General features: G+C 34.7%; 2 protein-coding genes across 4 annotated transcripts in view; both read left to right on the forward strand.

The window, feature by feature from the left end:
* Positions 1-26,384, forward strand: part of LOC136031516 (uncharacterized) — a 335,648-nt gene extending 309,264 nt beyond the window's left edge. For all 3 annotated transcript variants that reach the window (XM_065711185.1, XM_065711186.1, XM_065711184.1), the window contains exons 8-9: positions 8,215-8,334; positions 24,106-26,384. In XM_065711185.1, the coding sequence (XP_065567257.1) occupies positions 8,215-8,334; positions 24,106-24,325 (340 nt within the window). In that variant the 3' untranslated portion in view covers positions 24,326-26,384. The remainder of the gene's footprint in view (positions 1-8,214; positions 8,335-24,105) is intronic.
* A 17,447-nt stretch (positions 26,385-43,831) lies between these two features.
* LOC136031517 (importin-11-like) lies at positions 43,832-120,858 on the forward strand. Its single transcript, XM_065711187.1, has 20 exons — positions 43,832-43,899; positions 52,704-52,793; positions 54,557-54,657; positions 56,927-57,040; positions 60,574-60,805; positions 63,978-64,146; positions 71,424-71,687; positions 75,193-75,348; positions 77,179-77,219; positions 82,727-82,909; positions 85,272-85,371; positions 89,203-89,435; positions 99,037-99,201; positions 105,165-105,357; positions 109,036-109,273; positions 113,358-113,454; positions 115,078-115,235; positions 117,408-117,500; positions 118,316-118,469; positions 120,575-120,858. The coding sequence occupies exons 1-20, from the start codon at positions 43,873-43,875 to the stop codon at positions 120,731-120,733; spliced, it is 2,967 nt and encodes a 988-aa protein (XP_065567259.1). The 5' UTR covers positions 43,832-43,872; the 3' UTR covers positions 120,734-120,858.
* The last annotated feature ends 1,038 nt before the right edge of the window (positions 120,859-121,896 follow it).

Genomic DNA, 121,896 nt, shown 5'->3' on the forward strand with positions numbered 1-121,896 from the left:
CTCTGATAAAATTTAATTCTGCTTTGCCATGAGACTCCCTGCAAATGTTTCGGATACGACCCTATGAGACAAGGTACAACACTTCTTTCAAATTATGGGAGGGTGTGAGATTTGAAATAAAGGCTTCTGCCGTTTGTTTTGTTTCGTTCTTTTTTCAAATAACGAAGCGTAAGGAGCGACCCGGCTCAATAGTAACCAAAACTCTAAAAAATGGAATTTTGGTACCAATAGCTACATCAAAAGAATTGCATTTTAATGCTGATTTTAAATATATAAGTTTCATCAAGTTTAGTCTTACCCATCAAAAGTTACGAGCCTGAGAAAATTTGCGTTATTTTAGAAAATAGGGGAAAACACCCCCTAAAAGTCATAGAATCTTAACGAAAATCACACCATCAGATTCAACGTATCAGAGAACCCTGTTGTAGAAGTTTCAAGCTCCTATCTACAAAAATGTGGAATTTTGTATTTTTTGCCAGAAGGCAGATCACGGATGCGTGTTTATTTGTTTGTTTTTTTTTTCCCAGGGGTGATCGCATCGAACCAATTGTCCTAGAATATTGCGAGAGGGCTCATTCTAGCGGAAATGAAAAGTTCTAGTGCCCTTTTTAAGTGACCAAAAAATTGGAGGGCACCTTGGCCCCCTCCCACGCTCATTTTTTCCCAAAGTCTCCCAAGGAAAGGAACTTTTCTTGGAGAAATATGTCATGGGGGAAGAAAAATTCCCTTTACGCTAAATTCTTTTACTGTTTTAAAATGTAGAGTTAAGAGAAAGAGTCAAACTTTAGCGTAAAGAGCGGGGCGTTGAGAAGGAAAAGCCCCTTTCATATACGGAGTAATTTCTGTTCGTTTTAAGTTTTAATGTCGCTCCTTACTTTCATTTAAAAAACTTGTTTTTTGTTTTATTTAATTGTAAACAGTAAGATCTAATATATTACTATCACGAATAATCAATAAATCTAGAAAAAGCGGTAATTTACATGTAGTTTTATTTTCTAGAGTAAACTACAAATTTCTATCATATGATTAAGGTGATTTAACAAAGCCCCTAAGTTGATTTTCCCCATAGTTTCAAAGTGATATTACATCATCCATGTAACATCCTTAATAGATATGTTTCAAAGAATGTGAATCCGAAGCCCAATTTTCAAGGTATTCCACATAAATGTTCGCCAGTAAAACTGATAGACGTTTACCTATGGACAGACCCTTTATTTTACTTCGACGTTATTTATCTTACAGTTATCAGGTGAACCTGCGGTGACAAAACTTAAACTATTAATTAGACCTACCCCCTTGTAAGAGCTGTAGACCTGCCTCTTTTATGCTTGATTGTCCTTTAGTCATGGCTACTCAGTGATATACGTGGATGCTTGTTCTTGTCACCAGTAGATGAACCAGAAATCGTTCAGAGTTTATATATATATATATATATATATATATATATATATATATATATATATATATATATATATATATATATATATATATATATATATATATATATATATATATATATATATATATATATATGCGCGTGTGTGTGTATGTGTTTTATATAAACTTGTAACATATAAACAAAAAAAAAGACATGTAACATATAAAATATATGTAATATACCTAAAAACACGCTATATATAAAAGATGCGTCTTGCACTGGGAACAAAAGACTGCTTTCTGATGATACCTTGATATTAGGAAAATATATGAATGTGCATATAAATATACTCAATACTAGCTTTTTTACACACTGAAATTAAATGAAAGAGAATAGTCCGTGTGAGCGCAGTGTGAAATAAGTGTAATCAAGTGTGAGCGCAAAAAGAAATAAAAGCTATTAGCTTCACCGATAGTGTAGTATTAGCGAGGTTTGCTATTAAAACATAAAACAAGCATAATTAAAATCATATGTATGTCAGACTCATTATATGACTTATCAGAGCCCCCCATCCTCTTGTAATGACACGCAATCTATTTAGTACTGATTTTAAATAGAGATTGAAATCCTTAAATAATTAGGAGAAAATAAATGAAGGATTTTTGGACTAACTTACATTAATTCTTTTCATGGACACATTAATCGCTGGTTTTCCCGGAATGACTTAGTGACTTATAGATCCTTTGTTTCCTGTCATTGTCTACAAGTGAAACAATTGCTGAAGTAATTAATTATTTGTGACAAGTATTTCTGAGACTTGTACAACGATAGATATTGGCTTCGAACATCATATAACATGATGATGACAAATTCGAACGTCATAAGACTTTGAAGACTTAATCAAACAGTTCGTGGTAACGAACTTTAGTAAGGAGCAATCTGGCTCAATAGTAACCGAAACTTAAAAAAAACGGAATTTTGATACTAATAGATATATCAAATGAATTGGATTTTTATGATAATTTTAAAAATATAAATTTAATCAAATTTAGTCTTACCCATCAAAAGTTACGAGCTTGAGAAAATTTGCCTTATTTTGGAAAATAGGAGGAAACATCCCCTAAAAGACATAGAATCTTAGCTAAAATCACACCATCGCATTCAAGGTATCGGAGAACCCTAATGTAGAATTTTTAAACTCCTATCTACAAAAATGTGGAATTCCGTATTTTTTGCCAGAAGATCGACCACGTGTCCGTGTTTGTTTTCCTTTTTTTCCCAGGGGTGATCGTATCGACCCAGTGGTGCTAGAACTAAAAGTTCTAGTGTCCTTTTCAAGTGACCGAAAAAATTGGAGGGTACCTAGACCACCTCCCACGCTTAATTTTTTCCCAAACTCAACGGGTCAAAATTTTGAGATAGTCATTTTGTTAAGTATAGTCCAAAAACCTAATAACAATGTCTTTGGGGACGACTTACTCCCTCATAGTCCAATGGGAAGGGGCTGCAAGCTACAAAATTTGACCAGTGTTTACGTTTGGTAATGGTTATTGGGAAGTGTACAGACGTTTTCAGAGGGATTTTTTGGCTAGGAGGAGGGGGGTTGAGGGGATTAGGATAAGCGGGAGGATCTTTCCATGGATGACTTTGCCATGGGAGAAGATAATTTCCATGAAAAGGGGGAAGGATATTCTAGCACTATGAAAAATTAAAAATGGAAAAGTTTTTTCAACTGAATGTAAGGAGCAGCATTGAAACTTAAAACGAATAGATATTATTACGCATATGTGGGGTCCATCTTCTCCTAAATACCTCTCCCTTTATGCTAAAGTATTTCTTGTAATTTCAACTATTTATTCTACGGCCTTTGTGACTCACGGGTCCTTCTTAAAGAATTTTGACAAAATTCGAGCTTTAGTGTAAAGAGCGAGATATTAACGACAGGGCAAATGCCCACTTATACGTAATAAAGATATACAAATATAGAAGTTCGTTGCGTAAGTTAATTCGTAAGTTTTGTATATTTTCTAATATTAAAAACGTTTTTTGAAAATTAAAAGTTCTAGTTGCCTTTTAAGTAACCAAAAGACTGGACGGCAACTAGGCCTCCTCCCCCACCCCTTCTTTTCTCAAAATCTTCTGATCAAAGCTAAGAGAAAGCTGTTTAGCCAAAAAAATTAATATACAAATTTCGTTTTAATTATTCATTTTGCGGACATCCAAAACAAAAAACAATGTATTAATTCAAAAACGTTCAGAAATAAAACGAGAAAAAAAAAACAAGGTTCTTAACTGAAAGTAAGGAGCGACATTAAAACTTCAAATGAACTAAAATTACTCCGTATATTAAAGGGGCTTTTCCCTCCTCAACGCCCCGCTCTGATTCATATGTGTTCCAACCACACGGCATTTGAAGGGAGGTATTCACTATTTATTACGTACACTTTCCTGCCCACTAATGGTTGGTTTTTTGCCGAGAAATCTTTATTCAATCCGGTCATCAAGAGCTTATAAATTGTACTATTCTTCTTCTCCTACACTTCTGATAGTCTCTACTAAGAGGGATTGCGAAACAGTTACAGCTTCAGATTGTAGACAACAGGAGCTGTGAATTCCTGCGCTGTGTAGGCTGATAAATTGAAGATGGCAGCAGTTGTACCACCCTGTACCGTAATAAGCTTAAAGATTCGTTTCATCGTCACTTTGTTAAAAATATAGATTAATAAACATGATAAGTAATTTGAGTGACTTTACCAAAGTATACTTTGTGCGCATAGAGATCTTGCTTGCCGCCAACTCACAACATTGGCACAATACCAATTTTCGCTAGTAGGGCCTTCTTTAAAAAATAATACGAACCGCTATACCTATATACCTTTTAATACAAAGTTAGAGCTTCTTGCTTTAGACTTTGATGAATTAATAGAAATAACCAATTATATGTTTTTATTTCTTTTTTGCTATTTAGAGTAAATCGTAAAAACAATAAAAATGTATGCAATATTCGTTGAAACATTTTATAACGAGACATAAATATAATCAGTTTTATTTATTAAATTTCTTACAACTAGGCAAACGAATTCTTACCTCCATGTATCTTTTGTAACAGTCTTTCATAACTAAGTCCGTTTAAAGAAACTTGATTATTTTCAACTTATTACCTTGCAATTGTACCTTTAATACTAATCATAGTTATGTCTTGGATGTTCGGATAGGAGAAAAAGAGTTTTTTACAAAGAAAATTCTAATGGTGCGCACACACGCCTTAGAAGCTTTCACACTAGGCTCACTAGCATAACGTATCACTCTACGTTATACTGTGTAATCTTACGGAGCAAATTTGGTCCGTAGCGCAGGGAGTCTCGAGCTACATACAATTTTGTATTACGTTAGCTTATGTTACGCTATAAAAAAAAATCAGCATAGTAGCAACAAAATGAATTTTCTAGATGACCAATTGATAACTTTTGAATATAAACTGATACACTTTTCCTAAGAAGCCTTTCACGCTTTATCAGAGCTTGAGTCTCTATCTCCATTCTGCATTTTTAATTTTTGAATCGTTTGCCTGTGCTGATTTTAGACGATGATTGTGATGGTTTTATAGATTTGTTTGGTGGCTTAGTGTGAAAGGAATCGTTTAAGTTTGAAATATTGTGCCTAACGTAACGTAATTTAAACGCTTAGCGTAAAAAAATATGTAAGCAGTCTGAAATCGGAAGAACTCACAATAATAATGCAATTCTTTTTTCCCCCTACAATATTCTAATGCTTCAATTGCTTTGGGAGATATGCCACCTCTCCTCCTTAAATAGAAGCTATCTCCAGATTACTTTCTAAGTCCGTTCCCTAAACTTAAGTGAATTTTCATACGCATAAATAGGAAGTAATTGTTTTTAATACATATAATATATATATTTTTTTGGTGTTTTTGGTTTATATGGTTTTTACTAATAATCCTAAAACCTTAAGGATCCATTATTTCATGCTTTGTGGAAGTTAAATTAGATTAACTTCTTCCTGAAGTTATTCAAAGCAATTGAAGCGTGAAAACTAACTTATTTACTACCAACTATGAAAACCTGTGCATGTTTTTAATACTAATTAAAAGTACATCCCCTATCTGCAGATTTTCTTACAACTCAGAAGAGATGTAATTTTGCTGAGAGGGGATGATGCTCCTAAGGGACTGACAAGGTTGAAATGTCCTCTTGGCAGTAATAAAAGCCTTTCTACCGATGTTAAACTACAACGTGCTTAGACTTCATTAAGTTTTTCATTGTGTAGCGAAGGACACTTGTTTAACATTTATTGGCTGTGAAGTACTTGTTCCAGAATGAACAGTAAAGGAAATGCAGTACTTCTGTTATATATTCTACAACATATGGTAGTACCTTCCCTTAATCTCAGAAATGGGTTTAACTGAAATTACTGAATCATTTTACTGAATTTTTGCTCCTATTTTTAACGAAAGATGTCATTTGAAACGCTGTACTCTGGAAAGTTAATAAAATATGTTTAACTTTTATAAATAATTTCTGAAACTACTCTGAGAAGTCATTCATTTTCTTCGTTACAGTTTTTTATTTTGTTTATTTTTATGACTAGTTTGGTGGATACGTATAATATAATATAGAGGGGGACCACCCCCCTTCTATGACGGGAAGGGGTACTTCACTCTTCCAGAGTTTTCACTTACATTTATGTGAATAGGCTTGCAAAAAAGAAAAGTATAAAAAACAACGATCTTACATAAGTGCATTATAATGCTGCAAATCTAAATTATATTTCAGAAAACCTGCGTTCTGGTAGCAAATTGATCTGTTTTTTCCCTAGATGAGGATCAAAACTAAGCAAAAAAATATTATTTAGCTATGCCTGGAGACTGAGTCTATAAAAACAATGTAAGGGGTAAAAACTTCCGCTCCGACGGGAGCAGTATTGAATGCCGTGAACAAAAAATCTTATATAATTGTTTTTTTTATCACTTTGTACCGATGCTAGACTAAATATGATTATTTTAGACATTTTCAAAATATACATTTTTCAGTTCTAAGCGATGATTTGCTTACTTCATTCAGTTTTATCATAAAGTGGTGACATCTGTCGAATTTTATCATAATAATGTGCTTTTACTATAAAGCTTATTGGGCCTGAAGCATCTATTCCAGAATCAGCAGTAAATGGGAACCAACATGTCTATTATATGTTTTCTAGTATGTAGTGGTATGTTTATTGCTAAAAGGGTATATAAAAAAAAAGAAAACCTAACTGTCAGAATGGTTCAGATGGAAGTATTTAACGGCTTCCATCGAATTACAATGTATTTTTGACACATAATAGTACTTTCCCATTGTAAAAAAATTCAGTTTGGTTTTCAGCCCATGTCTTATATGTAGCTTCCAAATATTCAACCGATATATAAATTATTGGAATTTTGAGGTTTCTATGTAATTGTTTCCTGAAAATCTAGAAGAGATTCCTAAGTTTGACCACGAGCTCCTGAAGAGATAACTCCATGTTATGCAAGAATTCAGCCTTACATAATCCTTTAAAAAATTTAGTTTTGGAGATAGGGCAATTTTTTCCAATTGGATAAATTTAGTCGGTCAGGACGGAATTTTTTTAAGCTGTAGTTTAAAAAAAAATATAAAGGCAGTTGGTTCATTCCAAAACCTAATTAGGTACTCTGTAGGACTGAGGAATCACTTCACAAATTCATGCAATTAGTTTAATTTTCAATCCGGCTGAATAGTTTCAACTTAAAATCTTCTTCATAACAACTCTTTAAGGGTGGTCTTCATTTTAAGCTCACATTTCCTCAGACTTATAACCTGTAAAAAAAGCTGGGCCAATTCTGTCCACGTAAACATTGTTATAAGAGTTGTTATCAAAGTCAATTGAATTGTTAACAAAAGAGCCTGTTGTACGACAGGTGTTAAAAAAATGTATTTAAAATGTGTATTTAAAAAATACACAATAATAATGTATTTAATAATGTATGTATTAATAATTAATAATGTAACATTAATTAGCATTAATTAATTAACTTTATTTAATTAATTAACATTTAATTAATTAACGTTAATTAATTCAATTAGTTAACCTTAATTAATAATTAACATTAAATAATGTATTTAAAATGTGTTAAAAGATGTGTTAAAAAATGTATGCGATTTTTTTTAAGATTGAAGAAAAATATTCTTTTCTGATCTTCAAAAAATAAATTTTTGCCCTTCTCCTAAGCGTAAAATCTAAATTCTCTTCCCCCTCCCAAATACGAAAGTAAAACAGTTCAAAATAGGGATGAAACCTTTTAATTGACAGTGAACAGATATAAAATTATTTCACTGGATATTTAGAACACATATACAGTGTTCATCATCAGCAGTAAAACTCAATTTATAATAATAAAACTCAATTTAATAATAATGAATCTATTATTATTAATGAGTTTTACTGCTGATGATGAACACTGTATATGTGTTCGAAATATCCAGTTAAATAATTTTATATCTGTTCACTGTCAATTAAAAGGTTTCATCCCTATTCTGAACTGTTTTACTTTCGTCATGGAAAGGCAGTGTGGTCTTCGAAGTTATCTACCTCCCAAATACAGTACTTTCACTGAAACTTTCAAGTCGATTCAAATATTTTCAAGTGTTCCCTTTATGATGATAGGAAAGCATAAAAATACTTTAGCGAAATGTTTGCTTTAGTTACCTGTTTTGTAGATTCGCATGATGGGTTAGGTGTTACAGACACTTACCAATTATATAAAGTAAAACATATTCTAAGTGCTTATTTCTAAGTTAATCAAAATCTGTATTTTTTAGTTGGTTTCATGGCTCTATTACACGAGTGGAGGCAGAGAATATATTAAGGAATAAGCCCTCTGGAAGCTACCTGGTACGAAACTCTGAATCATCGAGAAATGAATTCAGTTTATCTTTAAAGTAAGCATTTGGTTTATGATAATTTATTTTACACAATTTAAATACTCTGAGGATAAATATCTACTTTAACCTAAAAATCTGTGTCATTTTTACATGATATAAATCCCGGGGGGAGGGGGGAGGAGGACGAAGTGGAAGCCGATTTTTTCTAGTCAAGTGAAAAATGAAAATTGAGCCATATAGTAATATTAAAGCAAAAATAGGCGGAAGAAAACTTATCTGTTTTTGTGGATACTTGAATTATATAGGCCTATCTTAGTTTTGACAAGATTTTTGAAGATGCTAAGTTTCAGCTTGGGGGGGGGTTACTAGGGTCTTGGGGGCAGTTTCCTCCCTGCCCCGTAGCCAATTACGCCCCTGATGACGGTCAACCATCTGCCAAACAAAATTGAGACATTTTAGTCGGTGGTTTGGTAAACCATGCGTTTTTACTTTGACAGTCGTTCCCCCAAAAATGCCTCTCCTCATGGCTTTGCAGCAGGATTAGCACTCACTGAAGAAACAGTAGTCAATTTTCATTCTTTTTTTTTTCGGAGATCGGAAACATCAAGTTGAAATTGAAGGGGGATGATAGCCCTACTCTTTCTTTTGGTAATTTATGTTCGTTTAGTTTAAGTTTAGTTATTAATGAATGAATTAATTAAAATGAATTAAGATTATTCATTTTAATTTCCGTTATTAGAAAAGAAGACATATATTTTAGCATTAGTCTATTCATTCATAGCAGTATCTGCCATCCTCGTGTTCGATCTGATTATCAATTTTAATTAATTTCCGTTTCGGTTTCATTTCTTTTTTCTTGGTAATTTCCATTCATTTTGAATTTAATTTATTCATTGATAGTAATTTCTCTTAGTTTCAAATTGAACCATTATATGACTTTATTTCTGCTTGTTTTAGGTTTTAATACGGCTCTTTACGTTTCTTTGAAAGACTCTATCTAGATAATAACTTTAAAAGAAGGGAAAAGAGAAAAGAAAAAAAAATCCGATATTAAAATATTCCAAACATTTATTTATTAGGAAGGACTACTTCATTTACTTGCACAAACATGTCTTTGAATGGGAGGTAATCCTTACATGATGGTCTAGCACCAAAGGTAAAAAGTACATAAAATCCCTAAAATATGGAGGGGGCCAAGATTAACGTGCCCTTTTTTAAATTGTGTAATTGATTATTAATTGTGTTATTAATGTTTATAATATTATTAATCTCCGCTTTGTATTAATTGATTAGTTGTAAATTTAATGCTTAAAAATCGGATATATAACCCTCATTTATTCCGCTGGATTTCACGTGACTGCTTATTTAAAATGTTTATTATTTTAACATTCCTTAGTCCTAGGAAGTTACCGTTTTTCATTTCATTTCACATTAATTATATATTTAGACATACAGCTCCTGAAAGTTATTTTGTTTTTATTCGGGACTATTCCCTAGGTGAAGTTACTTTGAGTCCTGGGAAATTACTGTTTTTATGGCAATAAAATAGACCTTTAATACAACCCTGGAGCTAACTTTATGGTATCTTTTTGGTATCGGTAATTTCCTGGCTTTCCCAAGAGCTTTGGGAACGATTTGTAAAAGAACTATATCTAATATAGTCCGTCTTATTGAGGTCGCAACAAATTAGGGGGGCAGCAGTTATTTTTCTCCTAGTAGTTTTTCCCTACCCTCCATAGGTGTTCCTCTTTTGTCAGTATATTTGGGTTTAACACATATGCCACTGTCAGGTTCTTTAAATGTTATTTTTTTTTTGTATGCCCATTTTTTACATAAACAAAAAAACGACCTATTCATCTAGTAAAGAAATAAAAAACAGGTTTTTTCAACTAAAAGTAAGAAGAAAAATTAAACCGCAATACAAACAAAAATTATTCTGTATATGAGGGGGGGGCTGCCTCTTCCTCAATCCTAGCACTTTTCTCTAAAGTCTTAAAGCTCTTTAAAAGTACTTCTCATTATAATCAAGGACCCTTGTCTTTGAGTAGTATTTCCTAAGGAATCAGGACAAATAGTCACTTTAGTGGAAAGAGCGAAGACTGAAGAAGAGGCAGTCTCCCCCCCCCTCATATACAGAATAATTTCTGTTTGTTTTTATTTTTTAATGTTGCTCCTTACTTGTATGTTTTTCAAACCATGCTGGGAAATCCCCCCACCAACAGTAAAATTCCACCGAAAATTTTCTTCCCCACGAAAAATTCTCTTGGTGGAAAATTCCCCCTTTCCTATAGAAAATCACCCCGAAAATCTTTCGTGACTTACAGCCGTTTCTTCAAGTGCTAATGACGGTTATGTTATCAACAAAACCATAGTTAATGGACCTTTCGACTATGCCGAATCAAATGGCTATCTTTTGATTGGATGCCTTTGAGGGAAAAAATGGGTGTCGGAAGCGGAGGCTAGGTCCCCTCATATCTTTTTGGTAACTTGAGAAGGGCAAAAAACTTTTTATTTCCGTTTGAATAAGCTGTCTCCTTATCTTATATGACAGTTGGTTTTATACGACCACCCCCAGGAAAAACAAGCAAACAAAAAACAAATAAACACGTATCCGTGATCTTTCTTCTGCCTAAAAATACAAAACTCCACATTTTTGTAGACAGGAGCTTAAAACTTCTACAAGAGGGTTCTCTGATACGCTGAATCTGATGGCATAATTTTCCTCAAGGTTGGATGACTTTGGGGGGTTTTCCCCACTTTTCGAAAATCAGGCAAATTTCATCACTCTTTTAGCTTTTGATGGGTAACATTAAATTTTATTGAACTTTATATATTTGGAATTAGCATAAAAAGCAAATTCTTTTGATGTATCTGTTGATATTGAGTTTCCGTTTTAAGGGCTTTGGTTACTATTGGGCCGAGTCGCTCATTACTTGTAGTTCGTTACCACGAACTGTCTGATATTGGCAACCTTTGTTTTTCAAAGATTTTGGTGCATTTTCTGAAAAGCTTTCTAATTTAACTTATATTGGTTAAAATTTTTCAAATAAAATGTAATAATAATATTTTAGTAAAGTAAAAGTAACCATCTGGGACACCTACACAATATGGCATTACCCATTAGAGTTGGACTTGTGCTTAATTTTCTGTTAATATTCCCAAGTTTATAGAATAATAAAAGAAAGAAGGGAAAATAGCTGGATGCCCAAAAAATGACGTATTTAGAAATTAAGAAGAGAAATTAGGGAATTGGAAATTTAGTGGCTTAGATTTATAAATTTAGAAATTAAGACTGGTGAAGATAAGACAATTCTAAAACCCATTTTGTAAAATGTTTCATTATTACAAGCTTATTTAAAGACATTATAGAAACTTGTGTAAGCATTTTAGATAAGTCTGGAGAACTGCTTGACATACTAGAAACTTATTTTGAAAGTATCAGTCCTAAGTGATATTACAAAGTACCTTACTAAACTATTCTCTAATTTCATACAAAAATACTTAATATAAAGACGAAACTGAACTATTCTGTGGCTAAAATAATAACAATAAAAAAAAAGTCCATCAGTGAAAATGGGCAAAAGTAAAAAAAAAAAAACGCCCTAAGATGGTTTGGTTTCAGTGTTAATCTAGAAAACTGGCAATTGTGACAGTAATAATCTTTATAAAATAATTTTTAACTTAGGAAATTCAGTAGTTGTGTATTATACGCCACTCAAGTGCTTCATATAATTAAAACCTCTTTCTTTGACAATCAATCCTAATGAAATATCACAAAACACGATGGAAATAAAATACTTTATTAACAAAATTATGGAAACTACAGGAAAACGTATAGAATGCAGGCCACCCGGAACGTATTGATGTTATTAAGATTCGCGTATACAGGATCTCTGCCTTCTGACCTCACATCTGCACGCCATATAGACTCCGCTACATATGATTTCAGGTGGTGACGGGATGTACCTCGGTACATCCTGCAAATGGTATTAATAAAATACTTTATTAACAAAATTGTGGAGACTACAGAAAAACTTATAGAATGCAGGCCACCCAGAACGTATTGTTGTCATTAAGAATCACGTTTACAGGATCTCTGCCTTCTGACCTCACTTCTGCACGCCATATACACTCCGCTACACATGATTTCAGATGGTGGCGGGATGTACCTCGATGCCGTATATTTCTCCAATTTGCGGAACCCTACTGTGTCACATTCTTTCTGCTTGTTCAGAACCGGTTCTTTAAGTTCTACTTATATGAAGCACATAAGTGGCATATAATACACGAATACCGAAAATTGCAATTGATTTAATAGTTTTCATTGTATAGAATTTTTCAAGCGATATATAAAAAATCTTCAGTAAAATGCGTGTCTATTCCTGTTTAATTTACGATTAGTAGATGGTCCTAGACTGTCGAGTCATTGTTAATTACTTTACGACAGTTTTATTACTTTTTTATTGCTTACCTTTTCATCTTAATTGGTTTGAGGATTCACAATCTTAGGTGCAAATCTTTCGTTCTTCTTTCATTCAACCAATCCTTACTGGACATCAACCAACGTTTTGTTGGTATTTAGAATCTTTTTCTATTTGTTTTCATCGACTGTAAAATCGTCAGAGATGGAGGATTCAGAAGGATGATACAGTTTATCTTCAAGAAGACTGACATTACAGATATCACTCTTTACTGTATCTTCGAGAATGATAATTCTACTGGGCTCCAAACACTAGCTTAAAGAGATTGGTTGCAATGTTTACCTCGAAAAAAACTGGCAAAGATTAAAAGTCTATCAAAGGGGTGATGTATGGGGCTATATCTGAAAAGCATGAGGCTATCTTGGGCTATATTGAGCATTTTATTGGAACTATTATTGAGCTTTTGTGCTTGTCTTTAGTGCGATATTGTAACAATTGAGTAACTCTACGTGTCCATGGGGGAGATAAATCAGTTGATTCAGGGGCGTTTATTTACCAAACTATTTGGTACTTTTAACTTGTTCTAAATCTAGTATTTAAAATGTATTTTTATGGGGTAGCATTTGTTATTTTCTAGTGGAAATAACGTTCTGAGCCGGGTCCAAAGCCCCAAGTCAAAAACCAGAAGGAAATTTCAGGCCTGAAGACACTTCTTAAAGATTTTGAGATAACTTTACGGAAAATTCATCTGATATCCCTGGGTAGCCAAGTTAGGGATTCCTAGGGTAGTATTTGTTATTTTTGGTTCACTATTGCAACAACATGCAAGAAACAAAATGTACAAACAGAAACTCACCAAAAGACTCCGTTTTTAGGGGTGCAACGAGAGAAACAATAACATTCAGTAAAAATTAACTATTATACAAAAATAGAAGTGGAAAATCCTGTGGATATTTGCAATTTATGAAAACCTTTCCGAAAGAGGGAAAAGATCTGACTCTGAGCAGAGCTCTTTCTTGCTCTGGTGACATCTAAAGAAGAGAAGAAAACTAGTTTGTAACAGTGTTAAACGAATGAATATCTCACAAACAATCGGCTTTTTGCTGTGGCATGCAATCCCAGATATTGCACGCAATTAGATTCGAAAGCAAATAAAATTTGACAGTCAATTTCAAAACAATGTAGGAAATAAAAAAGACCTAGAGAGAATGGGGAGTGTCAAAAAAACTGAATCAAGCTATTAAAGAAATTCAATATTTGAAAACATGCTTGGGCTTTTTCCCGAAACAGTTTGAAGAGTCGTTGGGTTAATGAAATTGCTTCCTGGAAAAAAAATTTCCTCATTTCTTTATCGATATTTTTCAAGTAAGTGCGAGCGATGAAACTGTAGAATACCGTTAGTCTGTCATTTGAATTTCTGAACTCTGAAGTTTAAACTTTATTTTTGGAAACACGCTAGGGCCTCTAGGCCATTTTTAACTTTTCACAAAGGAAGTTTTAGCTATTTTTCTTGAAGTAAAACGTTTCCTGGTATATTTATGGCATTTGGTATCTACCAAGTGACATATAGCGATTGCAAATTCTGTCGGTCTGTCTATCTGTCGGTCTGTCCCGGTTTTGCTAGTTTAGGCACTTCCTGATAAGCTAGGACAATGAAATTTGGCAGGCATATCAGGAACCAGACAAGATTAACTTAGAAATTGTCTTTTCCCCAATTTGACCATCTGGAAGGAGTGGGGGGACGGTTAAATCGGAACAATTAGAAAAAATGAGGTATTTTTAACTTACGAAAGAGTGATCGGATATTAATGAAATTTGATTTTTGGAAGGATATCATGTCTCAGAGCTCTTATTTTAAATCTTGACCGGATCTGGTGACATCGGGGAAGTTTGGAGGGGGCCTAAAATCTTTGAAAACGCTTATAGTGGAGGGATCGGAATGAAACTTGGTGGGGAAAATATTCACAAGTCCTAGATACGTGATTGACATAACCGGAATGGATCCGCTCTCTTTGGGGGAGTTGGGAGGAGAGAAGGGTTAATTCTAAAAAAAATTGGAAAAAATGAGGTGTTTTTAACTTACGAAGGAGTGATCGGATCCTAATGAAATTTCATATTTAGAAGGACCTCGTAATAATTAAGATCTCTTATTTTTAATTCCGACCGGATCCAGCGTCATTGTGGGGGGGGGGGGAAATGTTGGAAAACGCTTAAAGCGGAGAGATCAGGATGAAACTTAGTGGGAAGAATGAGCACAAGTCCAAGATACGTGATTGACACAAATGGGCCGAATCCGTTCTCTTCGTTTGAGTTAGGGGGGGGGGGATTCGGAAAAATTAGAAAAATGAGGTATTTGTAACTTACGAACTTTTGATCAGATCTTAATGAAATTTGATATTTAGAAGCATGTTGTGCTTTAGAAATCTCATTTTAAATCCCACTAAATCCGGTGACATTGTGGGAAGTTGGAGGGGGAACTGGAAATCTTGGGAAACGCTTAGAGTGGAGAGATCGGGATGAAATTTGATGGGGAGAATAAGCACAAGTTATAGATACGTGATTGACATAATTGGAACGGATCGGTTCTCTTTAGGGGAGCTGGGGTTTATTAATTTGGAAAAATTAGAAAAATCGAGGTATTTTTACCTTAAGAACGGGTGTCTTAATAAAATTTGATATTTAGAAGGAACCTATGTCTCAGAGTTCTTATTTCAAATCCCGACCAGATCTGTTGACATTGGAGGTAGTTGGAGGGGGAAATCGGAAATCTTGGAAAACGCCTATAAATGTCGTAGATACGTGATTGACGTAGCCAGTTTGGATACGCCCTCTTTGGGGGAGTTAAGGGTTGGGGTTCAGTGCTTTGGCGAGTTTGGTGCTACTGGACGTGCTAGGACGATGAAAATTGGTAGGTGTGTAAGGGAGCTGCACAAATTGACTTGATAAGGTCTTTTTCCTCGTTTTGACCATCTGGGGGGCTGAAGGGAGAGGAAAAATTAATAAAATTGATTTATTTTTAATTTACGAGTGGGTGGTTAGATCTTAATGAATTTTGATATTTAGAAGGACCTCGTGACTCAGAGCTCTTATTTTAAATCCTGACCGGCATTAAGCCTCTAATTTTCCTTTTAAATCAATTTATTGATTCTTAGAATTTTGCCAGAGCTCATACAATATGAGCTCTTGGCTCTTGGCTCTTCCGACCTCGTCGCAAGTGCCATATGAGCTCTTAGCTCTTGTTTTCTTAAGTTGTTCAATATCCAAAAATCTTAAGATATTTTCCGTAACCATGTTTCAGATTAGCTATTTTAAGTTCTCAATAATACCGTCTGCTTTTCATTTGGTCTTAACCAGTTGCAAGATAAGGACGGCTTACAGTTTGAAATAATGTCAGTCAGTCGGGTAACCAAAATAATCCGTTGGCAATTTCTCTGGATAACATCTAGCAAATTCTTCTTTTTCGAGCACCCACGCTTCAGAACCATACTTAATTCTATATTGTAAAGAGGGAGGGTGTAAAAAGAAATTTTCTTTCTTATGAGATCTTTCCACTCCACTCGGGGACGGCTTGTTTTTCTTCGGGGCCCAGATGGACGGTCAAAAAGGAATACCCTATCTAAAATCTCTAAAATATTATCTGAATAATGTAATCAAGTCACTTTATAAGAATAAAATATAAATTGCTGCCTTATTTGGAAATAAAATATGGGAGCCTTAACTTATATTGCATGGTGGATTCAAGCTGTGAAAATGCTAAAACTGCAGTCGTTCTTGCCGCTTTGACAGGTAATAGGTGTTTTATAAGTCCGTTTTGTTGTTTGGCAGGATGTTATGAGTCTTTGTGGAATGCTGGCAGTGAAGACTATCGACTAGAATGAATAGGGCACATGAAGACTATCAATTTACTTTGGGGGGGGGGTATAAAAAAGATTTTAGAGTGCGACATGTAAGGCAGAACACTGGGTTGGTTTCTAGTGGAGGAATTTGGTATCTTGTGGAAGAACATCTAAAAACTTCGAACCAAAATGGAAGCAGGCTTTTACTAAACATCTACTACCTGACAAGCGGCTTTGGTTACCAAAAGATTTTGAAGAATGGAGAAAACAGTACTGATTCCGTGAGAAGGAAGTTCGTAACCTGTGGAAGATGGAAGATGGCAGAAATTTGAGCTCAAGATGGAGGTCAACTGTTGGGGTATTTCGCATTTCAGTGCTCGTGTGGATTGAAGCTAATATATTCTCCCGCGTCTTTACAAAAATAATCGTTTTTAAGCTAGAAAAAGAATGAAGAAAGGGAAAGTTTTTTTTTTCTCCATTTCAATGGCAGTTTTTCCAAGGTGTGATTTGTAAAGTGTCGATGTGATTCGCAAATTGTCGGTGGGATTCGTACGCACGCATAAAATATATTCAAAACAAAGTGTTTTATTTTTACAAAACGTCCACTAGATCAATCTTTGAAAGTGATGACTTGTAATCAACGTCCTCTAATAAAAGCTGAATTTGTTGAGGAATCCGGTTGAGAAGCCCTGTGTTAAAGCAAATTTAGGATCTTACTGATGTTTTTTAATTAGTCATATTAATTGACATTGATATACGGTGGGGGCGTTAGGGGATGAAAAGTAGCTTCTGGATTTCCTCCATTCTGTTTAGCATAACCAAAATAATTTATTGCAGGATTAATTCATTTGGAATGTTTGTTTTGAAGCAGGGTTAATTCCGATGGACAAATAGAATAAAATAACTTCTTTACTTTTCCTATTATCTCTCTTTTTTCTATTCTATTTTTATTTTCTAATTTTCTTCTTCGATTCCTTTGACGAACAAAGAATATACTATTTTTTTCAATAACACTTTGTCATTTTTTTCAAAAAAAATGAAGAGCCATGGTCCTACTCAGGCTTGATCACCCCCTCCACTCAGCTGAAATCATACACTTTTTTACCTTTATAGTTTCTTGACTGTATAAATGTTCCAAATTTTGCTTTACATCCCAATGCCCCATGATACCCTATTTACGAAGGCGGTTGTTACATAGACCACCCCGATGCATAGCATTGTCTTCTTTGACTACCGTATTCTAAGTCTCCTATTTTATTGACAAGAAAAAGAAGCAGAAAAAAAATGAAATATAATAATGAAACGTGAATAATTAAAGGAAACAAGGTTGGATTGCCAGTTTTTGGCCTAGAATAGACTGGACAAAAGTCAGATGAAAGCTCGGATGCATTGAAAAAAGGTTGAAGCACATAAAATTAATTTTGTTTTATTTAGGAAACGCTACTGGGTGTGGTTTAAATGAATCTTGTGGGAAAATGGTATAGTATACTATGCACAATGTCAGAGGTTGAAGGTTCAAAATCTGGAATACATTGATTTACATAACCCAACTCTACTTTCTATATATTCGAAAACTTAAGTAGCCTGATAATCAATTTAGTTTAGCAATAAATGTATTTTCGTAGCGATTCTTGGTTTTCATTTTTTGGGGGAGGTAGTATTTTTTTCAACGTAAAAATGCAAAATAAGTAGAGAAGGATATAGACCCTTCCCTCCCACTAATGATACTCCTGCTCGAACCCTTTTTAGCAAGATTTTGGCTACAATAATTTTACTGTGATACTGATGGCAAAAACCATATTCTGTGACTTTATAGAAATATTTACTAAATCCTATCTAAAATAACCTTCATAATTTCATCTTCGTATCTCCAAAGCAGTACTTCCGTTATCCCCAGATTTTTCGGGGTCTTCCCATTTTTTTTCGTAAGAAAATGGGGCTCCCCGATATCATTCCGAATAGTAGCGCTCGTAAATAAACGAACTTATACATGAATTTTTTTTTGAGGGGGGTTGGACAACCAATTTTTTCTGGTAAAATCCAGGGAAACCTCGAAAAATTTGGGGTACTGTAAGAACTTCCCTAGAAGTGTGCTCTTTCCTGGTTGGGTGCAATAATTTAAAAAGGGCAAGAATTACATAGATCTCAATTAAAATTAAAACATATCATTATTAACAGTTTTAAATCTTGAATGAGATAAGAATTTTCATTCCATTTATTTAAGTTTCCAATTAACTTCCGATATTGACCATATTTATTATCCTCTGCAATTTTGAAATGTTTTAAACTGGTAAAATCACAGCGAATTTTTTTCCCCTATAATGTCACTGCTGAGATTATTTTAATTTTATTTAAAAAGTAATTTTCCCAAACTTTTAGCTGCTCTCTTACACTGAGTTGGTAGCTAAACTGTGTGCAAACGTGCTGCAAAGAGTACGTAGTCCCTGAGTGTATTATTTGTATAATTAATATCGTGTTCCTGGCACTGAATCAGCTCTTCATTTAATTTTGTAATTTCCTTAATTCACTTTGGCCAAAATTACTTTTGTATCACTGTTTCGACAGAGTTTAAAATTAAGCTATGAATAATTGCCATTAGGAGGCTCTAAATTGGGCACTCCTTTGATAACCAGTTCAATCATTAATTCGTCTAAATCAACGTCGCCCCTGGATGTTCAACCAAAAGTTGGTAATGAAATGTATTTGATGTGAAATTGGATTAGTTGTAAAGCAGCAGTATGTAAAATTTCAATATTTTTTTTTTGCTCCAACAGGGAAGAGGGCTAGACGTAGCTAGCGTAGCTAAACCCTCTAGCGTAGCTAGGGGGGTGGAAGGCGTAGAATTAGTTTAAAGGAGTAGAGGGGGAACTTGCCCTGGGTGCAAATATTTTAAGGCGCAAAATTTCGAATATATAATCTAACGATTATAATTCCTTTTTTATTTTTTTAAATTTCACTTTTATTAAAATAAAGCAGAGGGTACAATTGGGGAAATTTTGTCAATAAATGAAAACTTATTTTTTAATTTGGCCTGAAAATTTTTGGAAGACAAGGAGGAGGGGTTGGGAGCACTAATCAAGATATTCTTCCGGGCACAATAAGGGCTAAAGATTTTATTTTTATTAAAATAAAGTAAGGGTGCAGTTCTGTTAATAGACGGAAATTTTATTAAAATTTGGCCTGAGATTTTGGCCTATTCAAGACTATGCCCTAGGCAGAAGAGAGGCCAGAACTGAGAAGGGGATACGCATGTCTTTGGACCGATTTTGGTTTATCTTGTCGATTTTGTTTTATGGATTTCTCTTGCAAAAGATTTTTTTTTCGTTAAAGGCAGAAAACCAGAGACTTTCTGCGTCCTCATATGTATTTATTGCTAGCGTGTTTTCTTTAAAGCCCTGAAAATCTGCTAAAAGTTATTATTTGGGGGAGGGGCTGCAACCAAAATTACGATAGGTACGAAGACAGTTGTAAACCCTGTTTTTTAAGTTTCAATAATTTTCTTCTTTTTTTTTGCTAAATGGATGAAAAAAAACATTGACTCTTTCGACGCCATATGTATGTACCTCTGGTGTGTTTTCCTTAACTCTTGACAATCCGTTGAAATTTATTGTTTGGAGGGGGTATGTGGGCAGCAACCAAGAATTTACAACAGGTACGAAGATTGTTACAAATCTTAGTTTTTAAGTTTCGGGAATTTTCTTCCTTTTAGCCCATATTTTATGAATTTCTATTTTTAGGGGGAGGGCACCATGTCCCTTATACCTCCACCGCAAAGTATTCGGCTTGGCTTAATTTTTGAAAAACTTATCATGGACCTTGAAAATACGAGAAAAAGTGATAAAGACACCATAGGTTTACTGAGCTGCATTCTCCTGGGGCAGTGTTTCCTTAACTATCTATCTGTTATGAGATAAATCATAATACTTTGAAAGCATATGACTCTTTACCATAGGGAACACCCTAGTATTTCTTAAAATTTTCTTCCCTTAGTCCCCTTTCACCCCTAGTGATTCATCACTATTTCTAGTGATTTTTCATTTTGCCTAGTGATTTTTTTTCTGGCTAGTGATTTATAGTGAATTTTTTTTTAAACTAGTGATTTTTTCCTAAATCTAGAGTGCGTAGATTCATAATCCAACAGAATATATCATACAGAAGGCTAATTGATGAAAAAACGCATAATAGTGGTCCACCTAATATATTTTAGATTAACACTTATGAAATAAACCGCCTGTGAAACTTATCATTTCGCATTATTTGAGACATAGATCCCAGAGCGTTATCATCAAAATGATAGGCGAACCTAGTTAATCTCAAAATTACAAAAATGTTCTATACTTGCTATTTCACAACGTTTGCTCAGGTCAAATTTTTTTATTCATATTTATGGTTTTTTACTTTCTATAATGTAAAGGGCTGCCTCAATCCTGTCGGGATGCCAGGGGTCTGGGGAACTCTTGCTCAAGAAAATTCCCATGAAACATTTATAAAGAAATGTGTGCTCCCAGAAATGATTTGCCTGCTACGGCGCCCTCGGTTTCAAGCGACGCAGTCACGCTCTTTGGAATAGCGGTGAGATCGAAAAGTGAGAGGGCTATCCCCAGTTAAATAAATCTATAGAAGGCTGAATTCCGGGTTTATAGCTGGAATGTGAGATCTGTGAAGGGAAAATCAACAAGGCTAGTAATGGCTATGGAAACAAATCGCTAACAAGTGGACATTCTTTGTCTGTCTTTGACAAAATTGATTGTGGTGTCTGAAGAAAGCGTACCAGCCCGTAATTCCGAAAACTTGTACCTATTCTTTAACTCTGATTCTTATGATGGATCCGGTAGCCATGTATTCGGCTTTATGATTGGTCACCATGCACAAAATGCTCTTCTTTCATGGGATCCAGTGAACCACAGAATAGCCAGGCTATGACTGAAAGGAAGACTATCCAAAATCTCTATCATTGCTGTCTACGCACCAACAAGAGTGGCGACGGATGGTGATAAGGACTCCTTCTTCGCTGATGCATCGTGGATTACGATGCAGAAATGCCCCAAACTATACTTCTTGATTGTAACAGGTATTGGAGCTCCCATGTTTATCCAAAAGACCCCATTGTTCGCGATATCGTTGGTTGGTTCACTTATGGATAGCGCTGCTCCAATGGGGATAGACTACTCAAGTTTGTTAGGTCCCATAGCCTTACCATCACCAATACCATGTTCCAACACAAACCTTCTCAAAGGATAATTTGGTGCTCAAGTAATGGCTCCACAGCTGTCCCAATTGACTATATATTGATCCGTAAGCGTTGGTACTTCTCAGTCATTGATTATTGAGCTTAAAGAGGAGCATGCACGGGATCTAAAACTGGAAGTGATCAAACGCTTGTAGGTGTAAAGATACTCCTGAAGTTGAGTGTGAGGAAGAGGTGACCCCCAAAAAGGAAGTTAGACGTGGAAAAGCTGAAAAGTCAGTTAGTGTCTGAAGTTACAGAAACAGTTCGCAAGCCTTACACACTGTGATAAAGGTCCCACCACCCTTTGGAAACAATTCCGGGATACCACTGGAAAGGTGGCTGCCGAAGTTATCTGCTATGCTCCTGCAAAGCTGATAAAAAAATAAGTTTCAGAAAAAACTATGAAACTAACTGAGGCTAGACGACATGCATCAAACGCATGAACCGCAGTAAAAAAAAAATGTCATTACGTAAACAGATTAAAACCACCTAAGGTCAGGACAGCCAGTTTTTTTGGAATGAAGTTGCTCTAGATAGGAAAAAGCAGCTAGAAATAATGACACAAGAAGGTTGTATAGAACACTCAAAGAAATAACCGGAAAAAAGTTCCCTATCACTGGCCCCTTAAAACACAATCAGGGTAATACGATTCCTGACGTGCAAGGTAAACTTGATCACTTGAGGAATAACTTCAAAAACCTGCATAATCAAAATACAGATGGGCAAATACGATACGATGATAAAATACGATGATACTGCCACCAACAGCTGAAAAACCACCGTATGAAATTGACATGGCTCCAACTTTAACTTCAGAAATACTAAATGCAATTAAACGGCTATAAACTAATTAGTGGCCTGGTGAAGGTGGTTCACCTCCTGGGGTTTCCAAGGCATCATCGCAAGTTTTATTGGAACAGCTAGAACCCTTCTTGAGTCTGATATGGGAGAAGAAGACCTTCCCGTCTGATTGGAAGGCGTCAGTAATAATCCCAGTATCTGTCCTAAAGATGCTAAATGAAATAGCATATTTCTCTTAGCTACCGGGTATGAAGATCAATACGGTCAGAACTAAAGTCATGGACCTAAATATACAGTCGGATTACCAGCTTGTGCTTCACGGGCAGGAACTGGAAAAAGTCAAAAGCTTCACTTATTTTGGCTCGCTAATAGACTCTCGTGGGGACTGTGACCTTGACGTACAGAACAGAATCAAAAAAGCCCAAGCCATATTCTCTCAACTTGTCCATTGTGTCCTGGTAATTATCCTAATTCAGCTAGAGTAAAGAGAGCATATTTTCAATTTTTGTTGGGGAGAAAACTGGGGTTTTGATTGGGATAAGAAAAAAAAATAACAAAAATCTTCCGATTAGACCACTGACAACCAATTTTCACATATCGAGGGATAGGCCGAAGGTACCAATTCAGGAAAACACAGGGAAGAAGCAAGGATTTTTTTTCTATTCTCTGCATAAAGATGCGAAAAAGCATTTTTCAACTTTCAAATTTAATTTTCGCTTGAGAAAAAAACCCCAATCTAAAGATGTTTTTCCTATCTAGAAGGGTGAGGGGTAATTTTACCTCCTCTCTATAGGTGCGCCGGCATGAAATATGGTAAAGAAACAAATTAACTCTTAATTACATTGATAAAGAGTATTATAATTCTAGTGGTTTTTGGCTGATTTCGTGATTTCTTCAATAATCTAATGATTTATGTGCTGATTTATTGATTTTTTAAGAATATAGTGTTTTTTTCACCGGCTGGCAACTCTGTCTCTCAGTCGAAAATATGATCTCACACTTGACTTAAGTTACATCCGTTCTTGAAAGTCTCTTTCTTTGTAACGGCGTGGTTTTGCCTAATGTATGCCTTGCCGTCTTCTGTTGGAAGAAGAAATTCTAAAAGGCAATGAGGCACGAACTTTTCCTCCCGCCTCTTTAGGAAGAACCACGAGGGCGATATATATGAATTTGCAGGTTTTTGGGGGACTGAACTAACTCGTCCGTTAGACCTGACCAAGCCACAGAAGTTGTTTTGGCTGGATCTTGGTGAGGGTTGTTGGATTTAAAGTGATCAGTTAGTTTGAGGGTTGAGATTTGATGAAGAATGGTGATCCTGGCGATGTGGTAGACATATATTTTCAAAACGCTGCGAGTTGATCCTGGTCATACACCTTTAGCGTCCATGTTTCACACGAGTAGATTGCGATGGGATAATCAAGGTGTCGAAAAGACGTATTTAACTTTAATTTTACTGTAAATATTAATTCGTTTCATTAGCCCATACCTCTTTATGTTTTTATTGGTAATTTCTATTTTTTTATTAATATTTCTATTTTAGGAGTGCCAGAGGATTTATGCACATGAGAATACAACGGACCTCGGTGACACAAAATATTGGCCCTTGTGACATAAGTGTTGAACACTTTGTTTTAGGACAATTTAGCAAGCCATTCCAAACAATACCTGAGATGATAAGACATTACTCATTGAACAAACTTCCCATCAAAGGTGCAGAGCACATTTGTCTTCTTTATCCAGTGATAGACCAGTGCTTATAGCGTTTAAGCCGTTTGCTAATAAGACAGTGTTGTCGGATATTGCTCGTTTTGCTTCCATAAATCAGACCATAAATATCCCGTAGGTATTCCTTTCATGTTGACCTGGTGCTAAGTTGTATTGTAATCCGATTACATTTTTTAGAAATGATCTTAAGGACCCCTCAGAACAATTCTATAATGTCTTGAGAATAAATTTTTTTATCCATAAGACTCCCCCCTCCATAAGTCTTCTAGTTCCTTCTTGAGAAGATTCGATCAGTACTCACCTTTCGATGTGTATTGATTAAGAACGTGGACCTAAAATTTATACAGACTTATAAACAGCATTTTAAAGTGAAGTTTTCTTCGCTTGAACGGGGTTTAGACCTTCGCTCCTTGCAATTAGGCCCTTACTTTTCTCTGGTGGGGCCCGAGATCAGGCCCTTGTGAATATTCCAAGTCTAACTTCTCGTTTTTCTTCTTTATTTTCGTTTTTTAGTGAAACTTCTTGAGATTTGAAGAGCCTATATACATCCTCATGGGTTCAAAATTATTTTTCGTAAAAATCAAGTGTTAAATGGAATATTTTAGCTGTTTATACTCTATATCTCGGTACCTTAGTTCTTTTGCTTCAAATGATTCGTTTACAATATCTTTTTTTTCGTTAGTGATGTAATAGTTGTTCTAATCAATTCTAATTCGTCTTTCAAAACTGAAGATCAGCTTATGGGACATGTTGACCTGAAGAAAGACCCGTTACAAACATGACTACTCTTTATTTAATAAATGAACTGTCACTCGACATCCTTAATAGCAACACAATACAAATTGATTAATCAGAAACAAAGTTTTCATGGTAAGATGGTAAGTTTAAACGCTGCCAGGTTGGTTGCAGCTTTTAACGATGCTTATCAAGAGTTCAATCGCTAAGCTATATCCATAAAAACAGACATTATATTTTGTATTAATATGTTACTGTATAGATAAAATAATTAGTCATCGAATATATTTCGATGACTCAAATAGTCATAAACTGTAAACACAGGAGCTATTTTAGAGAGAGAAAACATTTATTATTAAACCAATACAAAACAGTAATAACAGCCACCCCGAGAAGTAAAAGCTTGTCCGAGGGGGTGGCAAAAATAAATTAGAAAATAATGCAGGACAAAGAAAAAGAAATATTTATAAAGCCAACAGTACGACCTAATCGGCACCACAAACCTTTCAACAAACAATTCAACAATACGCAAAACTTAATATGTGAAGTGATAAGTTAAATAGACCAGAAGATAAAGTCTCAACTTCTAAATTAGGAACCGGATTTGAGTCAAAGATAGTTGTTAATGGATACAAAAACCACAAAGATTGACAAGTAAAATCAACATGTTAATATTCTGAACACTATCAATGAAAACATCATCTTTTGATACAGTCTGGAGACAGAAAGTAACCAAAGAATAATGAAATTAATATCATTAACCTTTAATTCACCCTCCTTCAAGCTTAAAAGTCACTTGGTCTCCACGACGAGATGTTTAAGCCTAGCCGTATCAGTCTCGTTTAGTGACCAAAAATTAAGACCCACTATCTTTTTTTAATAGGGAATAACTTTCCACTTGCCCTTAATATTAGGAAGTTTACCCGTAAATTTACCCATCTTATTGAATAAGAAACGTATCCCTTCCCTAAAAATAGTTTAGCCCTGTCAATAATTTTTTAAATTATAATTACATTATAATTATGCATAAAAAATTGTTTTTTAAAAAGCCGTAATTGAAATTTACTGAGATATGAATGATACTTATGAACTCAACAATAAGAAATAGAAAGTTAATGAAACTGGATAACGTAGGGATGGAAAACTGGCAATTTTAGGGCTTTAATTGCGGAAACGCGGTTCAGGTTGGCAAGGGTGTCTAGCCGTTTAGCTCTTAGGCGAAAGAACGATTACCAAAAAAAGCCCACTGAAAACGAAGGGGAGTGCTTTATATGACCTGAAATATAATGTATATTAAAAAAAATAACTTATCATTGTACCTATGTAACTATAATTATTCAATAAATTACAAATGGAGCACTCAGTATCAAAACAAGCAACTTATTGAACTGTCTAAAAAATCAATTCTTTAAATTTTCATTGTTTTAAATTTTTACTCAGAGTCCATTTACTGTCAAGGATATCTGAATCTATTACCTAAGTTTTCTTATTTAAGGTTTTTACGAGACTCAATTTGAGTCAAATTTGTCATAACTACAACTAATAATAAAATGTTTGCAAATGCCTAAAAAAGGTATAATGTCAGCTATAACTTCGATTCAAAAATACTTGATTTATATAGTAGGCCTGTGGTAATAACTTTAAATTATCCTGTGTTTTATTGTCAAAAGCATTATTGTTGGTGTTGTTGAGCTTTAATTTTTATGAATATGAAACTTTTGTTTCCGTGAGAAAAAACTGCAAACTAGCTATTAGATACTGCATGTCATATATTTGCTAGCTAAAGTCAATATTTATTAACAGTAATGCAATGCATTCGGATTGACGCATATACTTACTGTTTATAATTTAAAGTGCATTACTGCTGCTATCAAATCTCGTTTTTTCTCGAATTAAGTAAGAAAATTTCTGTTAGCCCTATTCTTATTTGATTGAAAGCTTTTATCTAGCGGCAAATGAAATGCTAAAAAGATTCCTCTAATTTTGCCAAAATATCTGCGACAAGAACTGGTCTTAGATTCTTCGCCGCAAAAGTCACCAAAATTACCACAGCTAAAGACAGTGCTGGATTCACCATAAATTATTGAAGTACAATTATTGGGTTGTTGATAAATTGAATTAGGACATCACTAATTATCCTGTGCATAATTCCCAGTTTGAGTTTAACTGAGCTTTGAGGGCAGGCAGAAAATGATAAATTATTTTTTAAATGAGTATAACAATTTCAAAAATCATACAAAAAGATTGTTTAAACAGATTTTTACAAAATTTTATAAAACTCACAAACATTTTATAGAAAGGATAATCCTATTAGACTAAGACTCTCTTACGTCTTATCACTTTCTAAAAAAAAAAAAAACTACTAAGTTGAAAATAATTCGGAATCAACTATTGGTTTTGATTCTCATTTTGTAATTGAAAATAGTAGTAAGCTTTAATTACAGACAGAAAATAAAGAAATTTATTTTAATCTGATTTCTAAAAAAAATAAAGTTGATGCTAAGAAGAATACTCGCATTTCCCGAAATTTCTATAAAAAGGGTAATCTTATGGAACTAGTGGTTCTTTAACGTCTGTTTCTGTCTTCTCAAAAACACCTGGTAAATTGAAGATTTTTTAAATAGGCTATTGGTTAGCAAGATAGTGGAAATCCTTTCTTCTTGAGGCCTAGGAAATTCTTTTTCTTTTTAACTTCCAAATTATCTAGCAATTGACCTTCGCAGTAATGGCATCTGGACTTCACTCTTATGCTAAACCCTTCAAATAGATGCCATAAAACCGTAGAAATATTTTGTGAAAAATGAACCTGCAAACAAAATTGATTTAAAAAATCAGTCAAGACAAAAAATGAAAAATACGGAGCATAGACAAAAGAAAAATACAAAATGCAAAGCAAACGGGTTAAAATACCACAAACACTTCAATAAAATTAATGGTCACTACCAAGATTAAACTTGATCGAAACGATGACTGAATATAAATTAGATGATCTGTTTGCTACTTTTTGTTAGCTATTTCTGACAGGAGTTTAATTTTGCTTCAGCAGCCAAATTTCCACGCCAACTGATCGAAAACGTATCTTTTATTTTTAGTGATGGTAGTAGAAAACGATTCGAGGTATTAATTAATTAATTAATTAATTTTATTTCTCACCCACACGATACATAAAGTAAACATGGTGAAGTAAAAATATATAAAAAAACACAAAGAGAAAAACAAACACACACACATAGTCAAACAGTTCGTGGTAACGAACTGTAGTAAGGAGCGATCCGGCTCAATAGTAACCAAAACTCTAAAAAATTGAATTTTGATATCAATAGCTACATCAAAAGAATCGCATTTTAATGCTGATTTTAAATATATAAGTTTCATCAAGTTTAGTTTTACCCATCAAAAGTTACGAGCCTGAGAAAATTTGCCTTATTTAGGAAAATAGGGGGAAACGCCCCCTAAAAGTCGTAGGATCTTAACGAAAATGACACCATCAGATTCAGCGTATCAAAGAACCCTACTGTAGAAGTTTCAAGCTCCTATCTACAAAAATGTGGAATTTTGAATTTTTTGCCAGAAGACAAATCACGGGTGCGTGTTTATTTGTTTGTTTGTTTTTTTTTTTTCCCAGGGGTCATCGTATCGACCAAGTGGTCCTAGAATGTCGCAAGAGGGCTCATTCTAACGGAAATGAAAAGTTCTAGTGCCCTTTTTAAGTGACCAAAAAAATTGGAGGGCACCTAGGCCCCCTCCCACGCTCATTTTTTCTCCAAAGTCAACAGATCAAAATTTTGAGATAGCCATTTTGTTCCGCATAGTCAAAAACCATAAAAACTATGTCTTTGGGAATGACTTACTCCCCCAAAGTCCCTGGGGGTGGGGCTGCAACTTACAAACTTCGACCAGTGTTTACATATAATAATGGTTATTGGGAAGTGTACAGTCGGTTTCAGGGGATTTTTTTTTGGTTTTGGGGGTGGGGTTGAGGTGAGGGGGCTATGTGGGAGGATCTTTCCATGGAGAAATGTGTCATGGGGGAACAGAAATTCAATGAAAAGGGCGCAGGATTTTCTAAAATTACTATAAAAAAACAATGAAAAAAAAACATGGAAAATTTTTTTTCAATTGAAAGTAAAGAGTAGCATTGAAACTTAAAACGAACAGAGATTATTACGCATGTGAGGGGTTCTAAAAATACTTTAGCATAAAGAGCGAGGTATTTAGGAGGAGATAAATACCTCGCTCTTTATGCTATAGTATTTTTAGTAATTTCAACTATTCATTCAACGGCCTTTCTGATTCAGGGGTCATTCTTAAAGAATTGGGACAAAACTTGCGATTTAGTGTAAAGAACGAGGTATTAACGAGGGTACAAACCCTCTCATATACATAATAAAAATTAAAGAATATAAAAGTTTGTTACGTAAGATAATTCTTAAGTTACGTATATTTTTTATTAATAGAAAAATTCGTTAAAAATAAAAATTTATAGTCGCCTTTTTATGTAACCGAAGAATTTCATGGCAACTAGGCCTCCTTTCCCATCCCTTATTTCTCAAAATCGTCTGATCAAAACTAAGAGAAAGCCATTTAGCCGAAAAAGGAATTAATATGCAAATTTCATTTTAATAATTTATGTGTGGAGAGCCAAAATCAAACATGCATTAATTCAAAAACGTTCAGAAATTACATAAAAAAAAAACTAGTTTTTTTAACTGAAAGTAAGGAGCGACATTAAAACTTAAAACGAACAGAAATTACTCCGTATATGAAATGGGTTGTCCCCTCCGCAATCCCTCGCTCTTTACGCTAAAGTTTGACTCTTTGCCACAATTCTGCTTTTTAATACAATTAAAAGCTTTAGCGTAAAGAGCGAGGGATTGCGGAGGGGACAACCCATTTCATATACGGAGTAATTTCTGTTCGTTTTAAGTTTTAATGTCGCTCCTTACTTTCAGTTAAAAAAACTAGTTTTTTTTTATGTAATCAACGAAAAAAAACGGATAAGACGGTGGTGAGGAGATAGGCGCGCAAAAGCTATACTAGAGAGTTTTCTGTGAAGAATCTCCAACTTTAACGTTATACCAGGAACTAAAAATTATGTAACAAGAGTCCGGTTTTTTGTCCAAGGTGGAAGATACAGAAGAAATTTGCAAAATTTGAAATAATTTATCCGAATTCTTTTTAAATTACCATTATTAAGATGTGGGGAAAGACCTGAAGCATAAAGGACAAATTGCTTTCAGCTAGACACACTATCCATAATTCTAGTGGCGATACAGTTTTGACGTTATTCTTCGACAGAGAAACGTGCCTACTTCAGCTTGAAGATTAACAGGGGTGGAGACGACTAGTCTTACATATAGCTCATCATAGCTAGTAGCTTCAGCTCCCCAGCTCCCCAACATTCTGACACTGCAATAACTAATGGGGATTGCAAGTGGGACTCGGGTGCAATATCACATTTTAGCGTGAACCTATGGGTAGCATACCTTGAGCAGCTGGGGGTGCAACCAATTAAGAATACGCAACTGTTCTGTATAAACTTTCTGATGACCACTCTTCTATTTCAGACCTTATTAATCTTTTGTATCAAATCTTGTCAAATGATTTTTGCACCCTTACTTTGTGAGTTGCAATGGGTGTTTTAATCTAGGTGATCTCAGCAGTGTTGTAGCCAGATCCTAAATTGGAAAGAAAGCGAGCCCCTTTCGAGGGGAAGGAAACGCCCAACGGTCTTAGTTTTTGTATGAAGCTTTTAATTATTTAATTTTTATAGTAGAAAAATTTCTGGGTACTGTTGTTTTTATCTTCTTGTTAGAGCATAAGAAAATACCTAAATTTGAAGACTGATACCTAGGAGGATACGCAATGTGCCTATTAGACCTCAGACCTACTTTATGGATTTCAGCTTGGAATCATGGATTGGAAAAAATATATATAGAGAATAATTCTTTGATTTTAGCCTTAAGATAGTTATTAAATAAAAAAACAAATATTTTTAACAGAAAGAAAGGAGTGACATTAAAACTTAAAACGAACAGAAATTATTCCGTACATGAAAGGAACTCTCCCCTCCTCAACGCCTCGTTCTTTACGCTAAAGTTTGACTCCTTCTCACAACTCTAATTTTTAAAACAATAAAAAACTTTCGCATAAAGAGCAGGGCATTGAGGTGGGGACCGCCCCTATGTCGCTCCTTACTTTCAGGTAAAAAGACTTGTTTTTTATTTGATTTCTGAACGTTTTTGAATTAATACAGGTTTTGATTTTGGCTCACCGTACATGAATAGTTAAAACGGAATTTGCATAAAACTTTAGCGTAAAGAGCGAGCTGTCCCCTCCTCAACGCTCCGTTCTTTACGCTAAAGTCTTTTATTCTTTAAAAAGTAGAGTTGTGAGAGAGTCAGACTTCACAGTAAAAAGCGGGGTGTTAAGGAGAGGACAGCCCCTTTTATATACGGAACAATTTCTGTTTGTTTTAAGTTTTAATGTCGCTCCTTTCTTTCAGTTAAAAAAACTTGATTTTTTTTTGTTTCATTTCTGAACGTTTTTGAATTAATGCAAGCTTAGAATATGGCTCACCGTACATAAATAATTAAAACAAAATTTGCATATTAATCTTACTTCTCTTAACTAAAAATAACCTAAGTTTGATTTTTGTTCCAGTTATTTAGGAATGACTCCAGAATCACAAAGGCTGTTTAATTCGAATAATAACCTGTTTTAAAAGTTTCCAATTCTTTAAGAATGACTCCTGAATCACAGGCCATTTAATCAGAATAAATGGCTCTTTTGAAATTACTAACAATACTTTAGCGTAAAGAGCAAGGTATTGAGGAGGGGACGAATATACGTAAGTTTAAAACCAAATGTGTCTCCTTACTTTTAGCTAAATATTTTTTTTTATTTCTGACTGTTTTTTTAATAATGCTGGAAAATTCAGCGCCCCCTTCTTGGAATTTTTCTCCCCATGAACAATTCCCCCATGGAAAGATCCTCTCGTGTAACTCCCTCTCCCGAACCCTCCTCTACCATTAACCAATAATATATGTAAACAATGGCCAAAGTTCATTACTTGCATCCCTTCCCCGGTGACTGGGGGATTTATTCGTCCTCAAAGACATAGTTATTATATTTTTTCGACTATACTGAACAGAATGGGTATCTCAAAATTTTGATCCCGTGAATTTGGGAAAGAATGACCTTGGGAGGTGTCCTAGTTGCCCTCCAATTTATTTGGTCACTTGAAAAGGACACTAGAGCTTTTAATTTTCGTTTGGATAAGACCTTTCGCGACTTTCTAGGATCACTGGGCTGATTCGATCCCCCCTGGGCAAAAGAAAAAAAAACAACAAATAAACATGCATCCATGATCTTTCTTCTGGCAAAAAATGCAAAATTCCATATTTTTGCAGATACGAGCTTGAAACCTCTACAGTACGGCTCTCTGATGAGCTGAATCTGATGCTGTGATTCTCATTAAGATTCTATAATTTTTGGGGGGTGTTTTCCCCTTTTTCCGAAAATGAAGCAAATTGTCTTCGGATCGTGACTTTTGACGGGTAAGACAATACTTAGTGAAACATATATATTCAAAATCAGCGTAAAAATTCAATTCTGTTGATGTATCTAGATTTTCGGTTACTATTAAGCCGGGTCGCTCCTTGCTTACAGTTCGTTACCACGAACTGTGGGATATTGTTTTCATCAATTAATCTTTGAGATATTTCAGGCAGGTGGCGACCACACTGGGGCAACAACGAAATCGTGAGAACTATTTAGTCCATTTGAGCCCTGAGGAAAATCTGGACCAACAATGTACTTCTATTTTCTGCTACCCCTCCTTTCCGTAAAACTTCTAATTCTTTTGTTTGAATGAGCACAGCTCATAAGGAAAGATTCCGTCAATACGGAAATAATATTACTTTACTTGACTCTTTCGACCTAAGTCCAATCCATCCTCGAAGGTCGTTTTGGGACCGCTTCTTTCACCGGTCTATTGACGTAACTCCTATATGAACTTCTATCCTCTGCCAGGTGGAGAAGGTACGGCGCGAGAACCATGAACCATTTGCATATAGGGCGAGAACCATGCACATGACCTTCAGACTATCTTCGGTAGGCAAGTGCTTTCCATACGCTTGTGAGTCCTTTCCATCTAAGTTGTCGCAGTTTTATTCTGTTGACAATGGTATATTTGACCTTGAGATTTTTGAGAAGCTTTCTATCATGGCAAGAGATCCCAGCATTACGTTCGTGGTGATTTTGAAGGCAGCAAGGCGTTTTCAATCATCTGTTGTAGGAGTCCAAGTTTCACAGGCGTAAATGGTGATAGGGATGATGTGCGAGTTAATACTTCCTTTTAAGTACCTCTTTATTAATTATTCCTATCTTTTAAAGTCTTCTTGGTGTCGTTAACACATTATGGCTATAAACACAATTCAATCGAATTTACCGCCATGAAACGGTATAAAATTTCAATTGACTATCGAAAAGCGGGTCATGCAATATATCGTGACTGAATTTAGTTATCTATTGTTCTGAATTAGTAGCACCTTTTTACATGTCTCATTTTATTTACATGCTGCACTAGCTCGGGGATCAAGGCTAGGTCAAAGAGGTAGCCATCGTGACACAGCTGATTACATATTAACGATGTATTGAAATTAAAAAAAATATATATCTGAATAATTATGCTCTTAATTGTGGGGGCGGTATTAAATTGTTGATGGCGATAATTTTAGAAGCAAAGAAAAATAGAACCAGAAATGTGGGCTCACAATCGGGTAAATTCTTGGTCATCACATGAAAAATCGGCAATCGCCTGACCATATTCCTAATGAGCCAGAAAAATTATGCTCATCAAAATGTTTCGGAAAAGCACATACTACTGGGATTGTCACAACCTCATCCATGTTCATCAAACCTTACCAGGTGACTTTAGCTGATAGTTTCTCGTTTATAATACATTGGTAGTGAGACTCGTTCACTACTAGCATGTTTCCTTCACAGTATTACATTTGTAAAGTTTGCCTGCGGGGGGTATTTTCTGGGGGTGGGGAAATAACTAATAATGCATTTTATAACTAAAAAGTGATTTTGGTGTCACCCCTATTTACTGAAAAGTTTTATGGCTGTCCTGTCCAAATTTTAAAATAGGTTTTTGTTAGAATATTAACAGCGCTGATACTGTCTGGTGCTTTCTCTCTTCGCCTTATTCTGTCTTATTTTATACGTATCTAAACACTTATTTTTCCTTTTTGTTTTTATTCATACAGTTATCTATGTAAATTTATTTTTTTCGAAAAAGTAGATTTGGGTACACATTGCACTGATTATTTCCATTAGACTGTTTTAGTATGATTTTTCTTTTACAATAGCTCTGGAGTTCCATAGGAAAAAAGAGAGGTTATGGACCTAAGGTTCCATTTTAAAAAGTATGTTTTAATTAATTATGTTAATTTTGTGACGTATTTTTGCAATCCAATTCTACAAAAACGTAGAATTTTGTAATCTTTTCCGGAAAAAAGATCACGGATGCGTGTTAATTTGTTGTCTCAAAAGGTATGATTATACATTGTATATGTGGCAAATGCAGATGCTTTTGGAGTTCTTGTCGAAGTGAAGGGGGACGAAAAGGTGGAATATTGCCCCCAAAAATCTTTCCTTTCTCTCAAGCTCTTTGACCCCCTATTTATAGAGGAATTGGGAAGACATATAATACTGGATACTGGAAGCATTTAGCGACAGTGAGTTTTTCGCTAAATTCTGGTATCAAAAGTTAATTTTTTCACAATGTATTTTCCCTCCTTACTAGGTGACTTTAGCTAATAGTTTCTCGTTTATAATGCATTGGTAAAGAGACTCATTCATTACTAGCACGTTTCCTTCACAGTATTACATTTATAAAATTTGCCTGTCCTTTTGTCTGTCTTCTATATTTGTCCCCATTCCTCCCAAAATGCTCCACCTCCCCTGACAGACTGACGTGCCCTCCTCCATATATTTCTGCTTGCGTGCAGGATATAGATTCTAAAGTTACTTTTAAACGCTTAGAGCTACTTAAGTTTCGAAATACATTTACATGGTTTTGGTCGAGAGTAATTCTCTTAAGCATGAAGAAGGTGGGTGACCTCGGGCTCGTTTCTTCTACTAAAATGTTGATATTTTACTTTTTTTATTTCTTATACTTTCCAAACGAATTCCCTATTTTGTGATTTTAGACTTAATCCCCCTCTTACCTCCGCATCCAATCACAATACCTGCATTTTCATATTTTGAGATCAGTAATGCGCATAAGGGCATTGGCTTTGCAGCATCAATTATCGTCGTCTAAGTAACTGCTTAGCAAATCTCTTTTTATTCTCGTCGAAGTAAGATGAGATATTCTTCAGTACATAGTAGTCTCAAATTGCAAGTTCTTAAGTTTTTCATTTGAAGTGAATGTGTTTTTATTTTGCCAACTTGCAAATGACAGTTGAATTTTATTCTCTGGGGAAAACAGATTTACAGATACTATCTGAATTTAAAGTTTTTTCGTAAACTTCATAATAAAATCGCGAAAGAATATATTTCAAAATATGTTTTGGTAAGAATTAGTACCTGCCATCACCCCCTTCCCCTTCATCTTTTGTCAAAGGCTCCTGCAAAAAGGACGAATGATCACAAATCAACGAGGGTGGCATTCAAGTAGTAAATATCTGTGAGGACAACGCCTTGAATTAGATTAGCGAAATAATTTTAGGGTTATGCTAATGCTTCTGGAACCGTAGTTATGCATACCTATGTCGGCAAATTGAAGTTGTTGAACCTTGTTATGCTTCCAAATTTGGAGCCACTTTTTTTTTCTTTTTTTTTTTACTACGACGGAAATGTTGTAATTTGGAACTTAATCCTATGGCGTAGCTGTAGTTGTAAATCGAAACACTAGTTACAATTGGGGAGGGGTGAGTTCAGGGGGCCAAAGCCTGGTGCTTGAGATTCGAAATGTGATTCAGAAAGTGTGTCCTCGTATATTGGAACCTAATAGCAAATTGTGAACCAAAATTGTGTGGTGTTTGATGGGAAGTCTATTATATCAAAGCTTTTGGGACCATTTTCTTTCTAATTTTGCATGAATATTTTATTCAAAACGCCAAGGAAATTTTTCCTCCTGGACACACATTAGTTCTGTTCATGACTGAAAACTGTGATTCTCTTAGATTTTTTACAAGTCAGAACTTGCTTCCTCCTTTACAAGCCGCACTGACGGGTTCACATTCACAATGTATAGAAACTGATGTTTGGCGAAGCAAACAGGGCTTAAGGAGACGCTGTACCTTAAAAGAATCACCCTGTCTCGTCCATTATGAATCTTTTTAGTGGGTACGGTCGAACTATTTGTAATTGATTGGGTGGTCTTGCATAGCATTGGGTGGTCTTGGATAAAATACTGAATAAACGACTGAAAACTAAAGGCCGATACCAACTTTCTCAGAAATCTTCGAAAAAACTTTAACTTCCTCTGTTTTGTGCTGAAGATAGAGAAATTCAGTTTTAGTTACATTGACATAACCAGAAAGAGTGAATTTGCTTTTCGTTTTTTTTTTTTTCGATTAAATCGAACAGATTTTTTTTATAATGTTTATGAAGGGGCAGTCACTAAAAATGTTCTAGCGTAGCTGATCAGAAAATGCTAAAAATTGGTGCAAAGGATTTATCATTTGAGTAATTTGGCCTATTTGAGTGTTCCCTATGGTGCCACCCACTTTGATTGACAAACTCTGGCAAAAGGGAAGGTAATTTCCGTGGTATTTTCAGTCAAATTTCCCAGTCAAACCACAAAACCTCGACGGCTCCCGATGAGAGCTAGTCAACAGGGAGGATTTGTTAATAGACCCTTTGTCTCTAAGACGGTCAGCCGACGCTGAGGCTTGAAAAATGAATTGAAAGGTATTGGGTCGCCTTCACATAGCTTATTCATGTCTTCAGGATTTAGTTTCGTTTGCTGGTGCTTCTATTGCAGTCGAAAATGTCTTCCTGGTTTAATATATTTGTAATACAAAGTGTCGATTGTCCAATTAAAAATAAATCGTAAACTAGATATGTGTCCGAGCGATTTTGCATTTAGTTTTTTTTTAATCTTTCTTAATACTGATCTTGTGAATCCACGTCTACCCCCTTTTCATTTAGACAAATTAACTAGGTTGCAAATTATTACGGGACGGGTCCAGTACCGTTCTGTCCGGCTACCGTAGGCCAAAGGGATTGTAAACTTAAAAACGACAAGCTACAAATTTTGCTTTCAACTTGCCAATGCGAATTTTTTTGTTGTTTATGAAGCATAAGAAATAATGCCAAATATATATTACGTAAATGACAAAATTTATTTAGAAGAATGATGCAAAAGGAATGGAATTTAGGTGTTCTTTCTATTATACATCATCAGCAAGTTAAAATTTCCCTTAGAATTTTAGGCGTATATTAAAACTATTTGTATCTCATATATGCTACTCTTCCTATTTTATTTGGTGGGGAGGGGAGTTAGTATTTTCAATGACTACATCATTTTCAATTGAATAGTAATTTTGAGGATTATTAAAGGTAATTTCAGTCTTGTCTTCCATTGATTTTCTTTTTGTTTATTACTATCTAGAAAAATTTATCAGTAATTATCTTTCTCATACGATGTGCTTAGGCCTACCTATGATTATCCCACAATTTTGTATGCCTGTTAATGCCTGATTGAGGAACTTTTCGTCAATTCAAAAGTTCTAAGCTAACTACCTAGTTTTTTTTTCATATTTACCCTGCCAAAATATCGCTTCAAACTGGATGCTTTTTGTCTAAGTTTTTGGGATTCAAAATATACTTTTACTAGCTCAATCGGTCTGTAGAATTTGGCATCCATAGAAGTTCAGTATGAGGCAGTAGCATGTAGTATCAGCAAGGAAACAGCCCAGTCAGCAAAGGAAAAATTCAAGTCGTGAAATTGAAGTTATTTTGCCGTTTTTACCGTGATTACCGAAATCTCAATATCAGTCGGTAAAGTAATTATTATAATATACCCAACCTGTTGGTAAAACCGTTTCCCCCCTCCCATAAGCATTTTGGCCAGTGACATAATTGCTCTCCGTCAATTTGTATGCCCAATTCAGTTTTGAATGTATATCTTTATGTACGTTAATTTATAGCTGTCTGCAAGCTATTTAATGGGAAAAAGTGAGGTGAGAGAGAATATTAATGGTGAATCTTGTATCGATCTGAGCTGGAAGAAAAAGAAGAAAAACCAACTAGAATTGAGCAATCAGTGTGTCTAAATGACTGGATGATAAGCTAAAGTGTTTATTAGGGAAATTCTATATAGATAGCTGTATTATATATTTTGTAATATCTTATCACTTGGAGCCAGAAATGAGATGTTGCTTCATCTTTATTATGTTATGTGTAATGTTTGTAATATTTTGTAGAAAAACATAGCGTGCCAAATTATATTTCTATGTATGTATACATTGTTGATAATTAAAACGGATATTCCTATATCATTCTTTTTTGGAATTCCAAATTGTCCTTTTCTGAAATTATTCAAACTTGTACCTGGGATTGACACTGAGATCGAAAATTAAATGGGAATAAAATAATGGTATGTTCATCCATAGTGTTCTGACTGATTTGATCTGATATGCCGTATATCAAGCAGTAGGCTGTACGAAAAGAATGTTCGCTTTCCAGGGCTATACTGAGAGAAAGGTTAAGATGGCTAGGACACAGTCTGTGGATGAGGGTCACTGATTGCCGAAGATCATCCTTTTCGACCAACCATCAAGGACCAAACAAAAAGCAGGTCATCCCTGAATGAGGTGGAAACAGGTCTTAAGAAAGCACTAAATGGAAATGGGAACTTCTTGGGAGGGTCTAAAAATGGAGCTTTAAATAGACTGGGATGGAGGAGGACCTTGCGTAACTGTGTTAGCATCAGCCAGCTTGGTGCTGTAGTGAGTTATTATTAGTAGTAGCATTAGTTTGTGAATTCTCAAGCAGGAATTGATGGTCACTAATGATACTTATTCACTTTTGTGTCTGTTTGGCTTATATGCTGCTACTCTTTTGTATTGATAAATGTTTCAAATACTACTACTACTACTACTACTAATAACTCACTGCAGCACCAGGCCGCCTGAGGACAACACAGCCACGCACGCTCCTCCTCCAACCTAATCTATTTAAAGCCTCCCTCTTTACACCCTCCCAGGAAGTTCCCATTTCCTTTAAATCTTTATTTATGACATCCTCCCAACCCAGACATATCCAATATCCAATTATTTGGATATCCACACATATCCAATTTATTGGATAAATGTTTCAAATGTCCGCGTAAAAAACAATATTTGCCATTTTTGACTTCCAAATGCATAGAAAATATGTCTACTAACTTTTGGCTATAACTATATTTAAATCAGAAGCTTGAGTTTTTTCGACTTGATAGATTTGCACAATATTTCTTCATAAGCTTTTAGACTTAAAGAATCAGGTACGTACGCCAGGAAGGGATGCCACAGCGACAGAGGTCTGTCTTAAGGGGTTTAATATAATTTAGAACCAAATACACTTTCCTCGGGTTGTAGGAACCCCCTCCCCCACAATAAATCTTATGGCACCAAGGACTGTTTTATGCATGGTACAAACAATGGCTGATGGTTCAGAGATGCATTAGTGTTCAACACGGAAGGTGATATAGGCAAATGAATAACGATGGACATCTGGTGAGGACAAACTTGAAAAACAGATGACATTCATGTTATGCAAAAAAAAAAAAAATAATAGAAAGCTACGGAGAAATAATGAAAATCTTGGGACTTTGCAAGGGAAAGCAGAGGTTAGACAACATTTCTCCCCAAGCGAAAAACGGCTAGGGTACTCTTCTCTATAATGACCTTAAGAGTCTCTCTCTTGGAAACAGAGAGGATTTGGGCTTGAAAAATTCATTTTCAAAGCATCAAATAAACGGTAAAACAAAAGTAAATAACTGCATTAGTGATTTTGCCATAGTTGGAAGTATATAGACAGAAAAAGGAAATTTTCGAAAGTAATCGCTGTTATTTCGAATTTCTTATAAAATAGGAATTAAAACGTTTCTATTCACCACGAACTTTAGCAGTATAGTATTTATTTTGTGCTTGTGCCAAAAACAGAATTGACTGCAATACTACTAGAAATTTATAATTACAAAATCCTTACAAAAAAGAAAAAAGTGAGTTTTCTCTTTAAGTTTCTTGTAAAAGAATTAAACATTTCTTGAAGACATGCAATGAGTTCCAGATATAAGGACCAGCATATTGAATAGAAAAACTTGCTCTTGCTGTTGGACAGAAGCCAACTATAAGCTGCATAGTGCTATAACTAAAAGAATAGTATCTATGTTTAGAATATAAATAGCTGAATAGATTCTAAAACGAATACGACAATATACTAGCAAGAAACGAAACTATAAGTAAAGAATGGTGATCATCTGTGGCGACCGAGACTCTAAAAAACAAAATGTTCAAATGTCTAGATTGACACCTAAAACATCAATAAAATGAAAAGTTATTTTGAAAAATATGCCTGAGAATAAAACGCCAGGTTTTTTACACCCCCCTCCCCTGCTGAAAATTAATTCTGCACGGTGACACTGAACTAAAGTATGAATAGTTGAAGCGACACTCCGATTCATAAAAAAATTACTCATAAAAAATTAGGGATTGCAATCTATATATTTTGTGGTTGGGAAGGAGGGGAGGGAGACGCTCTATAATCAGAACAAAACGGAGCATACAAGGAAACGAAAAAAAAACTAGTGAAAAGTGAAAAATAAGTAATCAAATTTTATAAAAACTGGTCCATGGAATTTATTTCTGTATAAATAAACACACAAAAAATGTGTTTTTTTTTATAAAAAAAACACATTTTTTTTTTAACTTTTATTGCTCCATATATAGGAAGACACTGTGTCTATGTAATCAAACACATATAGAGACATCTGTTGCCAAAAAAAATTTTTTTTTTAAATTTAAAATTTCCTTTTTTCTGAACCGAAACTTGTAAAACCTTATCATCTGCTTCTATCAGTAAAATTTACAAGCGTCAAATTTGGAAGATCTTTTTTCAGCACTGGGTTGTTCATAAAATAATTCTGAGCAATATTAGAACCCCAAGCATTTGACGCCCCATGCTACCTATAAGGTTTTTCTGCCTCCCTCGTTCCATCTCGAAAAAAATCCTCAGTTTACACCAATGAAATTTTTGACAGCACCAGAAGACCTTTCTTCCAAATATAATAAGGGATTAAATGTACAATACTCTTTTTTTTCTCTTTACTATTCATTGTGCATGGTTTATCTATTAATTTTTTGATACGCTGCTTCTGTGTTCAATATTCCACAGAATTCTCGTAAACCGGGTAGATTTTCCAATTAACTGAGAGCTAGGAAAGTTAAGAAAAAGACCTACCTTTAGAATCTTAATTTCATCCTGAATTTTAATATATTATTCATTTGTGCTGCAAATTTACTTCACAGAACTGAAGAGAGAAAAACGGGCGTAATTTAAATAAAACAACGGAACAACTGTAACAAGGAAAATCCTTTGTCATTTCTGTGTGCTTATTACTTACTGTGGCTATTTACGGTAATCGCAGTATTTTGGAGGTTATTAAGATATTACTTTTATTTATTTGCTGAATTTTTTTGTCTTTTTTTCTTTTTCTTTATATGTGGCGGCTAATTTAATTTAACTTTAACTTGTTTTTTTTTCGGTGATAAAGGCTCCCGGACGTGGAGTCGAAATTTTAGGATTTTTATTAAGTAAAGTTTGTTGTTAGTTAGTATTCTTCCCACTGTTCTATTTAAATTATAACCGTTTTTTTCTCTTAAATTCTGCAAATGGAAAAACACTGAGGTTCAAGAAATCATTTAAGTTTGCTTTATCCCGTTCTCCGCTAATGGCCATAATATAGAACCTGAATTGTATAGTGCATTAAATCTTCCATCGTCTTGATAAATCGCTGAATTGAAACGGCGAATGGAAAATTCAGTGCCAACATACAATTCAGGCTATATATTTGACCATTGGGGGGGGAGGGGCAAAGTCCATTTGTGAAGCAAATAAATGTTATATTTGAATTGTAAGTGAAATTTCAATTTTAAAGATATGTCTATTTCTTGGATTTCTCAATATTCAGTTGGTCAGAAAACTTACCCTAAGCTATCTATCACAGATTTCGTTTTTTAATTGATATTAAAACTTGCTGCTTGTTCTTTTTTTTGTTGGTGCTACTATTTTAATCCGTCTTTAAATCTGTTTTTAACCCGCCTGAAGTGCTTCAATCTATTTTTGTTAAAAATTACTTTTACCGGTGGCAGGAACATGTCCATACGTGCAAATAACATTTCAGTACTTGAAAAACAATTCAATCCAATTTATTTCCAAAACGGGCAGCGGACAAGCTGAATAGGGGCCGTAGGGATCAAAAAACTTTTTATTTCTTCTTCTTTCTTTCTCTTCGTTTAGTCGTCAAAAGATAAATATATATACAAATTATAGTTAAAACTTATTAAATAATTTAAAATAATTTTCATGGTCGACTTAACTGACTAGTCAAAATATAATAAATATGACTAACGAACTAAAGCAGTGGACAAGCCGAATATTGGTTTTAGTCGTCAAAACACAAATACATGTACAATCAATAGTCAATACATATGAAATAATTTGAAATAAATCCAATCGTCCGCTTAAATTCAGTATACAATAACTGACTAGTCAAAATATAAAATAACTAACGAACTGAAGCTGTAGCTATTCTTGTTTACCAGCAGCAACATTAAAAAACTTGACAAATGAGAGAACAAAGCTTTTCACATATCTATTTTGAGACCTTTGAAAAGCGAAAGCTTTGATACAATCACCTGCTTTCGATAATCTTACTTATCTGCAGAAAAAAACTTTCCAGTCACTCTTTTTAAGTATCCATGTACAAATAATTTTCATATTCGTCTTTAACAAGACTTTTATAGCAGGACCTTCTCGGAAAATCATTGAAAATGGATAAAAATCTAAAGGAAAAACAAAATTCAGGGCAGAAAACTTTTTTATTTCAACTTGATAATTTGCAAAAATATCTAAAAGTTAATAAGAACATTGAAAAAAAAACTCTGTGTTTTTTTTTAAACAGAGAAGACAAAACGGGGTTTTCAAAGTGCCATATTACAAATTGCTATCCTTTGAAGAAATTAACCTCAAGCTTAAAAGGTAAAAGATGAAAATTTGATCGTATGCTTTGAAATATGAAATTTTAACTATAATTTCAAAATATACACGGTATTCTTATAATTTGGATCACTGGTAGAATCACTCAGTGTTTTGTCCGTAAAAAACCAAATGTGAACGCTGCAATAACAAAACTCGAAATATTGGACAAGTATATGACAAGGCAACGTAATGTAGCAAACTTAGGACTGTTTCATTCCAATCATTATTCCAATACGTCCCTTATTCTCTACCGTTTATCAGAAATTATGGTAATTTCAACTAACTAAAAACGAATGAGTGAACTTTCCTTGTTTTTGAAAGGAATGATTCCTTCTCTGTCAAAGCAAGTTAGAAATGACAAGGACTTGCAACAATAATAAATTTTGATCATTCCTTAACTTGGAAGAAGATAAATTTGCCTATTCTTCAATTACATTAATGTTTTAACATTTATTTAAAAAAATAGAAAGTAAGGAGAAAATCGAAAGGCGTTCTCTAACAAGATAGGTCTTGATTTCTGACTTAGATGGCAGATAATGAAAGAACATTTTTAAAATTACCAGACAAGCGAGGTTTTACTAATATGGACGTATTGAAAGTTTTAGAAGCTGTAAGTATTTTTAATCGTTTCAGAATCTAAGGCAAATATTAATAAAAAGCTAAAGTAATTTTGTGATTTTTCTATTAGCCTACTTGTGATCTAAGTATTTTTGTCTGCCAAACAAGCCCAAGCTAAGCTTAAGGAGTTTTTTTTTTAATCAACCTTGCTTCATCTGCAATTTTTTAGCAAAATTAAGGACCATCCTGAATCTGTTATGCTCTCTCCTGAAGAGGGTGAATTTTCTTCATTGTTTTAGAGTCCAGTGACAAGCCATAAGAGAGATCTGTTGGAGAGAATCAATTTTTGCCTACTTGATAGGCTATGCCTAAGTGACTAGCCTATAAGGTAGGTATGGCCTGTTTTGACCAGTCTCCAGCAGCTCAATGCTGATGCCACCACACAATAGCAACTTTGGATAGGGTATTTATATTGGTTAGGTATGGTTAGGGGTATTAGCATCTCAGCAAGACACTCATTTAATGAGATTTAGGCCTACATTGATTGGTCAATGAATAGGATAAATAGTACCACTCATATTTCTATGACTTGTGATTTTGTTCCTTGTCAAGTCTAGACTTCAAGGACACAGCTGTGGGAAAAATGACCATTTCAGCTTGAAGACTATTCCAATATATTGTCAATAGACTCAGAGAAGAAATGTTGCTGCATTCATCTATTGAAGCACAGATAACAGGTATGTATTAGATATCCTGATAAAATTCTACTTTAGCAGCTTTTGGCTATCTTGGAAAGGGATTATGTTAGGAAAATGAATCTTTCAGGGATAGGTCTACAGGCTAAAGTATATCCCAGGAAGGTATTTTGAAGTCCCTACCTCCACTCCCTCTCCCTTTAGAGGGTCCTGACTTTTGATGACCTTTAAAAATATGTGGTTTATAAAAGTGAAACCTCACAAAATAGATCTTCTGCTTGAATCAAGTATAACAAAATTGTTTTCAGCTTCACAACTTTGCTCAATTCCAATTTATAAGGTTTTAAAGATGTTCAAATACATTTCCTAAATTTTGAAAAAAAAACATTGATATGGCTCAGAACTCTACTCAAATAACAGGAATTGCATTTTCAGAACTAAAGGCAGAGAAAAAGCAACTAGTAACTAAAAAAAAGGTAAAATGTTGTTCTGTCAAAATTTCAATAGGTATAGACCTGTCATGTAGACAAATTTCAGGGCCCTCTAGAGGGAGAAGGAATAGAGGTGGGTACTTTAAAATACCTTCCTAGGATATACTTTTGCCTATAGACCCATCTCCAAAAGTTTCATTTTCCCAATCTAACCCCTTTCCAAGATAGCCAAAAGTTGCTAAAGTAGAATTTTACCAATATCCTGGATTGAAAAGGTACAATTACTCAATACAGTTTGTGGTAGAGCTCCCTGGAATCATGGAGGCTCTTGAGATCATCAGCAGCTGGGTAGATTTCACAACTGTAGTAAAAGCAAAATGCTTATTGACTGCTGTTACATCATTTGATCTGATAGTAACCATTTAGTCTTTTAGTAATGTATCTGGACTATTACAGAAGAACAGCTTGGACCTTGTGTCTATAGCAAGCCATGTTAAGGACCCTCTTACCCAGCTGCCAGTTAAGCCTTAGGAGAGTGAAAGCAAGTTAAAAGACAATATACAGGGTAACTCAGGTAGCAACCAAGCTAGGTTGGTATAGATGTATGAGCAGTCCACCACATAAGGAGACATGTTAAGAAAACAATTCCTACTTCATAATATAGACAATGATCCTAGTAAATATATTTTGCAGCAGGAGAACCTTTATCTTCACTTCTTTCCTGTTGCAATCTTCTTATCTTCACATATACCCAGAGTTGCATTCTGAATCTAACTATAATCTTCATTTGCATCACAAATGAACTGTACCCCACCCCTATGCTGTGCAAATATATACCCTGATTTGGATGTATGTAAAGGATGGGGTTTTGTCTTCATCTAGCATACAACTGGTGAGCATCTTGGTGTTAACTGGTGAACAAAGTTTATCTTTTGGAAAATTAACCTCTTAAAAAAAGATGGTTAGACCAAGACCAGTTTGTCCTAAATGTAGGCTAAGAGTCTTTTCAAACTTTGTGAAACATGGAGGGCATAATTGCTTGTTCTATGCAGGAGTTGAAAAGTGTGCCAAAATTGATACAGCTAATTGGAGTGACAGCTGGTGTTGTCTTGACTGCTCCTCTAAAAAAAATTTCAACTATACAGGTAAATTCTTTAAACTCACCTGTTTCACCTTAACCTCATACCCCTGATCCTCAAAATTCAAGAGCTTGGATACTTACTATCCAAAAAGGAACTAAAATTACCATTGTTCCCCCTCTTGCAGGAGTTAATTCTAGCTTCTCCTTTTCTTCAGCATGAAGTGATATCCCCCTCTTGAAGTTGCTTGTCAGACCAAAGGCACTGCCATTTTTTCTGTTGACCTATCCTCTCCTCTTGACACCACCAATTGAAAACTAAAAGTCTGCTTATATGAGGTATCTGTTCAGACCAAACCCTACTCACTTTCCACCAGTGATAATATAACATGTCCAAAATCCTATGTTAAAGATTTTGCTTGCCAGACAGAAATCTGCTCTACTAATCATGAAATTCTTAAACCAGAATCTGCATTGTGGCTCTTGAAATTAAAAGAAAGACTAGAAGAGACATTAAGGTACATTTCATTCATTATTATTGACCCCCTATTTGCAATAGAAAACAATCATATTCCTTTTCAGCTGGATATCTTCAATTTTTCTGAAATTTTCTCTTCCTTTCAACCAAGCTAGACAAATTCAAAAAATAATGAAGTAAATCAATTGAATATAAAAAATTAGGAAATGCTAATCTGGCTTTTTCAAATTTATTCAAGAGGTCAAGTGCAGTCAAACTTTTGTCAAATCAGGTTATTAACAATGCCACTGACTGGAATCTTCAAGAAAACAAATATTGAAGCTTAATCAATTATTTATGAATGAAATAACCCCACAGACATATCTTCTATTACTATGGTAACAGAAACAGTTCCTGAATACATAAGTAGCTTACTGGCTTCCAGTTGTATGCTGAAATTAAAAGGTGACAACAACGCTGTCATTAAATACTAACAAGGCTAATGCTAAAGCATATGCAGATGTTGATATAGTAATTGTTTTGAGGAACTTACAAAAAATGAAATGAAAGATAATGCAATAATAAGCAGGAAAAAAAAGGTGATATATAACCAATTTATTCATGGTCTCTGTAAGTTTTGTAAGCAGTGCAAGTTTTTACATATTTGTCATAATTATATTTTAGGTATTTGTTTGTCCGATAAGTGGAGTTTTGATCATGTTGACCTTTGTCCTGTTTTAGCTTGTATTGACAAATCATGTTGTTTTGCTCATGTATCACCAATGGCAGATGGTAGGTTTAACCTCCCTATAAAGAACACTCCTAATTTGACTTCTTCTCATACCACCAGGAAACCTTTCCCCTATCCTTTGTACTTTATTCCCCATAGATACCTTACCAATGTGACTCTGGTTTGAGAATTCCTACATGCAAAAATTATCACATAATAAATAGTCTACCCTAGAATTATCCACACCATCCCACAGCCCAAATTTGAGTATAAATTCCCTTGGAATTTATTTAATTAGCACCCTCATTTGGAAGGAGATTGATTTTGGACTTATTGATTAGTTGCATTACCAGTAAAATTGTATGCTGAATATGACCAGAACCAGAGCTATGTATATCTGCCCTGGATGTGAGAGGCTGCATGGGAGAAGTCTGACAATTCAGTGGTTGAATGCCTTTATGGTTCCATCCCCCTGTGCTGGAACCACACCAGTATTACAGCAAGAAAACCCCAACTAGAAATGCAGCCCATGTATTATGGCTATTGTAACTGAGCACCCTGAGGCTGATACTCCTGCATACTCTGTTGTTAACCTCAACAATATGTTTTCCCGCCTTTGGAGAACCCACCCCCTCAAAATTGTCCCAATAGTTATGAGAATTGCTTTTCAAAATGCAATTGAATCCTGCAACTTTTAAAAAGATGCACAGCATGGAAGTAAAACTTGATTCTCAACACTGATCCATGTTGATGAAATAGGCCAAAATTAACACTCTGAATTGACAGCTATTCAAAAAGTTGTGATGGCATCATGAAAATTGCTGATGGGCTAGGAATTACCAAAAGACAACAAACTAAAGAAAAAGTATTTCTTTTTTATGTCAACTGGCGCATATAGACATGGTGAACAATGTCCGTTTATTTACGAAAGCAAAAATGTTACTTACCTTACCTTAAATTACCTTAAATCGCATTTGCCAGCGAGATAAGGTGGTAGATCCTCCTGTAGTTCTCGCTGGTGGTGAGTGATGTAATTATGTTGGCTTAGCTTCCCAGTCCAGCCTCCACTCGGCCCTCTCCCAGTCCCTGTCGACTCCAGCCTTGAAGGAGTGGGGTGTCTCAGCTTGGATGGTAGACTCGGATAGGCTATTCCAGAGGGGGACCACCCGAATGGAAAAGAAACCACGTCGTTCCCTTCTCCGACATCCAGGCAGGTGAAGCTTAAGACTGTGACCTCTTGAATTGTTAGCCAAAGAGGGGGTGAAGATCTGGTTCAGGTGACCGGATTTGAAAATTTTGCGTGCCATGATCACATCTCCTCTATATCTTCGATAGGTGAGGGTTGGAAGTCTCAAAGATCCTAGGTGATCCTGGTAAGGGACATTATTTAAGCCACGGACCAGTTTGGTTGCTCTCCTTTGGACACTTTCAAGGGCTCTTGTGTCCATTTTATTTTGGGGAAAGGCCAAAGTCAAGCCAAACTCAAGGTGGGGACAGACAAGGGATTTATAAAGTTTTACAACCACACATGACTTTCTGGTTATAAAAGAGCACTTAATGAGTCCGAGAGCTCGATTAGCTTTTGCAACCTGAGCCTGAGTGTGGCTGTGGAATAGAAAGTCTTATAGGATGTTATATATATTTGTCCATAAAACTGTCTAAACTGCAAAAGGCCTATATACTGCTGAGTATTTTATACTTATTTTGATACATGCTACCTAATCATATTTCCACAATTAGTCATTTATAAATCAAAATTTGTACAGGGCAATTCTCTTATTTAATGCTAAATTTGAGTGAAATTAAAATTTTTTATTTTTGTGCTCAATAGATGTATCAGAATTTAAACATTTGAATTGAATATCTGAAAATCTCAAGATTAAAAAAAAAAGATTAATTAGAAATCTTCCACAGCTTGACACCCTGAGAATTCAAATCACCAATTTATACCTATCAAATACAAAAATAACAAACCCAATATTGTTTTTTTTAAGGAGTATTTCGACTCGTATACTTAGTTTAAAGCAAATACCTACATGTATCTTTATTAGAGTCTGTATTTCTCTGACGATTTTGGTCTTTATTTGAATATTTTAGGATGAATAGAAGAAGAAATACTAACAAAGAGCTCTAAACTGACAGGACTAGCCATTATAAACATTCATCAAAATATTGAGGTAGACATGTATTAAATAGATATGGCGGGAGTGGAAATAGAGAAATAGGCTTTTTCTTAAAATATTCTGAATTCGGTCTTTTAAGCGAAATATATCGAACTTTAAAACATGGAAAGATACACTATGTTGTTATGAAAAGTAAATATGTTGTTATTTTGATTAGTAAATTTTTGATATTTTGTCAAAGTTGACACCGTTTATTAAAACACTATTTTAAAAAGAAACTGATTAGTTAATGCCTTATTGCCTATACTTAAAACCCTCATTCTAAATGTCTTCTATGCATTTTTATCCCTTCGTTTTGTTTTTCTTGTTACATTCCTAAAAGAACTAGTATTTAATGTTTAATTTTTCTTTTATAAATACACAAGTTGTATCTTTATCCTCATTTCCTACTGTTCATTACTGTCATAGTTACTAAGCAAGGCCACAAAGTTAGGCAACATACTAAACGGCTTGACCTATACAAATTAACATTTAAACTTAACTGACTCGCTATAGTGATCAGAATAGAAGGCAAAAAATTATACACAAAATGTTAAATATAATTTTTTTATAGATGGTGAACAGCTTTTTATTTTTTTTTGTCACAGGATGGATTTTGTAGCTTACTTATTTTTTTTTTATCAATATTTTTATACCATTTTAGTTTCAACAGGTTTATTAGATCTTTAACCCTCATCAGATTTTATATTAAATTTAAGACCATTTCCACTACCTACCTATGACATATAATTGTTAAGATTCCCTTTCAAGTTGCGAGTATTTCATTATTCACAAGTTTATCCAAGCAACCTATTATGCCCCCCCCAAATAAAGGAAATCCTTGATCTGTCCCTGGTTTGACTCTGTGATATTTCTAATCTATATATATGTAAAAATAAGTTGTTTGTCTGTTGACTGACGTCATGTTTGTGTGTCGACTGACGTCATGTTTGTCGACTGACGTCATTATAAGGATTGAGCATTATTCCGTCATGAAGTTGTTTGTCTGTTGACTGACGTCATGTTTGTGTGTCGACTGACGTCATGTTTGTCGACTGACGTCATGATAAGGATTGAGCATTATTCCGTCATGAAGTTGTTTGTCGACTGACGTCATGTTTGTCGACTGACGAAATTACAGACCGGGACACCGGGACACAAATGACGACCGGGACACTCAACGAGAAATTACAGACTGGGACACCGGGACACAAATGACGACCGGGACACAGGGAATATAAATGACGACCGGGACACAGGGACACAACTACAACGGGGACGCCGGGGGGCACAGGGGGGGGATTTATAAATGATGACCGGGACACAGGGAATGTTCAATTAGCAATCACCATCAACAAAGCTCAAGGGCAATCGTTATAATAATGTGGTATAGATCTAAATACGGATTGTTTTTCACATGGACAATTATATGTTGCATGTTCAAGAGTCGGTAAACCTGATGAATGTTCGATTAGCAATCACCATCAACAAAGCTCAAGGGCAATCATTAGAATAATGAGGTATAGATCTGAATACGGATTGTTTTTCCCATGGACAATTATATATTGCATGTTCAAGAGTTGGTAAACCCGACAATCTATTTATATGCACAGACAATGGGGCAGCGAAGAATGTTGTATATTCGCAAGTTTTACGTAGTAAAAAACATATACATATATATATCTATCTATATTCACAGGTGGGACACAGGGAATCAACTACAATGGCGCGTAACGACTTACGCGCGCGGGGGGGCTTGGGGGGACGCGAAGCGCCCCCACCAACTAGGTGTTGGGGTGGCGCTGCCACCCCAACACCTAGTCAATGTATAAATTTGTATGACGATGGCTATGGCTGTGATTTTTATGTTTTTAGTGCCTTACATTTTATTATGACAAGAACTGTCGCTAATCGGCATGACTGTGTAAGGAGTTTGATAATAAAATCGTTTATTGTAGTTGCAGGATTGCAATGAAATGATTGCTGTGAAATCATCACCACTTGCAAAAAGTCCAATTACATAGGATTAACACAGATTCAAACTAATCAAAAAATAATCTATGTAAAATCCAATATTACAAGAAAAAACACACGCATCATATTTTATTTTAACACCTGTGCTGCTTATAATCGTGTTTGTTGGAGTCTAATTTAGTTTGTGCAATAATACCAATTTCTATAAGAGACAAGAGAATAATAACAATAGACAAGAGAATAGAGAATATAAGAGACAAGAGAATAATATCATTTTCTATAAGAGACAAGATGGAATTAATTAAACAGATCCAAAGAAAGAAAACGAAAAACAAAGCAATCAACTAGGTGAAGCACATTCCAACAAAGACAATGAAATGGCTCCAACTTCTGTTTTAGCACATTTTATTTCAGGAACTGTGCTGCTTATTGCCATGTTTTTTTTTAAGTTTGATGGAGGTCTCATGATAACAATACTAGTAATTTATTCACTACTGACCATAAAAGATAAGAACAAACGGACCATCAACATAAAAAAAAACGAAAAACAAAGCAATCAACTAGGTGAAAACATATGAAAAGACAGTGAAATCGGTACAATTTTGAGTTAGCCAACTCAGATAATCCCTCATGGAGCAAAACCAGTTTGTTGTTATATCTGTAAAATGTACCAGTAAAATGTGTATGTATCAGTAAAAGTATCAGTAAAAGCTAAAATGGAGCATAATTTTCATACTATGGTGACAAATACTATAAAAACCTTAAACAACAAAACCCACTGCATAGAGCAGTTGGATACCTTTTTTTTTGCAGAAAACTGGAAATAAACCAGATAAAAACACTAAAAGAAGACTGTAGATTGACTACAGTTTTGCTAACCTTTTAAAGTTAGATTTTGTTCTATTAACAAAGATTTTTGACTATCCAATCTGGAGCTTATGCATAGTGTCAGAAACCATAAGTGAACAAAACGACCATAAATTATTTGCAATCCCTATTTCCCACTTTCTGATAGATTCAACAAGAAATATAGAGTAATTTTGACAACGTAGAGGTAATCTAGAAGAAGGTATAACTCATAAGGATAAGGATAACTCATAAGTTATCCTTATGAACTTTATATATCTAGAATCAACATAAAAAAACATTTTTTATGTATCTATTGTTATCAAATTCCTTTTGGGAGTTTTGGTTACTATTAGACTGGATTGTTCCTAACTTACAATTTGTGAGCACAGACTGTTTGCCAGTTCAACCCATGTGGCCTTGTTTGCCAAGGTATCCCAATATTCATGCACCTGTTAATTAAACGTTCCTACTACTTTCTAGGGAGTGAGTCAAAATCCTGTTTTTTTGAAGCAAGCTGAAACAACATTAAAAGAATGGGAAGTTATGCCAGGATTTTATTCGCATATTTTTGTAAGTATTTATTTTTTTTTTTTTGATAAAGTAAGTTTGCCAGTGATTTGATGTTTTTGTTTATCCTCCTTCCTTCTATTGGAAAGTAGAGTCTTATAAATTGTTTAATGTTAGCTTTTAAATGAAGAACGAAATTACCTTGTCTTAAGAGGACTAGTTCTAACCACTAAACTCCCCCTCTTTGGAATACTTGGGGGAGGGGGGCTCAGGCCCAGGCCTTTAACATAATATTTTGATCTGTTTAAGGCTATTGGCTTTTTGGTTAAGACTATTTATCCCTCGTCCTTTTTCTCCATCTTGAAGCGCAGTGTTTTGGATAGTCTTTGTAATGGTGTGGTCGACCAGCCTTTTAACTGAAGATGTTAGTTTGCGGTGTTTGAGGCATTGCAACAAATTATTTTGAAGAGTATAATCTGTTGGTTGTAGCACATTATATCCATGTATGTAATTTTCAATGTGTTCATTTTTTATATTGCAGACTCTGCAATATGGGAATGAGGTCGTTCCCACTTCGGACTTGGTAAGAGAAATCCTTTAAGTTGACGTCACTTGAGTCTGGACGGGTTCTATGGTAAATTTTGGAATGAGATTTGGTGTGAAATGGGGATACATTTGGTTTTTTGTTTGTCATAGGGGTCTCTGATAATCTATATCAAGAGATATCTCTTAGGGGTATTGGTCGCCTACTTGGTTCGTCTAAGTTTCGGAATTTTTTTTTTACAGTTTCATCTGTACACACTATTCATAAGACCTGAGTGGATAAAAAGTAACAATGTACTGGAGGTGCGTCTTTGTACCCTGGCATGTCAAATTCATATAATGCACACATAATAACCTGCTTTTTACTTTTTGCAGTCGGACATTGTTGGTATCTGAAGGGGACGGGGGAAGGGAGTGGTGATGGTCACGCTAGCTACTAAAAGCTCCCCTTCTTTGCCAGAAGGCCAGTAATTCCTCAAAAGCATAACCATAGGCGACATTTGAAAATTTTTCCAAAAAAATACCAGATTTTCAGTTCTCTCTTGTGTGAAAATTTTGTAGGCTTACTTTTTAGGTTTTATTAAGTTTTTTTTTTTTTTTTTTTTTGCATTTTCATCTACACACACTATCCATAATACCTGAGTGGATAACAAATGAAAACATGAAAACAATGAAAATTTTGTAGGTTTACTTTATTAGGAGAGATTAAAGTATCCATATGCAATTATCTGTGCCCCATAGAAAAAAGTCCTCATCACATGCATTATGTTAGGGTATTCATTTTTTTTTTATTAAGAGATACCTGTATAGATTTCCCGTATGGTTGAATAATTGAAGAAAAAAAGATGTTTTTAGGCTCACCTGCATCAAGAGGCAGGGGGCACCCCCATGCCCTCCAAGTCTGATGGAAATGATCTTCTCTCTAGATAAAGTTAGGAAATATGGAAAATAAAATGTACCCTTTGGAGCTTTCAGATCACCCTCCTCCGATATCCTCCTAAATTGTCGACTTTGTGAACATGTAATTTTAAGGAACATAATTTCTTGGTTGACCAAAAAAGACTTGTAAATTATTTTCGCTTTGCTTCTGTAGACTTTAAGATAAACACCGTCTTAATTTTGGGAAGTGTTCATTTAATTATATCTTATTATAATCTAAATCGTTTTCTGGGCACCATTGAGGAAATCAGTTTCCTATGTATGCTCCTACAATTTCTGCTTTTTGCAGAAAACCCATGACTCATTGCCAATATGGAACTTTAATTAATGCATTTTTTTTTCAGGAAGTTATATCCAATCGTAACTTGGATGTTAGTGTCAGATGGCTTGCTGCTGTTACCTTGAAAAATGGCATCGAAAGATATTGGCGGAAATCTGCGCCCCAGTAAGTTGTAGATTTAAAACTTTCCTCATACTTGAAACTATCCTTTGAAAGAATAGGAAAATCCGCAGGATATACAAAGAAAACACGTTTGTCATGTGTGTTTGATGAAAAAGAAGATACTTCGCATTTAAAAGTCAACATTACAATGGGGGTGGGGGGGGGGTAAATGGAGTAATTTTGCTCCATTTTCAAAGTATTTAAATTTAAACTGGAATTTTTGGCTCAATTTTTTTTACCGCATGAATGTAGAGATTGAATCAGCTCATAATTCTATGATTGTACACTCAGAAGTTAGGAATAGAGTAGGAAAGAACTAATGAATTAACTGACATGACAAGGAATGAATTACTCTGCAAAGAAACGGGTATGATCAGGGTGCTAAAGCTTGATGAGTAGTAATCTCATTCTCAGAAGGAATTTTGAAAGATACTTCAACTTTTGTTGTGGGGTGGGGCAGGGGGCTTAAAGTAGATTTTGCTAGTTTTAGTGCCCGATTTTGCTAGTTTAGGCACTTCCAGATAAGCTAGGACGATAAAATTCGGAAGGCGTATCAGGGACCAGATCAGATTAAATTAGAAACAGTCGTTCCCCGATTTGACCATCTGGGGGGGGGGAATGGAGGGGGGACGATTAATTTGGAAAAATTAGAAAAAATGAGGAATTTTTAACTTACGAGTGGGTAAGATAAGATAAGAGATAAGATACTATTTATTTGCAAAAGACTATCACAAGCTCTGTAGAGCCGAATTCGCTTTATATGTCAAGTAAAAGCTAAAAAAAAAAAAAAATTCAAAACAGTAAATTAAGTCAAACACTTAAAATGTGTTAAAACAGTTAAAATATGATGGGTGATCGGATCTTAATGGAATTTGGTATTTAGAAGGACCTTGTGTCTCGGAGATCTTATTTGAAATACCGAGTGGCATTAAGCCTCTGATTTTAAATCCATCTATTGATTCTTAGAATTTTGCTAGAGCTCATGCCATATGAGCTCTTGGGTCTTCCGACCTCGTCATAAGTGCCATATGAGCTCTTAGCTCTTGTTGGTTTCTATGAGCCATGCGAAACAAATGTCTCCGAAGAGCTAAACCAAAAGGCACGGAATAAGCGACAGCGAGAAACACATGGAATTACAAACCTAAAGGCTGCACAACGAAATCTGCGCTTAAAGGTAAAGTCAAAATAGCAATGGAATAAAGGAAAGTGTTATTTTAGTATTTCTGAAAGATAAACAGAAAGAGGAATTGAACTCATGCCAGAATTCCATAATTCATTTGGAACTGCTGATTTACCACCTTATGAATCAAGACTAAAGTATAACACAATATTTAAGCTAATGCGTAATTTAGATATTGCATAGAATGTATGCAAAGGAATATTCCTGGTTGCTACTGAATTATATAACACCGTAATTAAAGTACAAATATAATCACTGGGGAGAAGCTGGACAAGCAGTCTTTTTCATTTATGACGTCATGCGAAAATGTAAGCTAATGAATGGGTCCAAAGAGCTAAAGCAAAAGGTATGGTAAAAAATTTATGAGGCAATAGTAAAAACAAATGAAACAGAGCGAGATCTATGTTAGAAGACATGCGACTACAAGCATCACAACGAATCACAAATGAAAATTATGGACCAGCAAATCTTTGGTTAGAAGGTAAGCGTCAGCGATGATCATATGGAATCGTTAACCAAATCTTCGGTTTGAAGAGAAGCAACAGCGAGGATCATAATGAATCCGCAGAATGCAATTCTTATAAAATGTATGAGAAGGATAAACAGGACGGAGAAATTGAATTCACGCCCGAATTTCTGAATTCATTTTAAATTGCTGATTTGCCACCACAAGACTTAAGATTAAAGAATAACACGATAGTTATGCTAATGCGTAATATGAGAATCACATAATATACATGTCTATCGCGTACCGAGCGGCAGGGACCGAGCAAAGCTTTGGTTTCTGGCACAATATATATGCATATGTACATATATGCCTGCAACGAGTTTGTCATAGCGGTGATGACACTAGCTTTTTTGTGCTCTCAAGATAGTAGGTATTGTTTTTCTTTGGCAATTTGTCTTGTTGATTACTCTTTTATGCATAAAATGTCTTAACTTATTTGATAAATGCTCTTTGGTCTAACGCTGTGTGTTCATCTTTGTCGTTGGTGTCTAGCCTACTACTGTAACTTTGTCGTTTCTTCTTTTGTCTTTCTGGTAATTTCGTTTTGTTACATTTGAATGAATTTTTGTGTTCTTTCATTTTAGTGGTATGTCCGAAAGCGAAAAAGCTAGAATACGACCTAGAATGCTTTCATTAATTGGGGAGCCCATTAATCAAATTGCTACACAACTGGGTGTGTTAATTGGAAAGATAGCAAGGTAAGAAGAATTTGTATATAGTCCCTTCAAATCCCTGTAATTTTTTTCAATATTTACTGTAATCTCCTATACTCTTGACATGATTGTTCTTATTCTTATTTCCGACCACTCTGGAGTAAGTTCTTATGGAATAAGTTCTTGCAGCTGGTTATAATGCGTCTCTAATGGAATATACTTGAGCCCTTGCACAAGGTCCACGGGGCATCTAGTCCGGAATTAAGGTTGGTTGAAAATTAAAACAGGTCAAAATCATCTGAACATTAAATATAGCCTACGCTAAAAATACATACCTAAACAATACTGAAGACGAACTCGACAGGAAAATTTCAAACTGTACACACCCTTTTCGGGTACTTTTATTCTTGAAGCACTATGCGGCACGTACTTTTATGCGGTGAAGAGACGGGGCCCCTGAAAGTGGCGTATATCCACATCCTTAATATCTTAAGACACCACAGACTAAGACGAACTCGTAGTGTCTTATAACATAGAGGTAAGATCAGTAACGTGGAAGTTCAAAAACATGTGTACTAAAAAAACGCCACCTAGCCTGGTTTGGTCATTCACGTTGAAGCGCAAATAGCACTCTCACCAAAGAGGCTTTGAACACTGACTCGGTAGAAGAAAGAGCGAGAAGGGCAAATTTTGAGCTAGCTAAAAAATTGTAGGTCCTTTTTCTGTATAATTGAGTCGAATTTCCCTAAATCATAAACACAAATTTTCTCCAGCAATCAGCAACCTTGAGTGTATTGATGAACGAAATCAAAGTGTTTTGTGTCAGAAAATAAAAAATGAGATTCTAGCAGCTTTTTAATAGAAACTAAAACAAAGGAAAGAAGATTTCCATTGGTCCCGCCCTGCTCAACAGTGCTCTCGTTTTTTTTCTGTCTAAAAAAATTGAATATTAAAAAAAAAAAAATCTAAATTAGAATGCAGTGGTGTTAATTTGGGAAGCGGAGCCGCTCCCCTAGAGTTTTTTGCTACAAGGTATATATGGAGCTGGTTTGAGGCTTTTGACACCGTAATGAAGATAGGGTACATTATGGCTGGAAACCAATAGATAAAACTGAACACTGATGAGTATGGGACTCAAGCGTCTACCAGGTCATTGCGTTAAGGAGATCTGAAGAGCCTCTGTCCTGAAACAAGAATAAGTAACTAAGTATCCTTTTCGGGAGTTCTCCCCGCAAAACCAGCTAAAATTAAACAAAGAAGCCAATACATATCTATGCTTATTCCGTCAATGATTTCTTACATACAGCATTCGATTAAGCTAATGATTTTCAGTTGAGTCGTATCAGTATATCCAGAAGTGTCAACTTTTCCGTAATATTGTTTTGCTGCTAGATTCCTGAAGTCCTTTAAGATTCCAAGAATCAATAAGAACCTTAAGTTCCCCTCCACATGATTGCTCGCTAGGAAAATATGAAAAATCATTTACAAAAATTTTAACTTTTGCATTATGCTTTAGACTTTCGAGTTAAGTCATCTGTATTTCTGAGACAAACATATTAAAAGCTATGAAAATTGAAATTTCATGATCAGATAGTGCAGAAAAGCAAAAAGAAAAGCTGTACCAAAGAAAAAAGATTATGATTTCTGTAATATAATTTGAGGAATAGCTCATTACAAATGCATAGAATTAAATTCTATAAATGTTTTATCAGTTTTGCTTGAATTTTATACAAACAACTTAACGGAATAAATGTTGTTGCTTATTGAAGCTCTGTCGATTACAATTAGAGAATACTTTAATGATGCATCGGTTTTGACGCATTATACTATGATTGTTGGTTGCTGTATGGTATCTTAAATACAAGATGGAATTGTATACAGTTCAGGTCTTCAGTTCGGCGATAAATAAAATAAACTAATGATTTTTTCCCGTCATAGTGGCAACCCTTCAGCTTTCTCATTGATTACACGGCTGATTTGGTCTAGGGTGATATGTCTAAGCTTGAAGAATCGTTGGTTACTTTACGAATGATGTAATATTAATAATTAATAAATGAAAATTCTATAACATTGAGTAAAGAGCCTCATTAAGGTGGTAAACTAAATATATGAAATAGTGAATCCTAATATTTTGTCTCACATTTGGAAACCTTGTTTAAGAGGGGAAAAAATTAAAAAAGTGACTGAAAGATGCAAGAACGTATAAATTAGTTTTCAAAAAACTAATAGTAAGTCAATTTTCTGTAATCACATTTCTAAAATGTACGTCTATAAATTTGACAGGTTAATGGGAATCAGAACAATATGTATTGCTTGGAGCACATTAGAATAAACACAGGAAAACTGTAAATAGAAAGACAAATAAAAAAAATACTAGAATCAGACAAACATTTACTTACCCGAAAGTAGTTCAGCACTTACCCAAAAGAATGCCGCCAAGTTAGGTCATAATGCGGCCGAAAAATCTTGTGTACCCTGTTTTATTGCCCATTCTAATAATGAAGACTGACCTATTTTTGTTCTTGTTCTGTAATTGTTCGTTCATGGGCTTGTGCATTTCTTATGCTATTTTAGCAAATAAAGTATACTGCATTCTATTTCTAATGTTTTTGTTTGTTCAGTTTTAGAATTTCCAGTTTTCATTTTATAGATATGACGGCTCCACACGACTGGCGAAGGATACTGCCTGCTCTTATAGTAAGAATTCAAAATAAAAATATTTTATTCTTAGAAGGTGCCTTGGACCCTCATCATGGTATAAAATTTTCCTCCGATGGTGGGTGCTCATCCCTCTGATTGTAGTACTGTCCTTCCTGTTATTACTTACATTGGGCCAAATACAGAATACGCTTGCCCGCTGTGGCATCCTGGCCCCACCTCGACATGAATCGATAAGCTTGAGAGTATCCAAAAGTGAGCGTACAAAATAATTTTTGAGAGTCCAGTATATTAATTATGAAGATAGTCTCTGGGTGCTGTGTCTACCGACCTTTAAAGAAAGAATACATGACCTGGATGATGAATATTGATTTCAAATGACTGTCGTCTGAAACTCATCGAAATATTTTTCCTGATTATGTTTCAGGCTTACGAATGAAGCTCTGTACCAGATCAGTTGGTCTTCAAAAGCTAAGCCTGCTACCTGGTATTTCGACTCACCGCTACTTGTCTTCAATTGTACCTAACTTTATGCGTAACTTTAATCCAGAAGTTTTTTCAAGTGCATTAAAATGCAATTGACAATCTGATGGCAGGTGTTTTATAGAGAAAAAAGTAGTTATTTGTTTTTTTGTATGGACATATAGACACTCCTTAGTAAGCTACCTACTTTGCATTTGTGTCGTTTTAATACCCACACTGGGGCAACCTATTTTTGTCCCGTTTTAATTCTGCCAAATTCGATTTTGGATATTGCTGAAGGTGGGTGCTGTCGAAAATGGAAATTACGATGTTTGTCTTCCAGTCACCAGGGAAGCAATGATGCATTCAGATTCTGGATGTTAAAGTCGTCGATTTCTAAGGAGCTCTGCAGGGGTTTTACGTGCTCCAATGTTTCAAGTATATATTGTGTTTTTCAGGTATGACGTCCCACATGACTGGCCAGAGCTGCTGCCCGCTCTTATAGTAGGGATTCAAAGCGAAGATAGTTTGATTCAAGAGCGTGCCTTGTTTACCCTCCATCATGTCATTAAATCACTTGCTTCTAAAAGACTTGCTGGTGATAGGAAATCTTTTCAAAACCTTGCTGACCAACTGCTCGTTCCTATGTTAGAAGTATGGAATGTACATTTAGATACAACAGTTTTACAGGTTTGGTTGTTTTTTGTTATAACATTTATAATTTATAGAGCTCACAGCTTTAGTAAGCCTAGACAATCTTAAGTACAAATGCCTCAATATAGCCAAAAGAATCATTTTTATTGTATGAGTTTTTTGTTGTGCGTATTTCTGTAGTAATCGAAGTGCCTTAGAACCCTCCGTTTTTTTTGTATTAAGAGCACTAAACAAATATAAAAGAAATGCGAATTATTTGAAAAGAAGGAAAATCTGGAAAAACTTGAGGTTTTTGAAGGAGGTAGGATATGCTGAAGTTTTTTTTTTTTTTTTTTACATTGATCGTTATTTATATTGGCAAGCCTGCCTGTACACAGGGGCAAATGAGGGAATCTGACACCTTTTCTGGAAAATTATGGCATCAAAATGGATTTTTAATTTTTTTTTGGGCCCGTGGTCTACTTTTGTAGCTTTGACCCAGTCCCATTTATTTCTTGTGTTTTGACTATTGGCACCTTAATAAAGCTGAGACAATGTTTTTCATTGTATAAATCAACAAATTTTGCTGGTATATAGGCTAAATGAAGTGCCCCAAAACAATGTGATTGCATGTTATGCCAAGAGTCCCAAATGTACATGCCTTTGTCTTAGTCTCTTGCTCTCAATGTTTAATGGAAAGCTACCATGCTTCTCATTAATCAATTTTTTCACAGTTGCATGGAAGATGTGTGTTCTCGCATTAGTGTCTTAGTCGCCATAAACTCAACGATCTTTTGTATATCAATTAAATTAAAAAAAGTTTTTTAAACTGAAAGTAAGGAGAAACATTAAAACTTAACACAAACAGAAATTATTATGTGCATGATGGGGATTGCCCCATCCTCAATACCTCGCTCTTTACGCTAAATTTTGACTTGTTGCTCCCATCATTTAAGAATGAATCCTGATAGACAAGGGCCGTTTAATTAGAATAATAAGCTTTTTAAAAGTTTTTAAAAAAGGCAACGATGAAAATAAGGTCGATTATTCTTAATAGCGGTTCTGTAATATTTTGAATGGAAGGGCCAAGTGTCTAATTCTAAATGCTAATAAAAAACGGAATTATCTTTTTGATTAGCGATTTTACAGTATGAAAAAATAAGGAAATTGACCGTAATTATTGAAATTGGGAAGTTATGTCTAGAAAGCTTCTTTCTATATTGGGCATGGTGCTCTTTAACCTGTATTTTTTTTTGTTTAGAAGTTTGTTGGTTTATCAATACAAAATTGTTGTAGGGTAGTGTAAAAATATGATATCGACGTGCTTCGAGTCAACTCTGCCCTAACACTGGCCATCTCACTAAGCTATGATGACATGACCTTTCTAAAGTTGTATGAAAGCCTTACCAGCAGACTCTTTATAACAGCCTTCTTTTTAATGTAGCTTTGTCGCCGAGAATAACCTTGAAAAAACTTGTATATTTTCGAATACCTGTATATTGTAGATGATGTAGGTATCTGATTGGAAAGTAACAGTCTTCCCTCCTAGACTTGGGTCGGGTAAAAATGTTGACGAAATGGATAAATTCTTGAATGTTTTGAGAATTGAGGGTGCGAGAAGAGGTTTGAAAACTAAGGTTTTGAAGACTAAGTCGCTTAAATTATGAGCCAATAAGGAATAAGACTGGATACTAAGAACCGTATACCATGTATTTTGAGAGTTACCAAGTGCGGTAGCTTCAATTATCTACGCATGACTTTTGTAAGGATGTAAAAAGTAAAACAGCCAATAAACAGGGTATTTTTCAGGGTTGGAAAGAGTTTAGAAAAATGAAAAGATAGATCTCAGAGCTAATATTACGCTGCTAGAACGGTAACGACAGCAGTCAAGCATGGTTACGTGACGTCTGTGCTTCGAAAGGGTGTGAAGATGCGTTTGAGTTTTTAACTGAAGAATTGCCAATGTTGCGTCACATTTGCGGATGATGGACGATAGGCTGTCAAAAGTGTATTTTCTGGCAATTCAAGTGGGTTCAAACAAAAACCGGCCATCTTCAAACAGGGGGGAAACAAAACAAAATATAGCAAAATAACAAAATATAGCAAAACAAAATAATAGGAAGCTCAAACAAAAACTGATAGTCTTGAAATAGTGGGAAGATGTTGTAGCTAAGAATCTAAACAAAATTAGAACTTGAAGGAAGTAAAACTTGAAGCTCTGAAGAGGATGGGGTAGAGGACGAGCTCTCGCAGTTATATTCGCCTTAGTTAAATTGATGCCGCTATAAGCTTCCAGTAAAAGAAGTTTATAATACAGGTATGAACTATTTGTATCAGCCGCTTTTCCTATTAGCTAGTTGTGGGATGCAATTTTGTCTTTCCTGATATTAAATCTTTTCGGCAATTGGTTAAGCTAGTACCTACAAAACTAGATGAGTATCATATCAACAATCAATACATTTTGAATGTACTGATGAAGGCCTAATTGTCCGCTGATGTCAAATGTTTCACGCCATCAATCCTATGCTTGTACCTCCTCTGTCTAAAGCTAAAATTGGACTAGATTTATGGATTACAATATGCCTTTTAACAGAGATTTGAACTTATTACTGATTTTGATTACGTTGTATCGGTTGTGCATTTGGCTTTGATTCGATTTTCTGATGAAAAGATACAGATAAACTGCGGTTTTGTTGGTTTACTTGCGTATGGAATTGGTACATGGTGAGTATGGCGAAATTAACCTCTAAAAATATTACTTAATGCTTGATGGCAAACCAGTTATCTATCATTTTTCTCCTTAATCCTTAGTTTTTGAGAGTCATAGAGAGGAAGAGTGAGGGATGGAAGAAATAGAGATAGAGAGAGAGAGATGAATTTTTTTTTTTACAAAAAGGGCTGTATCCTTAGCTACTGAAAGCTAATTCTCTCTCTCTCTCTCTCTCTCTCTCTCTCTCTCTCTCTCTCTCTCTCTCTCTCTCTCTCTCTCTCTCTCTCTCTCTCTCTCTCTCTCTCTCTCTCTCTCTCTCTCTCTCCTCTCTCCCTCTCCCTCTCTCTCCCTCTTTCTTTCTCCCCCCTGTCTCTCCCCCTCTCCCTCCCTCCCTCTCTCCCTCCCTCCCTCCCTCCCTTCTTTGTCCATCCCTCTCGCTGTATAATCTGTATATTTTTTTGTTAATTTTCTTAATTCTGTAAGATATTTATCTTCCTTTCATTCTTTTCTCATATTTAGGTCTGTGAAAAGCAAGATGCTGCCCAAGAAACTATAGGAAAATCAATTATTTGCACTAAAATTTTGCGGAAGCTTGTGGTGCAAGGTGTGCGTGAACCCTTAAGAGACACTCGTATATGCAGGTTCGCTGAGGTTTTATTTGAAAAGATAAAAACGCTTCTTGAGATAAGTACGAGTCACTTTTTATCTCTTCTTTTTTCGTTTTATAGTTTTAATCGTTTGTTCTACTCTATTATAGTAAATAAATAAATATTTCAAATTTGCGAAAGATTGTGTAAAATACAAAAACAATTAGCATTTAAAAGTCTAAAATATACGGAGAATATTTCATCTTCGAAGGAAATGAAAAAGTGCCCAAGTTATGGTTTCTCTTGATAACTAAGTGAAAAAATTTAACAAAAGTCTTAATCAAGACTATCGTGAAAAAATGATTGTTTCTATCTGAATTTATTCTAATTCATCACGGATTAATATCTATCAGATTTTTCTACTTGAATTGAAGCCCTTCTCTGAGGCCCTCCCGCCAACTCACGAAAATGTAAGATTGGAAGTAAAAGCAAATTTTTTTAGTCCCCCCCCCAAATTGCCACAAGTGGCTTAAACCAAAGCAAAGAATACTTTAGATCTTTGTGGATTAATTGCTAAAATAGACTTGGAAATGACCTTTTTAATGTTTGATTTCTTTTGGACTCTGGTATCCCAATTTGCTGCCATCTGGCCGCTGGCAGGAAAGTGACCAAACAAGAAATGGAATGTAAAACTTGTGATAAACAAAAACAGCAAAAATGACACTTAGGAAACTTAGCAAACACTTAGCAGAAATTTTACATTGACAAAAATATAGTGTCGGAAAAGTATTTCCTTGATTACAAAAATTACTGCTATTTCCTAATCTAATTAATTATTGTTAAACAATTTTTTTTTTGTTGCTAAAGATTCATTAATGTAGTGTAAAAAAATGGACTAGGTTATCACAATTTCAAAACATCTGGTCGCTGGTAGCAGTCTTGAGGAGCATTGTGAACATCCATGAAATGTTGTGCATTAGGGTTTATGTTCCTTGCACATATTTTGGTATCTTATTTTCTGCGGGTTTTAGTTTTCCAGCATAAGCTAATAATTTTGTCGTCATTAGATATAGCTGAGATTCAGCTTTATCCATCTACTGAACTGTAAATTATTTTAATTTTTATATTGATAAATTGGCTGAAAACCGCTGAAAAAGATTTTTTTTCTATTTTTATCTAAGTTTAGATCATTGTCCAAAAAATTTGATAATTAATACAATAAATATTAGATAGAAAAAGGGGTAGACGTTGACGAAATTACAACAAAAATGGTTTTCATACCATTCAATAGAGAAAATGGGCATATCCAAAATTGGCATCGCTATGGATTAAGTTTACCCTTAAAGTGCGGAAATAATGGCAAAACGAAATACAACAAATGTTTTTTGAAATTCCTAGTGTTTTAAGTTGGAGGGGCATCTCCGAAAAACAATGACATATCCTATTTTAGCTAGTAAGGTAATATTTCTAGGTTTCTTTTTGGCCGTGGATTCTGAAAAAGGGAAAGAAAGGATTTGGAACCTACAAGGAATGACACCTTTGCTTTTGAGTGGCAAAAAAAATGGAAATTGTACTGATTGGTAGTCTGAATGAACCAGAATTCTGTTCCTCATACGTTGAAATACAGAAGTTCAAAAAGTGGTTAGCTTATGGCCAACAAGTCGAAACCCAGATCAGTAGAAACAATCTTGTTCAGCATGTGGCTGTCAGTGCGGATCATGATATTTGTACTTTAGATGGCAATGGTACTTTCTATGGTTTAGCTATCATTGCAGCAACAACTCTATCATCAACAAAAATTTTGAGTTTTCCGAGGCTAGAAGTAGCAAGAGCTGATATTACCCTATGCGCCATAATTCCATAATTGACATAACCAAACTCTTTCAATGAAAAAAAAAATACGAGAATCTCCTGCACATCTCAAATTTCGATTATTATCGTGAGGTTGACTCGTTTAGAATCACTTTTATTCACTCGTTTAGAGTCACTTTACCTAAAAGCTCTACGGCCTGCTTTGAATGAGTTCATGCAAGCAATATTTCAAGGATCAGCTGCAAAAGGATACATCTTGTTTCCACTTGTATTGTTTCTACTTGTCCTGTTTGTATTGTGACTGGATTTTTTGTTGCCGAGCAAAGGGAAGAAATACGGTTCCGTGTGTGTCGTAACGGTTGAATAGTCTCTATGCTCAAAGCTTATGAAAATAATACAAAATGAAAAACCTGGAAACATACCAAGAAAGATTGTCATTAAACTTGGAGGACTCTTGGATTTCTCTGGGCTACAGGGACAGGTCTTGCAAGGATCCGTTCGGAAAGAATTTATTGAGATCGTCTGTGCCAAAAAAAGTACCTAATATATTGGAGCAGAAAGTAGTTACTGGTGCTTTGCGAGGAAATGTGATCGTAGCTTAGACACTCCAAATCTGCCTGTTAAAGGCTATGGAGTTTATGGCAATAGATCCACTGCAAGCTCTGAATGAAAGACTCCATCGATGATAGGTTAAGCTTGCAAGGTGTCTTAAAGATCATTTACTAAAGTGTGTTGAAGTTGCATTTGGCAAGCAGGAGGAAGAACGTTCAGTAGATGGAAACAGAAAAGTCAAGCTTTGGATGCAGTAGCTTGATATGGTTTACATAATTCAGTGATTCATAAGGACAGAAAGACTTGGTGTGTAGGAAGAACTTGTACACGTAGTTAAAAGCTTGCTTCTTTAGTCCGCAGCTGCAGGCTATAACCAGTGTGCAAGTCCGCAGCTGCGAGAATTTACCTTCAAAAAGTGGACAAGCTATCCATTAGTCAACCGGAAAATTACAGATCAATATATGACGATGGTCATCACGCAATAAATTGATCAGAAAGGCAAATGCGTTGTCACAATAAATAAATTGGACTATTTAACAACACAGGGAGATGAGGGTCTCAAAAAAAGACCACAAAGACACATTGCTTGTCATAGGAATGCTTGAAAATTAAAATTTATTTGAAGCTTTTGAAGGACTGAGGAATATAGTGAATGATATATTGGCTCTATTAGAATCAAACGTGGAAGAAGCTTTATCAGTGGATACAGTGATTCTTGATGATATGGTCGAAAAATCAGGAAAGGATTCTGTTTTCAGAAAGAAATCACAACTTTCGTCACTCTTTGACGACGATGGACTCTTGAGGAGATAAATTAAATCTGATCTCTGATCTTGTGGAAGTTTATTTGAAATAAGTAAACAAATAGGACGTTTTAATGGTTTCAATTATATTTGCCCAGCACTTGGCATTTGTCGAAATGCGGTACTCATACCTTACAGTGATTTTTGAACGGATCTGATAGAGGATCTGAAACAAAAGACTAGATACAAAGAAAAGGTGTGAAAGTTGACGGAAGAGAGGCACTGTTTACTGCAGATATATATCTGAATATGCCCAATGTTGTAATCTATCTCAAAAATTAGGCAGGGTTTATCCGTATGCTTGGCGAAAGCTTATGTTTAAGCAGGATCTAATTTATTCATGCAAAAGGTGACGTAGATGTGGAAATGCTTAAAAGTACTGTTGAGAAGTCTAACATTCTTCCTACTGTACTAGCTGGTGATGATACTAACTTACTCTTACTTTTACCGTTTCATGTCAATAGCTATTCCAACATTCTCCAGAAGCTAAACGAGGTGGTATAAAATGCAAACGTGGTTGCATGCGATATACACATGAAGAAAACTAGCTTGTGAATTGAACCCTGCAACGCCATATTTTTCTGCCACGTGCCACTTAGCTATGATATCACTTCCCATATACATGGTGTTGGAAAAGAAAAGGCTATAAGGATATTTAAGGGAAGTAAGGCGTTCGGAAGAAGTTTTCGAGTTTTTCTGAAGGTGAGCACAAACGAGGAGACAGTTAGTGCAGGTGAACGTGCTTTATGGTCCATCTATGGATACAAGAGTAATGAAGAACAAATTCAGCTTGCTATTATATCTTCCAAAAGAAGGTCTCAAGGTCTCAATATCCCAAAAAATTTTACCTCTTTGAGACTTGCAACCCACATGTGTGTCTGCAAGGTTTCACTGGCCGTGTATCTATCACCTGGTTCAAAATTGGAGCAAAAATAGCTGTATTGACCCTCTTCAGTGGGGATTCAGGTGAAACAGTCTTAGTTCTTAATATGTCTGATTTTCCCTTGTCTGAAGTCCTTATTTAATAAGTCTTTTCCCCTTATTTTTCATCTACTGTCAAGAAAACCCTTGAAAGAACTCCTTTTTTGGCTAGAATTGGCTATTTCGCTAATTTTTGGACTTTTTACCTTCATTTCCATTTCCTACTACCTTGGTAACCTCATAGAAGACATCACTTTCTATGCATTAATACGAACTGAACTTTTTCGCTTTTTGCCCCCTTCTCTGTACTTTAAGGGCAAATTTGACCCATTTCACCTCGGTGTCGTGATGCTGATTTTGGATATGTTAATGAGCTTATTTTTCTTCATGAAGTGGTATAAAAATCATTTTAGCTGCAATTTGTTCAAGGTCTAACCGTAATTTGACCGTACTAAATATAATTGTTCTGGCTAAATAAGTGGATAGATTATCAAAAATTCAATAATATAAATATTTTGTCCTCTGTGAGGTGCACAGAAAAATTCGTCGCAAAATTGCAAGTCGAGGAGGAAACATAAGCCTTAATCGTGTGAATTTTACACTGTTTATAGGAATTTTTTGCACTAATCCGGTAAGAATATCTAGCTCTAGTAAATGTTGATTTGCACTTTTAATAGCGATTGGGTCCCTTTTCTCAATTTCAACAAATTTGGTTCTGTGGAAACTCTAATATTAATGAATCCTTTAGCAAAAAAAAATATTGTTTGGCAACAATTAATTAGAAGTTTAGGAAATAGCAGTAGTTTTTGTAATCAAGGAAATACTTTTCAGACACTCCGTATTTTTGTCAACGTGAAATCTTGGATTAAAAAAAAAAAAAAAAAAAAAAAAAAAAATCCGCAAACACATTATTATATACAGTAGCAATATCTAGTATATCATTATGAGACCATTTAAAATTGAGTGAACTGAAGCAGACAGATTTTAAGCAATATTTCTAAAGTTTTTTTAATTTACAGTATTTTAACAGTATAATCTTACTATATTCCACAAAAATACGACAAGCTGCTGACTACCAAAAGTTTATATATAAATAGATCAATACATACCAGACTTTCAGATTCTCAAACATTGTTTTGTTTGTTGTTGTTTGGCTTGATAGTTGTTCTGTTTACTAATCGCCAAACATTGTGAACTTCTAATCGCCAAACATTCCACATACATTGGAGATGATTTGTCGAGATGACTATGCATCTTAGACTAAAAAAGCACCATAGATGGGCTCTAGATCACTACCTTTATTTGAGTTAGAAATATTTTATTCTTTGCAAAGAAAAAAATTTGAATATACAACAAAACTAAATTGACAGAGAATCTGATTCTTCTCAGCTACTATTAATTACAAATTGTAATTTGTAAAATTCACAAAACACATTTAACATAATTCACAACAAGCTTCCTTTGTTGAAATTTAATCGGTTACCTATAAAACAACGTAAAAACTGAATAAGCTAAACAAGTTCAGAAGGTATGTACATTTAAAAATATGAGAGTTTGTGTATTTTTTTTGTTCTTGAAATTTATAACTGTAAATTCAGCAACATTTTGCTTAGAAGAAGAAGAATATTGTGCCACCTTCATTAAAAATTCATCTTACATTTGGGCAATGTTAAAGAACTCAAGACTTTGAATGAACGCAGTTAATGAACCTTCTAAGCCAATGGACCGGAGACTATATTTGACCCGGGAGTAATTATTTTGTTCTGTATAAATATAATTTGTTTTAATTTTAACACTTTAGTTTTGCTACTGATGATGATCACTGAAGTATATGATCGAAATATGCAGTAACGTTTTTATCTGTTTTTCACTGTCTATTAAATGGACCTATCCCTATTGGAATTCTTATTTGTTTTGTCATAGAAAGGCAGTGTGGTTTTGGAAAAAAAAATACTTGGGAAAACATGACTGTTTACTAAGTTTTGCTATTCTATTGGTTATAAAATTCTTTAATTTACCACAGATTATGACTGCAAAGTTGATTTATCATTTCAGCTTAAAAAAAGCTTATTAAAAAATGTATCTGGTCACATGAATTAAAAATGAATGTGGTGTGACAATTGATGAGAGGGATAAAGGCAGAGAGTAATAGGACTTAATTCGTGCGCGTTTAAATATTTCCAAATAACTAGCTTTTACTTTTTAAAGCTAGTTAAAAAAAAGTTAATTTCTGCTTTCTTCTGAAAAACTTAAAATAATTAACTAAAAAATATAAGGCTTTCTAGATTGAAAATTGTCTTTAAAATCTGCCAAGTACATCAATATTACACATTTTTGATCTCTCGACCCATTTTAGGTCTATTCACAGCCATAAACCGCGATTCTCTTTGGTTTTCTCCTGGGTGTTTCAAAATTATATAGTTTTTGAAACTCTATCCCATTTTTGTCAGTGTTGCCACTTGTACCATTAAAATAAATAATCAAAAATAATCAGTTGAATTTGACACCGATTTTTGTCCGTAAAACTTCAGATATTAGCTATGTGTTGATTCCCAAGTTCGACTACACCTTCGAAGGAAAGCACACCTTCTTAAGCTGTTTGTGACTCATTTTTTAGCTTATTATTTGCTGGTTTTTCACTGGCATTTCTTTTTTTTTACAATGGCCTCCGCTACTAACAAATTCTCTATAACTGCATATGGAGAGCTTTTGGATTAAAAATTGAATTCTCAGATTTTCCTAATTTTTGCAGATATATATAAAAAAAGTAAAGGATACGGCATTAGACTTTACAGTCCCTACCGGCGGTGCTGATCTCCGTTTCTTGGCCCTTCAGCCAGGAAGTGCAATGGGGGGTCGGGGGCCAACCATCCTGTGCTTTCGCACACCCTTCCTGTTTACCTTCCCCAGATTTTTCCGGGTACCCATTTAGAGTTGGGTCGACTCTGGCTAAGCTTACAGAGTCACGCCACTGACCCCCGTCCCAAACTGAACAATTGGATAAACTGGGATTCGAACCCGCGTCCTCTCAGACAAAGGATTCTGAATCCAGCGCACCAATCCACTCGGCCAGGATCAATTTTACAGATATAGTTCAGTAAATTCCCACTTAATCTGTTCAAATAAACAAGTTTCATTTTCACTATTTTTGATATTTTAACAAGTTTTCTCACGTATTGGTTAGAGGAAAATCTTTTCAATCGTAGATGTCGCTTAAAGATGTTTAAGCGTTGACACGGCATGTTGTGGTACAGTACTTTTTGATAAATTAAATTTACTTTTTTTTTCAGGAAACTTTTTTCTCATCGGAACACAGTTAGATGCAAATATGAAAAAGTTGATCATTAATCATGTCAAAATTATAGCAGATTTATTAGAAAGGAGTCCATTATTGTTCTTGCCATTGATAACGCCCAGTTTGAACTTTGTTGCGGACTATGTATTTACAGTGGAAGGTCAAAGATTTTGTTTTCAAGAATTTGCTGTTAAATTGATGAATTTGATGAAAGCGCTAATACTTTGTGCTGAATACAAGCCGGCCAAAGTTATAGAAGGTAATAATAACGTAGCTATGATCTCAAGTTACATCCAAATTTCAGAACTTTTTGTTCCATGTAACGTGTGAAATTGGTATTATTTAGAAAAATTGTAATTTGTTTCAATTGTATAAACTGTGTTTAAATTACTATTACCTATGAATTTTCAACAAATCCAATTGTTTTCACTGCAATAATATCAAGGGAACTGTTAGGCTGAATAATGTAGATGAATAGTTTCATTTTCATTTTAGCGTTATATTTAGCGTTTATGAATAGTTTCATTTTCATTTCATTTTAACATATGCTAATATCGCCGATAATCTTCGGTTTGAGCCAATGAAACATTTTGCTGTTGTCGGGGTTGATTTTTACTATCTCTTAGCTAGTCATTACACCTCTGCCAATGCACCCAGTGGAAATACACTCATGAGGGTACAAATTAAGGTGCAAAAATTGGATTCGCGCTAAGGTAAAAAAGGTAAAAACAAAAATACATTCAGAGACTCCTTGAGCACAACAACTCATTTTCGGCAGATATTATTTCATATATACATTTATTTTTTTGTATTTGTTTTTCCTGGATGTGGAGACCAGTCTTTTTTTGCACTGAAAATAATAAGATTGTTATGCTTTAGTAAGGTTTTGTAAGAAATTACTGATTTTTAACCCTCTTTTTACTGTTTTTGTTACCTTAATGTATTTCCAGTTCTCGCCGAAATTGAAGGGAACCTTCATTTAATGTGAATATTGTGCTGGTAAAGATATTCCTCGGCAGGGGTACTGGACAATATACTTGACAAATTTTAATTTTTTTTGCATTTGATATTCTATGTTGCAATACCAAGATAGATGCACATTGCATCCAATTATGGGTACATTGGAGGATAGCAGATCCCTCCATTTCTCTACAAAAGGATACAAATCTTAACGTTTTGAGGGGTTCTAAAGGCACCTTTTTGTGTACTTGTTCGGTGCTTTCTGTTTTCTTACTTTCAAATACAGTCTATTTAGAATGTCGAGGAGCTTATCTATCGGCCCGTCTCTTACGTATTTCCATCTCTCAGTCTAAGTCTAAATCTTCTTCTCCTAGGAACTCTAGAATATGCAGTAGCATAAATAATATAAGCGCCATTGGTTTAGGGTGTGCGTGGCTTGGTCCATAATTGCAGACAAGAACAAGCTCAAACAATATACAATGTTGACAAATTAGAATTAGGCCAAGCTTTGTTTTCTTATATCCCAACTTAAGGAAAAAAAGTGTAAAGTCACAATTGTTTTTAGAAAAATATCTGAAAACAGAAATTCTACCACTCCGCCTAGAAATCGCTTAGCAGGCCATTCTGTACTAGTAGTTTTAACAGGGTCTCAACCGTTTGATTCTTATTAATTGTTAATTGTATTGACATGAAATGTTTTTATTTATTGACATGTCGATCTGTGTTTTTAGAAAAATATCTGAAAACAGAAATTCAACCACTCCGCCTAGAAATTGCTTAGCAGGCCATTCTGTACTAGTAGTTTTAACGGGTCTCAATCGTTTGATTCTTATTAATTGTTAATTGTATTGACATGAAATGTTTTTATTTATTGACATGTCGATCTTCGCAGCTAAGAAAATTAGCAAAAATGGCCAGCCTATAGGAAAAACTCATTATAGGTCAAATATAGATATAAGTGTGGCAAAATAGAGGCACTTATATGACATAATATAAGACATGATATGTAGAGACACATATACACATAAGATATGGTAGAAATAACAAATTTATTTGGGATAATTCATAAAAGCTCATAATTAGAAATAAATTGCTTGGCTGTTGGTCCCAGAGTGGGCGAGATTTAATCCTGTCAGGGTTATTCCTTTGGAAAGTACTTGGCTTTGTCATTAATTGCAGACAAGAACACACTCAAATTATCTACAATAACGCATGATAATCATAAGTTTGGCTTGTCCGTCTCCAAACTTGCGAAAAAATAAATACATACACACATAAAATTACAAGATTATAAAGCGAAAAAAAACACATGCACACATAAAATTACAAGATTATAAAGCGAAAAAAAAAAACAACAAAAAACAAAACACGTACATAAAATTGCAAGATTATAAAGCGAAAAAACCAAAAAACAAAAAACAACACAAACACACATAAAATTGCAAGATTATAAAGCGAAAAAAACAAAAACAAAAACCGCGTACACACATAAAATTGCAAGATTATAAAGCAAATACCTGGCAAGGTATTTAACAAGAAAAAATTCTCCCTGTTCCTCTAGAAATGGCTTGGTAGCCCTTTTCATACAATGCCCTTGTAGTTTTGCCGGTGATTCGACTATTTGTTTTTATTTGTTATTGACATTAGTGACGCCAAGTGCTAGAATTTTGCTGAAATCCGTGTCTTCGGAGTTAAAAATCAGTAAAAATGGCCAACCTATCAGAAAAGTTCATTGCAGGTCAAATATAGACATAGATGGTAAAATATAGCAAAAATGTAAAATATGTTGTTATATAAAAGCTTGTGGTTAGAGATAATTTGCTTATCTGTTGTTCAGAAAACGATAATGTTTTAATCGTGTTAGCCAACTAAAGACATTTCTGGAAAACCTCTTAAAGTGGACATTTGATCACAACCCCAGGTAAATTTTAGGAGAAGATTTATCTTGGTTGTGGGGGCAACGAGTAAAAAGAGAGAAAAGTTCTGAGTTCTTTATTTAACAATAAATTTCATAAATAAAAAACTTGCTTCAAGACAATCTCCCCCATAAGGCTTCATGGCCGGGAAAGAACAGGGGAGAAAAAAACTCCAACACAAAAAAATATAAACAAAATCCCAAAAAATTGAGTCGCCCACCTTAATAATCCCAAAAAATGACAAGCTAGGCAGGAGGTAGCACATGATTTCACCAACTCAATTAAATATCCAACTCAATCAAGAGACATCATCTCCAAGGGAAACCGGAATAAAAAAATTTATTTAATAGCTAGAAAATCTCTAACATAATTTTCGAACATACCAAACGACTGGCAGCTTCGTATGAACACTCCGTCCTCATTGATGGAGTGTAGAGAATATGTAAATTTTGGGACTGCGGAGATGATAAGTCGATTGATCAAAAACAAAAGATATATTATTAAATAGGACTGCAGGAAGATGGCCGTGCAACTGTAGAAAATCTGTGAAGAAGGACAAGCTGTTATTAAGAGCCGGATTATTTTTTACTTTCGCCTTTAATAGTTTTCCTTATTTTTTCAAATTAATGGATGTGGCTTACATCAGCGGAGGCAAATAGGCAGATGAGGCCACATGTTCACCAAAAAAAAAAAAATTTCTTAGATTCTACTAGTCACTTTTTGGTCATTACAACCCAGGTGCCCACTTCAAATGGAAATTGCGGTTGCCATGTTCGATTTTTCCTTTTTTAAATACATGTATAAAGCTCTTGTTTGTGCTTCTCGTGGTATTTTTTAGCCCAGCTTGGTTATCAGTTTGTGTATTTACATTTTTTTTCTTTTCTGAAGAAACGAAGGAAGTGGCAACCCTGGAAGCGCACAAAATGAAGATGGCATTCTTTACTCCGTCAAAACTAAGTCAACTTTTCCATTGTCTTGTAGGCGAATACCTGCCGCTCAAAGAAGAAGAGCTTAATAAATGGTCAAACGACCCAGAAGAGTTTTGTAAGTCTTTTTGTTGTTGTAAAACTGCTTATACTATATGAATTAAAATAGAAACTTCTAGCACAAAATTATAAAATTCAAGTAGTAGCATCGGTTAAATATTTTTTGTGTACATCTTAATAGTTGGTTGAAATATAAGAAAACCTTTATTGGGAGGGGGGTGGGTGGGATGGGGTAAGTACGTACAGCATTCATTTTTTGACGTAACGTTACGGGTATGATCAAGATAAAAAGTCAATTAATCAAATTAAGGTTGTTCTTATTTAACTTAAATTCAAGATTGGATGTTCGATCCTATAAAGTCATCACGGGTGATGTGATGAAGACGTTTAAAGTGAACGATGAATGGTATGGTATGGATGAATGGTAGCTAATAACTGTATAAGTACTTCATTATAATTACAGTAGGTAATTACCATATATTTCTTATTTCAATCTTTTTTCTCACGAATTGTCATTTTAACAAGGGGCGCATTTATGTTTTTTAAATGCTGTCATTAGTTTTTCTTTTGAAATGAATCTCTGCCCCCAGAGGTCAGTCTGATGACCAACCTGTCAGGAAAAATATAAAAATATCTTTGGCCTTCGGACCTAATGCTCGTTTCTATTTTCTCTCTGGTTCAGAGCCCCCCCCCCCCTGCTATACTTCCATCCCCCAACCCCTATCACCAAAAAGCACCTAGAACGGGAGGCGTACATCTGCATCAATAACTCTGTGAGCGATATCGTAATGTTTTTTTTTGACATTTTGAGAACTTGCAGAAATAGCATTTTTTAGACATTGCAAAATTTCATTGAAAACTGGTGGGATGATTCGATTATTATTGCTTGTTTTATATATTTTATTCAAGTAGAGAATAAACTACAATCGACAATGCATTTGTCTTTGAAACAAATTGAAGCATTTATTTTTTTTCCCTGCATTTTCGAAAGAATTGTCATAAAACGTGACAAACAGAACAGAATATTAGTTATGCATAACCTACTATTGTACTTAAATATGAATACTCTAGTCTCAGCTGTATTCTGCGTACAAAAGGAGAAAAAAAACATACCAATCTCTGGAAAATGGACGTAGTTTCAACTGATATACTTGTTTTTACGATGGAGAGAAATTCTCCTTTGACTGGTTGCTCCCGAACAAATGAAAACTTTGAATAACTCCCTACTAGTAGTTTTATTCACTGATTATGATTCATAGCATATTGTATATTTCTTGTCCAGTCGAAAAGTCAATATCTTAAAAAAAAAAAAAATCAAATATTTGATGATCTATCGGATTCATTGCCATAATGTCTCTCTTTCCCGCTCTTATTCTCTCTCTCCCTCCCCCCTGTCTCTCTAGCCTGCTAATTGGAGGTGCTAAAGGGTTACTATTAACTTATATACCCGAATTAGCATATCTGAAACTGCACACCAAATGCCTAGAGCGTCTCTAAGCGAGTTGTCTTCTCCAAGTTGTTCGTTGACTAATAAAGAGTGGTTTAAGATTTACTCACAATACAAATATTTGCAATACAATTGCAGAAATCAAGCCAAATATTTTTCTTAGACAAGTAATAACTTGTATCGTGTGCATATCAAGGTTTCTTATTGGCGCTTATAGCACCTCTTGTGCACTATTGAATATTCATTCTGTATTTACTGTTATTATAATTTACTAGTAACTTACTTTTTGTTATGTGTTTGTACTTCTGTATTCAGATAAGGACCCTTTTATCTTGGTAACCCTATATAACTTTGGTTGAAATTATAAGTTGTGCTCATTCACTATTGTTATATCTCCCTCCATTTATTGCGAAGTTCCCATTATCTTTACTTATCTTCCAGTGCATGAAGAAGGAGGAGAATCATGGAAGTACTCTCTAAGGGTGAGTTTTCTTGTTTCGATTTTTAGAATTCTATCAACTCAGCTCTGAAGTCCGTATGGTTATGTTACACTTCTCAGGAAAATTTTAATTGATGGAACGTAAAAATATTATACTGAGACAATAACAGAATAATAGAATAGATTATATTTATTCACTACTATAGCTGGAGCTAACATGAACATGTAAAAAACCAAGAAAAAGAGAATAAAAATAATGAAAGCAAGGGAAATTTTAGAGGAAGATAGCAGCATATTGGGCATGATAATTTCTGGAATACTGTTAACAACTTTGCTTTTTCACATTTCTTTTTCTTTTTAACTCTCGGGTCTATTCATTTGGTTTTTAAGACATCGTAAAAAAATTCCAAACTTCCTTCTATCTTATTCATAACATAATGACTCTCAATGGTCAAGTCAAACTCAAAGCGAGCAAAAATTAATATGAGTAGGGCTGATAACACCCATTCCTTCTCAAGACCAGAACACAATATGTGCTTTACTGAAAAAAAACAAATGACCTTGAATTGTCAGTTTAATTGACATATACTGATATTTATTCCTTAAAGTTTTAATAATTTTTATTTATGAAAGTGAAAAAAAGTGAGAACATTTAACATGTTGTTTTCAGTTATATGATCTTTGCATTATCTTTGAACGAATGGATATCTCAAAATTTCTATCGGATGCATTTGGGGAAAATGCAATGAGGGGATAGCCCCCGATCACTTTGACTCTAAAAAAGGGCATTAAAACATCTGATTTTCAATCCAATGAGCACACTTCGGAGTTTATATGACCACCCTTTCCATATAAACCTTATTGGGCCAATGGGCATAACTTACAACCCTTTCGCCGAGGACTGGGGGGGGGGGGTTATCATCCTCAAAGACACAATTTCCAAACCTTTCAACCACGCTGAACAAAACGGCTATCTCAGAGTTTTGATTAGATGTGTTTTGGCAATTGATGGGGGGGGGGGGGGTTGTTGCTCTTTAATCACTTTTGACTATTAAAGAGGGCACTAGTCCTTTCAATTTCCAACTGAATGAGTTCTTTTCGAAGTTTCTACAACAGCAATACATTTTGGGACAAAACGAGATGCGTGTGTGTGTGTGACCAATACAATGACCCCGAAGTTCATGCGACCACCCTTTCTGTATAAACCTTATATGGCCTGACGGTATAACCTACAACCCTTGCCCTAAGGACCGGGGGGATGTCATCCTCAAAGATATAGTTTCCAGACCTTGTAACTACGCTGAAGAACACGGCTATTTAAAAATTTGATTGGATGTGTTTGGAGAAATGGTGAGCGTGGGAGGGGGGTTGGTTGCCCTCCAATCTCTTTCAGCCATCAAAAAGGGCACTAGGCCTTTCGATTTCCAATCGAATGAGCCCCATTCAAAGTCTCTACGACAAAAAATGGCCATCGCAAAAGTTCTATCAGATGCATTTCGGGAAAACACGAGGTTTGGGTTCCTCCGATCACTTTGAATATTAAGAAGGCACTAGAACGTCTGATCACCAATCCAATAACCCCCCTCCAGAGTTTCTACGACCATCCTTTTTATAAAACCTTATGTGTTCCCCGGGCATAACTCACAACCCTTGCCATGAGGGCTGTGGGGGGTTTTCATCGTCAAAGATATAATTTTCGGACCTTTAACTACATTGAACAAAATGAATATCTCAAAATTTTGGTTGGATGTGTCTAGGGAAATGGTGGGTGTGTGAGGGGGTTAGTTGCCTTTCAATCAATTTCGACTACTGGAAAGGGCACTAGCCGTTTCAATTTCCAATCGAATGGGTCCTTTTCGTGGTTTCTATGATAACTTCTTGGATACAAAGTGCCCTGGTCTAAGACAAACAAAAATGAAAAGTAAATACATCATACATTGTGCCCACATCGTTCTTTACTTAGGCAGTGCAGCGCTGCCTTTGATATTATTCTGACCGTACAGAGTTGAGAGTGAATTAAAAAGTAATTTGATGCTAAAATCTAAAAATAAAATGTAAATAATAGGCTTGATCAATTTGGTTCTTTTATAGTGTAAATTTTTTTTTATTTATTTCTGTTTTTCCCAGTTTGATGCGGCGCTTTAATTTACTGCTAGATATATAGTAGAGGGACATATTCAGTAGAACATATTCAGTTCTACATCTCCTCATCTTTTGTTCTACTTTTAAGCCAGATGCAATGGTGGATGTTAAATTCACTATATATACAATCCCGAACATAAGATATTTTCATGAGATGTGATTAAACGATGCTTCATAGTACTTGGTTGCATGACAGCTTGGATGGCTTCTAACAGTTACCGTCAGGAATGGATCCTAGGAGGAGCGGCTAGGTAATTTTGAGAAATGATGCCTAAAAAAGAACGGTCATCGTGTCGTCCAACTTTCGGGAAAAATCCGCTGATACACTTTCGGAAGACGAACTTTCGCTGATACAGAAAAGACACTAGCCTTTATTCATATCATTCATATCATCATATAATCATTCATATCATCATATACAATTTATTCATATCAGCCTGCGAGCCGAATTTTTGAGATCCTTAATATACAGGTTTTTAGTCCGTTAACCTTAATGAATAATTGACCGAAAGATTTTTTCAATTTTGTGCTTACCGTGAAAATCTCAAAAGATTAGTAATTTGAAGCTGCATTGTCATTTTTCTATTAATCATGCCATTAATTTTAAATTTACTTATGCCTTTCTATTTTGCCAATGTTCAGCTCTGACTTTTTTTTTATATTTGTAGGGAGAAAATGGGTTTACTCCGCTTTGACACTAAGTTTGTTCACACTAGCTTGACGCTCAACCAAACTAAAAATGTGGAATGGAAACGATAATGATCTTTTGTGATAAAATCATTTCATTGGTTTAATTCCAAAATTTTTCAACTACTCGTCTAGAAATTTCATTTTATTGCAACTTTTGTGAGCTTTCCAGTACGTAATGTAAACTTACCTAACGTAGAGTTCTATGCAGAGCCTCAGTCCATGTTCGTTTTGGATAAAATTTGGTTCATTTGAATATATAGAGTAATTCAAACTCTTTAATGCTAGTGTGAAAGGCTCTATGGTGTAGTGTTAAAGCACCATCAGGATCTTAGTATAATCTGACTCCGCCGTCACTTGATATAATGGTAACGGAATCAAGAAAAAAAAAATCAAGGGTTAACAAAAATTGGAACAAATTTAGTAACTAAGTAAAATTTAGGCTACTGAATCATGGGAAAAGTGCTCATTTATTTTTACTCTTAAAATTAACTAGTTTAATATAATGTCCCAACACTCTAACCCAGCTGTCTAGACGTGGTGTAATTTTGGTGTCGTAGTTTTATAACTTACGATCTTTCGGCCTTTGGTAATTAGAGCCGTATTTTTTTTTTAAATAGGTAAGAAAGCGCAATAGTCTACAAAAATGAACTTGATTTGGTATAGGAAATATCATTGTATTAAAAATGAAAAGGCTAATCAATTTTATACGAAACAATAACCATTAGTAGAAATACAGCATGTGTCATCAGTTGCAAATCATGTTCAGTAGCGCAAGGTTGGTGACGCAGATGCATGAGTAGATAAATATTATGCAGTTAATAAGTCAAATTATTATTATTATTAAAAAAATATTACATTAGACAAACGAAAAGCAAAAGAAAGGTTATTTCAAGAAGTGCAGAAATGCACGGATGCATATTAAATAGTGACAAATTGATTATGTATAAACGTAGTTAGTACCTTCTTGGCTTATTATATTGAGCGACACTCTTCTTCAAAACACAAAGATGGGTGAAATGAAAAATAAATGTGAATATATTGGTAAACGTGTGACCAATTAAAAAAGAATAAATGACTTCACAAACAAAACAGCCAATTGAGAGATTAAGGGAAAATCCCATTTTTAGCTAGAATAGTTCAGTTTAGTAGCTTCGTTGAAGCTACAGCCAAAACTATTGACGAACAGGTAAGAAACGATTCGTTATCTAGTGATGTAGTTAGCATTGCAGTTGATGAAACCATATTCATCAAAATATTGTTTTAAAATGAAAATGTATATGAAGCCGAACACCCTTTTAACGCTATCATTGACTTGTACAGTAAAAACCACTAGCGCACAGACTAAGTAATATGATTTTATGGATCTCAAAAACCAAATATAAGCCACATTATTCAGCCACGCACAGATTTTTTCTTTCTTTTCAAAATCTTCCTGCAAAACACTCTTCCATAATGTTTCATTATGGAAGAGGCGTATGATTTATGGAAAAAATAATTTCCATAAATAACATGATCTCTTGCAAAGGCATAAACACTTACCTTAAAAGAGATAGTATCTTCTGCAATAGACAGGCTAAGATAAGATATTTAATTACGCTCATGTGTATATTGAGACCGGCAAAAGAGAGATGGATCGTACCAGTCCGACATCTCCTTATCTTTTGTTCTACTCTTAAGCCAGATGCAATGGTGGATGTTAAATTCACTATATATACAATCCCAAACAAAAGATATTTTCCTGGGATGTGATTAAACGATGCTTCAAGGTATTTGGTTGAATGACAGCTTGGATGGCTTCTAACAGTTATCGTCAGGAATGGATCCTTGGATGAGCGGCTAGGTAATTTTAAGTAATTTTGAGAAATGATGCCTAAAAAAGAACGGTCATCCTGTCGTCCAACTTTCGGGAAAAATCCGCTGATACACTTTCGGAAGACGAACTTTCGCTGATACAGCAAGGACACTTGCCCTTATTCATATCATTCATATCATCATATAATCATTCATATCTTCATATACAATTTATTCATATCAGCCTGCGAGCCGAGTTTTTGAGATCCTTAATATACAGGTTTTTAGTCCGTTAACCTTAATGAATAATTGACCTAAAGATCTTTTCAATTTTGTGATTACCGTGAAAATATATATATAAAATACACGAGAGCCAGAACTAAGGTAGGATAAGCTTGTTTTGGTGTTACTTGATTGTTCTACATTTGTTTTTTCATATGCATATATTTTGGGGGTGATACCTAACTCGGGGATGCCATAGGGAATTTATGGTAGGCACGCCACTTGCCTGGGTAGGGAATTTGAAGTGCCGAAACCCTATAGGCAAGTGTGTATTCTCCTAATGAGCCCTTGTGTTGGGTTGTTGCCTCTGAATTATTTGTCCTTTTTTTTAATGTTTTTAATATTTGGTAAATGACGACTTATACTTACTTACGACACAACTGCCTGTCCATGGATAATTCTTTATGGTTGATTTTGTACGGCTATGCTGTTTGACCTATGTAATTATATATTAATTACTAATGTAGGAAAATAGTCTTCCTTTTCTCCTTCTGTTTTTTTTTCCTTTTTTTTTCTTTTTTTTTTACTTGTTTGTGCTGTTGCATTGGTGATTTCTTTTTTCATTATATGTATATGTAAACTTACTAAAATATAAAGTAATAAATAAAATAAAAAACAACAACTAATCAATGAATATATTTTCAGCCATGCGCCGAGTCTCTGTTTCTTGCAATATTTCATGAGTATAGTACAGTCATGTGCTCATTGCTATTAGCACTAGTGAAAGACAACACTGCGTTTGTTTCAGCTGAAGATTTCCAAGGGATCCTCAGAAGAGATGCAATCTATAATGCTCTTGGATTAGTTTCTTTTGAACTTTTTGACCAGGTTAGTATTTGTAAATTGCTGTTATTAAAGATTATCTTTCCCTCGCTACTTTATATAGAAGGTCACAATTGACACTCTTATTTGAGTGAGGGGGATAAAGTAGATGAAACTAAGTGGAAATTTAACCTAGGTAAAGGCCCCTACCCCGTCTCAAATATAAAAACCTCAAGATTATCCTTAGCCTAGAGAATAACGGTTCCAGTGGTGAAAATACCCTAACGGTCACATATACGAACAATATCTTACCTACACGTCTGGTGAAAAGCGTTCGTTTACATATATAAAAAATCTAACTCATTAAGTGGTGACGAAATGAAAGCTAATTGAAGACTCTAATGTCATAAGAATTGCTCAAAATAGTGACAGTTGGGTTTCTGTTTTTTTGTAACGGATATTAAACATTTTTTTTGTGATTATGCAGACTGTTGAGGAACATTTAAAGATTAATCGCTGGAGCAGAAAAACTTATGGATTGGACCTATAGAAATAGGGATTGAGAAGGCCTATTGGATTAATTACGCAATTAGACAGGCCTAATTACACTTCTTGAGCTTGGCTCTTTGAGAGTCTTTAACGAACCTGAAATATTGGCTCCTTTTCCCCAATAAACCAGTTTATCATTTGCACTTGCACGCTCTGAAAACGCGTTATCTGAAAATGCCTATGCTGAGGGTGGTTAAAGATCATGCGCTAGACGCACTCATAAGTCTCTCCATCTCAAAGTGTCGAAAATTTTGAGATTTCCCCTATAATTTTATATTTTCTATGTAATTCTTCTTTATTTTGTGCACTTTCCGAATTTTCGCCCCCATCTGTATATTTCTACGTTTCTTTTCTAAAGCGAGAAATCGACGTAAATATTTCTTATATGTGTCGTATGAAACAAAATGGTAACCGAATAGAGACAATTGTTTCGTTTTAAATTTTTGCTTTATGTATCTCGTAATCGGTAGTTTGACAGGGTGGTAGAGTAACATTGAGTGGCAAGTGATAAGATTGGTAGGGCATCTGGGGGCAGAATACACCTTTTGTGGGATATTTTCTGAGAAGATTAGTTCTGTCCACGGAAACATCAAATCCTTTCTGGTTTCTCAACGTAATTCGTTTGAAGTCTTGAATTACGAATTGAATTACGAATTTGAATTACGAATTTGTAATTCGTAATTCGAGGTTTGAAGTCTGCCAAAATAAGGCCTTTGATAATTTAGCATTGCCGGGTGAGTAGTTGCTGGTGACCCATGGCACAACTATTTCTCTTACTTTAGCCATAGGCTTTGAAACGCTATTTTTTTCTTTCTTTTTTTAGCATGTAGAGTAGCTTAAAAATACAAATGTATAGAGAAGACTATTTCATCTTTTTTCATTGGGGTAAAAATTTGGCGTTGATATAGTGCTTTAAGCTGGTTGTGCAAGCCATTTTCTTCATTTACCGAGAAACTAAAGAGCTTTCAGAGACTTTACATGGCTCAACAAATGCAGAAAAAACTATGCTTTCATTCATTGTATCAACAAATATTCAATTTCTAAATGATTTCTCTTCAAGTTTGTTAGAAATAAGAAAGAAAGTTAATGCTGCCGTGCGGGTCTAACAAACTTTCTAACAAACTTTGAGGACGACCCAATAGGATTGGGCTTAGCAACCTTCTAGAAACGACCTTTTTTTCTTGCTTTTTCAGATTTAACTTTTGAATTTACCTTATTAAACCCTTATTTCAAAATCCTTAGTTCATTTCATTTCATGTCAAATAATGGAAAATGGAGTAATTTCTTGACAAAAAAAAAATACTTTCATGCTATAAACATTTTATGGAGGAGATAAAATCTTTTGCTAAAATACGGAGAAAAAGAGACACTTCTTGTAACAAATCATATGGCGCTAAATCTTTCTGATCTTTTACTAGCCTAAAATTTCACTCAGGAACAAAGGCCAACTAATCAGGTTTTAAAAAGCTCCGCCCTCTGACATGCACATAGGAAATGATGGGATTGGCGTACGAAAATAGTCACAGACATAAACTAATGGAATTAGATTATACTTTTTGCCAGGAAATTACAGGAAAGTATTTTTTTAAAGCTAAATCTTTGAATAAGTTAACATTCCAAATTGGCAAATTAAAAGGTCATGAGATTTTTTTTCATTAATAAAAATTGCTCAAATGTCTCTGATGAAGTTCTTGTCAAAATTGAAAGAAATAAACTACTTCATTATTGTATATCTTCTTTCTCTTTCTCTTCTTTCTCTTTTTTAAGAGTTTGTTTTGTGTCTATTCTTTCTCTTTATCTATATATGTCTAAAAACTCCAGATTTGATGTTCTTTTATTTTGACAAGCTAATGTTTTTAAATTTTGTTCTCGCATTTAGATTGACTTTGACAATTGGTTCTCTACTTCTTTACTTGAAGAACTCCGATGTACAGAGCCTAATTACAGGGTTTTGAGACGTCGTATTGTTTGGCTCATTGGTAAGTTTATTTGTTGCTTATTTGGGGGAATTGATCTTATCTGTTTTGATTTTATCTGGTGATTGATTTTATTCAAGTTCGTTTATTGTTTTTCCTCTCATTATTCACACTTTAATCTGCAGGAATCTCTAAGAATTACCGATTTGTGAAAGCCATTGGCACAATTTGATTTTTTAATGAATATCAAACAATTCTCTTCAATGGGGGGGGGGGGGGGAGCGTCGTAAATTTTGTTGGAACTTGATTTAGTTGAAATTCTTTATTTGTTGAATTGTATTTCCTACTTTTCTACACTTTAGAACATCATTCAATAGAATGCCAGTATGTAATAATATATATCAATCAGTATCTTATATATTATATAAGTATAAAATCATATCAATATCATAGTCAGTATATATAATATCTGAAAAATATCAGCAAACTTCAGTCATGGTGCCCATAGTCGGAAATCTTAGAGAAAATCGGATAATCAGATAAATAAAGAGAATGGTGCGAAAACGCGTCTTTTAGGTCGTCCTCACTATCGTATCAAGGCATTTATTTTGTTTGGAGAATAGTTCTTTTCTTTATTTTTTTTGTAGAAATTTTTTGCGGGCAGGTAGGACCCTAGTAAATTAGGTTCTCATACCGTCATGACAAGCTATTTCATTGGTTGATTTTTTTTTTCACAAGAATAATGATAAAATATAAAAAAATTCCTGTGAAGATAAGACTAATTTCATTGACCAATTCTGACAAATCATTATTGTGCTTTGTACCAAAGAGTATGGGTAAATTAAAGACAAGAGGTTGGCGCTAGTGTTAGCAAAAAAAAAAAAAAAAAAAAAAAACAAAAAAACAACAACTTACGACGTCATCTAGTGTTTGGTGACACTGCATTTAATTCAGACTAACAATAATAATAATTAATTTAAGTAGTGTACTTGGTAAAATTAGGATGTTAATAAGTGTCTGATCTCAGTTTTTGATAGAAAAACTATTATAAAGCTTGAAAAACTGCCAAGTGTCGCCAGATGCTAGATGGCGTTAGTATATTTTTTTTTTCGACACTAGCACGAGTTTACACTCTTACAAGTTACCGATACTCTTTGCTTTGTACTGTAACTTAAGATCAAAGAATTTAGTTTTGTTAAAAATAATATTAATTCGGAGAAATACGTTGAAATAAATATGAAGAAGTAAATTAGTTCCCTAAAATTATTTTTTTGAAGTAAGATGTCAAATCGGTAGTTTAAGATCTTAGTTGCAGCCACACACATTTTTGTCTCTTTTTTTCTTCTCTTAAGAGACTAAAAAGAAAAAAAAAAGAAAAAGGTAGAGTATATTCCTTTTAAGACATAGATTTAAATTCGTGACGAAACAATAAATGCATATAAGGCCTCGTAAGCATTAAATTAAAAAGGCAAAGACCTGCCATGTCAAGTTAGGAGGGACATCGAAACTTAAAAGGAACTCCTTTATGTGGGTAAGCCCCTCGTCCTTTGCTCCAATGCTTAACGTGTTCTTTACTAAGTTTACCAATATGCAGAATCTTATGAACCTTTAGTGCAATTAGGGAGGTACTTGGAGAATGGACCCCCCCCCTCTCAAAACAGGATAATTTTTGTTTATTTTGAATTTTAACGTTGCTTTTAAGTTTTATTTCAAAGAATATTTTTTCAGCTAAATAACGTTTATTGTTAACATATTATACAAGATTTTACTGTTAAATTCAAGTTTTGCACTGAAGTCTATCTTTTTATAACAACAACAACACTTTGAAAATGAATGATCACCCTGGAAAAAAGCACCAGCTAAAAAAGCTTCTACCGGAAAAAACCTTTAAAAACAATCCCTCATTAATTTTACCCCTCAAAATTTTTCTTGAGGGTGGAGGAGAATTTCAGGTACATCAAAAACCAGCTTCTGGGTGAGAATTTTCACGTTTTTCAAGGGGAGTAATCTTTAGATAAATCTTTGGCCTAAAAGTTCATCTTTTGAGACGTCAACCCCTACTTTATACGTAAAAGATCCTTTGACATCTTGCATTGTTCGAATGATTTTTCTTCTAGGATACTATGACCACTGGCTCGTTACGATCGTACCCGGAAAAAACATACGCATTATAATTTACACCTTTTTTGTAAACTTTGTAAAGATGACAGTGGTTACTCTTATCATTTTTTATCTCATTTAATCGTTTCACCAAAAATTCTTGTTGTGACAATTTTTCAGTGAGAATACACCATGTATTTATTCCCTGAATAGATACCATGTAATATAGAAAAGTCGGGACAAGCTGCGAATAGTTAAATTACAACTATTCATCTACCAGTGATGCCTTTAATGTGTGTAATAAAACCCTTTACAAAGGTAATACCCTTAGCGTGTGTCTAGTCTTACAAAATACAAGAAGTTGAAGGGGGACTTTTTGCAAAGACGGTGATAAGAATTAAACCTAAATGAATATTTTGGCTGTAGTCTATATTCAGATTAATACTGTACATGTTTGGGGCAGATATGCCCCAACCAATTCAGATGATCGACGAAAATACCACAAAAGATGACAAATGCTTCCAATCAGAGATATCAAAATTCTGAAACAACAAATTGAGAAATATAATATTCCTGACTATAAAAAGCAATGTTGCTAGATGTCTTCCAGAGAAATTGCTTACGGATTGTCTTGGGTACCCAACTGACTAAACGTGTTTCAAATAGTCTCCACGAAGACTGTGGCTTTCTAAGGTTATGATGAGAGGAAGGTTGAGATGGCTAGGGCAAGCTCTGCGGATGAACGATGACAGATTGTCGAAGATTGTCCTTTTCGACCAACCGTCTAGGGCTGAATGGAAAGCAGGTCATCCGCAGTTGGGGTGGGAGGATGTCATAAAGAAAGACTTAAAAGAAATGGGAACTTCCTTAGAGGGTCTAAGGAGGGAGGCTTTGAATAGATTCCGATGAAGAAGGAGCGTGCGTGGCTGTGTTGGCCTCAGGGGGCTTGGTGCTGCGGTGATTTGTTAGTAATAGTAGTAGTTAATCCCATATATACATATATATATATATATATATATATATATATATATATATATATATATATATATATATATATATATTTATGCATTTTCGCTCGAAAACAGCTCCATATTTTTACGGGAAAATTGGTATCTTGGGATGTTCTCGCATAAAAAATAATCTTGATAGGTCAGAAGTCTGAGAAAATTCGTTATGATCCTTAATTTTGGTTTTTGCCAAAATTGCAAAGGTCCATTTGCAAAAGAAACAAAGTTTCAGCGATACGTCTTTCATATTGACAAAAGACAAGCCAAGGCGAAAGTTAAAGGTCCAATAAAAAATATTTAATTTTACAAAGGCACTACTTCTAGTTGAAAGTCCATTTGGACGTCATGCAATCAAGAAAAGGCTGAAATTCATAGATGGTTCACTGATGCAGGCACGTACAATTTTTTTTTTATTTGGGATCGGAGAGCAGTAATAAATTTGTTTTGAGGGGACGGGTAGTGCTTAAGACAAATTATTTTGATTTTTTGAGTAAGAAGTACCCAGAGACTGAAGATAATTTATGATTTAGTGGGGAGCACAAGACCCCAGACCCCGCCTCCTTTTTACGCCCGCGCGCTGAAGGCATCTTCTTTGGGATAGTGAAAAATTTGACGGAAAGAAGTTGAATATTTTTTTATTATCAGGCTTGTGCGTTTAACAATTGTATATATCCTCGAATTTTAGTTGGCTATAAGTCAAGCTATGTCTATTTAAAATCCAAACTATGTTTTTACTGGTCAATGGTTGGTACATCACCATAGAACTTCACTAACCTTAATTTTTCAGGTCGTTGGACTAATGTCAAATTCTCCACCGATCTAAGACCTGTAATGTACGAAGTTCTATTGAATCTGATGGGAAATCATGAAGATCTTGTTGTTCGCTTAGAAGCCGCCGAAACTCTCCGTACAGCAATGGACGACTTTGATTTTTCCGTTGAGCAGTTCATGCCTTACCTCCAATTGAGTTTCGGTCAGCTTTTTCAGCTATTAAAAGAAGTCAATGAGTGTGATACTAAGGTAGGCTAAAGTTTACTAAGTTAGACTGACACAGTTTTTACTTCGAGTATATTAGAGTGCAATTGGGAAAATGGTAAGTTGTCATTTTTTTTCCGAGGAAAAAAGTTTTTTATCAAATAATTTTAAATCAAATCTATAAGTGAGAATTTTCTCTTTATGTCTATAATAAGCTTTTTCATTGACTCACTAATGACTGCACTAAGTTTGTTTAGTCGAATTCTAAAAAAATATATAAAAACTTTAAAAAAAGCAAACAAATGATTCCAGGTTTGTAGGAAAATTCCCGTATATTTAAATAAATCTCGTTGATTTTAAGCTTCAAACGCGCTGTACTTTCCCAGCCTTCTGACTAGTCCATACTTTAAAGCATTAAACTCGTTTTTTTTTCGCTCTAATCTCTCTTCGCGCCTCATTTTGGACCTGTTTTTACACATTGGTTTTCTACTAAATCAAAAATTATTATCACTTAAATTACTTTCATTTTTGTTTGCTGATAAAAAGTTTTATTTGCTTATATTCACTATTTTATAAAAAATCTTGCCGTTCTTTCTTTGTTTTTCGTTTTTTTTTTCGTTTTAATTGTAAATGGAACAGGAGTGGGGTTGAGGAAACTATTTACTCTTGCTAATTAGAAACAAAACTAAAAAAGATGAGTTTTGATTATAGTATATTCTTAAAAAAATTATTTTTATTTTGATTCTAAATATTTAATATTCATTAAACTTAAAGCTACCCACCAAAAGTGCCTGAAGAAATTTGCCTGATTTTCAGAAGGGTCCTACCCTTTCTCTTCTTACCCGAGATTCTTCTGCTCTGTCGTCGGTCATTACGATATTATTTTCTTACATCAATATTTATTACTGTCCCTAATGCAGATTTTTTTTTACTGATATTAAGCTTAAAACTATAGAGTAATAATAATAATAATAATAAAAAAATGAAGCGAATTTGTTTTACAGTTTCCAATTCTTTCCTAAATGAATTTACAACCGTAATTCGTGCATTAATAATTATTATTGCTTGTTACTACCTTCAGCCTAAAATGATAGGTAGCATTAAATTTAGCCCCAAATATGCTTATCAGACAGTTCGGGGTAACGAACTGTAGTAAGGAGTGACCCGGATCGATAGTAAACGAAATTATAAAAAGCAGAATTTTGATACCAATAGTTACATCAAAAGAATCGGATTTAATGCTGATTTTATATATTTAAGTTTCATCAAATTTAGTCTTACCGATCAAAAGTTACGGGCCTGAGAAAATTTGCCTTATTTTAGAAAATAGGGGATAACGCCCTCTAAAAGCTATATAATCTTAATGAAAATCAAACCATTAGATTCAGCGTGTCATAGAACCCTACTGTAGAAGTTTCAAGCTCCTATCTACAAAAATGTGGAATTTTGTATTTTTTTTTACTAGAAGATAGATCCCGGATGTGTGTTTATTTGTTTGTTTGTTTGTTTTTATTTTTTTCCAGGGCTGATCGAATTGACCCAGTGGTCCTAGAATATCTAAAGAGGGCTCATTCTAACGAAATAGAGATAGCCATTCTGTTCAATTTAGTCAAAAACCAAATGACTATGTCTTTGAGGACGACGTAATCCCCCACAGTCCCCGGGGGAAGGGCTGCAAGTTACAAACTTTGAACATTGTTTACATATATTAATGGTTATTATGAAATGTACAGACGTTTTCAGGGGGACTTTTTCGCGTTGGGGTGGGGGGTGGGTCGGGGGGAGGAGGTTACATGTGAGGATCTTTCCATGGAGGAATTTATAATGAGGAAAGAGAATTTCCATGACGGGGACATTTAAAAAAAACAATGAGGAAACATTTCAACTGGAAGTAATGAGCAGCATTAAAACTTAAAACGAACAAAAATGTTTGTAAAAAAAAAATTAAAATAAAAAATCTAATTGCATTTTCAAGTAACCGAAAATTGGCGGGCAACTAGGCCTCCTCCCCAACCATTTTTTTTTTTTTCAGAAAAATCGTCCGATCAAAACTATGAGAAAGCCATTTAGCAAAACAAAAATTAATATGCAAATTTTGTTTTATTTATTCATGTGCGGTGAGCCAAAATCAAAACATGCCTTAATTCAAAAAAATTCAGAAATTAAATATAAAAAAACAAGTTTTTTTAGCTGTAAGTAAGAGTAACCTTAAAACGAACAGGCATTATTCCGTATATGAAAGGGGTTGTCCCCTCCTTAACGCCTCGATCTTTACGCTAAAGTTTGACTCTTTCTCACAACTCTACTTTTTAAAACAATAAAAAAAACTTTAGCGTATGGAGCGAGGGGTCACGGAGGGGATGACCTCGTTCATATACGGAATAATTTCTGTTCGTTTTAAGTTTTAATGTCGATTCTTACTATCAGTTAAAAAAAACTTGTTATTTTAACATAAATTATACATACTTTATTTACATACTATGTTATACATAAAGGCGAACATCATAACATGTTCTGAAAAGTAACACAAAGTGCTTATAATTTTTTGTCATCCGTTATGTTGGAACAAAAATACTAATAAATAGTCAATTATCAATAATGGGATAATTTGGTTCTGGTAAATACCCTTTGTCTTTGCTAATACTGTATTTTAGATAAATTAAATAAAATACATTCCTCTTTTAAATTCTCAACAGGGAAATTTAGTGGTGGCACTCAAGATACCACCCTACCACTTCCCCTTTTGTTCATGTAAGTGCATGAATGCAGTCCCTTATGTTACACTTCAAATATTTCTGCAAAAGGAGGGGGACGACCACCCTACAACACTTATATAAGAGGCTTAGTTGAAAAATATTCACCAGTATGAAAGGAGATCAAACTCCACCCCTCTCCCCTTCCAGTTTGATATATTTTTTTTGAAGCTTCACTTAAAAATAGTTTGTGCACTCAAAGGCACATTTAGAGGCTTCCACCCCCTCCCCTTACAGAGAGCCCCTTGCCCCTCCTTCATATTAGCTGATGTGCAAGGATTCGCCACTTTAGATAATTTGGTCAAGCTTCAAATTAATCAAAGTTCAAATTAATCAAAATTCAAATAATTAGCTGTAGTTACTGCTTTTCTCGTATTGCAGCGTTTGGACTCGCCTATAAATTCCAATAAATTCCTATATTCTAATGCACTCCTATAAAATGCCTATATTTTGGCTAAAATCCTATTATTCCTATATTTTCGGCTGAAGAGCACTAAGAACATTGCTCATGATTTGCAATTTTCACTTCTCTCTAAGTAAGCCAAGATGTGCTTTTCTTTTTGCTTTTGACTTTGTTATAGACTGTGCTGTCTTTCAGTGTAGATCAATATTTAATTACAACTATTGAGCTGTTTGAACTTAACTAATGTTTTGTATTGGGCTTAGTAAGCTGTTTCTGCCTGGGCTATGATGTTGTGTTGACTTAGTAGCCTATGTTTTGTTTTTTGTCATGTTGGGCCTGTCGGAAATGAGCAAAGATCAGTATACAGGCTAGCAGTATATGCTTAATGAGATTGGAGTTCTTGTGGCTTATGTGTTTCCTGCCTGAACGCTATTTAAAGGCTGATGTGAATACAGCCCAGTTTCAGACATATCCACATTTTTTCTTTTTATGGTCTTTTAATCTTGGGGTGCTGTTTTGCAGATGATGCTTGGTAATTAAGTATGGGGCCTATCAAGTTTAATAGTTCATGGCTTGCTAAGACGGATTGCAGCGGTAGAAAGATTGCCGAACGGTGTAAGACTGGGAACGACCAGTACTCGTTCTTTTGCAAACTCTGCTTGAAAAATTTTGGTTGCACAGCTGGGGCTGCTCAGGGGTAAAACAACATGTGCGATCTGCAGAACACAAAGCCGCAGTTACTGCTCAACTACATCCACTATAGCTTCACCTGATGGACAATCTCGAGTTGATGAAACAACCAAGGATAAACTGTTAGTTGGTATAAACATGTTTTGTGAGCGGGATGCCGCTTATAAAGCTGAGTTAATATGGGCACTTCAGATGGTACAGTGTTCCATGTCTGCTAACTCTTCAGACCATGTTGTCGCAACCTTCCATGCGATGTTCCCTGGTAAGATCTCCGACGAAATGCCCCTATGTGCAAAGAAACTCATGTATCTGATCACAATGCACTGCATCCTTACTGTAAGCAAATGCTTGTGAAGGACATTCAGTCATATTTTGTACTAGAATATGACAAGACAACCAACAACGCTGGTACAAAAGATTTACAGATACGTGTTCGATATTGGTCCTCATATGGAAACGAAATCCAGAGCAGACTTTTATGCACAAGTTTTATGGGCCACGCGACAAGTGATGATCTGTGTAGGAAGATTATGTCAGCCATTGAGCGGAATCAGCTGCCACTTGAAAAACTGATCATGCTTGGAAGTGATGGACCAAACGTCAACAAAAGCTTTTGGAACAATTTTATCAAAAAAAAAGTTTCAGGAAAGGGAATGCTGAATATTGGTACTTGAGACATCCATATAATCCATAACGCTTTCTTGAAAGGTCTTCAGGTATTCGGAGAAGAAAGTTCCAACTTTGTTATTTTTATGCATTCATTTTTTGATGGCTGGCCTTCACGTCGTGAAGATTAATTGAAATTGCCAAATGAGAGTAAGAGTGCCAGAGAATGCCTTCATATAGCATGTCCTAAGCCGCTGGCTGACGATCGGACGTGCCCTTGCTAGAATCATGCAGCAGTTGACAACAATCTTAGACTACTTCCTGAACTTCATGCCAAGAGAGAAAAAAACTGAAGAAACTTCTGTCGACTCCCAAATTTCTAAAGATTGTGGCTCATATCAGAAGTGCGATGATGAAGGCCCAACTCGAGTTTGTTCTAGCCTTAGCAGAACTGTTCATAAGTTTCACCCAACTGTTTCAGAAAGAAGAGCCTCTCATTCATGTTCTGAACTCAGAGATCAAAAGACTAGTTGTGATGCTTTGCGGACAGGTTTTTACTCCAGATTTCGTGACCGAGATTGAAAATTTCTCACCAGAAATGTTGAACCTTGCTGAAAAATTTGCAGAAAAGCCCATAGTCTCAGAAAATGTGGAACGAGCTTTCTGTGAGAAAGCAACACTGAAAGACAAGGCCATTTTCTATTTCAATGTGTGAAAACATTTTATTGCGGGTATTCGCCATATTTTGAACAAATGTCCTCTGGAAAAGGATGGTTTTCTAGAGGCTTTACGCTTTTTGAGTCCGATCAACATGAAGGATTTAAGAAGCGCTGCAGACATAGTGGCTGTGCCACGCGAGATTGCAATTGGAGCAAGCTCAGACGTCGCCCAGGCTGAGTGACTGCTTTTGCCAACGGAAATTGGACCCCATGAGGACATTACTCGGATCGATAATTTTTGGAGCCATTACTTTGGAGTGGTGAATGAGCGCGGGGACAGCAAGTACCCGAAACTTACCAAGCTTATCAAAGCGATGCTGACGTTATCGCCTGGCAGCGCAGATGTTGAGCTTGGGTTCTCGTGCTCTGGTAGGATTCTCGGTGAAGACCAGGTATTAATGTCTGATCGCATTCTGGATGCAAGACTCATGGTATATGACACGTTGGAACTTTATGGAGGAAAACCAGAACAGTTTGTTATTACAAAAGAACTGTTGAATCTTGCACGTTCTGCACGGTCTTGGTATCAACAATATCTGCATGAAAAGAAAAAAGAAGAGCTATCCGAGAAGGAGAAAGGAGCTTTTGAAGAGGACAACAAGTGGAAGTTGCAGGAGGTCCGCGACAAAAAGAAAGAAATAGAAGACCTAGAAAGCGAAAAGAAAAACATAGAGCATCAGAGCAAAGAGAAAAGAGAACAGTACCAGATACTTTACTTCAAGAAGTGACCGATAGAATGAAGAAGGCTGCCGGGTTCAAGAGTTCCATAGACATTGCCTAGGGTGTTTCTTTGCTCGAAGGAGCTGTGAAGTCCACAACAAGTGAAAGAGAGCAGATGGTGGAATCTGCGAGAATGGAGCAGTCTCTTGCAAAGAGAAAATTTGACCTCATATCGAAATTGATGCCCAAGAAGCAGCAAGATTGATTCTAGGTATTTTACCTGTATCAGTCAATCGTTGCCACAGTATATGTAGCTGATTTAAAAAAAAAAAACCAGAAACTCAGGAAATGACGCCATCTACCACCGATCTGATCCCGAAGACTTCCGAATCCTATATTTGGCCTATATTTGGGCCCGAGAAATCCTATATAAATAGGACAGAGCCTATAATTTGAAATGAACCGACCTGTCCGAATCCTGGTATTGACTAGATGCATCTTGAGGGAAGAATACATCATCGGGTGGTGTTACGGCCTCTGCATCTGGGAAGCTCAATATATAGTATTCTGATAATTTTAAAACTTTTCGCTGTCTCAGAATTTATTCTCGATAGCTTTTTCGCCTTCTTGGTTCAGAAATTGCTATCTTTCACAGAAAACGTGTCTTTTCTGTGGGACAAACTCTTTTGCTTGTAAAAAGTATGCTACAACTTTCAATTTCCGTCCGGAGGACCCCTCTCCAGATAGTCTAGGAAAGATTCACATTTTGTTTGATAGGAGATTGAAGTCCATGTGTTTCTCAGACATACTGGATTTAATGGTGTAACTTTCATACAAAAGAGCTCTTTTTAAGGGTGTTTTACTTCTTTTTCTAAACTAAGGCAAGTGTTTTTTCAGGCGCGTAATACTTTTCAAAAACAAGAAGAACAATAGGGAATTATTTTCTTAAGACAGGTGGAAACTAATTATATTGAATATTTCGGCCCTACGTCCAAGGGCCGTCCTCAGCAAAACATAAATATATAAGAAGAAAAACTTAGAACAAGATACAACCAATATAACTAAAATGAAATTTTTTTGAGAACAGTCCCAGCATCCTTACTTCAGCGAAGTTCAACCAGGACTGATAAATAAATTGTGATGAAACGAGGCAATTCATTGAAATGAAAGAGAATGATTAAAAACACGTTTTAGTGCTAATCTTGCTTTTTTGGCTGCTGATCTCATAGGTTTATTCGTGACAGGTTCTGTGTTAATATCTATTGGTTTATTATAATATTTTGTAAGATCGTTTTTAATTAAATTTGTGTATAGAGCATTTAGTGAATGTTCTCCCAAGTCCCTATTTAAGGAAATATTATTATTAATCTTAAGTCTGATTTCAATTGCTTCTCGAACTACTTTCTTTATTTCAATATTTACGTAATACTTTTGGTGGTAAACTATGAACTTGATGACTTTTAATTATCGTAATTACAATAAAAAGCTGATTCTTTTATTTATAGATTGTTATCAACGCCCGTTTTTTAGAAGTTTTGGTTACAATTAGCACGAGTGGCTCCTTACTTTCAGTTCTTTACCAAGAACTTTTTTAAAAGACGAAAAATTTTCAAATCAAATGAGAAAGACTTGAATTACTTCGATGAAATTTACAAACACGTTAAGAAACATTAAAACAATTAAGAAACAGTCCCTTTTTTAGCGCTTTATTTTTGCTGAAATTCAACCTTTTTTTCTGGAGTTGCACCATTTTTTTTAAATTTCAATCTGAATGTTTTCATTCAAATCTGCTTTTTCTAATTAAAATTTTATATTTTACAAATCTTCTGAAAATAAATGTTAAAATATATGACAAGAGTTGACTTTTTGATATATGAATGGAAAGCTACAGGCAAACCAAATGTTGAAGTACGGGGGACATCAAAATAAAAATATCTTTGCTCCTTGGACCTATCTTAAGTCTATCCCAACTCGCAAACACCACTTTTCTAAGCTTTTTCTTTTGGTTGTTTTAAAGTTATTAAGTCTTAAGGGCTGGTATCACATTTCCATCAGTGTTGCCTTGTTAAACCGTGAAAGCAAATAAGCGAAACTAACTAGTTAAATATGACAACGCTTTTCGTTAAAACTCAAACATCGACAATCTGTTGATTCTCAAAGACAGCCATACCTTCCTAGGAGACCTGCACTTTCTTAAGCTGCTTGGTGTTGTATGTTTTTAGCTTATATTTTGCTATTTTTTCGTCCGTGTTTCTTCTTTCCAACTTAGCACCCGCTACTACCCAATACTGCATAGCCGCAAATGGTGAAATTCTTCATTAAAAAGGAATCCCCGATTTTTCATGATTTATTAAAATACATATGGTCGTTTAAACTTCTACTTAACAAAGTTGGTATAAGTGCAGGGTTGGTCCAGTACATAAGGTAAGATCTTAAGGAAACAGTTCTTACTTCTTAATATGCAGAATAATCCTTGTTAACATATTTTTCAGAGGCAGAACCTTTATTTTCACTTCTTTCACTGTTATTCAATTTCTTTTAACAATATTCTGAAAAATAAACATGTATTCGGCTGATTTTCCATTTTCAAATAATCCATATTCGTAGTTAAACACCATCAGTGCCATCTACCAAAAAAAATATTAACATAAGTTAGGTTAGGTTAGTTAGATGGCACTTGAGTGTTTATTTATAAACGATTTTCAAGACTGAGAGAATAGACACAAATATTTAAAAATGTGTTAGAAAAACTGGAAATGCAAGGAAAATAGTAAAGGTAAAGATTCTCCCCCGCGAAATTGCATATTATGAAGAAATGATTGTTTTCTTAAGGCCTAGCGGAAGTCCAAGCATTTACTCTATAGTCAATTCTTTTTCAGATGCGGCAACTCGGTCAAAGACAAAGTTATCAGTTTTCTTCGTCGCTTCGTCTAAATAAACATGAGAAGTTTGAAGTTAAGGCGTTTCTCACTCAAAATTACAATTAGGCGCAGGTCATCCTTAGCAATTCTTCTTGTAATATTATGCGATATATATTTATTAACCGGCAGTTTGGTGTCTGCACGCTACTTATTCTCAAGACTCCGTTTAATAGGTTACAAATCAGTAATACTTCACTGAATCGCTCAAGAACAATCCGAGTGGTTAGTCCCTTGGTCTAATTTATGCATTCTCACCCGCTCCGATTACAGCTGCATCTTGTCTTTTGAGGGGAATTTTTGCCTTCGGAACACAAATATGTAAAGTATTTGAAGGGCTACTGCAGCCAGCAAGTATATATTATAGAAATAAGTTTCTGATTGTTGAATAGAATATTTTTTGCTCTATTTTTTTATACCCCACAACAACAGTGTCAAGTGTAGCAATCTAGAATGCAAACCCGAAACAGGTTTTATAATTATTTCGGAATTATAACAAAATAATTGTCGGCTTTAAGATTTAATTACATCTAAATATTCACCAGATTTTTTTATATTTGTTAAAATTAAAACCGCCGAAATCACTAATTCAGGAACATCGGGCCAACTCCAAATGTTTAACATGGAAGGTATAGGAAGATTCCTTGAGAGCCCGCCCTGCCTTAACATGTTTCCTTATGTAGTGGAATAACCCTATACTTACACCACTTGGGCAAACGATCAGATATAATTTTCATTGTCCTTGCTACTTTAAGTAAGTAAAACTAAGACAGCTAGGGGATTTTATTTATTATTTTCTTTTTACTAAGCTTGAATATGATCTTGTTAATATGTTGTTAACTTTATATAGATGCTTAATTACGATAGAACATAGTTCATGGAGAGTTGTTTTTTCAGCTTCATGTACTGAATGTAATTTCATTGATGATTGAATTAGTTGGTGCAGAAATTAAGCCTTATGTTGGAGGATTGATTCAGTTTCTTCCAGCCCTGTGGGAAGCATCAGAGCAGCATAATATGCTCCGCTGCTCGATAATCTCCACTCTTGTACATATTGTGAAGGTATTTTCTCTTTTGGATTTGTGAAGTATTTTCGGTAGATTTAGTTAACCATTGAAATTTAAAAGAAAATATATATATACATATATATCATGTTTATTGATTTTGAATGCTAGAAAAAATGTCCTTATTACTTTATGAAGAATATTATTAACTATTTCGTTGATTATTTAAATGTTAAATGTAAACGCAGTGCGCCGAATGGGTCTTCCAGCAGAGCCACTTTCAATAACTTAAGTTGACAATTCTGCATCATCGTATTTCGCAAACAAAAGCAAGACTATTCAAAATATACCGTAACTAACTATGAACAACAATACAGTGAATAGTTCTCTGTTAATAGTTTTAGCAGAATCATCCATATTTAATTTTTATTTATTTTTCTATTTATTTATTTATTTTTTTTATTCTTCAGATATTGATAGAAGCAGGGCTTTCAACGCAGCTTTATTTATTCTAGAAATAACAGTGTTGCTTGTAGACTATATACAGTTGAAGGTATACAGCTTAGCAATGAGCATAACTTTCTCTTTTATTAAATTTATTTATTTAAGAAATGAGCCTCAATAAATATAACTAAACAATTTTCCAATAAATTCAAACCACCCGAGTCATCACCATCTTTTACTTTTGTCAGGTCCTGGGTCATAAGTGCGTCATTCAGAATCCCCCCCTCCCCCCTTAAAAAATTCTTGACAAGAAATAATAAAAAAATGAGTGAATTATTACAAAGTAATAATATAGCATTGGTTTTGAGAGCATTTGCTAAATTTTGGCAAATTTGGACAAATTTGCTAATAAGTGGTTGCATAAGCTTCTTTATATTTTCAGTTGCTTTTTCTTTACATTAATAATAAATAAGTGCAAGAAAAGATTGATTTAATTTTTATTCCAACACCTCAACTGGGATTAATGCACGTACACAAAACATAAGAAGAGTAGTTATAAAGTTTAAATGTAAAATAAAGGAAAATAAGGAAAAATAAATGTAAATAATGGAAAAATGGAAAAATAATGTAAAATAAGGAATAACAAAGTTTACCGTAATGAATAGGTTGTCATTGAAGGCTCATATAAGACTGTTGATTGAACTAATTAAAATATTTCAAGTGCAATATGTTAATTCTTATTTGGAACAGTAAGTAAAAACTTTATTTATGTTGCATCTTTGCCTGTGTGATATCTTTTCAAAGAACCAATGACTGGAGGGAGATGAAAGAGCTGAGTTCTTAGCTAGAAAAGGTGTTCTAAAGTTGTAACTTTGGTTGCAGATCACTTATTTAAAGTACCAAGGACATTAAAATAAAGTTTTGCCCTTGGGCACTCTTAAGTCTATCCATTTTTAAAAACTGGGACTTTCTAAGATTTTATTTTGGTTATTTCAAAATTATATACCTTTTTGGGTATAACTACATTTCTGTCAGTGTTGCCGTATTGGATCGTGAAAACAAATAAGCCAAAGTAACTTGAATCCCGATATGCTTTTTTTTGTGAGATGAGTGATCGGAAGAATATGAGAGAAATGAAAGTCTTCAAGATGAACTGTCAAGGAATAAACACATTAGATGAATCCCTTGATGAGCTATGCTTTAAAACTGAGCTCCAAATCTTGGCGCTATGGGAAACTTTGCAGAGGGATCATAGAACTAGCTATTTCTTATAAATAATTATTACTTTTATTACAATTAATTATTTCTTAACTAATAAGAAATAAGTATTTCTTATTGAATTTTTTCTAATAAAAAAGAAGAATATTTTTTTTTGTGATTTACTACATTTCTGTCAGTGTTGCCGTGTTGGGTCGTGAAAAAAAATAAGCCAAAGTAATTTGGATTCCCGTTATGCTTTTTTGTGTGAGATGAGTGATTGGAAGAATATGAGAGAAATGAAATTCTCTAAGATGAACTGTCAAGGGATAAACACATCATATGAATTCCTTGATGAGCTATGTCTTCAAACTGAGCTGCATATCCTGGTGCTATCGGAGACTTGGTTTAGGGATCATAGTTCTGCTTTATTAGAAATAATTATTTCTTATAATTAGTTATTTATAATAATTTCTCTAATTTCCGATAATTTCTTTTATTACAATTAATTATTTCTTAAATAATAAGAAATAACTATTTCTTATTAGAATTAAGGTTGTAATCTGTATATGGAAAATAGGGCACTAGACCAACGGGGTGGTTTAGCTGCATATCTAAAAAGTACACTTAGGGTACAGATTAGGTTGGACTTAGCGGTTAATTATGAAATGACATTTCAGTTATGGTTCTTGATGTAAGTAATGCAAATAATAAGTTTGTGGTTGTAGTAATTTATAAACCACCTTCAGGTAATGTTATGAGATTTATCGAACTGATTGATGAATTTACGGGGAAGTTGCCAAGTTCAAGAATACCATGTTTTCTTACTGGATATTTAATATTGATTTAAATATATTTAATAGAAATAGTAAGGTAAGACATTTTGTTAACCAAACATTAAGTTTTGGTATTTATCCTGTAATTGACATATGAACAGGAGTGACAGAAACTTCGGAGTCTATAATTGATAATATTTTTGTAAACATTAATTATTTGTGCCCTACATTATTTATTACCAGTGTATCTGACCATTTTGGGGATGCAATATCTGTACCTGGAATAATTGGTCCTAAGCCCAAGAATAAAACTGTGTCAAAGGTGCCTTTTGTAGATGGAAATGTGCTTTTTAAGTTTAAGTGGATACATTTTTTCCAAACTTGTTACCTGCATGTTTTTCGGAATTTTATTATGAAAGGGAACATAGCTATGAAACTTGAAATGGTGAATTGGTTAGGTCGCCGGTTCGAATTACTACCAGATCTAAGTTTTCTTTTAGGTATATTAACCCCGAAGTCTGTAACAGACTTCCTTGGAAGTAAAAGGTAAGAAGGCCTTTTGTGCTTCTTTGTGATGTATTTGTTTTAACCACTATTGTAGACATGGACTAAGCAAATGATTTGGGAGGGAGTATATGCTTATGAGAGTTAAAAGAGAAATTGAAGCGTGTGTTGATTGAAGTGAGTTTCAGTATGTGAAAGGAAGCATGGTGAGTGTGGGATTCCTTTAAATTCCCTATAAATATATTATTTTTAGAATTATTGATTAAATGTTTAGTAGGGGTGGGGGAGGAGGAGTCAGAGTTTTTTTTGGCTGTGAAGTCTGTAACAGGCTTCCGGCGGAAGTAAAAGGTAAGAATGCCTTTGAGGAATTTCGTGCTTCTTTGCAATGTATTTGTTTTAACCACTATTTATGAAAGCTCCAAGCAATGAAATAGCTTTAAATAACGACGTTAGAGTTTAAAAGGATGTTAGCCAAAAACCTGATACTGCTTCAGCCTCTGTTAAAAAACAAAGGTTCGGTGTTATGTTTTTCATAATGACAAAAGACAAGCCAAGGCAAAAGTTAAAAGTCCAATAACGTACAGTCGTAATTTTACAAGGACGCTAATTCTAATTTAAGGTCAATTAAAATTTTTAAGGGGTCGATTGATGAAAATTTAGCACGGATAAATGTGATTAGAAAACTGGCGAAAGCGATACTCGCAACAGCTTAAGGAAATGGCATGGAACAAACGACAGTGAGAATCACATTGAGATGTAAACGAAATCTTGAACAGTGATCTGTGGTTGAAAACTGGGCCGCGGTCCGATGGCGAAGCTGCCTTCTTAAAATGAAGAGCAAAGACACACGCGGTTAGAAGACATGCGATACCGAGCATGTGAGCGAGTCAAAAATGAAAATAAAGAGCAAAGACACACGCGGTTAGAAGAAATGCGACACTGAGCATGTATACGTTTGAGCGTGTCAGTAAAATCAACCTGGACAGCGAGAACCAAAACGTGTCAAAATTGAAGTGATAGCGATGATGCTTGGGTTTGGGATTTTGACATGGATAAGGTCATCAACGCCTACCATACCCTTGAAAAAAAACGGGACTAGATATATCGTTAGAAAAAGAAGTTTTTGTCCCACCACGTGAACAATTGAAAGAAACAAAGTTTAGGCGATATATACTTCATAATGAAAAAAGGCAAGCCGAGGTAAAAGAAAAAGTTTTTGTTCCACCACCTGAACAATCAAAAGAAACAAAGGTTTGGCGCTATGTCTTTCATAATGACAAAAGACAAGTCAAGGCAAAAGAAGGAGTTTTTTTCCCCACCGCCTGAGCAATTAAAAGAAACAAAGGGTCGGCGATATGTCTTTCATAATGAGAAAAGACTAGCCGAGGCAAGAGTTAAACGTAAAAAAAATCATGTTTTCTTTTATAAGAAAAAGTAATTTTACAAAGGCACTACTTCTAATGTGAGGCCCATTTGGGCGTCATGACATCAAGAAAAGGGTCAAATTGTCTGCGTTTATAAGACAAGTGACAGTGAGAATCCATATATAGAAGCCTTCCCCGTGCTGAATGCCGGGAACCGGTGGCGAAGCCGCCTGCTTCTCGGTACTATATATATATGTATATATATATATATATATATATATATATATATATATATATATATATATATATATATATATATATATACATATATATATATATATATATATATATATATATATATATATATATATATATATACATATATATATATATATATATACATATATATATATATATATATATATATATATATATATATATATATATATATATATATATATATATATATATATATATATATATATATAATAATAATAATTTATTTGTTACCCGCTTGTTTTGACAAATTAAGCGGAGTAAAAACATTAAGGAAAGAAAAACGAAATAACACAAACAATACAATTAATACAGTCTAATCAAAGGGTGGTAAGGGCCCAAGCGTTGACAGGCCTCAGCACCTAATCTAGCATAGAGTTTTTTATAAACGAAAATAATATCAGTGGCACAAAACTTTCTGATAATCTTCTGATTTCTATAAGAACGCGGCAGATACAATAAATATTTACAATAACGAAAATACATAACTCTTATGCCCTGCAAATCTTGATTATTAAACAACGGGCGCAAACCGGAAAGAAACAATATAGAATGATCGCAATATGTAGAATAAAGTCTGGATAAAGCCTTTCGTGAAAATCTGCCTCGGTTCGGGACAATTTTCGCGTACCCTTTTTAAGTTTACTTTCAATATCATTTAGCCCACAGGATCGAAAAGCCGATAAAGATGAACAAATATTAATACCAAGCCACCGAATCGAAGAAACGAGCTTAACTGAAAAATAACCACAATCAAGATCACTACTTTGATGCTTAGCATTAAAAACTAAATATTCACATTTTTCAGTATTAAGTTTGAGGCCGATTTCCTCAAAAGACTTAGAAACAAGCTGGGTCGACTTAATTAGGCTAGATTTAGTGCGGCTGATCAAAAGTAAATCATCTGCATATGCAATGTACGAAAGATTAGTTAGGCCTAAAAAACATGATGGATTAATACGTTTGCAATGTAGAATTAAGACCGATTATTATTACTGTTTATGGTTGATAGTATAATTTTTAAAGGGTGTAGATTAGTAGTTTGTATTAGTGGTGCTTTTTTATACATTTAATTAGTAAAAGTAACAAGTCCTGTGGCAAAATCCGATCTTCGTTTATTTCTGCTTTTTTTTCTTTTCTAATTCGGCATTATTATTTGACTTTAATAGCACCTTTTTTTTACGTTTCTAATTGGGCGTTAGTTTTCTAAAAAAGTTATGAATACTTCTTTGTTTAGAGTGAAGCAGAGCTTAATTTTGTAAATTGCTTTTCTGTCTATTTCTAATTAAACGTTAGCACTCGAAAGACTGAACTATTTTTAATGTATAATTAAAACAAAAGGCTCAAACAACTATTTGTATTTGATTTTTCTGTCTCTATTTATGCTGTTTGCGTAAACATGGCAAAAACTAGCTATTCTTGTAGTATCAAATGAAACAGTTCAGTGATTTTATTTTCAGGGCCTAGGAGAATTTTCTATTGAGCTTGGATCATTTTTGATCCCTGTTATCCATTATGCTACTGATACTACCCAATCAGCGCATGTGTACTTAATAGATGATGGTCTTGAGCTTTGGAAGGCGCTCGTTGAAAATTCCCCAGTGAGTTCACCAGCTCTGCTCAAATTGTATGATAATCTTCCCAAAGTGTTGGGTAAGTTTAATATTTTTCAATTATAATTGCTAAGCATGAATACATCCCAGTTCAACTCTAACCTTCAGCTAGGCTTGATTGAAAAGGTGAAGAATCGGCTAAAATGGTTTTGTAAGTCTTCCTGTATAGTTTTTTGGGGGGAGAGGAGGAAGGGGGGGGGTAAGGGTACATCGAATTTTGTGTTGGAGGGAAGGGTTCAAAATATTAATTCCATGGTCTTCGCGAAAGAGTACACTCCATTGTTTTGTTTTTGTTTTATATATCTGTGTTCTGCTGCAACAAGCTTTGATGTTAGTTTTATAGTATATATCTACGCGAAAGATGCGGTGGGTAAATTAAACATAGAAGTAATTCTGTGAAAATGTCTGTTTTCGAAATAAAAAAAATAAAAAATCGCCATCATTACCTCTAATTTTACCATTAAGTAGTAAAATCAAAGCTATATTTTTTTTCCCACCAAAAGAGTACAAGTATCATTTACTTGTCTTTTTCTGTTTCTTTTATATTTCTACCGAAAAAATTTTCCCGGGGGCTTACAGCCCCCTGTATCCCGTTCCGCACTATTTTGACACGACAAACCTATTAGGCACGACTAACGTCTTCTCGTATTCATATATGCATGGTAAAGACCAAGGAATCCATAACCACTGGATAAACCAGATACTTGAGGGTACTCTTGGAGATGAGTTTAACGACTGAAATGGAGCGGGGGACTAAAATAAAAATTATTATGTCTACTGAAATAAAATATTTTTTTTGTGGTGATGCTAAAAAAGATGAATTCGAAATGCCTAAATGAAGGGACTTCAGGCTTGAAGTGCCTGAGATGTTTGGCCCTGAATAACCATAAAAAATGACCTTTTCATCGTTTTAGATATCATTAGGAGCCCATAGCACATCTATGGCCTAGCAGGGACCAGCCATAAATTTATCATTTGAATAGATACCAGGTTAGCATTTTAATACGTGAACAAGCAAACATGCCAGTCATCGAGCAAGCATGTTGATAATCAGCCAGGTAATAGAAAAGCAGATCTAAAGAACCGGTTTTGCCTGCTTTAAACGCCTTAGGAAACCCTTGTGGGTGACATAAAAGAAAAACAAGAGCCAAGAGCTCGTATGGCACTAATGACGAGGTCGAAAGAGCCAAGAGCTCATATGGCACTTGCGACGAGGTCGGGACCTAAAATTGGACTCGGTACTAGAGTTATTTTGCTGTTCTTTGCTTATTGGTAATTATTACAAAGATCAACTTGCAAATACAGAGTTCCTGTAGTGTCTTCTTGTTCGGTATTTCACCCTCCAACTCCCCCCAATGTCACCGGATCCGGTCGGGATTTAAAGTAAGAGCTCTGAGACACGAGGTAATTCTAAATATCGTATCATTAAGATCCAATAACCTGTTCGTAAGTTAAAAATACCTCATTTTTTCCGAATTAACCGTCCCTCCGCTTTCCCCAGATGGTCGAATCGGGGAAGTGACTATTTCTAATTTATTCTGGTCTGGTCCCTGATACGCCTGCCAACTTTCAGCGATCTCTATATTGATCACGTATCTAGTTTCAGATCTTCTTAATGTAAAAATTGGGGTAGTCCGGGATTCGAACCTAAGACCTCTCTCACCCTAAGCGACAATGATACCCCTAGAGCAGCAAGCCACACTTAGGAGGAACAATCATTTGTTTTATTGGCAAATAAATTATTCTCAACTATCTCGTTCGCTCGCTCCTCCCTCCCCAGATGGTCGAATCGGGGAAGAGACTATTTCTAATTTAATCTGATCTGGTCCCTGTTATGTCCGCCAACTTTCATCGTCCTAGCCTATCTGAAAGTGCCCCAACTAGCAAAACCGGGACTGACAGACAGACCGACTGACAGAAATTGCGATCGTTATATGTCACTTGGTAAATACCTAGTGCCTCAAAAACGTATGGAATTACCAAAACACATGCTGCCTCTAGTCTATCATAAATCAATATATTTTGCATGGGTTAATCGACTTGTTTTTAATGGATAAACCATTCATTTCTTTGCTATGATTGGTAATTGGGATAGCGGTGGATTATGTATGTGCAAATGATCCAAGGGCATCGCTTGGAATTGCCCGATTTTTTTTTTAATGAGCCCACAAAAACACCACCGTTTAATAAAAGTGTTACATTTTGTAAAAAGTACCAAAAGATACAGTAAGAAAGCTTTAGCAAAACACTTCAAAAAAGTCTCACAAGTGTCTCAGCTTCCTGGACCCCTTTTGCGATAGACTCACCCTTTTCATTTATGTAACCTATGTAACATTAATGGCTCAAGTCTCAGCTACCCAAAACCGTTTTGTGATGGGCACGCTCTTTTCATTTCTGTAACTTATAAGCATAGCATAGTTTATAATCTGTACTTTTGTATGTATTAATTAAAAAACTTTTTCCACAAAATAGGTTTTTCTGAGTAAACGTAGAATCAAATGATGTACCAAACATACTACTACCACAAATCAGCTACAATAAAGAAATGAAACCCAAAACGAACAGAAATTAAAATAAATAACTCATTCAAACTCAAACGAGTAGAAATTAACATGAGTAGGGCTCCCAACCCCTGTACCTTCTCAAGGCCAGAACATAATTTGCACTTTATTTAAAAAAAAAAAAAAAAATGAAAATGCGGTTCTGAATTTTAGCTATTAATTTGGATCATCTTAATAGTAAATGTTTAGTTTGGAAAAACGTTTATAGCAATTTTTTAAAAGAATTGAAAACGCTGACAATTCTCTTTTTTCTGTTTTATTGTTTTACCACTAACAGGACAAAGGAACATCGTAGAGAGCTGTTTAAAAGGTCATTTGAAAGCTAATGCTCACATAACTGTGGTTTTATAATTTATTCATTAAAGCGCCATCATCAGATAGGGGGCGGGACGCAATAATGAGCTGGGACGCAATTATGTGGTGGCGACTATTATACTTGGAAAGAGTGTTGGATGGCCTATAGAATGGTATGTTTATCTTTCAGCTAGCGAATTAATTGGAACTTTTACAAATTTATAGTCAAAACCTTTACCACAAAAACATTAAAAAGCTGGATTTTATTGGAAGCTTAAACTTTTCGAAATTTATATAACATCAGATCCATCCTTAAGTTTAGGGCATTGCAATATAAGTTAGAAACTACGAGAGAAGTGAAAAGCAAATTTTTTCTTTCGAATCAGATCTGGTTCAAACATATCCATTGGCGAATTTCAATGAGTGTTGAGTCAAACACGAGTTTAATTAAATGGAGGTTGAGTTAAATGGGGATGAGTTGAACGATGTTTCAGTTAAACTGGGGTTGAGTTATAAGAGCATCGGAAAAAGGTGTATGTAAAGTTTTACGAAATTTGTAGTTTCATAAAAACGAAATGTGAAGATTATTCAAGTCCAACTGATTAAATTTGTCAAATTTATTGGTGAATATGAGCGAATATATTGGCTTTTCCTTTATGTGGAGCTAAAAATGCAGCTGTTAGTACGAAATGTTATTGCTGCCAGAACCCAGCTTTTGGTGAGAAATTTCTAGTCGGTGCTTTAAAATTGTTTTAACGTGCAGGGAATATTTTCTGAGACTCTCTCTCTCTATTTTTCTATAAAGATTTTTATTTTTCTGTAAAGGATTTTTCTAAAAATACTTAATTTTTCTCTCTTTACAGAAGAATCGTCAGAGTATCTTCTTATTGGATGCCAAATTATGAAAAGTTATTTGTATTTATGCCCTGAAGAGTTTATGAAATCATATGGGACACCTACAATTGCGTTTTTCAATAATGAAGTTCAAGACATGCGCAATGAAGGGGTTATTAAAGTTTTAGGAGTCATTGACCAGATGATACTCTGCTCACCAACATTGGCGGTTAACGTTGTATCGCCTCTTGTTATGTTTGCTCTGAAGTAAGTTTCATTTCGGTTTAATATCCGAAATCCGCCGTTCATGGTCAAAGTATGTATGTAGTAAATGTCCTAAGCTCCGGGCTTTTTGATATGACAACGCTGTATAAAAAGCTGCCTCGAATGTTTGCTGCAAGACAATCAACCTGATTATCAATTAAAATTTGTATATAGAAAAACATGTATCTAATTAACTTATGTGGTCTTTCAAAGTAAAAGACGTATAAAATATGTAATGATGGAAGCAAATCTTTAATCAGAGGTGGTTTGAAAAAAGGGGAGACACCCCTTTCCTTAACTAATCAGAAAAAGAAGGCTGGACCACTCTCTAGAAACGGAGCAGCTGTTTCTGAGCCCTTGAATAATAAAAATCAAATTCTGGAGCCACAAATGTATCTTGGACTATCGACGCTCATATTTGAACCGAGTAATTTCTCGTTATATCTTTTTTAGTTCCTTTAAATTATTCTAAATATTTAGTTGTGTAAGAGTATTCGATTTAATTTGGTAAAAATGGCTTTTGTAATTAAATTTCACAATAAAATCCTGCAATAATTAGGAATGAAAATATTTTCGTTTTTAAGTGTATTATCAAAATCGTAAGATTTTGCTTAAAATTATGTTAGTTTCTATTTCTGGTTTATATTTTAGCCATCACGTTTAGCCATTGAGCCATTAAGTGATCTATTAAGTTGAAACACTTTAGTGAACTGAAATCAGTAAGGATGGCACTGATATTTCGGCAGGCCAATCATTGACAAACTAGAGAAAATTAAATTTGCATTCGCTTTACCAGAGGAATATTTATTGGACTAATTAAGCTCCAAGCTCCAGCTCCAAAAAAGTGTAGGCTGGGCGAAAATTTTGAACTTTCAGTGGGAGTTCCTTTGGATAGGTACAGCATACCTATCATTAACAAACTAGAGGAAACCAGTTTTGCATTGGATGAGTCATATTTGATTTGGTTTGTATAGGATTAATAACACGCCTGATCAAGCTCCAAGTTTCTGCTCTAAAAAAGTGTATTTTGGACGTAAATTTCAAACTTTCAGTGGGAGGTCTTTCATATAGATACAACATACCTATCATTAACAAACTAGAGGAAACCAGTTTTGCATTGGATGGGTCATATTTGATTTGTTTTACACAGAATTAATGACACAACTGATCAAGCTCCAAGTTTCTGCTCCTAAATAAAGTGTATTTTGGGCGCAAATTTTGATCTTTCTGTGGGAGGCCCTTCGGATAGGTAAAACATACCTATCATTAACAAACTAGAGGAAGTCAGTTTTACGTTGGATGAGTCATATTTGATATGTTTTACATAGAATTAATTACACGACTGAAAAAGCTCAAAGTTTCTGCTCCCAAAAAGTGTATTTTGGGCACAGACTTTGAAATTTCAATGGGAGGTCCTTCAGATAGATACAGTACACCAGTCATTAACTAACTAGAGGAGAGCAGTTTTGCACTGGATGAGTTATATTCTATTAGTTTTGCCTAAGATTATTTACACGACGGGTAAAGCTCCAAGCTCCAACTCCAAAAAAATTTCAGCTCCAAAATTTGGGCACTTTTTTAACTTTAGAGGTCCTTCAGATGGATACAGCATACCTATTACTAAAAAAGTAGAAGAAAGCAGTTTTGCATTTCCTCTGCCTTAGTGTTAGCTATACGACGGATCAAGTTCCAAACTCTAGCTATTCTCCCAGGATAGAAAGTGACAGAATCCTGGTAGCGAAAGTATTAATAACTTTTAATGACCAAACTTATTCATGAACAAATACCAAAGTGTTAGTAAAATGGAGGAGCGTTTCATTATTAACAAAAAGTCATAAATGGTACTTTTCTAAAGTAATATTGAGAAATAAATGTTTAATGTTTTTTAAATGTTGTTATTAGTCATAGTTTATAGCTAATAAACCGAAACTTTTTTATGTCACGTCAAAGTATTTTCATGTCAAAGGAAATGCTGGAACTTAAATTTATTTTTTCTTTTGTCATTGCGGAAATAACTTGAGCGTTACATCGAAGTTCATTTTCATATGCTTAACTGTACAGTGACGGGGGTCAAAGTGCCATCGGCACCAATATAGATGTCATATCAGTATATTCATCTCCTTTGGCTAGTATTATTTTTTATCCTTATATTTATGTTATGCCATAATTTTCCTGTGTTCCAATTAAAATAATTTCTCTAGATAATTTCTAAAAGTTATCAAATAAAAACACAAACTTTTTTTAACTGCCAGTAAGGAGCAATATTAAAACTCAAAACGAACAGACATTATTCAAAAATATAAAGGGGTTGCCCTCCCCTCTCTCCTCAATACCTTGAATTTCATGCTAAAGTTTTTAGCACTTTTAAAAGAACTTCCTGTTCTAATTAAACTGCTTTTGTGTTTCAGGAGTCGTTCTTAAAAATTGGTACAAACAGTCACACTTAAGCGTAAAGAGCAAGGTATTGAGGAAGGGAGATGCGTTCAAATGCTAAACCATTTCTGTTCGCTCTGAGGTTTTAATTTAGCTCCTTACTTTCAGTAAAAAAACTCGTTTTTTCATTCAATTCCGGATCGTTTTTCCAACAATGCTAGTAAATCTGGCTCACGCTCCATGGAAAATTTCCCTTCCCTGACGGGAAGCTCCTCCGTGGCGATTTCCTCCCACGTAAGATATACTCTCTCCCATAGAATTCCCTTCGGAAAATTCTATCCTCGCTGAAAATCCCCCCCCCACTGTAAATTTTCTTATTCATCATGAAAAATTCTCCCTAGCATACTTTAATTGGAAAAAATACTTTAATTTCTAATTGTTTCCCCCATCCTACTGGAAATCCCCCTTCCGTAGAAATTTTTCCTGGAAATCCAAACCCCTGAAAAATTCCCCCCGAACATCTGCATATGCAAAATTGAATTGGCAAAGATAAAGTAAGACAAATAAGAAGAATTTCGTGTGGGAATTCTGTCAAATCTCCCAAATGTAAAGTTTCCTCGGAAATTTCCCCCTCGGAAACCCGCCCAAGCAAATACCCCCCCCCCCCCCCGGAAAAATGTCTGTATACTTCACATTAACGAATACTATGAGCAAACATTGGGCAAGTTTCATAACTTACAGCCCTTTCTTCGACAGGCTGTGAGCGGTCATGCTTCACCTAAAGGAATTCTTATTGGATCTTTCAATAATGGCGAACAAAATGGCCGTCTCAAAGTTTTGATCTGATGACTTTAGGGGAAAATGGGGCGTGGGGGGAGGTTGCCATCCAATCTTTTTGATCACTTAAAAAGGCTACTAAAATTTATAATTTCTGTTTGAATGCACCCCTGCCAATCATCTAGGATCACTAGTTCGACGTGATCGCCCCTGAAAAAACAAACAAATAAACACGTATCTGTGATATTTCATCTTGCAAAACAATGCTTCTTTTTGTATATAGGAGCTTGAAACTTAACCAGCAGTGTCCTCTGATGCGTTGAATCTAATGGTGTAATTTTCATTAAGATTCCTTGACCCTTAGGGGAGTGCTTTTTTCACAATTCTTTTCGGCGGTTCTATGATTCTTGCAAAATTCTATTTAATTTAAATAAACTTTTGAATAGATTAGTTTTTACTTCCCCTGATGTGATATTCTTGTTGTTTGATAGCTTTTTCAAATTCTGCTATGCCTAAGGCGCCTGATTATAACTATCTAATTCCGTCGATTGTATATCTTTGTGGTTAAATAGGCAACTTTATCAGGTTCTGGATAACTCGCCTGTTTGTTTTATAAGGTGCCACGCGTTAGTAGGGAGGAGCCGGAAATCCTAGCACTTACGAACTTTTATTGATAAGTAAATTCGATATTTTTTCTATAGTTTTCAAAGCCCTTTTCTAGCATGAGAACATTTATGGAGGGGATTGTAACTCCAGAGAAAACATTTGTAGCTAGATTTTTGAAAGCAGGTTAAAAAGATGTGGATTTATAGTGGACATCTTGTTTTCTTTTCCTCTCTTACTGATTAATACATTAGACGCAATATTAATGATCTAATTAATAAATTAGTTATGTTAATGAATGAGTTTTAGTGATTAATATACGAATCTTTTTCAGAGTAATTTATGAAGATTCTGAAATGCCTCTTTTCTTGTGTGCTTGTTTTTCCCTTGTATCTCGCTTAGTGCTTACAAGCAGACAACACTTTCTTCAGGTAAGACATGTTTTTTTATATTTTTTTAACTATTCGTATGCTATAAATAAAGAATGCCACCCCATACCGTTGTGCCATGATTTCAGCTTTTCAAACGAAATATATTTGTGGGTGACAGGCTCATTGGCAGGGCTAAAAATAACCAGTGCTATTACAATTTTAGGGGGAAAAAATCGTAAATTAACACAAAATGGACGGGCATAGGATTCTCGATCCCCAATTAACAATGATTATTTTCTAAATAGGCAAGTTTACAAGTTCTAACAATCGCCATATATATAATGAGAGTCAAGAAACTACCTCATACGCCAGAAGTTTTACGGGAGAATAAAATTTCAAAACTGGAAAATAAAATTAAAGAAAATAAGATAAAAAGTAATTAAAAAAAATTACTGAGCAAATTTTTAGATACAATTTTAAAGAAAAATGGACAAGTGTAATATGTATAAAGTAGAAGTGTAATTTTTGAATATAGGCATTGGCCTAAATTTTTTGAATTTTTCATATTCTCTAGGAAAATTTCACTTTTCTTACAATTGTTTTTGTAAGCACAAGCCAGTGTTTAACATAATTTAACACAAAATATTTGAGTATTCTACTTCATGACTATTCCACTTGGACTAATCTACCAACTATTTAAAATACTTGTTCCATGAGTAATTGGCAGGTAAAAGCAAACTATTATTGGCGTATTCTCCCCAGAAAATTTCTCCCCGTGCAATTCCTCAGACATGTAAAATTGAGCTGCCAAAGGGAAAGTAAGATAAATAAAAAATAAAAAATGAAAAAAAGAAGAGTTTTTGGAATATTCTACATACCATCTAAAATATAGGCAGATAATCCATCTTAAATTTTCTTGATTTGGAATTGAAGTTTAGCATTATTTTCAGTAATTAAAACCACAAGTCTTGAAATGAAAATTTCATTATCCATCGAATGTCCTCATTCCCTGATCCTAATCTCAGTTTTATCTTCAATATTTCCGAGTGATTTTTTTTTTCACAAAGAGAATTTAACTTTTAATCAGATATACCAGGCCGATTCCGAAATGTGATATCGCTTTCTTTTTTCCACTCACCAAAAGTGTTGGCCCCCCTTTTCTGTCAGAGAACTAATAGTAGTAAAACTGAATTAGTTTTGTCGTGGAAATCAGTTGCTGTCATTAAATACGGTATTTGTCAACGATTGCGAATATATCGCGAATATACAGCGATCGTCCAATGATTGCCGGACATATTATGAGACAAAAGAAGATACTTCTCCCACCGGAAATATTACTAGATTTCAAAATAAAATTGATTAGTAGTGTCATTTTACAACTATTTAGAATTATCTCAACACACGTTTTCTGGAGTTTTCATGTTTCATAGAAATACTCCGGAAAATTTGACTTTTAATCAGACGTACCAGCCGGATTTCAGAAGACGATTCGGTACCGAAATTGATGATGCCTGTCCAGAAACAAAATGAAATAGCAGTGTACTTAGATATGACCATTTTTCCATGCTTGGTATCTTTTTCTAAAGGTACTAGAATTCAAAAATATTTTTAGAATAAATCTTTTTTTATTGATAATAAACGAAGTATTTGAGGCTGTTATTTCAGAAATTTATGCTGTTACAGGCTGTAAATGAGTTTGGATCACAGATAAATGCCTCACCTGACTCGGTATTAAATCGAATATTAGACGTCTGGATTGATCGGATGTCATATTTTTCATCCACGGAAAAGCGGAAGCTGATGTCCATAGCTCTCATATCTCTTCTTGCATCAGGGTCTCCGTAAGTTCCTTCTTCTTGCTTACTAAGTGAATCACTCTTTTATATGTGTATTATTTTACTTCATGAATGCAAGTAGTTTTCTGTACTCACGCGGTATCTATGCAATATGGTTAGATAATAGACTATCATATATTAAATTGGTTGGCCCAAGCCATGAATCTTGACATGCAATTTGGCATATGAATGATGCCAATGGTTGCTTATGCAACCAAGTCATGCCAAGCCATGAATCTTGACATGTAATTTGGCATATGAATGATGCCAATGGGGCTCGATTATGAGACATATTTGGGGGGGGGGGTCTAATAAGAATATGATGAAAATGGCGCATAGGCACTGTGATCGCTTATTTTGTCAGCTTCTTTGTGATCTGGATTCAGCGTATTTGTCTCTTTTGCCATGCCTATCCCTGACCTTCTCAAAACTGACAGTTTAAACCGGTTTCTATTTAAAATGTTGAAATATATACTACCATAAGACGCTGATGTATTCTCAAGGAATATGGTAGGCTTCGAAAATTGGGTATTCTAAGTCCTCTTAAGGCATAGGTCGTCGACTTATTGCCCTGATTCCAATGAGCAATTGTCTGGCATAATTATGACTTTGCTCATTTGACCAACCTGACCCTCTTGTCACGTACATCGCAAGCTCCTTTCTCGACACAGCTTGCCCAGCGGACTGTTCGCTGGTACAGCCACCTCCTTTTTATGCCACATTTGACCAATAAGACCCTCCTGTTACCTACTTCGCAAGCCCTCTCTTAACGCCGCTTGCCAAGGTGTACTGTTCGCTGTTACGGCTACGTCCTTCGTCTGCTACATGACACACCAGCACGGGTTGTATTTGACTTCGATCCCCCTCCCCCCGGTACGGATGGAAATGTCCCAGAGGACGCCCCCCCCCCGACTACGTGGAAAGACAAAACTAATGAATTTCTTGCCCAAGCCCACATCCTAGTGGAAGAAGCCGAAGTGGAAGACGCCTGTTCTCATTTTTCTCTACGGCAAGAGCCGTCAGTCAAGTAAGTCAGACTCATTTGACACATTTTCGCTCGGAAAAAGCTTAAAATTAGTTATACAGATATGCCGCTTTCTATAAGACATGTTTTTTATATAATTTCATTTTAAGCGTTTTTTTTTTCTTTGCAGTAAAGAGACTACCTTTTTAAAGTAGGCCATTGCCATAGCTAAGTTTATTATGTTATAAAAAAACAAGTAAGTAGTTCTTTTTTGTAGACGTTGTTTATAGCCTAGACTTTGAACTATGTTACTAGCTAAAAGTCGTGAATAACAAATCCTCAAAAACTAATCTGGAAAAACTTATCCAGAAAATACGTTCCGATTTTTTTTTTCCTTAGAAGAAGTAGAATGTATTTTTTGTAACATATCATTTGATATCGCTGCAGTATCATTTGATATCGCTGCAGTATTTTAGCATTAGTTTTTTAGTTTCACGTTGAATTTTCTTGTAATTAAATAATGTTTTTCCACTACCCTTCTTCTGTTAGAATTTCCAATATAACTCATATTAGATATTTACGCAGGGATGATGGTGGGGGAAGGGAGGCTTGCGATTTATATTTTGGTTCCCACTTTTACCATGTTAATAAGCTATTATTCTGATTTCTCAATCTTAGGCCTAAGGGCCTCACTTTTGACTATCCAATTATACAAGTTAAAAATCCATACTTAACTCTTTCAAACAACATGTAAAATGTTCACCTTTATTTTGTGATGCATGACAAAACAAAAGAAAAAAAGAGAGAGGGAGAAAAAATTAATATGATTTTCTGTGTTGCTATTTTATTTTATATTTTTCTTTATAAAGTGAAATTTAAACTTTGTTTTCATGAATGTTTTTTCAATAATTAACCAAGTCCGATAAATTTCTGAATGATGTTGGTGTTGTCTTAGATATATATATATATATATATATATATATATATATATATATATATATATATATATATATATATATATATCTATATATATCTATATATATATATATATATATATATATATATATATATATATATATATATATATATATATATATATATATATATATATATATATCTATATATATCTATATATATATATATATATATATATATATATATATATATATATATATATATATATATATGTTCTTATATGATTCTTTTGCTTTTAGACTTGTATTGGATAAAATCTGTGGTATATTAATGCGCGTCTGTGAAACAATACAAGACGTTTTAACGCGAGAAGAAGATGGTCAAGAAGTTGAGTAAGTTCTTTAACGTTTTCGAAATTTTAGTTTAGATATTTTAAGGATCATTTGTGACGTTATAATCTTTACGAATACAGACAGTTGAAAGACTGCCCTTCAAAAAAATTTGGGCTTTTCAAATTTTGGCTCTAGTGTCTTCACATCGTCTTTACCTCAGTCATTTCGCATGGCTTCAGACACTGATGCTAATTTTCAATTCCATGACAAATAAAAAAAAAGGAAAATTAATATAGACTTTCAATATATTTTTGAGGAACATCAAAGAGAAATCTTTTATCGATTGACTGCGTCTTTTGTTCAATTCTATTATTCATGGTGGTATGAATTTGTCTGCTTGACTAACAACTGTTGAGGATTGATTCGCATTTTGCCAAATTTTGTAAGATGACCATTGTAACCAGGAAGCTCTTGATTAAGTATTGTCCGGGTAGGAGTAGATACTGTCTGGAGATTATTTGTCTTTCGAATATTAAGCCGGAGGATATTGTGGGGGAAGGAAGGGTCCGACAACTGGCAAAGTATATATTGTAAGGGTCGAGGAATATAATTCTTCTTTCTCTCTCTCTCCCCCCTCTCTCTCTCTTTCTCTCTCTCTCTCTCTCTCTCTCTCTCCATTAGTCTTCGTATATATATATATATATATATACAATTGAAACATTTCTATAAAACGCATTATTAAAAATAAGAGCATTAAAGTGCAGCGTTGAAAGTTTTTGACATAACAAGAAACTTTCCAACAGTAAACGTAAGAAGTTTTTCGCTTTAAAGACATTTTCTACTTTGGGAAAAAGGCTGATGGTTTCTTTTTTCAGTCGTTTATTTGCCAGTCCGGGGAGTTTCGTTCCAGAATTCTCGGGAGACGATGAAGAATCAAGGACCACAGAGCACACCAAAAGGCAAAGAAAAGTACTAACAACAATGGACCCTATTCATGTTTTATCGTTACCTGATTATTTTAAAGAACAAGTACGTATTTCATTTATGAGAATTGCGCACAGGAAGTGTCTACTAGCCATACCTAGATATAATGAAGGGTTTGAAAGTGCTCCCTAAAGGAGCACTTTTGGTGCTCCTTTACCGAAGGAGCACCAAAAGTGTATTTTTCGGGGGATCCCTCTCTCTTCTAATTTTTTTTCAAAAACAAAAGCGTGAGAATATACGGGAGTTTTGAATATCTACTGCACATAAATCTGGGCCGAGTATTTGGATCTGAAGAGAAAATCCATTTATAGGAAATCCATTTATTTGTATATGTCCGCACGCCTAAGATGTATTATTGTATAGTAACTTACAAGTCCGGCTACCTCAGATTATTTAGAATCAGACTCTCAATTTTGGGGTCATGGGTTTGAGCCCGATGTTTAGCTCTTTCTTGTTTATACTAAGTGATGCGTTTGAAATTATTCTATTAGGTCAAAAGTTACATTTGAGGAGGAAACATTGATGTTAGACTGTTTCGTCTGTGCAGATTGTTAAAGATTTCAATTAAAAGGGATCTTTTCTCATCAATAATAGTATTTCCTAAGTTACAGTTTTGGTCAATCGATCTCATTTTGTCTCACGGCCAAAGGGATCGAATTGGAACTTCGAACGACATTTTCTCGAGTAAGGGATCTGCTACAGGACGACTTGGAAAGTTGCTTTTTCTTCATTTTACTGGAGGGGGGGATTTTTCTCCGATCCTCACAAAAGAGTATGCAATGATGTTTTTTTTTCATGGCCATGGTCCGACAGGCCTCTTTGTCAGTTTGGGCATACGTCTCTGTGTGAATATTTGATTTCTCATTTATTATTATTATTATTATTACTTTTTGCCCTAAATTAAAGTTGGTCGATTTAACGCCAACAGTTAATTCATAATGACACTTTTGAGTTACTTGTTCAAAAAAAAATCTTCAAACGCATGTATATAGTCTAAGGCTATATCTTTGGATTGGAGGGGGGGGGGGCTTGGTCACATTTGCGAAGGTTGTGAGTATTTCATTAAAAAAAATCATTCTAGGATTGAAAGGTTTATTTTTTTCTATCTGCGATTTATTTAACGAAATGAAAGTACGTTATATTATTTCTAATTAAAATACGAATAATTTCCTGGATTTAAATTATTCCAAGTGACACTATCTGTTTTATTTTTGGGTTGATAAAATTTCATGAGTGTTGTCTTGTTTCGGGCTTGCATCAAATTTATATTAAGAATCCTGGTCAGTGTCTGGGGAGTTCCGCTGGACGATAACTTGTAGCTCAAGGACATATCAATACCATTGTCTATCTTCAAAATATCCTCTACTTCGCTAAAGAAAATTATAAGATTTGCTGTGAAAAAGCTATATTTTCTCTAAAATATAAACTAAAACCCTATCTAGCAAGCTAAAGAAATATTATGCCACGATTCAGCCAAGTTATTTTTAAATCTGATACTAAAAATTGACAGGCTTAATCTTTAAAGCTGTCTATCAAACCATCTTCTCTCATATAAGATATCCTACTAATAAAAAGCTATCCTCTTAAAGCAAAAGATTTTATTGAAAGATCCAAAATCTGAAACCTAGGCTAGGAGATAGATATTGGCAATTGTGAGTGGTAGGAAACTTACTAATTGTCTCCTAATAACATATAACTGTGCTGAAACATAAAGACAAAACATTCTTCGCATATGTACAACATGTATCTACCCGATAGTCGTTTGGCAATTCGGGAAAGCCAGTGCCTTTGTGACAAACCACCCCGCGAGTCCAGTAAAAGGGTATCAGCTGACTATCCTGCAACCCTGGATTTTCTGTCATTACCTAATTAGCAAGTCTTCAAAGAAGAAAAGTATTCTCATAGAAAAAAGGAAAAATTAGTTTAAAGGGAGCTAAAAGAAAAGGATCTTTAGCTAATAATTAGGTTCAAGGGCCCAACAATAAATTTAAAGAGGAACTAATATGTTAGAAATAGGGGTTTTATCTTATTAGTATGGCCAAGGGCCTTACACTTACTTTCTGTTTTTAACCTTTTTTCTCTGTTTACTTAATTTTGTATACTTTTTCTTCTCCTTATTTAGGTTAGGTTTCATTCTTTTTTCTTTTTAGATAAATAAGTTACGTGGTCATTTAAGCCCTTCTGACTTTGAAGGACTTATGAAAACTGTTGATGTGGAAACAATGGAAATGGTCAAAGATTTTTTTGAAAATACAAGAATAAAACCTGTTAGCCCTATTTCCAGCGCAGCTATCATCAAATTTTGTTAAGTAATACATATGATTCTGATTTTGTATATTATGAATACGTTAATTTTTGCTTTGCATATATGTATTTACTTGTGTATGTTCCATTGCTCTTTACTTTGAGAGTAAAATGCGATTACTATTTTTAATGTCCGAATTTTAAGTAGGCATTAGGGATTTTTTTTCTCTTTTATTAAATCAAGTCAGAGTGTAGATTAGTGTCAACTACATCCCTGAAAATTATTAATTACCCAAGATCATGGGACGAAAAAGGAGGTTACCTATGTCCTCATAAATAGGCACACAATTGAGCTTCGCGAGCAAAGTGCTGTAAAAGGCTCAAACTCTTCTCAAAAGCAAACCATAGCATTCAGAATTACGGTTTCAGTCCTTTTAATATTATTTCCCTCTTTTTTAGGAACCTAAAGTTTATCTGCCAAAAGTGACTGAAACAGATATTATTGAACAAGCTCAGTTAAAACAGGAAACCATTTTTGCAAATAAAAGGAGATAAATACCGTGTGTTGATGCGAATGTCCCTATTTTTTTTCGAAAAAATGTTGGTCTAAAATTCGACTCTGTCAAGTTTTAGGACATTGGCTTAGGTGCTGATAAACCCTCCAGTTGCGGTTTTAGACTTAAATAACTGGGAGAAAGGGTAAAGTACCTTTCTATGACCTTAAAAATATAAAATAAAATAACTTTTTGTCAAATGTCAGAAAAACTGGGGACAGCTACCCCAATCACTCCCCCTGACCAGGCCTAGAGCCGCCACTGAAACCCGCTTTATGGAAAAACATACGAAAGACAAAAATGATATGTACTTTTTAAAGGAATGTCATAAGATTTTCCCTCGGTATAGGGGTTGAAAAACAATGGAGTTTTGAACTTTCCCCCCTTTTCTTTCATGTGTGCGGGTACGGATATGTATATTTTGAGGTTTTATGTCTGAGCTAGCTGTTTAATCAAGCGGTTTTATTAGTCAATACTGCTGTGGTAATCGCTGAACCCTGATCTAAAAATCAAGTTTCCTAATTCCAAATTTAACATCACCTTAAATACCTTGGTTCTATTGACCATTTGATGATGAGGATGACTACCCGATTAAACTAGGGCCTGAACTTCAGTCACAGACTTTGAATTGACGCTGACTTCGCCAACTACTTGACACATGTGACATATACTTT

The sequence above is a fragment of the Artemia franciscana genome, chromosome 9, assembly GCF_032884065.1.
Source record: "Artemia franciscana chromosome 9, ASM3288406v1, whole genome shotgun sequence".
NCBI lineage: Eukaryota > Metazoa > Arthropoda > Branchiopoda > Anostraca > Artemiidae > Artemia > Artemia franciscana.

Bases quoted from the DNA above. Each gene is read 5' to 3' on its own strand.
- LOC136031517 (XM_065711187.1), top strand. From the start codon at position 43,873: ATGGACGTATTGAAAGTTTTAGAAGCT. The intron at 77,220-82,726 runs GTGAGTTTTCTT...ATATATTTTCAG, and splicing joins CATGGAAGTACTCTCTAAGG to CCATGCGCCGAGTCTCTGTT. The intron at 85,372-89,202 runs GTAAGTTTATTT...TTAATTTTTCAG, and splicing joins TCGTATTGTTTGGCTCATTG to GTCGTTGGACTAATGTCAAA.